We start from the raw sequence: 144,179 nt of genomic DNA on the forward strand, positions 1-144,179 counted from the left end.
TCCAGCCCAGGGCCCCTGGGGGCACGTGGCTGCCGGACTCCCGCGTCTCCCCCCGGCAGGTCCCTCCTCTTGCGCCGCCGTTGAGCCGAGAGGCTTCCCCCGTCACAGGCCCCGCCCCCCAAGCATTTAACCCCGCCCCCGAGCTGCACGCGGGACGCGCAGCTCCGCCCTGCCCACCGCCCCCAGCACGTGCCGGCCCCCAACAACAACAAGCCCACGTGGGACGCGGCAGGGGGGCGGAGCCGAAGGAGACGGGGTTGGCTCCTGATTGGTCCGCTCCGCGACGCACGCGCAGGGCTGTGCTCAGCTGTCGTACTGGGAGGGGAGCCGTAAAGTGCGGGAGGTCGTGCGCGGGCAAAGCTTGGGGCAGGTGAGGCGACGACCCCCTCCCGCTCCCCGGGCCAGAGGTCACCCTGGCCCCGCCCGCGGCGCGGTCCGTGTCCCGGGGCCTGGCTCCGGGCCGCGGCGCTGGGAGCGGGCCGGCGCGTGGGCGTGTGAAACGGGCGGCGGAGAGCGGACCCAGGCGCGGTCAGGAGCCGCCGCGGCCTTGCCCCGCCGGGGAGCGGATCTGAAATCAGTCCGCTGGCACTTGGTGCTGAGCAGGGCGGCGCGCCGCCCCGAGAGGGAAAACCCTCGTCCCCGTGCCGCTGAGGCGGCTCCGAGCTGCTCGTGCGCACACACCGCACCGGAGCCGCCCCTAACGCTGTGGCGATAGAAGAAGCAAATGTCGCCTAGGGGTGTGTCCTGTGAGAGGTGGGGCCTGGGGGCGCTTCTCGGCCCTGGTGAGGTCTCAGGCCTGGCAGGGTCGGAAAAGGGCGAAAGAGTTGGACGTGTTTAGTGTAGCGATGCAAAGGCAGGCAGCGTGGGGAGCCCGATAACGGTGTTTACATACATTAAGGGCTGTTATAAAGAGGATGGTGGCAGGGGGTTGGACTAGAGACCTCCTGAGGTCCCTTCCAACCCTAATAATCTATGATTCTATGAATTGATCGCCATGTGAGGGACAAGAAGTAATTAGTGTAGTTTGCACCAAGAGAGAGTTAGGTAAGTATTAGGAAAAAGGGTTTTTTTAACTATAAGGATAGGTAAGCATTGGAACAAGTTACCTAGGGAACTGGTGGAATCGCTCTCATTGGAGGTTTTGAAGAACAGGTTAGACAAACGCGTGGCAGGGGTGATCTACCTGAATTAAATTCTGCCTCGGCACAGGGAGATGGACTTGATGACCTCTTCAGGTTCCTTTTAGCCCTATGTTTTTGTGATTTCTGGCATGATGCTCATGACTGTGAGATAATAATGGCTGGGTCTTTAAAGAAATCTAAGGTAGGTGCCCGACTCCCATTAAAATTCAAACTCCACTGGATTCCACCCTTGTTGGACACGTCTAAATTGAGATTGTAAGGTCAGGGGCAGTTACGTTCACTTTTTGTTCATACAGTGAATGTGTAGCCGTCATGGTGATATTAAAAAGCTAACTTTGTAAACATAGTTTCGTGTGTGGAAGTTACTGCTGTTAAGTGCTGGTCCCTGTTTCCTTTTCTCCTACTAGAGACCTGTAACCAAGAAATAGTATGTCATTGCCTGTTTTTCTGCATCAGTTGCTCTGCTGTGTTGACACTGAGTTGCAGGGGTGATATTTGTACATAAACTACAATTGCAGTATAATAAGAACCAGAGATTATTACTAAATACAGGCTGGAGTTTAAGTTCCTTTTAAGCTGCGTGGCCACACAGCTGCCTATTAAATGTCATGCAGGTGCTCAGTCTGCAGTGGGGAGAGATGCTTCTCCCCAAGCCCCAAACCTGCTGCGGCACCCTCCCCCCTGACCTGCCATGGACGGGGGACAGGTGCCCTGGCCCCAAGCCAGCCCAGCCCCGAACCTGCCGTGGCTGTGGGACAGGCGCCAGCTCAGGTCTGACCTGCCGTGGCCAGGGGATAGGCACTCCACCCCCCAGCATAGGTGCTGCTGTGTGGGGGAGAGCTGGGGGAAGTCCTCTCTCCCCACTTTAGCCCCGGGGAGCCCCACTGCACCCCCAAATCCCTCATCCCCATCCTCCCCTGAGCCTGCACCCCCAACCAGAGCCCTCACCCTCACGAACCCCAATCCTCTGTCCCAGCCCTGAGCCCCCTCCTGCACTCCAAACCCCTTGGCCCCACCCCACCACATGAATTTTGTAATGTGCACCAATATGGAAGTGATGTGTCATGCATTGCTTCCATATTGGTGTACATAACAAAATTCATTCTGCATATGGGTGGCAAAAAATAGAGGGAACACTGGTTGGGGGTAAACTGAAGAGAGAAATGTTGTGTTATAACTGGTAAGCTCCACCAGGTGTGGATCATAGCAGTGGGACTAGACAATGTATCAGGCTGAGCAATGCTAACTGTACAGCAAGGAGCCTCCAGCAGCATCCATGATAAAACTAGCATCATTATGAAGCAACTGTACAGCCTTTAAGTCAAAGCTGTCTGGATTCTAGTACGTGCAGGATGTGCCTCTCCATTCAAATAAAGGACAAACATGTCACTTCATTCTCAAACTTCACGTATTGCCATTTAATTTCAGAAGCCAGTTCAAAAATTTCTCTACAGTCTTTCATGCACGCTGACTTTCTCTGTTTCCTTCCCTACACTCTCCACTCACGTTGGCATCTTTTCTGTCTCTTCACATGATCTTTCCACTGTTGGTACAAGAGCCTTTTCTCTGCAGCTCCTGTCACCTGGAACAGACATCCTGTGTATATGTCAAAACTTTATCTTGTTCTCTTCCTTATTACTGAGCTAAGTCAAATTCAGAAGAGAGAAACTCTGGGTCTCATTATAAGTCTCCTGATCTGTCTAGTTCCTTTCAGTAGCAAGGCTGTTCTTTGAGAACTCTCAAAGTCTGCACAGGCTGTTTTGCTGCTTATTCATCCATCGACATTTAAAGATTCCAAGTTGTCAGCATAGAGGCTTTCAGATACCCTTCTCGCACATCATGTATTACATTGTCCCAGTCACCACCCTCCTCCTTACTTCCGAGTTCCCAAGAACAGCTTTGCACACATGTTCTATGACAGAGGTTCTCAAACGGGGTCAGAACCCCTCAGAGGGTCACGAGGTTATTACATGGGGAATCGCAAGCTGTCAGCTTCCACCCCAAACCCTGCTTTGCCTCCAGCATTTTTAATGATGTTAAATATATTTTAAAGTGTTTTTAATTTATGGGCGGGGGGGGGGGGTTGCACTCAAGAGACCAATACAAAAGTTTGAGAACCACTGTTCTATGATAAGTGGTAATAATAATCTCTGTTGCTTTTTCCTTCGCTAGAATATGTGGCAGTGAGCTAGCATCTTAACCTGTGTAGGTGGTATCTCAAGAAAGCTGACTGACGCCCCTTGGGATGTTTCTTCGGTTGCTGTCAGATGTCCAGTGGCGGACAGCCAGCCGAAGCTGGAGAAGCACGTCCAGCTCCCGGCACGTGACCACATCTGCGGCAGAGCCTCCCCCCGTTTCCCTGCCAGCTCAGGCACAGGTGGTAATCTGTGGTGGTGGAATTGTGGGCACATCCGTTGCATACCACCTCTCCAAGCTAGGATGGAGGGATATAGTCTTACTGGAACAGGGCAGGTAAGAGTTTGATTTTCTCTTTATTAAAGCATACTGAAACCAAAACCTCAGAACTGTATGGGACTTGCGCACTCACAGTATCTTTCTTTGTGTGATCTTTCCATCATCTTACTTTCTCCCAGCATCAGAGCTGCTAACGCTGCACATCAGTGATGAGACTTAAGTCAAACCATTGGTTTTGCCCTTTCTTCACAGGCCCCCAGGGAATTCTATATTTTAAGCTCTACTCTACCCAGTGAAACTTTATAGGCCATTCTTAAAAGCCTAAATGCCTCATGTAGGGCAGGAAAAGTAACAACTTTAGTTTTCAAACTATACTTGAGTCTTCTCTTTCTCTTCCACACTAAACTTTCTCACTGCCATCCTGATGATCTTGCTGGCCTCCCAGTTTATTTACGATCTCTCACTCCAACTTCTGAACAAACTCCAACATAAACAAAGGAGCTGCTGCTTTGTTTGTCTACACAGTGGCTTGTTTGGGTCAGCTGGTTCGGGCTGTGAGGCTGAAAAATTGCTGTGTAGGTTTTCAAGCTTTGGAACCCTGTGAAAATGGAGGGTCCCAGAGCTTGGGTTCCAGCCCAAGCCTGAATGTCTATACAGCAATTTTTAGCCCTGCAGCCTGATTCCTGTGAGCTCAAGTCAGCTGACCTGGGCTAACTGCAGGCATACCGTGGGGCCTTTATCCCTCTGTAGACATATCCTGAGTTTATGATATTTCATTCACTGTATTAAATTCCCAGAGTCTTCTTGCCAAACCTTCAGCAATCTATACTTAAGGCAGAGTCTAGGGTGAGGTCTAGATGATGAGTTATTGAGTTGGGAGAGGGCAATGTTACATTTATTTGTGTGTGTATGTAAAGGAGGCTACGATACAGACTCAGGCCTGCCTGCACAAATTTGCACTGTTTTAGCTAAACCTGTGCAAACCTCTATGTGGATGCTATGAGCCATTTCTAACTGCATCTAGGATTGTCCACAAAGGTACTTAACTAAACAAGTAGATTTGTGCAAGTGTATGTGTAGACAAACCCCTAATATCCTCAATCCTGTAGTAGGAGATGGGCAAACTTTTTGGCCCGAGGGGCCCCATTCGGGTTGTAAAACTGCATGGAGGGTCAGGTAGGGAAGGCTGTGCCTCCCCAAACAGCCTGGCCCTTGCCCCCTATCTGACCCCGCCCCCTGACTGCCCCCCTCAGAACCCCTGACCCATCCAATCCCCACCCTGCTCCGTGTTCCCTAACCACCCCCTCCCGGGACCCCCCACGCCTAATCCCCTGCTCCCTGTCCCGTGACTGCTCTGACACCATCCACACCCTTATCCCTTGACAGGCACCGGGACCCCATGCCTATCCAACCCACCCCCTGTTCCCCTGACCCCTATCCACCCCCTGACAGGCCCCCCCTGGGAGCCCTATGCTTATCCAACCCCCTCCCTCTGTCTCCCAACCGCCCCCAGAACCTCCGCCAAATCCAACTGCTCCCTGTTCCCTGACTGCTCCGGGAACCCCCGCCCCTTATTCAACCCCCTGGCCCCCTTACGAAGCTGCTCAGAACAGCATGTCTGGAAGCCACACCACCTGGCTGGAGCCAAACATGCTGCCGCGCTGCTTGGCTAGAGTGCGCAACCCTGCTGCCCAGAGCACAACCTGCGTGGCTGCAGGGGAGGGGCTAGGGGCTAGCCTCCCTGTCCAGGAGCTCGGGGGCCGGGAAAGATGGTCCCTCGGGCCATAGTTTGCCCACTGCTTCTGTAGTAGTTTTGGCCCATAGCTTTATGTATGTGAATAGTTCCACTGAGGTCAGCCTGCTGTCATGAGTAAAGTTACATAAACATCATCACAGAATCTTAGGACTGGAAGGGACCTTGAGAGGTCATGTAGTCCAGTCCCCTGCACTCATGGCAGGACTAAGTATTATCTACATAAACATTAAATGTTTGTAGAATAAAGCCCTGAGTTCATTCTGTCTGTGTTCCCTGATAAGCAGAGGAACCTAGACTTGCTAGGGTTACTGATGGGCAGAGTTAAGCCTTTGTGAAATTTTAAAATAAAATAAGCAATTTTGCAGTTTCATTTCAGTTGACTTTGTGCCTGCAAGGCCCAGCTTTTCTATGACTTTCATTAATGTGATAGTTTTGCATCAAAACACATGGAATCCTCCCTTCCCCCCAAGTTTGTGCTTGTGTTTAATGCAAGATTTAATTGTCATAAAAATTAAATGTTGAGGATCTTTCTCATAATAAGGCCATCTGAATGAAAATAAGTCTATGTGACACTCAAATGATCCTGCAAAATAAAGGAAAGAAACCCAGAAAATTTTGCATGTTCTTCACGAAATTGGACCATGTTCACAAAATCCTCACAATGTAATTTGAAAACCTCAGTTTGGATACTTTCCACAGTCCTAGTGATCACTTTTAATGTGTCACTGTAGCTGAGGCCCTGTCTATGCTACAGCTGTAACAGAATCGGGGGCTGTTGCATCACAGGTAAAAGGTGTAGTATAGACACGACTTAGCCATAGTCCTATAACCTCGTTAGCATGATGGACTGTCTAGGATTTTGGTCTGGTTACAAGGGATTTAGGTCCCATCTACACAACACCTTTTTAATGCATTATAATCTGGTTTTCTGTCTTGCAGTCAAGACCCCATTTACTCCACGGTAAACTGACCCTAGATTCTGTGGCAAAATCCACTGATTCTGCTTCAGCTTCAATCTCCCCCACATTTCCATGGTGTCTAGATTTCTGCATTGACAGCTCGGACAGTAAGCCAGTGGCAGGGCTGGTATTAGAATCCAGATCTTCTGATTCACATAATTTTGCCCTATTCACTCCACCATGGTGCCTCATCATGGTGTTAGTTCACTGTTCCCTAGTAGGCTCTGTATTGATATCTTGTTGGGATGAATGAAGTGAGGGGGCACAAACTATGCTTGGCAGCTGCTGCAGATTGCTGATTTGGACTCTCTGTTTTGGAAGATGAGTAAACACAGTGGCCGTGCAGCACTTTGTATGGGATGCTTTTTCTTTTCAACAGAAGAAAAATATGGACTCCACCCATTTTTTTTAAACAATAACTTGGATTCTGAGGAATACAGCAAACATTGCTAAAAACACCCTGGAATGATGGAATCCATGCAGTTTTCCCCACAGTTAAAATTTTCCACCTGTCCTGCTGATGAGTTTTCCTGTAGTATTTTTCCTGGAAACAGAGGGCAGTGTTTTTAGCACTCTAAACTTTTTTGTATTCTCTCTTAATTTGGTTCATGCAAAATTTCATTGTTCCCCCATTGACAGGATTAGTTGTTGCAGCCTGTGGGCTATTAAATGCTCCAAAGCATCTGTTGTGTAGCTCAGGTTTTAAGTTTAACGTGTGACAGAAATATGAATTAGCTGTGAAACATATCTTGGTTGTACCTAGAGGAGGTTTAAAGTTTTATTGCCACAATAAACAATAGATGTCTGAATCTCTGTGCATAACCAGTTGTTGCTCAACAGTGATTCTCTGTAGGGCGCTGAGGTTATAGAACCATAGAATATTAGGTTTGGAAGAGACCTCAGGAGGTATCTAATCCAACCCCCTGCTCAAGGCAGGACCAACGCTAACTAAATCATCCCAACCAGGGCTTTGTCAGGCCGGGCCTTAAAAACCTCTGAGGATGGAGATTCCACCACCTCCCTAGGTAACCCATTCCAGTGATTCACCACCCTCCTAGTGAAATAGTATTTCCTAATATCCAACTTAGATCTCCCCCACTGCAACTTGAGATCATTGCTCCTTGTTTTGTCTTCTGCTACCACTGAGAACACCCAAGTCCCATCCTCTTTGGAACCCCCCTTCAGGTAGTTGAAGGCTGCTGTCAAATCCCCCCTCATTCTTCTCTTCTGAAGACTAAACAAGCCCAGTTCCATTAGCCTCTCCTCGTAAATCATGTGTCCCAGCCCCCTGATCATTTGTGTTGACCTCTGCTGGACTCTCTCCAATTTTTCCACATCCTTTCTGTAGTGGTGGGTCCAAAACTGGATGCAATACTCCAGCTGTTGCCTCACCAGTGCCAAATAGAGGAGAATAATCACTTTCCTCAATCTGCTGGCAGTGCTCCTACTAATGCAACCCAATATGCCGTAAGCCTTCTTGGCAACAGGGGTACACTGCTGACTCATATCCAGCTTCTCATCCACTATAATCCACAGGTCCTTTTCTGCAGAACTGCTGCCTAGCCACTCAGTCCCTAGTCTGTAGCAGTGCATGGGATTCTTCCATCTTAAGTGCAGGACTCTGCACTTGTCCTTGTTGAACCTCATCAGATTTCTTTGGCCCAGTCCTTCAATTTGTCTAGGTCACTCTGGACCCTACCCCTACCCTCCAGGTTATTCATGTCTTTCTGATTATGAATTCCTATCTCAGAACTAAATGTGTGGGATTATAGGGCTTGAAATGCCTGCAAGAGATGCCCATACCAGATAACTTGGTGTTTTTTAAAGTCATCCTCACTAGCAAGACATTAGTACTGCAGAGGGCTATTGGAAGGCTGTTGGATTAAAGGTAGATATCCTGAGTAGGGTAGATGTGCCCACTGCTCTGCTCGTTAAACTACTGGATTTTAGCAGAAGTTTCCAAAAAGTATTCAAAGTAGAATGAAAATGTTTTGCTTACTCAGCTGTGCATTTTATTTGAAATGAGACCATGCTGGTATCGCTGTGTGAAAGGAGACAGAATACACCTGTATCAGAGAGGTAGCCGTGTTAGTCTGGATCTGTAAAAGCAGTGAAGAATCCTGTGGCACCTTATAGATTAACAGACGTTTTGAAGCATGAGCTTTCGTGGGTGAATACCCACTTCGTCAGATGCATGTAGTGGAAATTTCCAGGGGCAGGTATATATATGCAAGCAAGCTAGAGATAACGAGGTCAGTTCAATCAGGGAGGATGAGGCCCTGTTCTAGCAGTTGAGGTGTGAAAACCAAGGGAGGAGAAACTAGTTTTGTAGTTGGCAAGCCATTCACAGTCTTTGTTTAATCCTGAGCTGCTGATGTCAAATTTGCAGATGAACTGAAGCTCAGCAGTTTCTCTTTAAAGTCTGGTCCTGAAGTTTTTTTGCTGCAGGATGGCCACCTTAAGGTCTGCTATAGTGTGGCCAGGGAGGTTGAAGTGTTCTCCTACAGGTTTTTGTATATTGCCATTTCTAATGTCTGATTTGTCTCCTTCCCATGGGTCCAGATGATGAAGATGTCAGCAATGTAGCATACAATGCATTGGTGACCTTCCAGAAAACACCATCCTAGCCGCCATGGATGTAGAGGCTCTCTACACAAACATCCCCCACACAGATGGAATACAAGCTGTCAGGAACAGTATCCCTGATGATGCCACAGCACAACTGGCTGCTGAGCTCTGTGTCTTTATCCTCACACACAACTATTTCAAATTTGATGACAATATATATCTCCAGATCAGTGGCACTGCTATGGGCACCTGCATGTCTCCTGCCCCTGGAAATTTCCACTACATGCATCTGACGAAGTGGATATTCACCCACGAAAGCTCATGCTCCAAAACGTCTGTTAGTCTATAAGGTGCCACAGGTTCTTCCCTGCTTTTACAGAATACACCTGATGGACATGTAGTTTTACAAGACATGTACGTGATACTGGAGCAGACAATAATTTCCTTGAATATGGCCCCTCTCCTGCTTGGTGTGTCTCACCAATTGCCTCTGTTGGAATCCTGAGTCATTTTGAATTAGTTTCTAGGATTGTAATGTCACCTTCTTCGAGTGCGGTCCCTGTGGGTGCTCCACTCCAGTTGATGGTGTGTCGTGGTGCCGTTGAACGGAGATCTTCTGTAGCAGTGCCTGGTCGGGATGCACACGCTCAGCTGCAGTCTCGCAATGTCATTAGGGTCTGCTTGAGTGCGTGCGTCCCACACCCCCTTTGGTTCCTTCTCAACCGTCCTCGGCTGAAGACGGGACTCGGGGCAGCTCTCGTCTCTTCCCTGGTTACTCTAGGAAATAAGTAGAGAAAAATAGAAATAGTTAGCTAGCCATTTCCCAGTTCTCCTTTTCCTTTAGCACAGTTCGTTAGTTTTAAAAAAAATAATCCCCCCCCAAATTAGTCTCTTGTTGAGACTTCCTTGATCGCTTATACTTTCATTATGGTGGGGTTGCCAGGCTTTCAGAAATGTGGGTCCTGCAAGGAGTTCTGCTGCGGTCCATTAGGCACTCACTCTGTGTTAAATGCCTCGACGAGAAACACGTCCATGCGAAGTGTCTCCACTGTACCAACTTAAGAACTAGAGCTCGCCATGACAGAGACTTGCAGCTAAAAATACTCCTCATGGAGAAAGCTCTGCAGCCGCCTATGGAGAAGGGCAGTAAACCCTCTCCCTCACGCTCCCCTGCCAAGTCAGAACCAACCGGAAGCGCGGCTTCACCCTCTCATGTGAAGGGCAGGAAGCCCTAACGTCTCCTCTCAGAGACACTCAAAAGGGTAAAGGATCTCCCACAAGATCTTTACCCTTGGTGCCGACAGCACCCAGAGCAGGCAACTCTGATCACCCCAGCACCTCAGCAGCAGCTCACGTGGGGTGCAGAAGCAGTGACCTGACTTCCCGCAGTGGGAAGCTCTCCTCAGCACTGGTCCAACCGGCACTGACAATGGACCCGGTGCCAGCAGCGCATTCCACCCTGGTGCCGACAAGAACATTGGCACCGAGCCTGTCTGCCACCCCCAGAGCAGATTCAGATAGCTAAGGGTTAATGTCTCTTTCACCTGAAGCACCTGACCAGAGGACCAATCAGGAAACCGGATTTTTTCAACTTTGGGTGGAGGGAATTTTGTGTCTGAGGTCTGTTTTCTGTCTGCCTGCTTTCTCTGAGCTTTGGAGAAGTAGTTTCTGCTTTCTAATCTTCTGTTTCTAAGTGTAAGGACAAAGAGATCAGATAGTAAGTTATATGGTTTCTTTTCTTTGGTATTTGCATAAATATAAGTGCTGAAGTGCTTTGATTTGTATTCTTTTTGAATAAGGCTGTTTATTCATATTTCTTTTAAGCAATTAACCCTGTATTTTGTCACCTTAATACAGAGAGACCATTTGTATGTATTTTTCTTTCTTTTTTATATAAAGCTTTCTTTTTAAAACCTGTTAGTTTTCTTTACTGGGAAATTTCAGGGAAATTGAGTCTGTACTCACCAGGGAATTGGTGGAAGGAAGAAATCAGGGGGAGATCTGTGTGTGTTGGATTTGCTAGCCTGATTTTGCATTCCCTCTGGGTGAAGAGGAAAGTGCTTTTGTTTCCAGGACTGGGAACGGAGAGGGGGAGTCACTCTGTTTGGATTCACAGAGCTTGTGTCTGTGTATCTCTCCAGGAGCACCTGGAGGGGGGAAGGGGAAAAGGATTATTTCCCTTTGTTGTGAGACTCAAGGGATTTGGGTCTTGGGGTCCCCAGGGAAGGTTTTTCAGGGGGACCAGAGTGCCCCAAAACACTCTAATTTTTTGGGTGGTGGCAGCAAGTACCAGGTCCAAGCTGGTAGCTAAGCTTGGAGGTTTTCATGCTAACCCCCATATTTTGGACGCTAAGGTCCAAATCTGGGACTAAAGTTATGACATGGTGGTAGCGGTGGGACAGAATCCAGAAGCCAGTGGGAATATTATATTTTTCTTTTCTCTGCTAGGGACTTTTTAGCAGAGAGGGTTTGGTTTTCAAAGAAACCAGAGAGAATTTTTTTTTCTGCTCTCTCTGGCAGTTTGTGGCTTGCATCTTAAGCAGGAAACCATTAAGGTGCTATTAAGAGTCTTTTGTCACACAATAGCACTCCCATTGAGAGTCATTACCAGCACTATATACATGCAAATAAAGTGGTTTTTCAGGTTTACTTAAAATTGAAGATTAGCTAAAGGCACTGTTGCTAGGCAGACTTCAGGAGGCAACAGAGAACCTGCAGTTCAGAATATAACCACCGGAGGGCACCCCAACACAAGAAAACCGGAACCATGACTTCTAAGGCAAAAATTGAGGCCGAAGTACAAGTGAGAGAAGCTGAACACAGGCGACAACTGGAAATAAAACAAACAGAGATGGAAATAAGAGAGAGAGAAAGAGAGGCAGCCTACCAAAGAGAACAGGCAGCCAAAGAGGCGGACCACCGCCGAGACATGGAAAAACAACAAAAAGAAATGGAAAAACAACAAAAAGAAAATGAAGAGAAGGAAAAACAGAGAAAACATGAACTGGACTTGGCAAAAGCTGGGCTGCATGCGCCAGCCAACCCTAACAACCCGGCGCCAATTATTGCTCAACAGCACAGGAAATTTCCCACCTACAAGGCAGGGGATGACATTGAGGCCTTCTTGGAAAATTTTGAAAGAGCCTGTCTTGGGTACAGCATCCCCGAAGACCAGTACATGGTAGAATTAAGGTCACAGCTCAGTGGACCTTTAGCAGAGGTGGCAGCTGAAATGCCTAAGCAGCAAATGAATGACTATAAACTTTTTCAAACCAAGGCCAGATACAAAATGGGGATAACCCCAGATCATGCCCGTCGGCGCTTCAGAACCCAAAAGTGGAAACCAGATGTCATTTCCCAAACACGCCTACTACGTTGCAAAAAACTATGAGGCCTGGATAACAGGACACAACGTTCAAACCTTGGAAGAACTGCACCTCCTCATACAAATGGAGCAGTTCTTGGATGGTGTTCCTGAAGACATCACACGGTACATACAAGATGGAAAACCCAAAGATCTCGCTGAGGCGGGGGAGATTGGAGCCAGATGGATGGAAGTGGCAGAAAGCAAGAAAGCTACTGTCAAGGGGAACGAATACCCCAGGGGGCACACCGACCATAAACCCTACAACCGAGGACAGCCAAAGACCCCACATACAACCCAAGTAAAGCCACAGACGCCCTATTCTTCCACCTCACCAGTCTCCAGTAACTCACCTCGGCCCAGTGACCCATCAGATGGAAGATGCTTTAAGTGTAATGAACTGGGACATATCAAGGCCAACTGTCCAAAGAACACCATGCGAGTGCAATTCATTACACCACCATCACACCAAAGATCCCCAGGCCCAGATGCCTCTCAAATACCCTTGGAGCGAAGGGAAAATTTGAGAGTGGGCGGAAAGAAGGTTACTGCGTGGAGAGACATGGGGGCACAAGTGTCAGCTATCCACCAATCCTTTGTAGACCCCAAATTCATCAACCCAAAGGCCAAAGTTACAATTTACCCCTTCATGTCACAAGCTGTAGACTTGCCTGCAGTTGAACTGCCTGTCCAGTACAAAGGCTGGTCAGGAATGTGGACTTTTGCAGTCTATGACAATTATCCTATCCCCATGCTACTGGGGGAAGACTTGGCCAACCAGGTGAAGTGGGCCAAGAGAGTGGGAATGGTTACACGTAGCCAAACCAGGCAAGCTTCCAGACCCATTCCTGTTCCTGAGCCGTCCACAGAGGCCCCGTCTGTGTTACCAGAGACCCAGACAGAGGTAGTGGACCTGGATTCCATGCCTACCACTGAAACAGCCACAGCACCTCCAGTCCCAGGCCCGGAACTGGAACAGCAACCAGCACCAGCAAGTGCAACCACATCTTCAAACTCAACGCCAGAGGGCGCCAGCGAGCCAGAACTGGCAGAAGCAACAGACAGCCATACCGAAAAGGCTCAGCCAGAGCCTGAAATAACCTCAGGTGCACCAGCGAAGAGCGGTTCACCAGCAACGGAAACAACCCCATCACCTACATCGCTTCCAGAGGGACCAAGCCCAAGTCCACAGTCTAAGGAAGAACTGGTGACCCCAGCCTCAAGGGAACAGTTCCAGACTGAGCAGGAAGCAGATGACAGCCTTCAGAAAGCGTGGACGGCGGCACGGAGCACCCCACCGCCTCTCAGCTCTTCTAATCGATCCCGGTTTGTTATAGACGAAGGACTTTTATACAAGGAAATTCTTTCTGGTGGACACCGGGAAGAATGGCAGCCGCAAAAACAGTTGGTGGTTCCAACTAAGTACCGGGGGAAGCTCTTAAGCTTAGCCCATGATCATCCCAGTGGCCATGCTGGGGTGAACAGAACCAAGGACCGGTTGGGGAAGTCCTTCCACTGGGAGGGGATGGGCAAGGACGTTGCCAAGTATGTCCGGTCTTGTGAGGTATGCCAAAGAGTGGGAAAGCCTCAAGACCAGGTCAAGGCCCCTCTCCAGCCACTCCCCATAATTAAGGTCCCATTTCAGCAAGTAGCTGTGGATATTCTGGGCCCTTTCCCAAAAAAGACGCCCAGAGAAAAGCAGTACGTATTGACTTTAGTGGACTTTGCTACCTGATGGCCGGAAGCAGTAGCTCTAGGCAACACCAGGGCTAACACTGTGTGTCTGGCCCTAACAGACATCTTTGCCAGGGTAGGTTGGCCCTACGACATCCTTACAGATTCAGGGTCTAATTTCCTGGCAGGGACCATGGAAAAACTGTGGGAAACTCTTGGGGTGAATCACTTGGTTGCCACCCCGTACCACCATCAAACCAATGGCCTGGTGGAAAGGTTCAATGGAACTTTGGGGGCCATGATACGAAAATTCATCAACAAATTCTCCAATAATTGGGACCTAGTGTTGCAGCAGTTGCTGTTTGCCTACAGGGCTGTACCACATCCCAGTTTAGGGTTTTCACCATTTGAACTTGTGTATGGTCACGAGGTTAAGGGGCCATTACAGTTGGTAAAGCAGCAATGGGAGGGGTTTACGCCTTCTCCAGGAACTAACATTCTGAACTTTGTAAGCAACCTACAAAGCACCCTCCAACACTCTTTAGCCCTTGCTAAAGAGAACCTAAAGGATGCTCAGGAAGAGCAAAAGGCCTGGTATGACAGACATGCCAGAGAACATTCCTTCAAGGTAGGAGACCAGGTTATGGTCTTGAAGGCGCAACAGGCCCATAAAATGGAAGCATCATGGGAAGGGCCATTCACGGTCCAAGAGCGCCTGGGAACTGTAAACTACCTCATAGCATTTCCCAATTCCTCACTAAAGCCTAAAGTGTACCATGTTAATTCTCTCAAGCCTTTCTATTCCAGAGACTTACAGGTTGGTCAGTTTACAGTCCAGGGAAATGAGGCTGAGTGGCCTGACGGTGTCTACTACGACGGGAAAAAAGACGGTGGCGTGGAAGAGGTGAACCTCTCAACCACCCTGGAACGTCTGCAGCGGCGACAAATCAAGGAGCTGTGCACTAGCTTCGCCCCATTGTTCTCAGCCACCCCAGGATGGACTGAACGGGCATACCACTCCATTAATACAGGTAATGCTCACCCAATCAGAACCCCACCCTACCGGGTGTCTCCTCATGCCCAAGCTGCTATAGAACGGGAGATCCAAAACATACTACAGATGGGTATAATCCACTCATCTACCAGTGCATGGGCATCTCCAGTGGTTCTGGTACCCAAACCAGATGGGGAAATACGCTTTTGCGTGGACTACCGTAAGCTAAATGCGATAACTCGTCCGGACAACTATCCAATGCCACGTACCGATGAGCTATTGGAGAAGTTGGGACGTGCCCAGTTCATCTCTACAATAGACTTAACCAAGGGGTACTGGCAAGTACCGCTAGATGAACCTGCCAAGGAGAGGTCAGCATTCGTCACCCATGCGGGGGTGTATGAATTCAATGTCCTTCCTTTCGGCCTTCGAAATGCACCTGCCACCTTCCAGAGGCTGGTAGATGGTCTACTAGCTGGACTGGGAGAATTTGCAGTTGCCTACCTCGATAATGTGGCCATTTTTTCAGACTCCTGGCCCGAACACCTACTACACCTGGAAAAGGTCTTTGAGCGCGTCAGGCAGGCCGGACTAACTGTTAAGGCCAAAAAGTGTCAAATAGGCCAAAACAGAGTAACCTACGTGGGGCACCAGGTGGGTCGAGAAACCATAAAACCCCTACAGGCCAAGGTGGATGCTATCCAAAAGTGGCCTGTCCCAAGGTCAAAGAAACAGGTCCAATCCTTCTTAGGCTTGGCCGGATACTACAGGCGATTTGTACCACACTACAGCCAAATCGCTGCCCCACTGACCGACCTGACCAAAAAGACCCAGCCAAATGCAGTTAAGTGAACTGATGAGTGTCAAAAGGCCTTTACCCAACTTAAGGCAATGCTCATGTCTGACCCTGTGCTCAGGGCCCTGGATTTTGACAAGCCATTCCTAGTAACCATGGATGCATCTGAGCGTGGTATAGGAGCAGTGCTCATGCAGGAAGCAACAGATCACAACTTCCATCCTGTCGTGTTTCTCAGCAAGAAACTCTCTGAGAGGGAAAGTCACTGGTCAGTCAGTGAAAAGGAATGCTTTGCCATTGTGTACGTCCTGGAAAAGCTACGCCCATATGTTTGGGGACGGCGGTTCCAACTACTAACTGACCATGCTGCACTAAAGTGGCTTCATACTGCCAAGGGGAACAACAAGAAACTTCTTCGTTGGAGTTTAGCTCTCCAAGATTTTGATTTTGAAATTCAGCACATCACAGGAGCTTCTAACAAAGTAGCTGATGCACTCTCCTGTGAGAGTTTCCCAGACTCTAGTAGTTAAAAAGTGTTCTTAAAATGTTAGTCTGTTAGTTATATACTTAGTGTATATGTAAAGGTGCATGTGTTGTATTAATCTGTTTATTTTAAAGTTCTAGAAGGAAATCGCTGCCAGTGAGCTTCCCCACTGTCTGCAATTTGGGGGGCGTGTCATAAACAGATAGCTAAGGGTTAATGTCTCTTTCACCTGAAGCACCTGACCAGAGGACCAATCAGGAAACCGGATTTTTTCAACTTTGGGTGGAGGGAATTGTGTGTCTGAGGTCTTTGTTTTCTGTCTGCCTGCTTTCTCTGAGCTTTGGAGAAGTAGTTTCTGCTTTCTAATCTTCTGTTTCTAAGTGTAAGGACAAAGAGATCAGATAGTAAGTTATATGGTTTCTTTTCTTTGGTATTTGCATAAATATAAGTGCTGAAGTGCTTTGATTTGTATTCTTTTTGAATAAGGCTGTTTATTCATATTTCTTTTAAGCAATTAACCCTGTATTTTGTCACCTTAATACAGAGAGACCATTTGTATGTATTTTTCTTTCTTTTTTATATAAAGCTTTCTTTTTAAAACCTGTTAGTTTTCTTTACTGGGAAATTTCAGGGAAATTGAGTCTGTACTCACCAGGGAATTGGTGGAAGGAAGAAATCAGGGGGAGATCTGTGTGTGTTGGATTTGCTAGCCTGATTTTGCATTCCTTCTGGGTGAAGAGGAAAGTGCTTTTGTTTCCAGGACTGGGAATGGAGAGGGGGAGTCACTCTGTTTGGATTCACAGAGCTTGTGTCTGTGTATCTCTCCAGGAGCACCTGGAGGGGGGAAGGAGAAAAGGATTATTTCCCTTTGTTGTGAGACTCAAGGGATTTGGGTCTTGGGGTCCCCAGGGAAGGTTTTTCAGGGGGACCAGAGTGCCCCAAAACACTCTAATTTTTTGGGTGGTGGCAGCAAGTACCAGGTCCAAGCTGGTAGCTAAGCTTGGAGGTTTTCATGCTAACCCCCATATTTTGGACACTAAGGTCCAAATCTGGGACTAAAGTTATGACAGCATTCTACCCTGGTGCCAACAAGAACATTGGCACCGAGCTTGTCTGCCACCCCCGGAGCAGATTCAGACCCCCGGTGGGGCTCTCACAGAGGTCTTGCAGCTCCTACAAAAGTGAAACAAAAATCACTCCAGGCTGCTGCTCACACTTCATGCTCTGCAGCACACTAGCCTAGGGATCAGCAACAATTCCTGCATCAGCAGGATGTCTCTGTGGCTCCTGAGCCTGACTCTCCACTCCTCAACATGGAGCCCTCACTGTTTGAACAGCAGCTCTCGCCACCTGACCTGGCTACTTTCACAGATAGTGAGAATGACATACTGCACCCGGCAGAGTTCTCCCCGCTTGAGTCTCCCCCTCCACCGGAGCCATACACACCCCAAGACATGGCGCATCATAAGAATCAGTCTCAGTTTCCCTACTTTATCCCCCAGTGGCCAGGAACCAACTTTTCCTGCCCAGTGTCCTGGCCTCAGTGGTACCCGTGGTCAGCTCCTGCCACCGCTCCTCCATGCGCCCCTTCTACCAGATCGCAAGCTCGTCCTACGCCTATATCCCCAGCTCCATCAACATCTAGAGCTCCTGAACCTCTTCCTGAAGAGGCTGGCTGTGAACCCTTCCCGGATTTACCAGCTCTTGCCTCACCATCAGCCACAGAGGACGCCCTCCACCGCCACAAAACGTGGATGACTTTAAGCAATTTCAGGAACTTTTCAAGAGAGTGGCACTCAGCCAGGACATCTCTTTGGAGGAAGTCCAGGAGATGCAACATAGACTCCTCAGAATCCTCCAACCCTCTGCACCCTCAAAGATCTACCCATAAACAAAGCTCTTTTAGAACCAGCTGATACTCTCTGGCAGACCCCTGCCTCCATCCCACCAACATGCAAGAAAGCTGAATGTAAATACTACATGCCCATGAAGGATGTTGATTTCTTATTTTCCCACCCACAACCCAATTCTCTGCAGCAACGCAGAGAACAAAGCAGCCACACTACTGGCCTACTCCTTAGGACAAGGACCACAAAGGCCTTGACCTCCTGGGCTGCAAGGTTTATACCTCTTCTACTCTACAATTTAAAATTGCAAACTATTGCGCCCTCCTCGCAGGCTATGACTATGACAACTGCAACAAGTTCTTTGATTTTACTCCAATATGCCGAAGGACAGGAGAGCGGACTTCAAGTCAGTCCTTGTCGAAGGTCAATTGTTGTCTAGGATGGTACTACAAGTGTCCCTGGACATGGCAGATATGGCAGCCCGCACCACTGCTACTGCAGTGATGATGCACCAGTCTTCCTGGCTGGCTGCATCTGGTATCCTCAAGGATTTGCAGACCAAAGTGGAAGACCTTCCCAGGGTTCTACGCAAGATCACAGAGGGCAAGGCCCGGATCACGCTTATTGCCCCAGCTTGGTCCAGACAAACATAATATCCTTACCTGCTACGCATGTCCATCCGTCCTCCAAGAACTGTCCCCGACAGGTCAGATCTGCTCTCCCAGAACTGCAGTCAGCTTCTCCAGCTGCAGCTCCGGAAACTCCATCTGACTGTGTGTTTCCTTCATAGTTTCAGTCCCACGAATTAGCCCCAATACATCCTCCTGCACAGTAGAAGAGACTCCACTTGTAAGACTTACCTGCAAAAGTGGAACTACTTCTCCTTGTGGTGCTTCCACAGATGCCTGACACCCTGAACTGCAACTCTCCCTGACATCTTAGATTATCTTTTCAAACTAAAACAGGACAGACTTTCGCTCAGTTCTATCAGAATACACCTTGTGGCCCTTCCACCTTCCATGACACTTTAAATGGCTATTCACTTTTCAGCCACCCCACCATTAAACGCTTCCTCATGGGTCTGCAAAATCTCTACCCTGAGATTCATACACCAGTAACCTCCTGGAGTCTAAACCTAGTCCTCCGTGCTCTTATGAAACCTCCTTTCGAGCTGCTGGCTGCCTCATTCCTGCTCCACATGTCCATGAAAGTGTCTTTCTAGGTTGCCATAATGTTAGTGAGAAGGGTTGGTGAAATAAGTGCCCTGATGACCTACCCTTCCTATACCATTTTCTTTAAAAAGAAGGTTACTATCTGATCCCACCCCAAATTCCTCCCCAAGGTGGTGTCTCCCTTCTACCTTAACCATAAAAAAAAATATATATATATATAGAGAGAGAGAGAGAGATACCTGTCTCATAGAACTGGAGGGGACCCCAAAGGTCATCAAGCCCAGCCCCCACTATCAGGACCAAGTACTGATTTTGCCCCAGATCCCTAAGTGGCCCCCTCAAGGATTGAACTCTCAACCCTGGGTTTAGCAGGTCAATGCTCAAACCACTGAGCGAGCCCTCCCCGCAGCCAATACACTTACCTGTATTCCATCCCAAGCCTCACGTGACTCCACAGGAAGTGGCGTTACATTCCCTTGACGTCCGACGGGCTCTTGCATTCTATCTTGACAGAACTAAACCATTTCGTAAATCCCTGTGGCTATTTGTTTCTGCTACTGAGAGATCAAAGAGTGAGGCTATCTCTAAGCAAAGACTCTCCAAGTGGATCTCGGACTGCATCAAATCCTTCTGTCAGATCCAGAATGTTCAACCACCAGAGAATATTAGAACTCATTCTACTACAGCAGTGTCAACATCCATTGCCTTCCTCCACAGTGTACCTATTACAGACATATGCAAGGTGGACATGTGACCACACATTTGCCAAACATTATGCCATCACATGGGATACCACAGCAGACACCATAGTCGGCCATATGGTACTGTCTACCATTATCCCTCATGCATATTCAAAATCCCACCAAACATAGTGGGTTCTGCTTCACATTCACCTGGAATGGCGCACCCACAGGGACAGCACTCAAAGAAGAAAAGAAAGTTACTCACCTTCCAGTAACTGAGGTTCTTTGAGTGTGTCCTTGTGGGTGCTCCACTACCCACCCTCCTCCCCTCTACTTTGGAGTACTAATCAGACAATAGTAGAGAAGGGACTGAGTGGAGTGCGGGATATGCGTGCTCGGGCAGACCTTAGCGACACCGCAAGACAGCAGCTGAGTGCATGTGACCCCACCAGCCACTGCTACCGAAGATCTCCGATCAATGATGCCGTGATGCACCGACACCTGGAGTGGAGCACCGCCAGGGACAGAAATCTCGAAGAACTTCAGTTACTGCAAGGTGAGTAACTTTCTCATATGCATAGCTCAGATGAGCAGTTTGAGCTCTGTATAGCATAGTAAACTATACACTGTGCTATGGGCTGCTCTGTCTTTGTGAGGACACCCCTCAAATTCAGTCAGCTCTGTGGTGCTTTCCTTTGTGTCTTTGACTTGGGAATGTGCTTTCGCTGATTGAAGACTATTTGATTATGCTGTAGGGAGTGGTGTCAGTTCTGTTTTGTAGGTTCTTTGCATGTGTAGGTCATGGTTAAGGCTACGATTTAGTCATGGGTATTTTTAGTAAAAGTGGTGGACAGGTCATGGGCAATAAACAAAAATTAACGGCCCGTGACCTGTCCATGACTTGTATTAAAAATACCTGCATTTAAATGGGGGGTGCTGGGGCGGGGTAGGAGAGGGGGATGCTACTGGGGGGGGCGGCAGGCATGCCTCGGGCCAGCAGCTCCAGCTGCCTCGGGCCAGATTGCAGCTGCTCCGGCCGGGGACCACTGCCCAGGGCTGCTCCAGTAGCTGGCCCACTGCCTGGGAGGTCATGGAGTCAACCACACTGGCCCTTGCAGAAGTCACGGAGGTCGTGGAAAGTCATGGAATCCATAACTTCTGTGACCTCCATGACAGACACGGAGCCCTAATCATTGTTAAAGCACCCTTCAGTGTCCAGTGTAGTCTCGCTGTACTATGCCTCATTGGACAGCAGTCTTCCTGCCACCTGTGCTTCTTGCTGGGGTGCAAGTACAGGGTGCATCTTATCAGCAGGCAGCTAAAAATACACTCTGGAGCTGGACTGCCCAGTGGGGTTTTGTTTGGAGCAGTGGTTGGAGGCATCTGGACGTTGGATCTGCCCAGTCAATGGAGTACTCCAAATGGAGAGGGCTTTTAACTAACGGGGTTTATTACTCTATTATCAGCTCAAGTACCAGAAGTTCATGCCTACCTCAGTTCTGGGCTGTTCTTTCTCCCCCTTTCCTCCCTCCCATATCTTACTGTGATTTCACTTTCTTGTAGCTACACACGCAAGCAGCAAACTCTGGCTGCCAATAAGAGGGGCTGCAATGCCTCGTGCATCTGAGAGATTCTTGTCCTGAGGTTGTCCCTGAACCAGAGGCTCTGGTATGAAAGCATTTTGTATGAGGCCCCTGCTGTATTTTCTCCTGCAGGCTGGCTGCTGGCTCCACTCGATTCTGTGCTGGCATTGTGAGCACAGTCAGGCACTTGTCCATAGAGCTGAAGATGGCTGACTATTCAAACAAGCTGTATCAGCAGTTAGAACAAGAGACCGGAATCAAAACAGGTAAGAAAAGGAACCTCTGGTTCAGTTCTCTGCAAAGTGGATTCCATGAACTCCACTGCTTTCTGGGGCTTGGAATGAGACTAACACTAGCGTGTATAATTGCTGGTTTCTAAGCACTGAATGGGGCTTTAGCCCTCTCAGCTTGGAAACACTCCCATGGCATCCTGACGTTTGGATTTCCTGCTGCAGTCATTTAGAACACAACACTTGTGACAGGTAAGGGCGGAATTGTTGAAAGAAAACTGCCCCCTTATGCTCAAATCAGTAACATAAAAGTTAATCAAGTAAGAGTTAACTAGAATTAACCATGAAGCTTATACAGATGTATTCATTTTTGTATCTCCAGCTTGGGCAGCAATCTTAGCATAAAGTACTTGTTTATATTGCATGCACACCTGCTTATTAAAGAGGGAGCAGAGGATGAGAGCCCAGTAGTAGCAACTCCACACCTGTTTCCAACCAGCTTTAATAATAGTATGTGAGAAACATACTGTCACAGATCGACAGGGTGAGTTTGCCTCAAGCCTTTAAACAGTCTGTCAGGGAGCATACCCCTCTTAGTGCTAGTCCCTAGGCCTCCACTTTTTGCAAGGGATACCCTGGAGCTCCATTACTTTGGGCCCTGGCTTCAGCGCTGCTGTTTCTCACCATGGCTCCTTCAGTAAGCCCAAAAGAACCTGAACTCCTGTTGGAGGGAGACTTTTACCCCTTTGGGAGCTACGCAGCCAACAGATGTTTGCAGCAACACAGGGCAGCCTTTTCAGTACAGGACAGCTATTATTAGTCAACTAGCATACAATATTTTAGGATCCTTAAATTACAGTGGAAGAGCAAAGCTAACACACATGTCCATGCTGGCTGGACAACCTGCGTCTTTCGCCCAGAATGTCCAAGATTCAATCTCTCTCACTGCACAGGGCAGCAGTATCATTATAACAGTTTTCTGACACCTCAGTTCTTTGTTTCCAGCCGTAGTCACCCTGTTTGCGCATGATCTGCCTCCCTTGGCTCCGAGTCATTAAAAGTTAATGTCCAGTCCAGGGTCTTCCATTGTATCTCCAAGGGAAGCCAATGTTATGTTGGCAATTCTTTATAATTCATTCATACCAATCCTGACATGCTTATGTGACCTACATACATCTCTTAGCTCCCTGTCCTAGAGAAGATGACAACCCCTTGAGTCATAGCAGATCACAATATAAAAGTGAATGGGGAAACAATCATACATTTTTCATAAAAATACAGAAATTTTCCACATTCTCTACAACTACATAAATAGAACATACTTCACTTTTCAAAGTCATGCACTCAACTGTTAGGATGTGCCAGAATTAAGTTTCCTTCACAACTTTAATTTAGTCCTCTTGTATGTATGTGTTATGAAACAGTATGCCTCATACAATGCACAGAACGGATGGTGTTCTCTTAACAACAATTGTTCATTGTATGGCACCATGCCTTATTTACTGCATGTTGTTTTGAAGACAGAACTGTTAATTTCCTTACTGGCTTTCCATGATGCTCATCACTACTGTACCTGAGTGCTTCACAAACAATACTCCTGTGAGATTAGGGCGGTGTTAATCCCCTTTTAAAGATAGGGTCTAATATATACACTAATTTTGGGTGCCCGATTTGAGACATCTAGGATTAACAGATCGAACATCAGGATTTCAAGTCAGGCATGCAGAAAATAAACACGCAATTAGTGAGCACTATGAAAAGTTTAAGTGACTTGCCTAGTATTGCATAGGAACTCAGTTACAGAAGTGGGGTTAGAATCCAGTTCTTCAGGCAAGCATTCAGCTGCTTGAATCATGAAATCATCATTTCTCTTTCCACAATCCTCTGCCTCATTCACCATTCCGCTATTGTGATTCACCCTCAAGCAAGTAGCGCTTGTGCACTGAATGAGGCAGGGGTCCTGTGGGAAATATATTATGTGATCATGTAATGAAAGATTATCTTGATGCACACATATACACAGGGGACCAAATTAAGGTTTCAAGGGATCCTTAATTCTAGTGTTTCCTGAGTTCTGAGTGCTTGACTTTTAACATAGTTTGTATGCATTTTCCTAGGTTTTTAAATATGCAAACTGGAAAAACAGAAATTCCATCATGTGGCATCATATTGAAACCCACATGTGTCATTAGCAAGGTCAAAACCTTTAGATCCACCATACGAGTTAAACCACAACAACTAATGAAGTAACTGATAGCAGTAATAGGTTGTTACCCTCTGTGGACCAGCACTAGAGGGGATAGGACACTGCCAGTGGGTTTCACAAATAGTAGAGGAATTCTGAGGCTTGAGGAGCTGAGATGCCATTCTGGGATCTGGAGGGGAATGTGATCTAATGGGTACAGAGCTTTCTGCCTGCTGTCCCTAAACCTGACCCCTTCTGCCAAGCCCCCTCCAACCTTTCCCTGTCCCAGACTCTCTCCCTTCCTCCAATTCCCAGGTCCTTGCCCAACCAGTCCCAGTCTCCCCGCCACCCTGCTCCTCATCTGTTCCTTCTGTCCACCCCCAGCCTCTGGTGAGACACACCCATGTTCCCCATTACCATTGGGTCTCAGTCCCAGTGTCCTTCCTTGGGCTTCTTGTCCAATCTCTTTGTCTCCGCCCCCATATTCTTGTCTCAGTTTCCTTACTCATCTAGTCTTAGTTCTTCCCCCTAACTCCATTTCCTCATCAGATCTGGCTCTCTTCCTCCCTCTCCCCCATACCTCTGATTCAAATCCCAATCTTCTTGCCCAGTCAGTCCCAATATCCCCACTCCCTTCTCCCAAGCTCATCTGATCTCAGTCACCCACTTCCTGGCTCCCAGTCTCTGCCCAGCCAGTCCTAGTTTCCTCCCTAACACCAATTCCCAGTCCCAGTTTCTTTCTCCCTCTCCTCCAGCTACTTGTCCTATTCTACTCTTCCTGGCATTCCCTTCCCAGATCTTGTTCCCTCTGCATTTTAATCGGGCAGCATCCTCCTCCACGCTACCTGTACCGAACAGAGGGAGCACTGAGAGCACAACAGAGTCAGGTTCCTTGCTCTCAGTTCCAGTGACCAGCCCTGATCCAGTCTGCAGTAGTACAGAATTGCAGCTTCAGGAAAAGACCTGCTTAGCCCCAGGTCAGAGTAGACAAAGTGTTTGTGGATTTAGATGTGAAACTCTAGCAAATCTCTATTGTGCATGTGTGAACTGTGATTTTTCAAAGGCATAGCTTGGTTAAATTTGGTTGATTTTTGCAGGGACGGTAAAAGGTACATCCATGACACAAAGGCCACGCTCTTGCCAAATTTCAGGTCCCTGCTCCAAAGTTGGGGGAACTTTAGCATTTTAAAAGAAAAGTTTTCCAAAATTTTTTACATGGGCAATGCAACACATTTTCCCCAGCCTCATTCTCAGAATGGCTAAATCATTTAGGCTGAAGTTTCAAAATTAACAAATATATATAATTTCAGCCCACACAGTTAACGTCTGGCAGAATTATAAGCAACAGAAAACAGTCTTACAGTGGAATGTGTCAGGCAACCTTAATAGTCAGCCCTACCAGCCCTGCCTATAAATAAGGTTAATATTTAAAGGGTCATATTCGTCCATGAAAGCCAATGGAGTTACGTTGGTGCCAAAAGGTTTACATTCATTTATTACATGTTAAGGTTTTTTCTTCAGCTTACTAAGCAGTTATTAGAGCACCTGGGTCAGTGGTCTGAGTCCCTAGTTCTAACCTCTTGCCCTGCCAGTTTCTCCTTTACTGGGCAGGAGTGTGTGGAATATAATCGGTGAGAGTATTTATGAACCTGAGTAACTTTTAGTATAAAGCAGGATTAAAATAACTTTAGTAGTCTAAATTAAACTGTGCCTTCTAAAACAATTGTAGGTTACTAGCTAATCAGCGTATGAATGTGGGAAGCTGGGCTTTCTTGGCTGCTGTGTATTGGAAGCAATGATTCTACTAGAAATACGAGGGCTTGGAGAACCTGCCCAACTCAGACCTGACTTTGGTTGGTCATTGTCCTAGGTTACGTGAAGACAGGCTCTATCTCACTGGCTCAGACTCAGGATCGACTGATCTCCCTGAAACGCATTGCCTCAAGGCTCAGGTATATATAAGAGAGAAACTGTACCTGATCTTAAACTTTACCTGTGCTTGCCTTTCCTGAGAGGCTAATGAAAAGCATCCTCTGTGTTTTCTGTGGCAGTGTAATGGGGATACCTTGTGAAATCATGGCTCCAAAACAAGTGGCACAACTACACCCACTAATCAACATTCATGACCTGGTGGGTGCCATGTATGTGCCAGAGGACGCAGTCGTATCATCTGTCGATGTGAGTCTTGCTCTGGCAAATGCTGCCTCTCGAAATGGTATGAATATTTTTAATCTATAACATGCCAGCTTCCTTGTGTGATGTCTGCCTTGTTGTTATAAAGGAAAACGACCCTTTGATGGGAATGGTATCAGATTTGGAATTCATCTTATTCTGTTTTGATGACCAAAGTCTGCTACTTTCTTTAAAGGAAATGTACTTTAAATCTATTTTTCTCCATCCTAAAGTCAGGTCAGATCTTGTTTGGGTATTTCATCTTTTGAGATATTTAATATAAGGAATCACACACCACAGGCTGCTATAGTGATTATTTATATATAACCCTACAAGTCTACACAATGCTTTCTACCTATAGTAAACCCAGATGGGAGCTTAGTCTAAAGGCACAAGTGGATTCATACCAGTCTGGACAGTTTCATTATATATGAGCCCAGAGGAGTGTGCGATACTGGAATACTGAAGCTGGAACACTTAACTGGGCAGGTGGATGTTTGGGGATTTGGAGGTGGGCCTGGCATATGCCCGTTGGAAGCTTGTTCAGTGAGATTGGGGTGGTCTGAAAGAAGAAACAAAGTCATGATTTAGCAAAGGAGATGGGAGTGGAACTTGGTCAGAGTGGAGGAAGCTTATGAGGTGAACAAGGGTGAAGCTCTGAAGCCAAGGTGGAGGCTGAACGGCAGCAGCATGTCCTTTGTGCGCAGCAAGGTGTGAGGCCAACAGCCAATTGCCTCCAGTGCTCTGGAAGTGCTATTCTTATCATGTAGCATCTCCTAGTATTGTACTTATGACTTTGTATCACTGCCCTTGATTGAAAAAAATATGTTGTTAGTCTCACTAAGCGCCACCCGGTGGGTTGTCTCAGAACTTCATTGGCTGGAACTTCTGTTTGCCAGTTGAATTTCTGAGTCCTGCTTATTTTCAGTGTCATTCACTAACTGGGGCAAAAGTGACCCTGTTCCCTTGAAATAGCCATTAGCTTTTGTATCTGTGCCACCATCCAAACTTAAGACTCCAGCATTTATAAATTTGTAGGGTCTTTACTCTGGCTTACAGAGTTCCTTGTGCACACTTCCTTCCTCCTTAAATGTCATCTGTGCTCCCTATTCGTTTGCTCCTATCACCCAGTATAAGTCCCACACTAAAAAGGCTGTAACTCCAGCTCACTGCATTGCAGGATCTGTTCTGCTTCATTGTACACAAGCCATCAAGGTTTTCTACATAAAACGTTGTATGCAAGTCCTTCTCCTGTTTTCCCTGTGAGAAGATTTAATCTAGAAATAGGAAATGCCTGTGTCTGAAATGGAGGAGAAGCTGTTAATTTGGCTTTGGGTTTAGCAGCCTGATTTTTTCATCCTAGCAGTAAGGCCTGTGGTATCCTGACTCCTTTCTCTGACCTCTCTATGCAGGTGTCCAGATCCATGAGCAGACAAGCATCAGCCATGTCATGGTCCAGAAAGGTTGCGTGACTGGAGTGGAGACTGACAGAGGACAGATTGAATGCCAGTATTTTGTCAACTGTGCTGGGCAGGTTAGATCTGATGGGAATTCCCCCCTCTGTGTCCTCTTGTAAGGACTCCAGTGTATTCGGTAGCTGTAATAGCAGAGGGGGAGATAATTCAGTAGCAGCTAAAAGCGCATGTCACATTTCTTCAGAATGAACGAACACGTGTCAGCCCGAAAAATAGGAAAATATTGGTTACATCCCCAAATAGCTGTGTTTACGCCCTTTCTGTCCATGCTATCTCTGTCCTAATTAGAGCAGTCCTAATTAGCAGTGCTAAGTTTCTGCCACCCATTTATTTGCTTTTAATATAAAGACGTGTATATGTTCTGTATTTTCTCTGTAGTTTCATACATTATTATTATGATTATAATGTTAAGGTTCACTTTGGCCTGGTCTGCTGCAGTACATCAAAGGCATGCTATTCAGTGCCCCAGAATGGTAGTTATATCTAAGAGGAGACTAGTGCATGCTGTTTGCTTGGCACTATAATCTAAGTGGCAACCTGCTGAGAAGCATCCTGCAATGTGGCAATATGCACCTGCCAAGTCTCAGTCAATGGGAGGGGCACATCTTTCTGAGGTGAAGGACTTTGCTGTGGCTCTTAATGAGACTATTGACTCTCCATAATTTTTCTGGAAATCTTCCTCATTCTAACATCACAGCTTGTCAGCCCTGAAGATATATTTGCCAGTTGATGTTTCTCAGCCTGCAACTGTCCATCTTGGTAACATGGGACCCTGGCAGACCAGGAGGCCATTAGAAGAATCATTGTCTATTATGTTTTCTTTGGATGCCAAACCAGTAGTGACTTCACAGTATAAATTGTTTGTTTTGTTTTATATCATGATAGCACATAGAAGCTTCCGTCATTGACTAGGCCCCCATTGTGCTAGTTGCTGTTCAGACACAACAAAAAGATGTTCCCTTCCCCAAAGAGCTTATAATCTAAGTAGAGAGGGGGAAAAAAGTAAATAATTCCGTCTAAGTCAATATTACAGCAGCATAGACATTGATCTGCTCTCTGGTGCTGTAGCAAAAACACTCAGATGAAGACAAAATATGCATGGGACTCAGCTTTCTCCCAGTCACTTCTACCCTAACTAACCCTTTCTGGTTTCAGTGGGCCTACGAGCTGGGTCTCTCCAATGAGGAGCCAGTCAGTATCCCACTGCATGGCTGTGAGCACTTCTACCTCTTGACACGTGCCTTGAAGAAGCCACTAGAGAGCAACACACCAAGTGAGGACTCTCCTACTCTGATTTATTTTGCTGGTGAACTATCACTGTCCTTCCAAAGGCAAGGCTGGCTGGAGAGGCAGAGCTGATGAGTGCAGACATTTTCCATAGTCCTGAACTCTGCTGGGAATGTGCCTTGCATTCAGGCTCACTTGTTCTGAGTGTTCTCTTTCAGAGTTGAGGTGGGGAATAGCTGTCTATTTACTCAAACATAAACTCTTGCCACAAAAGATGAGTTCTTTTGGGTTTGCCAGCTCAGATAGCAGAAATTGTGGCTCGGGAATGATTTTTACTCTCGCTTTGCAAGTAATTGATGCATCCATCAGAGATGCAACCATGCATCACATGCTCTGGAGGGATGATGCTAATCTTGCTATTATGTCCTCCTTGGAGACTGCTGTGCCCATATGGGCCATGCATTTCTCTCTTTCAGTTGAAGCTAAGGCTTTACACTGGCTTTGGCATGTCATTGAGCAGTATGGGGCAACCGGAGCACTTGCGATATCAACCCTTCCCTCCCCAGACACTTGGCTTTTGGCTCCCATAAAGGGGAGCACACACATGGATACCAGGGCTGGGAAGTAGAAAACATTTCTCTCACACTCACACTCGTACTCACAGAGTCTCTCTAGCAAGCATTTCTGCAACTTGTAAGTAGTGTTTATGCTCCCCTGGGAACCCAGTTCTCTGACCAGAAGGCCTGATTTACTCTCTAATGAATTCTCTTCACTGACTGATTTGCGAGTCATTTTTGTATTCCCAGCCTCTCTGTGTGGGGAGCACGGTCTATTTTGATATAAATAAAGTTGTAATTTGTCCTGCACTTCCCAGTCCTTCCATACAGTCTCATGTTTCCTCTATAGCTATCGTGGACCCAGATGGCAGGATCTATATCCGCAGTTGGCAAGGTGGCATCCTCTCAGGGGGCTTTGAGAAGAACCCCAAGCCCATTTTTACTGAGGGCCGAAACCAGCTGGAGATTCAGAATCTGCATGAGGACTGGGATCACTTTGGTACGCTAATCAGACAGGGTTTGCAGCAGGGTAGATTTGATTTAAATCAAATTGATTTAAATTATTGGTTATTTCATTTGCCAAAAGTAATTGAAGCAGATATTTATGAAGTCATTGGGAGGTGAACTATCTCCAGTTCAACAGGTTAATCATTAATATTTGGAGGATTTTCTTGCCATGCTGTATTAGGACGAGAATGTCGTCAGAGTGTCATTTAAATTGTTTTATTTAACTAAAACAACAATGTTATGTATTCTGGATTTTTTTTCTTCAACAGCAAACATATAATATTTTAACAAAACAAGCACATGAATTTTTTAAATTAAGTTAAACATTCAAGTTTTTTAAAATCAGGTTTGTTTTTGTTAAAATTGTTTAACTAAAATAGTTAAATATTAAAAAAAAAAAAATTAAATTGACTATGTCAGCCAGGTCAACATGAGAAACTTAAAATATTGATTTCTGCAGCAACTCAGTGGTCTTCTCTTTCATTTTCCTCTTTGTTCATTATCTGGAAAAGAAAAACAAGCTTTCCTGCTTTTTCAGGTCCCAAACAATTTCTCAATTTGGAATGAATTAGTCCAAAGGAAGAAAATATTCTGTCTACAGCGGCAGAAGAAGCTACTGCTGTTAGAAGTGAGATTATCGTTTCAACAGTCTCTGAATCCAAGTGCTTAAGTGACTTCCACCAGTTCACTGTTGTGACTTTCTTTCAAACATCACCAGCAAACACACATTTCTTGAATGGTTCACCCTTCGCTCTGGTTCCCCCTTATTCTAGTTGGCATTGTGGAGGGAGGATTGCTGGATGTCCATGTCATAGCCTCCTACTCTTCTTCAGCAGTTAAGGTTTGACCCCGGTACTGAGTGTTGAGAATATTTGCAAGAAAATGAGCTGGAGATAGCGCTTGTCCCATTCGTTTTTTTAATGCTTGTAATTTAACTCTGTCATTGTATATTTCTCTCTTTTAAGATCTCACTCAGTTCCTTCCAAATTTCAGTGTTAGCAATAAAACAGCAAATAAAACAATAACACTATTTCCCTGCATTTTGTTCAAGGCTACAGAAATAGGCTTCAGGGTACTCAGCATGTGTTCAACATTTCTCTTAAGCCCAATGTTGAGAACTTGGGCGGTGACAGTGCCATCAGGTTTTTCACGATTTTTGTTCACAAACTGTCAGAGATTAGGCCAGTCCTTGATGTAGTGTTCAAGACAGTCCACCACTGAGTTCATCACATGTCTTGTGGGAGAGTTAGCTTGGTTCCTCCCACTTTTTTCAGAGCAGCAGCTGCAAAGTGTATTTTGTTATGGAAGTATTTTGCAGTTTCAACAACATTAACCTATATTTCTAGAACACTGAAGTCTTTGGCTAGGAGGTGCATCAAATGAGCACTGCAACCATATGTTATTAGCTTGGGACTCTCTTCTGAATAATTTCTTCTCATCTTGGATACATTTGCAGCATTGTCTGTGACTAAGCTGTGTACTAGACATTTGAATTTTTATTTCACAGTTTGTTATAGCTTTTACCTCTACATCTTGTAAGTATTCTGATGTCTGTACATTTCCTGATGAATCAGTTGTTTCTGCAAGGAAGACATTCCCTTCTTCTGTTGTCACACAAGCACATACAACAGGATCATTGTGGACATTGCTCCACCCATCAAGACTCAGGTTAACAATTTCACCCTCTAGACCTTTTGCACACTGCTCAATTCCTTTTTCATACACTTTATTCAGCAATTTCCCTGTGACATCTGCTCTGTTGGATGGACTGTATCCTGGTCTTAATGTCTGAACCATGTTAATGAAGTGTGGGGTCTCAATCATACGGAAAGGGGAGTTTGTTGCATAAACAAACTGGGCAATTTTTTCATTGATTACCTCCTTTTGTAATCTGATTCTTATCAGAAACTTATCTATGGTTGTTTCTGAATGATGGAGATTGTTTCTTTTTACTGTGGCTATGACATGTACATGATGTGACTGAAACACTATCATTGGCAGATAACTCTGAAACGATAGAAAATGATGGTGATCTTGAAGGTGGATAGTCTTCAGAATCCTGTCTGTTGAGGATGGATTCTACTAAACAAAATAAGTCAGTGCAGTTATTTAATTATTGCTGTCATACTGCTCATTTAGTATTACTCATTGCATGCACTGACACTCACCACTACTTTAAAGGTGAAATTGTAAAAGGAAGTTCTGCTTATTTCAGCTATTTATTTTTTATCACAACCGCATCTAAAATGTTAGTACCATAGAGTAACAACTATATTTTTTGCTCAACCGTGAGAATTCAAGAATAGTCCATAGACTCATAGACTCTAGGACTGGAAGGGACCTTGAGAGGTCAACGAGTCCAGTCCCCTGCCCTCATGGCAGGACCAAATACTGTCTAGACCATCCCTAATAGACATTTATCTAACCTACTCTTAAATATCTCCAGAGATGGAGATTCCACAATCTCCCTAGGCAATCTATTCCAGTGTTTAACTACCCTGACAGTTAGAAACTTTTTCCTAATGTCCAACCTAAATCTCCCTTGCTGCAGTTTAAGCCCATTGCTTCGTGTTCTATCATTGGAGGCTAAGGTGAACAAGTTTTCTCCCTCCTCCTGATGACACCCTTTTAGATACCTGAAAACTGCTATCATGTCCCCTCTCAGTCTTCTCTTTTCCCAACTAAACAAACCCAATTCTTTCAGCCTTCCTTCATAGGTCATGTTATCACGACCTTTAATCATTCTTGTTGCTCTTCTCTGGACCCTCTCCAATTTCTCCACATCTTTCTTGAAATGCAGAGCCCAGAACTGGACACAATACTCCAGTTGAGGCCTAACCAGCGCAGAGTAAAGTGGAAGAATGACTTCTCGTGTCTTGTTTACAACACACCTGTTAATGCATCCCAGAATCACGTTTGCTTTTTTTGCAACAGTATCACACTGTTGACTCATATTAAGCTTGTGGTCTACTATGACCCCTAGATCTCTTTCTGCCATACTCCTTCCTAGACAGTCTCCTCCCATTCTGTATGTGTGAAACTGATTGTTCCTTCCTAGGTGGAGCACTTTGCATTTATCTTTATTGAACTTCATCCTGTTTACCTCAGACCATTTCTCCAATTTGTCCAGATCATTTTGAATTTTGACCCTGTCCTCCAAAGCAGTTGCAATCCCTCCCAGTTTGGTATTGTCCGCAAACTTAATAAGCGTACTTTCTATGCCAACATCTAAATCGTTGATGAAGATATTGAACAGAACTGGTCCCAAAACAGACCCCTGCGGAACCCCACTTGTTATACCTTTCCAGCAGGATTGGGAGCCATTAACAACTACTCTCTGAGTACGGTTATCCAGCCAGTTATGCACCCACCTTATAGTAGCCCCATCTAAATTGTACTTTCCTAGTTTATCTATAAGAATATCATGCGATACTGTATCAAATGCCTTACTAAAGTCTAGGTATATCACATCCACCGCTTCTCCCTTATCCACAAGGCTCGTTATCCTATCAAAGAACGCTATCAGATTAGTTTGACACGATTTGTTCTTTACAAATCCATGCTGGCTATTCCCTATCACCTTACCACCTTCCAAGTGTTTGCAGATGATTTCTTTGATTACGTGCTTCATTATCTTCCCTGGCACAGAAGTTAAACTAACTGGTCTGTAGTTTCCTGGGTTGTTTTTATTTCCCTTTTTATAGATGGGCACTATATTTGCCCCCTTCCAGTCTTCTGGAATCTCCCCCGTCTCCCATGATTTCCCAAAGATAATAGCTAGAGGCTCAGATACCTCTTCTATTAACTCCTTGAGTATTCTAGGATGCATTTCATCAGGCCCTGGTGACTTGCAGGCATCCAACTTTTCTAAGTGATTTTTTACTTGCTTTTTTCTTATTTTCTCTTCTAAACCTACCCTCTTCCCGTAAGCATTCACTATACTAGACATTCCTTCAGACTTCTCAGTGAAGACTGAAACAAAGAAGTCATTAAGCATCTCTGCCATTTCCAAGTCTCCCGTTACTGTTTCCCCCTCCTCATTGAGCAGTGGGCCTACCCTGTCCTTAGTCTTCCTCTTGCTTCTAATGTATTGATAAAAAGTCGTCTTGTTTCCCTTTATTCCCATAGCTAGTTTGAGTTCATTTTGTGCCTTTGCTTTTCTAATCTTGCCTCTGCATTCCTGTGTTATTTGCCTATATTCATCCTTCGTGATCTGACCTAGTTTCCATTTTTTATATGACGCCTTTTTATTTTGTAGGTCACGCAAGATCTCAAGGGTAAGCCAAGGTGGTCTTTTGCCACATTTTCTATCTTTCCTAACCATCGGAATAAATTGCTTTTGGGCCCTTAATAGCGTGCCTTTGAAAAACTGCCAACTTTCCTCAGTTGTTTTTTCCCTCAGTCTTGATTCCCATGGGACCTTACCTATCAGCTCTCTGAGCTTACCAAAATCCGCCTTCCTGAAATCCATTGTCTCTATTCTGCTGTACTCCCTTCTACCCTTCCTTAGAATTGCAAATTCTATGATTTCATGATCACTTTCACCCAAGCTTCCTTCTACTTTCAAATTCTCAACAAGTTCCTCCCTATTTGTTAAAATCAAGTCTAGAACAGCTTCCCCCCTAGTAGCTTTTTCAACTTTCTGAAATAAAAAGTTGTCTGCAATGCAGTCCAGGAACTTATTGGATAGTCTGTGCCCCGCGGTGTTATTTTCCCAACATATATCTGGATAGTTGAAGTCCCCCATCACCACCAAATCTTGGGCTTTGGATGATTTTGTTAGTTGTTTGAAAAAAGCCTCATCCACCTCTTCCACCTGATTAGGTGGCCTGTAGTAGACTCCCAGCACGACATCACCTGTGTTTTTTACCCCTTTTAGCCTAACCCAGAGACTCTCCACACTTCCGTCTCCTATGTCCATCTCCACCTCAGTCCAAGTGTGTACATTGTTAATATATAAGGCAACACCTCCTCCCTTTTTCCCCTGTCTATCCTTCCTGAGCCCATCCACCCATCCACACCAACATTCCAGTCGTGTGTATTATCCCACCAAGTTTCAGTAATGCCAATAATGTCATAGTTGTATTTATTTATTAGCACTTCCAGTTCTTCCTGCTTATTACCCATACTTCTTGCATTTGTATATAGGCATCTAAGATACTGGTTTGATCTTGCCTCCCAGCTTTGCCCTGACCCTCCTTCCTCTCTGCCATTATAGCCTGTGCTCCCTCCTGTTTCCAACCCATCTCCCAGGTCTTGTTCCCCACTTACCTGTGGGCTTTGCTCACCTGTCCCCGTCGAACCTAGTTTAAAGCCCTCCTTACTAGGTTAGCCAGTCTGTGCGCAAATAAGGCCTTTCCCCTCTTCGAAAGGTGAACGCCATCTGTTCCTAGCAGTCCTTCCTCGAATAGCATCCCGTGGTCGAGGAAGCCAAAGCCCTCCTGGTGACACCATCTTCGCAGCCAGGCATTCACCTCCACAATGCATCTATCTCTGCCCGGGCCCCTACCTTTGACAGGAAGAATCGAAGAGAATACCACCTGTGCTCCAAACTCCTTAACCCGTACTCCCAGAGCCCTGTAGTCACTCTTGATCTGCTCAGTGTCACACCTCGCAGTATCATTTGTGCCCACATGGATGAGTAGCATGGGGTAGTAGTCCAGAAGGAAGACAGGCAGTCCTTAAGAAAGAGGTATGAAATAAAGTTTACCAAACTGAAGAATCCTGCATATTCAGACTTGTTCCTTTCATCATCTTCAACACAGCTTCCTCCTGAGAAGAAATACTTCTCATGATGTTGTTTCATTTGGGCAACGAGGCCTTGCATTTCTTTGTTGCACTGCTTGCATTTTGCGCACATTCCTGTCTTACTCACAGGTAGAGGAACGTCATTAAAATATTCCCAAACTGGGTCTCTTTTAGGGCCTGCTGCCATTATAGGTTTTCCCTTCTAATGAGAGAATGGATGGTAGATCTCAAATCACTGAAGGTTGCACTCAGAAAGACCTCAAGACTTCTGGAATATGCTGCTCAAACAGTTTTACTTTTGTTTCTACTGACTGTCCCTCCCTTTTCACATTTATCTCCAGTCTTCTTTTCCTTGTCCAGATTTATTCTGCCCCCAACAATCTTGTGCTCATTGAACTTTTTGAAACTTTACACTTTTAGGGAGAGGTGAAGGACTGACTGTGTACACAGATTTGCAGAGGGACAGTAGGGTTGAGGTCTCTTATTTCTCACCTCTATTTATTTATTTTAAAATATTTTTGCTGTTAAGCATGTTATCTCTGGAGACACAAATCCACAGTTTGAGAACTGCAAAATTAAGCATCTCTGATGGTATCTTCTAGACTGAACACTGAGCCCCATTAGGTAGATAGAAAGATTAATTTAAATAATCTGTACAGAAGCCCCTGGAACTCCATAAAATTGGGTCCCTAATCCATGAACTATTGGAACTCATTTACAAAACTTTTCTTAAACATTACATGAATATATTGTCTCATACTATAGGATTAGAATTTATAATCTCTATTCCATGATGAGATAGTTTTAATTAAGATACGTTATAGTTCAAAGATACCGTTAAGTTTTTTCCTCAAAAAGCATTTTATCAAAAATATCCGATTATATATATATTTATTGATTTTATCCACCTTGGTTTACAGATCTTACATGGGCAGAGCTCCCATGGCAGCACAACAGAGGGCTTAATGGGAAGGCAGTGCCGCCTACAGGGGAGACTGTGCTATGGGTTTGCTAGAACTTTATCTGTGCTTTCTTAAGGGGCAGGGGAAGCTGGGCACTTTAATAAGTGGGTTCAGCTGTCAATTTGTGGGGCAATTAGTGTGAGAATCCCACTCCCATCAATTGCAGTTGCCTCCTATGTGCATTGCTGGAAGTCCCTATTAACCTTCAGCATGTCAGTTTGTACCAAGTATAGTGCAGAAGAGCACAGTGCAAACCTCCCCAATGCATTTGATCTTAAGATGCAGCACCGCCTGCTATTCCACATATAGGCTCCCTGTACAGCACCAGTAAACTGCCATACACTCCTGATACTCCAATCCTGCATCCCTTTTGCATAGGGACTGCCAGGTGCACCTAATTTGATGTTACGTTTTATGTGGACAAAGTATAACATGACTGCTCCCGGATTCCTCCTGCCCGGTGGGATGGGGTGTTGGGTTTTTTCCCCAGATGTACTGGCTTGCATTTTCTCAAGTTGAATCTCATTTTTGTTTTCTGTCCATATTTTAACTAGAGGATTGTAACTCTATCTTCTCCCTTCTCCGCTGAACTGTTAAATCGTCCCCTGGTTTTACTGACCCAACCTCAGGGCCTCCTCCACATGAGCCTAACCTGCTCCTGTAGAGTTCTTCCTGTGTTGCGTCTTGTCTTACATACTTTCCTTTACTGCTTCCCTTCCCCAGGGACTCTGGCAGCTTCTCCTAAGCATCTCTTTGTACTTTGTAGGCCTTAGCCTAGGGCTTTTCCCACAGGAGCCTATGCCACTCCCCATGGGTTCTCCTACCTGTCACAGAGTCCTGCCATCTCTGCAGTCACAGTCTCTATCTCTTTCCCCCAAAGAATTCTTCACTGTGTTGTCTTTTCCTAACTCTTTCACGGCTGGGATCACTAATTATTATTCAGTTGCCATATCACCGTCACTTGAGCGGAGTGGGGCTTGCTTGCTGCTGGGTCACAAGCAAGGCTGAGCCTGGCTTGCCTTAAAGGGTCCCACCAGCCTTTGACACCGCTGTTCTAGATATCTTAGAATCATAGACTATCAGGGTTGGAAGGGACCTCAGGAGGTCATCTAGTCCAAGCCGCTGCTCAAAGCAAGGCTAATTCCCAACTAAATCATTCCAGCCAGGGCTTTGTCTAGCCTGACCTTAAAAACTTCTAAGGAAGGAGATTCCACCACCTCCCTAGTTAACCCATTCCAGTGCTTCACCACTCTCTGAGTGAAAAAGTTTTTCCTAATATCCAACCTAAACCTCCCCCACTGCAACTTGAGACCATTACTCCTTGTTCTGTCATCAGGTACCACTGAGAACAGTCTAGTTCCATCCTCTTTGGAACCCCTTTTCAGGTAGTTGAAGGCAGCTTTCAAATCTCCCCTCATTCTTATAAGACCAGACCTGACACCGGCTGCTCTGAGACCCCTCTCTAGTGAGATTCATAACCCCATACTCACGCTGGAATTCTCAGGTGCCTGGGGAGTGAGCATAAAAGCTTTATTTCTGTTCAGACATTTTTAAGGGAACATGAAACTTGATCATTTTAGTGCCTGCATCTGCTGAATTTTGAGCAAACGAAGGTGATTGCTTTTATGCAAAATACCTTGCGGAGGGAAACCTTGAACCAAAAAAAAATTGAAATGAGATAATTTGCTTAATGAGGATAGCCAGTTCTTCATACCCCCAAAAGGGTTCTCTATTAGGGTTGATCCATTTTAATTAGCCTGAGAAGGCAGGGTCTGCTAGGTTTTCTGCCCTTCTGCTGATCTACACTTGTGGTACTTTACAGCAAATATCTAGTTTGTCCCATAGATGCACTGAGACATGGAAGATACTGCGGTCTGTTAAGATCATATAAATCTTGGAGTACATGGACTGGTTTGTGTGTCTGGCTTGGGGATGGAGGAGGAGTGGTTGAAGTGCCTGTAGACTAAAGGCTGTGGTTTATCAGGATTAAGTTGTCTTGTCTTGTTTTGTTTTGGTGACTAGAGCCACTGCTGAGTTCTCTTCTGCGGAGGATGCCAGGGTTGGAGGCTCTGGAGATCATGCAGTTAGTGAACTGCCCAGAATCCTTCACTCCAGATATGCGGTGCATCCTGGGAGAGTCACCCACGGTACAGGGCTACTTTGTCCTAGCTGGAATGAACTCCGCTGGCACCTCTTTTGGTGGAGGAGCAGGCAGGTAAGTGGCTCACCAGCAGTGTTTCCTCTAATTTTGTATAGCTATGCGTGAAATGAACTATGTTATGTGCACCAATATGGAAGTGACGTGCGGCGGGGGTGGGGCTGAGGGTTCAGAGTGTGTGGGGGCTCAGGGCTGTGGCAGAGGCTTAGGGTGCGGGGGTGAGGGCTCCAGCTGGTGGGGGGGTGCGGGCTATAGGCTGGGGCTGGAGATGAGGAGAATGAGGTGCAGGCTGCCCCTGGGCTGCGGCTGGACTCCTCCTCTCAGCCCTCTCCCCGCCGGCAGCAGCTCTGGGGTTGAGGCCAGAGTCGTCCTCCCAGCCCTCTCCCTGCCAGTGGTAGCCCCCGGGGAGAGGTGCTTCTGCTCACTGGTAGCCCTGCATGCCCCCAACTTCTTCCCCTCCTTGCCTACTACTCTCCTCTCCCCAGCCCTCTATGGCTGTGGGCCTACACAGCCCTTTGTAGCCTGCTGCGCTTAGAGGAAAGTTAAGCTCACCAGCATTGTGCAAGAGACACAGTGGGGTTTTGTGTACCACAAGACAATATGCAGAATTTGACCATGTAAAATTGTCAGTCACTTCATGGGAGCCTGAGCTTAGTCATAAGAACATAAGAATGGCCGTACTGGGTCAGACCAAAGGTCCATCTAGCCTAGTATCTGTTTACCGACAGTGGCAATGCCAGGTGCCCCAGAAGGAGTGAACCTACCAGGCAATGATCAAGTGATCTCTCTCCTGCCATCCATCTCCATCCTCTGACAAACAGAGGCTAGGGACACCATTCCTTACCCATCCTGGCTAATAGCCATTTATGGACTTAACCACCATGTATTTATCCAGTTCCCTTTTAAATGCTGTTATAGTCCAGCCTTCACAACCTCCTCAGGTAAGGAGTTCCACAAGTTGACTGTGCGCTGCGTGAAGAAGAACTTCCTTTTATTCGTTTTAAACCTGCTGCCTATTAATTTCATTTGATGACCCCTAGTTCTTGTATTATGGGAATAAGTAAATAACTTTTCCTTATCCACTTTTTCCACATCACTCATGATTTTATATACCTCCATCATATTCCCCCTTAGTCTCCTCTTTTCCAAGCTGAAGAGTCCTAGCCTCTTTAATCTTTCCTCATATGGGACCCTCTTCAAACTCCTAATCATTTTAGTTGCTCTTTTCTGAACCTTTTCTAGTGCCAGTATATCTTTTTTGAGGTGAGGAGACCACATCTGTACACAGTATTCGAGACGTGGGCATATCATGGATTTATATAAGGGCAATAATATATTCTCAGTCTTATTCTCTATCCCCTTTTTAATGATTCCTAACATCCTGTTTGCTTTTTTGACCGCCTCTGCACACTGCATGGACATCTTCAGAGAACTGTCCACAATGACTCCAAGATCTTTTTCCTAACTCATTGTAGCTAAATTAGCCCCCATCATATTGTATGTATAGTTGGGGTTATTTTTTCCAATATGCATTGCTTTATATTTATCCACATTAAATTTCATTTGCCATTTTGTTGCCCAGTCACTTAGTTTTGTGAGATCTTTTTGAAGTTCTTCACAGTCTGCTTTGGTCTTAACTATCTTGAGCAGTTTAGTATCTTCTGCAAACTTTGCCACCTCACTGTTTATCCCTTTCTCCAGATCTTTTATGAATAAATTGAAAAGGATTGGTCCTAGGACTGACCCTTGGGGAACACCACTAGTTTCCCCTCTCCATTCTGAGAATTTACCATTAATTCCTACCCTTTCTTCCCTGTCTTTTAACCCTGTCTTTAAATGCCACAGTGTTGGGCTGTTGAGATGTTCTTCTCACCACAGGGATGTTGAATGCTATTGTACTATGGTCACTCTTTCCAAGCGGTCCTGCTATAGTTACCTCTTGGACCAGCTCCTGCGCTCCACTCAGGATTAAATCCAGAGTTGCTTCTCCCCTTCTGGGTTCCCGTACCAGCTGCTCCATGAAGCAGTCATTTAAAGTATCGAGAAATTTTATCTCTGCATTTCGTTCTGAAGTGAAATGTTCCTAGTCAACATGGGGATAATTGGAATCCCCCATTATTATTGGGTTCTTAATTTTGATAGCCTCTCTAATTTCTCTTAGCATTTCATCATCTCTATTACTGTCCTGGTCAGGTGGTCGATACTAGATCCCTAATGTTATATTTTTATTAAAGCATGAAATTTCTATCCATAGAGATTCTATGGAACATGTGGATTTGCTTAAGATTTTTACTTCATTTGAATCTACATTTTCTTTCACATATAGTGCCACTCCCCCCCTGCACAACGTGTTCTCTCCTTTCGATATATTTTGTACCCCGGAATGATTGTGTCCCATTGGTTGCTCTCAGTCCACCAGGTTTCTGTGATGCCTATTATATCAATAGCCTCCTTTATCACAAGGCACTCTAGTTCATCCATCTTGTTATTTAGACTTCTAGCATTTGTGTACAAGCACTTGTCCCTGTTTATTTGTCTGCCCTTTTCTCATATGTCAGATTCTTTTTTATGTGACTGTTTATCATTTGATCCAGCCCTTACATTATCCTCTTCCATCCTCTGCTCCTGACTATAACCTGGAGATTCTCTATCATTAGACTTTCCCCTAAGAGAAGTCTGTGTCCAATCCACATGCTCCTCTGCTGCAGTTGACTTTCCCCCATCTCCTAGTTTAAAAACTGCTCTGCAACCTTTTTAATGTTTAGTGCCAGCAGTCTGGTTCCACTTTTTGGTTTAGGTGGAGCCCATCTCTCCTGTATAGGCTCTCCCCATCCCAAAAGTTTCCCCAGTTCCTAATGAATGTAAACCTGTCCTCTCTACACCATCGTCTCATCCACGCATTGAGACTCTGAAGGTCTGCCTGCCTGGGTTATGAAAGAGCACTGCATTAGAGAGGGTGAAGAGCATATTGCATTTTTTCTGATTTCCTTCTCTGGGGGGGTGTCATGGTACAATTCCCCACTCTGAACCTTAGCGTCCAAAAGATGGGGTACTAGCATGAATTCCTCTAAGCTCAATTACCAGCTTAGGACCTGTAGCGCTGCCACCAACCAGGAATTCCAGTGCCTGGTACACTCTGGTCCCCCCAAAACCTTACCTGGGGAACCCCAAGACCCAGACCCTCTGGATCTTAACACAAGGAAAGAAAACCCTTTCCCCTACCGTTGCCTCTCCCAGACTTCCCCTCCCTGGGTTACCCTGGAAGATCACTGTGATTCAAACTCCTTGAATCACAAAACAGAGAGGACAATTCACCTTCCTCCCTCCTTCTCTTTCCCCCTCCCAGACTCTCCCTGAGAGAGACAGTAATCCTAACACAGAGAGAAATCAGCCTCTCTCTCCCTCTTCCCTCCTTTCTGCCCACCAATTCCCTGGTGGATCCAGACCCAGTCCCCTGGGGTCTCACCAGAATAAAAAAACAATTAGGTTCTTAAACAAGAAAGCTTTTAATTAAAGAAAGAAAAAACAGTAAAAATTATCTTTGTAAATTTAAAAAAATGGAATAGGTACAGGGTCTTTCAGCTATAGACACTGGGAATACTCTCCCAGCCTAAGTATACAAGTACAAATTAAAATCTTTCAGCCAAATACACAATTAAACTCCTTTCAGCCAAATGCACATTTGCAAATAAAGAAAACATAAGCTTAACTCGCTTTATCTATCTAGTACTCACTATTTTGAACTTATAAGAGCCTGTATTGGAGAGAAACCTGGTTGCACATCTGATCCCTCTGAGCCCCCAGAGTGAACAAGATTTGAAAGTATCCTGTCCTCTGATTGGTCCTCTGGTCAGGTGACAGCCGGGCTTACTGAACTTGTTAACCCTTTACAGTCAGAGATATAAAGTACTTCTGTGCTATTAACTTTTCTTATCTGTTTATGACAGGGGGTTTCTGACTCATCAGGTTATTGGCTTTCCCTGCGCATCTTCTTTGGGCTCCACATGTCAAGGACCAACAGCTTGCTGAAGACTGATGAGGCTCCTTGCAGGGCCCACCAGTCTTGTTCCTTTTCCCAGCTGGCAGAAGTAAATGCTGAGCACAGCACAACTCATCTTGTCCCCTGTACACAGGCTAGATGCATTGACTCTGGGTGTTGTCACATGAGTGGGGGAATTCCTAAATCCTAGACTTGTAAGCCAGCCTCTCTCAGGCCAGATTATTCAGGTGACTCTCAGAGTTAATTTTCACTAAAAAAGCAGGCGATAAAGTACTTTTGTACTATAAACACTAACGTGAGTTAAATGGCAGTGAAAGGTGCTGGGTTCACAGCCCCAGAGACTCATTTATACGTTCCCCAAACAAACTTCCCCCAAACTTCCTTCTGCTAGCATCCTAGGGTTGTGATGACTCCCTCGTAGATTAGACTTTCATACAAATACAGGAACTTTGACAGATTTGTACATATCACATCTAGGAAAAAAGGCTGCATTTAAAATGGCTGCTGCCCCTTGCCCTGATTCGCCCTCACCCACTTTCTCCTATAGTGGCTCCATCCTGGCACTCTGATCTGGCCCAGAATCCTCTGCCCCCCTCCCCCCCATTGCCTTCCATTAGCCAGGATTCTTCCTCAGGGCTGCCTAGAAGATTCAGGGGGTCTGGGGAAAAGCCCTTTTGGGGGCCCCTTCCATAAAAAAAGTTGCAATACTATAGAATACTATATTCTCATGGGAGCCCAGGGCAAATTGCCCCAATGCCCCTCCATCTGGGCAGCCCTGTCCTTCCTGTCATCCTAGCCCCAGAATGACCTGTTTTTCCCACTTCTTCTGTGATGGCTATTGGGATTATGACAAAGTTCCTCCTCTGCCTTGGTGGGTCCTGCACTTATTGGTGGATTTTGCTAGCCTCAGAGATCTACCTGTGTTGGATCAGGAGTTGGGAGATTTTGGGGGGAACTTGGGCTCGCCCTCTACTCCGGGTTCCAGCCCAGGGCCCTGCAGACTGCAGCTGTCTATAGCGCCTCCTGTAACAGCTGGATGACAGCTACAACTCCCTGGGCTACTTCCCCATGGCCTCCTCCAAACAACCTTCTTTATCCTCACCACAGGACCTTCCTCCTGGTGTCTGAGAATGCTTGTACTCCTCAGTCCTCCAGCAGCACAGCCTCTCACTCTCAGCTTCTTGCTCCCAGCTCCTTACACACGCACCACAAACTGAACTGAGCTCCCTTTTATACCCAGGTGCCCTGATTAGCCTGCCTTAAGTGATTCTAGCAGCTTCTTGATTGGCTGCAGGTGTTCTAATCAGCCTGTCTGCCTTAATTGTTTCCAGAAAGTTCCTGATTGTTCTGGAACCTTCCCTGTTACCTAATCCAGGGAAAGGGGATCTACTTAACCTGGGGCTAATATATCTGCCTTCTATCACTTTCCTGTAGCCACCTGGCCTGACCCTGTCACAGTATCCAGATTTAGTATCCGTTTGGTTCTGGTAGTTGTCAGACGATTCGCAAAAAACAAGTGAATCCTCCATTTTTCTCAGTCATAATAAGGTCCATAGCACCATTATAGGAAGATCTGCAGCCTATTTACAGCTTTTGCATCAGAACCAGACCTGTCCATTTGTTGTTTCAAGCTGTCTGTCTTGACATTGCATTAATATAGCTTTCTCCATAGATTTTCTGATGACCCCTTTGCTATTGTCTCTGCCAGCCAAATGTGTTGAGCTGTTCTGCTTTAGTTTGGGCCGCTTTCTTCCTTTTAGTTTTCTGTCATTCTGACAGGGGTCTGGGGTACACCCTCCAGGCCTAGCTTGGTCACTGCCGGACGTGTAGCCAAATGTAACCTCCAACTTGACGGGCACCTTCTGAGGAGTGAGCCTGTACCAGGTACTGGAAGTATGCTTAATCTGGGGTTAAGAAGCCAACTGCTTTGTCATTTCAACACTCTCTGCTTTGTGTATCCTAAGGATTTAGCATAGTGCCAGCCAGGGCCGGCTCCAGGCCACAGCGCACCAAGTGTGTGCTTGGGGCAGCATGCCACGGGGGGCACTCTGCTGGTTGCCGGGAGGGCGGCAGGTGGCTCTGGTGGACCTCCCACAGGCGTGCCTGCGGAGGGTCCGCTGGTCCCGCGGCTCCGGTGGGATGCCTGCGGGAGGTCCACCAGAGCCGTGGGACCGGTGAGCAGCAGAGCACCCCCCGCGGCATGCTGCCGTGCTTGGGGCGGCGAAATTGCTAGAGCCAGCCTTGGTGCCAGCCATGCTAGCAGTCTGATGCTCTGTAGTTTCACTTGCAGTGTCCTCAGCTTCCTTTGCTCTGTGAGATACATTTCATTGCAGTGGGAAGTTAATAACTGCATTATCTGGAGGCTGTTTTTGTTTTAGATTGAAATCTCCCAGCTCCCAATGGTGTCTGTATTATTGTAATCTTATTCAAAGCCTCTACCGATTGCAAGAAATCCTGGTGCCCAAATTGCCATTACTCCTTGACTTAAGAGCTAGACTCGTGCTCATAGTGCTTCAATGGACATCCAAATCCTCCTTGGTTTCTGCCTCCAACCAGGTACTTGGCTGAGTGGATGGTAAATGGTTGCCCATCAGAAAATGTTTGGCCACTGGACCTGAAGCGCTTTGGTGCCCTTCAGAGCAGTCGCACCTTCCTCCGTCACCGTGTCATGGAAGTAATGCGTAAGTAATCTCACAGTGTACTCACTATTCTAGTCTGGACAGGTTCTTGTACTGCGCTTATCACCATAGTACCCTGCCAGTGGCGCATTGAGCAACATGACTAACATCTGTCAAGTGTTGTTCTCTTATCCTCTCCCCAGGGGGAGAAATGTTTTTCAGTAGAGTGCCTCTTTTTGATAGGGTTTTAGGTTTGTAAAAATATATGTATTCATGTTGCACTGTATTTATGTTAGAGAAGGCAAGGTCGAAGAAATGCACATTATCTTTGAAGTGGAAGGTGGTGAGGTTTGTGATGACTGTCTAGCATTCACAGAGGTGCGTAGGACTCTGTTGTTTCTGCTGCACCTTTTCTCCTCCCAGCATTGGAACTGCACTCATTCTGAGGGCCACTTTCTCCCTTCCAGCCGTCCGGATGGCTATGCAGCCTTTGCCCAAGAGGAGAGAGCACCTGGCTTCCTCCTAGGTTGTTAGTAGCACTCTGCTAATCTGTTCCAGAGAGATGCTCCTATATTGGTGCTACAGACACCTTTGTACTTGTCTGCTCACCCAACACCCTTTGGACCATGTGTTTTTTATCCTGATTAACGTATCTTCTGCATGGGAGTCCCGTGCATCACTGGCTAGGACTCAAATAGAATAAAGACAGTGCAGAATGGTGGATTATCTGTAACTTGAAGTCTTTAAATCAAGATTTAGAATTTATGAGTCTACTACAGGAGTGGGTGGGAGAAGTTCTGTAGCGTGCGATGTGCAGGAGGTTAGAGTAGATGATCCTGATGGTCCCCTTTGGCCATCAAGTCTGAGTCTGTGAAAGTTTCCACCTAAAAGCTTTGTGTTGTCCCAAGCATCCTGATATTTTGTGTGTCAGTATAATGTGAAAATGCAAATGTCCCAGTTTAGAAATATCGAGTCTAATGATCTTTTATCAGTTGTGAAGTTTTTATAAACACGCTCCACTGTCAAGGGCAAAATGGCTCAGCATACTGCTGCTATCTGTATTTCCCCTCATGCCACAGTTTCTAATCAATTGAGGCCCATAATCTTGTATATTAGGTGCCTTGTAGGGTGAGGCCCATAATTAAGTGTTTCTTCCTATCACTGGATAATCCTCAGTGAAACAAAACTGAGCTTCAATGAAGAGTTGCTTTAGATGGGAAGAGTCCTGCCTCACTGTTTTTAAAGGTGGAGGTAAGGACGGAACAGAGATGACAATCAAAAGAGTAACTAAAGGAATCAGAAGGCCTAAGCTAAAAATATGTATGTTAAGGTCAGAGCAAAAGAATTGCAGGGTAAAACTCTTGGCTCACTTATGTCCAAAATACTTTCCCCCATGTTTAGAATACCCTTCTTTCCCTTGTAGAATCACAGCAGATTCCAAATTTGGCACTCACTCGCATCAGTGTACATCCTGAGAAACACCACTGAGTTACTGTAGCTATTCTGGGTAAATTAACACCATATTCAGCCCCTGGTCTTGTCATATTTTGTATTCTAATAGAAATATCACTCTCTTCTCTTCCCACCCGCTTCCCTCAGGACAGTGGTCTGATACCATATAAGGATGGTAAAAATGCCAGTCATGATGCAGAGAGGACAAATGTATTCAATTAAATATTGAATTAAATTAAATATTTCTGCTCTGTGTTTGGAAAGAAGCAGGATGTTGTATTCATATCTTACCATGATAAGGAAATACTTTCTGTTCCATCAGTAACTAGGGAAGATGTCAGACAGCAGCTACTAAAGTTTAACATATTTAAATCAGCAAGACTGGCCAACTTGCACCCAGGAGTAGTAAAGAATTGGCTGAGCAGCTCTCTGAACTATTAATATTAATTTTTAACAAACCTTGGGACACTGGGTATGTCCAAGAGAAGTGGAATAAAGCTAATGTTGTACCAGAATTTTAAAATAAAAGTAAATGAGATGACTTGGGTAACTATAGGCTAGAAATTCTGACATCATTCCCAGGCAGAATCATGGAAAAGCTGATATGGGATGCAACCAGTAAAAGATTAAAAGGTGGTAGCATAATTAATGCCACTCAGCATGGTTCTATGGAAAATCGGTCTTGTCAAACTAACTGGATATCCTCTTTTGATGAGATTACAAGTTGGATTACTAAAGTTAACTGTGTGATGACATAAAATACAGAGACTTCTGTAAGGTATTTAATTTAGTCCCACATGAGGTTGATTTTGTGTAGTAGTATTTTTTTTTTAAATGTAGTTCATATTACATTGATTAAAAACAACTGATAGATTTCAAGAAGTAATTGTAAATGGGGAATCATAGTCCTTTAGGGGTATTTCTAATGGTTCCAGTGAGGATCTGTTCTCAGCCCAGGGCTGTTCAATATTTTTTTCAGCAATCTGGAGGACAATATAAAATCATCACTGGTAAAAGTTGTAATGACACAAAAATTGGTGGAGTGGTAAATAATGACGGGTCATTTATACAGACTGATGAGGATTGCTTGGTATATTCGGCTCATCTGAACATGGTGCATTTTAATGCAGCCAAATACAAGGTCCTATTTCTAAGAATAAACACATTTACAAGATGAGTGACAATGTCCTGTAATGTCCTGACTCTGAAAAAGATGTAGAAGTAATGGCAGATAACCAATTAAACATGAGCTCCCAGTGATGCTGTAGCGAAGAGGGTGAATGTAATCTTGTATTTATAAGCAGAGAATATCAAATAGGAGTAGGGAAGTTGTATTACCTCTGTTTACAGCATTAGTGAGGCCATTCCTGGAATATGTAGTCCAGTTCTGATGCCCACACTTCAAGAAGGATGTTAAAAAATTGGAAAGGATTCAGAATAGAGCAACAAGAATATTTGAGGTCTGGAAAGAGATTTATGAGGTTATGGCAAGAGACTTAAGAAGATCAACCTATTTAGTTTATCCAGAAGTTGGTTAAGAGGTGACTTGATCACAGTCTGTAAGGGCCTAAATGGGAAAGACACCTCTGACAGTAGAGTGCTTTATAATTAAGCAAGACAAGGCGTTGGTTGGAAGCTGACGCTGGACAAATTCAGACTAGAAACAAGATGCAAACTTTTGGCAGTGAGGATAATTAGTCATTGGGACAACTTACACGGAGATGTAGTGGATTCTCCATCACTTGCAATCTTTAACTCTAGACTGGATGTCTTTCTAAAAGATATGCTGTAGCTCACTTAGAAGTTATGGGCTTGATGCAGAAATTACTGGGAGAGGTTCTCTGGCCTGTGTTATGCAAGAGATCAGACTAGATGATCATAGTGGTTCCTTCTGCTGTTTAAAATCTATGACACATGCACCCAGTTGCTATGGCATAGGATTTGGGGGCAGGCTGGTGAGAGAAGGCTAGATATGGCTCCAGATATGTTATCCAGCCACCCATTGGTAATAATGGAGTAAGGCTGTTCCATAATCTAGAAATATAGTGTTCCTTATAACCAGCAAACAACCTAGAAATAAAGTTAGTCTTGCACTCAGCAATTTTATGAATCCTTTTCCTGCTGCTCCTTATATCAGCTTCTGTACTGCATCAAACTCACCAGCATCCTTTGAAGAGCTGACATCTGAATGACAGCACTTCAGAAGTGGCATACTTGCTATAACGGGACAGCATTGAAAAGTTAAGTTTGGCACCATAAGCAGCAGCAAAATAGCTGAATACCAGAATTCTTTCTTCAGCTATGATTTTGCTAGCTTATATACTCTCTAGAAGTACTGCAGAATGGATACACTGTAACTGTTAGAAAGGAATACTTGTGGGGAAGGGCAGTCTTTATAAGGAAGCTGGGCTGAAGTGTCGGCAACTTAGCTTATATTTGGCCACCCTTGACCATTACAGCCCTGATCTATGATCTGAAGGTTCCCCGTTGGGATTTCCAGACTGGCAGGCAGTTGCGTACATCCCCTCTCTATGATCGCCTGGATGCTCAGGGAGCCAGATGGATGGAGAAGCATGGATTCGAGAGACCCAAGTACTTTGTCCCACCAGGGAAAGGTGAGATCGTATTCTCCTCTGGATACAGCATTCCTGTTGATTTAACGTGCATCACTGCAGTCAGCTTATGAATTGTTCTCTTGATTCTTGCCTTACATAGATCTGTTGTCATTGGATCAGAGCAAGACCTTCTACAAACCAGATTGGTTTGACATTGTGGGGTCAGAGGTGAAGTGCTGTAAGGAGGCTGTGTGTGTAATTGATATGTCATCTTTTACCAAGTTTGAAATAAGTGTAAGTACCTAAGGAGTGACAAAGGGACAGACTGGCAAATGCTGTTTCTTGTGGGCTGTTTGCTGCTTTCTTAAAGTGGTGTATGCCCCATTGAGGATAGATATAGGAGGAAGAACTGTATGATCAATTTCTGCTTTTTCCACAGGCCTGTAACGTTATGATTGTATGATTAGTATTTAATTGTACTACTCTTCGTGGCTTAATTTAGAGTCTTTGTGGCATGATTAATTAGAATTAATGGACTTAGCTTTCTGAAAATTCTTGTATACTCTTGTGTTACGTGAAAAGCCTTGGCCATCAGTGTAATTACCCTTATGAATTGAGAGGCTTTTGGTGGGATGAATCGTGGGTGCTATATAAAACAGCCTCCATGAGTTTGCATTGCCCTGCAGCTCATTGCTCAGCCAGCTGGCCTGATCTTCTCTTTCCATCTCAATCCCTGCAGTCCACAGGGGATCAGGCACTGGAGGTTCTGCAGTATCTCTTCTCGAATGACCTGGATGTGCCAGTCGGGCACATTGTGCACACAGGCATGCTCAATGAAGTAGGAGGGTATGAGAATGACTGCAGCATTGCACGATTAAACAAGCGCAGGTAAGTCTGCACAGCAGCATCCTTATTTAAGTCAGTCCCTCTGTGTTCTTGGCATTAATCTCAGTTTCCGTAGTAGCTCTTATTGCAGATAAATCAGTGTCTTCATTTTCTTTCCCTTTTCATAGTCCTTTGATGCAGTGAAGTCTGATTTCTCCACCCCCACAGAGTCCTAATTTCCTAACCCAGGAAAATGACTGTTTGTAACAAGGCAACATGGGGGAAAACGGTCTTTTCTCTGTTGGTACAGTAATAAGCTTATGTTTTTAAAAGGACGTGACCAGTCTGTTTTGAGTCTGAAATATTAAGCTTCTCAAAGGGAAGGTAAATTCTATTCAGCAATCGTTTGAAGCTGTTGTTAATGTTTTCCTAATTACAAAATACAAGACAGAATGCACACACGCTGGATTCTAGGCAGCCATGCCAGAATAAGTGCGCTGAACCCTCACCTTCTCTCTCCTTGATTATTTAACTCCATATATGTTGTAGTACGACTTCCCCGATCATCAGCTCTCCAGCCTGTGCAAACTTCTGTTGCCTGCCCTCATCCCATAGATGTTCAGTGTAGCATGAGCACATGGCCCAGTGCTTGGAGAGTTCCACTGATTTCTCATTCATTTCAGGATCTAGTCAAAAGCTTCCCTCAATTTTAAAACTGTCCATTGATATGTTCCAGTCTATCTTACATAGCTTATATCTTCTCCATTCCCTTCTCACAGCGTCAAGCTTTCTTTATGTCCTGCTGCATAATCTCCCTATTGTTTCTTTGAGAACCTTCTCTTTCGCAGCTCTTGCTCTCTGGAACAGTTTTTTATCTCATCATTGCATCAGTTCTCCATGTGTTTTCATATACCAGGTGAAAGCATTTGTGTGACCCTCATAGTTTTCCTCCCATTATTCATTTCTTCAGCTGTTTTTTCTAACTCAGTAAAGCACTTTGGGATTCACTTTGTATGAAAGACATTAACCCAAATAAAGGTATATTAGATCTTCAGAGATATGAATATAAATAACATTCATTTTACTGTATCAAATTGAGTTCTGTTTCCTTGGAAACTGATACCAATAACCCCCCAAGGTGTACTGACGGGTGGCTTTTCACTCATTTCTCTTGAAATAGGAAATTACACAGGGAGTAGAACCACTTATTGGTTATTGGAGTAGCTAGAATCTTGGTGGCTGCAAAGAGGTGTTAATAGTTAATTCTTTGCACTGTGGTCATGACATTTGAGATGCCCCATGTTCTTTAGCAATTGGCACTGTGTCTAGTCCTGTTCCTGTGCCTCTATTCCCTAAATAAATCACCAGCACTCTTAACACTCCAAGGCTGGGATTTCCCATTGTGAGAGTGGCTTTATACATGGTCTTAGCAAAGCAATTTGCTTCTGTTCTTGTTTGCTCAGGGAATTACTGCCTGGCTGCGGAGTTCAGAGAAGTGAGTTTTGGTGCTGCACCCCAGAGACAGAACAAAATAGGTTCACCTTGTGGCCGTCCAGTCATTGTCCTGCTTTTAATTTTCTATTCTAGTTTCTTCATGATTTCTCCTACTGACCAGCAAGTCCATTGCTGGGCCTGGCTCAAAAAGCATATGCCTAATGATAGTAACTTGCTCTTGGAGGATGTGACCTGGAAGTATACCGGTAAGACATGCCTGGAGGCAGAGGTGAAATTGCCCTGAAATTCTGCATGCTTTTTTTTCCCCCTATCACTGCACACTAATCAATTGTGTAATCTGTCCACCATGATGCTCAGGTCTTTTTCCTGAATGGTTACATAGAACCCAGTAATATGTCTGAGTAGTTCAAACTGTTCCTTCCAATATGCATAAGCTTGGATGTCGCTTCCACTTCCTCACAGGCTCCCGAGAGAGCAGCTAGTTGACCCCTTGAAGATCTTTTTCCATTTCTAGTTTCTGTGAATCTCTATAAAATCTTGTGATTGTTGCCCATAGCAACAATTGATATAGAAATCAGAGACTGGAAAAAAGTAAGGTAAGCGTGCGGCCAGATGGAAACTTCCCCTTCATCCATCTGATTACTCAGTAGTAGAAAACCTTTTCCTTTCTCCATCTAGCTCTCAATCTAATTGGCCCTCGTGCAGTGGACGTGCTGTCAGAATTATCCTATGTCCCGATGACTCCAGAACACTTTCCCTCTCTCTTTTGCAAGGTAGGAGACTTGCATTTACAGATAAGAGTACAAATACTTAGAATTACTGAGATAACTGAACTAGGTACTTAGCACTACTCATTGTGGATATTTTTATCATCTCCCTTTAAAATCAACTTACTGAATATACAGCAGAACTTCTTTGAAATGGACTTTATTCTGTGTAGCTGTAGTTCTAACTGATATCTCAGTTTTCAGAGTGGTAGCCGTGTTAGTCTGTATCAGCAAAAAGAACAGGAGTACTTGTGGCACCTTAGAGACTAACAAATTTATTTGAGCATAAGCTTTCGTGGGCTAAAACCTACTTCATCAGATGTGTACAGTGGAAAATACAGTAGGAAGATATATATATACACACAGAGAACATGAAAAAATGAGTATTGCCATACCAACTATAACGAGGCTAATCAGTTAAGGTGGGCTATTATCAGCAGGAGAAAAAAAAACTTTTGTAGTGATTATCAGGATGGCCCTTTCCAACAGTTGACAAGAAAGTGTGAGCAACAGTAGGGGAAAAATTAGCATGAGGAAATAGTTTTTACTTTGTGTAATGACCCATCCACTCCCAGTCTTTTTTCAAGCCTAATTTAATGGTGTCCAGTTTGCAAATTAATTCCAGTTCCGCAGTTTCTCGTTGGAGTCTTTTTTCGAAGTCTTTTGTTGGAGAATTGCGACTGAGGTCTGTAATTGAGTGACCGCGGAGGCTGAAGTGTTCTGCGACTGGTTTTTGAATGTTATAATTCTTGACGTCTGATTTGTGTTCATTTATTCTTTTGCATAGAGACTGTCCGGTTTGGCCAATGTACATGACAGAAGGGCATTGCTGGCACATGATGGCATATATCACATTGGTAGATGTGCAAGTGAACGAGCTTCTGATGGTGTGGCTGATGTGATTATGTCCTATGATGGTGTCCCTTGAATAGATATGTGGACAGAGTTAGCAACAGGCTTTGCCACAAGGATAGGTTCCTGGGTTAGTGTTTTTGCTGTGTGGTTGCTGGTGAGTATTTGCTTCAGGTTGGGGGGCTGTCTGTAAGCAAGGACCAGCCTATCTTCCAAGATCTGTGTGAGTGAGGGATCATCCTTCAGGATAGGTTTTAGATCCTTGATGATGCGCTGAAGAGGTTTTAGTTGGGGGCTGAAGGTGACAGCTCGTGGCTTTCTGTTACTTTCTTTGTTGGGCTTGTCCTGGAGTAGGTGACTTCTGGGTATTCTTCTAGCTCTGTCAATCTGTTTCTTCACTTCAGCAGGTGGGTATTGTAGTTTTAAGAGTGCTTGATACAGATCTTGTAGGTGTTTGTGTCTGTCTGAGGGATTGGAGCAAATGCGATTGTATCTTAGAGCTTGGCTATAGACAATGGATTGTGTGATGTGGTCTGGATGAAAGCTGGAGGCATAACAGTCAGTAGGTTTCTGGTATAGGGTGAAAGCAGCTAAGAGTCCTGTGGCACCTTCTAGACTAACAGACATATTGATGCATGAGATTTCGTGGATGAATACCCACTTCGGATGCATGTAGTGGACATTTCCAGAGGCAGGTATAAATATGCAAGCAAGAATCAGGCTAGAGATAACAAGGTTAGTTCAATCAGGGAGGATGAGGCCCTCTTCTAGCAGTTGAGGTGTGAACATGAAGGGAGGAGAAACTGCTTTTGTTGTTGGCTAGCCATTCACAGTCTGTTTAATCCTGAGCTGATGGTGTCAAATTTGCAGATGAACTGAAGCTTAGCAGTTTCTCTTTGAAATCTGGTCCTGAAGTTTTTTTGCTGCAGGATGGCTACCTTTACATCTGCTATTGTGTGTCCAGGGAGATTGAAGTGTTCTCCTACAGGTTTTTGTATATTGCCATTCCTAGTATCTGATTTGTGTCCATTTATCCTTTTATGTAGGGACTGTCCAGTTTGGCCGATGTACATAGCAGATGGGCATTGCTGGCATATGATGGCGTATATTACATTGATGGACGTGCAGGTGAATGAACCGTTGATGGTGTGGCTATGGAAAGCCTGAACGCCCCATCATCTCAGGCACTGGCACCCTGACCCTGTCTGGCTGTGTAGACTGTCCTCAGGCCCTACGCTTTCCTGGCGATCCTGGACAATGATCCCTCATTTTCACAGGCCTTGGGTGGCAGGCCAGTCCTCGCCCACAGAGAATCCACCAATCTGAAGCATATTCTCACCAGTAACTACACACCACACCATAGTAACTCTAACTCAGGAACCAGTCCATGCAATAAACCTTGATGCCAACTCTTCCCACATATCTACACCAGTGACACCATCACAGGACCTAACCAGATCAGCCACACCATCACCAGTCCATCTTTGTGTGAAATGTTGGTTTAGAGGGTTTCTACATCCATAGTTGCCAGGATGGTGTTTTCAGAAGATCACCAATGGATTGTAGTTTCCTCAGGAAGTCAGTGGCATCTCGAAGATAGCTAGGAGTGCTGGTAGTGTAGGGCCTGAGGAGAGAGTCTACATAGCCAGACAGTCCTGCTGTCAGGATGCCAATGCCTGAGATGATGGGGCATCCAGGATTTCCAGGTTTATTGATTTTGGGTAGCAGATAGAATACCCCTGGTCGGGGTTTTAGGGGTGTGTGTCTGTGCAGATTTGTTCCTGTGCTTTTTCAGGGAGTTTCTTGAGCAAATGGTGGTTTCTTTTGTTAACCCTCAGTGGGATCAGAGGGTAATGGCCTGTAACACACCACATTCTAACAGAAACAGTCCATTGTTTGTTCTCTGATACATCTGATTGATTGGAGACTACTCATGGACAAAGCAGTTTTTCCACTGAACCTGGTCCCAAATAACCTCAAAATGAATTACGCCTCTTCCTTCCCACCACAGGATCCACTGTCTTGTCCTCTGAGGAAACTCTTCTTAAAACAAGAGGTGGATGTCCACAGCTCTGCCAGTATTTATAATCGGTATGAATGTGGGCATCTTTCTCATACGGCTTGTGAGTGAAGGATTAGAAATGCAACTGTTCCCATGTGTTTTTGCAACATCTTTGGCACTAGTGTTTATGGCTCTCCTAATGAGATATGTTAGTGCAAGTAGCAAATGCCCTGGAAACCATCAGCCTCAGGAAATAAGAACTGATCAAATCTCCTTGTTTGAATTAAACTTCACTTTTGAAGTGAGCTAAGATGAGGAAGGGGAAAAGGTTTAGCCCATGGGATTTGCAGTGTGTGCGCGTGGGGGGGTGGGGGCCCTCATTCTGGATCTTAGATGCCATGGTCCAGTCTGAACTTTGCTTTTCTCTCTTTAATTCTCCCTTTCTGCAGGAAATGAGCGTGGGGTATGCTAATGGGATCCGTGTGATGAGCATGACACACACAGGAGAACCTGGATTCATGCTATACATCCCTATAGAGGTAGATTGGTTTATAAGCCTTAACCAGTCAGTACAGTCCTTAACACTTCCATCTTAAACATACAAAGATGAATAGGCTTTTTTCCTGCTTGGGTGGGTATAGTTAACTATGACTCTTTTGGCATGGAGAATGGCATTTTGTAATCTGAAGTATACAAGTGCCTTTGCTAGAACCTCTGAATTCTGGAAGTGAAATTAATACTGCCTTACATTCAGTTGAACATGTTTGCTTGCAGGACTCAATACTTAGCCATATGTATAAAAGGTAGGTTTACCAGGCCGGACTATTTTCTGCCCTTGGAGTCCAAATCATACTGCTGTAGTTCTTGTAGTGCATGTAAAAGATCAAATACTGTTATGTAGTCATGGGCATTCAGTGCAAGGTCTGGGTCTGATGAAACCGTAGGACAGAAGGAGGTGGGGATAGGGAAACTACAGCAGATGAACCCAAGATTATGGGAGTTGAATATTATTCAAAGCCAGTTATGGGAATAATGACCCATTCAATGGAAATAATAGCTGGCAAATGTAAGAATAAATAAAATACTCCTCCCTACAGTTTGTAGTGAGGCTGTGGAAGTCACTAAAGTATAGCATTCATGTCCCATACTGTGGCTGGTTTTTAAAGGATGGGTACATAATTATATGCCCCTTATTTGTAGTAATGCTAACTCAGACAGGATAGTCAAATCTGTCTTTACTGTGAGAGCTGATCTCTGAAAGGGACAGAAAGGAGTTTCCCTGCTTTGTGCAGCATTACACAATTGTGCAAGTACCTTGTGCAGTCTTTTCTGTGAAGCTCCGGAGACAGGGTACTGGAGTCTGCCTCTTGGTGTGGCAGATTGTCCCTTTATCTTCTCTGATGCTGCGTGTGCTGCTAATCCTGATGTGTTAATTCTTCCCTGCAGTATGCTCTACATGTGTACAATGAGTTGATGAGCGTGGGACAGAAGTACGGGATCCGGAATGCTGGCTATTACGCGCTTCGCAGCTTACGCATTGAAAAGTTCTTTGCATTCTGGGGCCAGGATCTGGATACTTTCACCACCCCTTTGGAATGTGGACGTGAGTTCCGGGTGAAACTGGACAAGGTACTGTGTCTGAGACTGAACCAGCTCCCTCAGCAGTGTTTGCAGAAGAACAGGCAGGATATATGGGATTGAAACAAAGAAGGCAAAGCAGTATTGCCCTGAAAAGAGAGTACGCTCTAAAGGGATAGATTCCAATACAAATATTTTCATGGGGAAGTGAGGAACTTATGTGTGAAAATATTTTGTCTGTATTAATGACTAATTCTGTTGCATCTTGAAAAGATGCTAGAAACCACACACATGCTGTACCCTCCAGCCTCTAGGGCAGTAATCTTAACTGCTTGTGAGTGAAGAATTAGAAATGCAACTCTTCTCGTATCTGCTGTGTTTGCAGATCCTATCTCCCAGCAGCCCCTTTGGCACTAGGGTTTATGGCTTTGTGCCTAGTGTGAACCTTTTACCTGGTTAGGGCCAGTGGGTGTGGAAAGCACTCAGCTGCTTGCAGGATACAGCCTTTTGTTTAGCTTTCTCCTACCAGTCCCCCTGCCCACTGCCCATGGAACAAGATTTGAGGTCAGTTCAGCAGCATAGGGAAGCCCAAGAGCACTAAATCCTGTTTTTTGCAGGGATCATCCATAAAAAATTGCTCTTATGGCAAGGGCTAGGTTGAGATTGGAGTGATATTTTGGGTGCTGGTGATGATCCTTACCTGTTATAACCACTCTCTGGCTGCTAAAACTTGGGGTCTCAGTTGCATGACAGGTAGCAGAATGCCTGATTTTTGTCCTGTTTTCAGGGGTAAAAACCCTCTTGGTAAAGTAGTGACTCCAGGAACTTGATCTAATTGATCTGGAGTCTTAAGGTTTGACTTGTCTTTTTGTTCTGGGCTCCCTTTTGTCACTATATCAGTAATACGTACCCCACTCAAACCATGTGACCAGGAGGGCACCTCGCGTCCCCAGAGAGTGGCGTAATGCTCCACAACCAGAGCGGAGAGAGAGAGTGCACCTTCTCCTTCGAGAGATGTCCCTGTGGGTGCTCCACTCCAGGTGTTGGTGCGCCCCTGCGCCTTCGCTCAGAGATTTTGACAGCTGTATTCATACCAGTAGTGCATGTGCAGAGCCTGCCCCACGTGCCGAGCGTGCCTCAATAGTAAGCATGCGCGACCAGTCTCCCCAGTTCCTTCTCTGCCGTCCCCGGCCTGAGATGGTGCTCAGCAGACTTGTCAGAGAACTTTCTCTCGCCTTGTTTAAAATAATTTCCTTCTTAGTTTAGCTTTCCAGTTAGTTAGATACAACTTCCCCTATCTCCTTTCTCTACCTAAACCCTCCCCCGCTTTTCTTTTTTCCTGTCAGCAGCAGCCGCTTCCGATGTGCCTACCTCCACAGGCTTTAAGCGCTGCTCCACCTGCCGCGATGCCATTCCTATCTCTGATGGTCACTCCCAGTGTATACAATGCTTGGGGGAATCCCACATCATTTCCCTGACTCAGCACTTTCGATGTGCCGGGCGCCTCCTAAAACCTGCCTGCTGCTGCAGCGGTAGCACAAACCCCAGTGCTGAGGCTTCAGGCTTCCAGCCGACTGCCTCTCATACTGCACCGTTTGGCACCGCAAAAGATGTGTTGCCAACATGTATTAGGCTGCCTGACCCTCCTCAGACTGCTCTCATTATACTGGTACTGTCACTTTCTGAACTTGCTGGTAGTGATACAAGGCTCAGGACACCAGTGCAGATGAACCCTCCTGCACAGCAAATACCTCTCACAGAGCCCTCACCACACACAGTGCTGCAGCACCACAATTTACTCACTCACAGGACCTGCAGGGGTCACCCATTCTTCAGTTACCCCTACTTGACACCTGCTTCTCTCCGGACACTCACACAAGTCCAGACAGGTTTCTCCTGCTAATTTCCACTTCTCCAGTGATGATGAATCTGTGCTGCAGAGAGACTTTTCACCCTATCAGATCTTCCATTCACAGACCCCAATCAACATGGGTTATAAAAAAACTACTTTGTCCTACCCCCAGGATCCTGCCCCCTAGTATGCAGACCCATGGATGGCACCACCCGTGTTCTTTCCAGCTCAATGGCGATATTGGGCTCCATGGGCACCTTATACTTGGGATCACACTTGATATGCCACCAGAAGCAGGGGCAAGACCTGCTCGGTATCACCAGTAGATGCATCTGCCACTGAGCCACGACATCAGGCAGTCCCTTCACACCTGCAGGAACAATCACAGTCTACCTCCTCCACCCCAATAGACCCAGTAGTTACACTAGACGACGCAATATTTCCTCCGATGTCCTTGGATGATTTTTCAAAATTCAGGACCTCTTTAAAAGAGTTGCCAATGAGCTAAGGATTAACCTGGAGGAAGTTTCTGAACAACAACATGAGCTAACTGACATCCTGCAACCATCTACTTCTTCCAGGATTCCATTATCTATAAATGCAGCCATCATGGAACCTGCCAAAGCCATCTGGCAAACATGGCTGCAAGCCTACCCACCTTCAAGCAAGCAGATCTGAAGTATTTTATCCCTTCCAAGGGTTCTGAATTCCTTTTCATTTATCCAGCACCAAATTCGCTGGTAGTAGAAGCAGTTAACCAAAAGAACAAGCACCAGTTTTCCCGCCCCAGCCCATCTGATAAGGACAGTAAGCAATTAGATCTGCTTGGGTGTAAGTGTATGCGTCTTCCACATTACAATTCCGCATAGCTAATTATACAGCTGTTGTGGCAAAATATGACCACAAAAACTACAGTAAACTCATGGAATTTGTTGCAGACATTTCAGAGGAAAAAAAGCAACAATTTATATCCATCGTTTCTGAGGAACAGATCATCTCCCGTACTGCTCTTCAGGCTGCCCTTGATAAAGCCAATACTGCAGCAAGATCCACTGCCACAGCAGTTGTAATGCGCCAAGGTTCATGGCTGTCATCCTCTTCCTTTCCTCGGGAGGTACAAAATACAATTGAGGATCTCTCCTTCGATGGCGACAAACTCTTTGCCTCCACAACGAACGAGGTACTTCATTCCATGAAGGACTCAAGGGCAGCGCTCCGGTCACTAGAAATCCAGACCCCCTACAACTAGAAGGTGACAATATTGATACCAAGCTTACCAACATCCATGCTACCTCACGTACACCCAACAACATCATAGAGCACATGAGCAGCAACAACAACAACAGCAATGCCAGAGACCCAGGTATCAATGCTGCCGTCCCAACTCGTCAGCAGCATCTCAACCCCCTCCAACTAAAGCAAATTTGAAGCCTTGGTCGAGAGTTTAGAAAACGGCTTCAGGGCTTACACCGCCTGCCCCTATTTTTGGACACTGCCTCAGCCCATTCTCCCATCAATGGCAGAATGTTACCGCTGAAAAATGGTCCATAGAGGTTGTCAGAATTGGCTATTCCATCCTGTAATGGGGCGAAACTCACCCCTGCTCTGCCTCCTGTCGGTCGTCCTGGGAATTAGCTCTTTTGACCTGGAGCACCCTCTGCAGGCTGGTACCTCACTGCCACTGGCCCTGCGTCCCTCCTGGACCTGGTGCCCCTTGTCTTTGGGCACTGCCCCCTGGCAGTACACCCGCTCTCTGAGTCTTTCCACCCAGGGGAACCCCCAGCCACTATCCTCACCTCAGTCTTGGGCTACTGTCAGTCACCGTCTAACCCCCACTCACTGGGGCAGACTGCAGTGTAAAAGCCACTCATCATAGGCAAGGGGGGTTTGGACCATCTGCCTCTGCCTACCCTGGACTACACCCTTGCACCCTAGTACCTTTCTGGCCTCTGACAAGGCCCCAGCCTGGGGCTTTTCCAGGCGGGAGCTCCCCAGCTCCCTTGCCCTGTTCCCCAGCCCTGCTCCCCACAGGTACTCTGTTCAGCTTCCCAGCAGTCAGGCCCTTCTCCCTCTGGAGACAGAGTCCCTGCTCCTGGCCCACTACCCTCTTTTAAGGGCCAGCTGGGCCCTGATAGGGGCATGGCCATTGCTTCCCCAATCAGCCTGGGAAATGATTGCTCCCAGCCACAGCTCTCTCCTGGGCTGTTTTAAGCCCTTTAAGGCCAAAGCGGGTGACCACCCCCTACACATCCCTTTCCTATCCTTGCCTCCCTCCCATCCCCCCTCCCCATCCCTCTTCAGGGACCCTTCTCACGAGCAACTGCTCCTCCAAGAAGTACAACATCTGCTTCAGTTAGGAGCAGTGGAAATCGTGCCCAAACACCACACAGGAAAAGGTTTCTACTCCCATTACTTTTTGACAGAAGAGAAAACAAGGGGATGGCTACTGCTTCTCGACCTCAGGCAGTTCAACAAATTCATCAAAAAGCAAAAGTTCAAAATGGTTACCCTCACCACCATAATCCACAGCCTACCACCAACTCCTCCCATTCATTCAGAACCAACATGTTCAAATAATGAGACATCACCTGCATGTTTTATGTAAACAGACAGGAAGGGGCTTGTAATCACTCGCTCTGCACAGAAGCTATGAAGCTCTGGAATTGGTATCTCATGTACAACATCCTACCTACCAGCATCAGCCTCCTACCTACCTGGGGCCCTAAATACTACTGTGGATGAACTAAGCAGACTATTTCCTTGTAATCACAAATGAGAGGTAAACGAGACAGTCATATGCAACGTATTCCACATTTGGGGCTACCCAACACTGGACTCTTCAAGACTGTAAAGAAAAAGAAATGTCCCAAATTTTGCTGCAGAGCAAGACTGAGCAAACATTCCTTAGGGGATGCGTTCATGATGTCATAGGGCCAAGACTTACTGTACACATTTCCTCCGATACCACTTCTCCACAGGGTTCTGACAAAGATATGGACAGATCGTGCCTCAGTAATTCTGATTGCCCTGTCGTGGCCCAGACAACCATCATATCTGTTCCTCAGCAGAATGTCAGTTCACTCACTGATTCCACTGCTCCTCATTCCAATCCTCTTGTCACAGCAACACGGCCGATTTCTCCATCCCAACCTATCCATGCTGCACCTCAAAGCTTGATTCCTACATGGTTCTCACAAAATGAACTAGCATGTTTATAGATTCTAAGACTGGAAGGGACCTCAAGAGGTCATCGAGTCCAGTCCCCTGCCCTCATGGCAGGACCAAATACTGTCTAGACCATCCCTGATAGACATTTATCTAACCTACTCTTAAATATCTCCAGAGATGGAGATTCCACAACCTCCCTAGGCAATTTATTCCAGTGTTTAACCACCCTGACAGTTAGGAACTTTTTCCTAATGTCCAACCTAAACCTCCCTTGCTGCAGTTTAAGCCCATTGCTTCTTGTTCTATCCTTGGAGGCTAAGGTGAACAAGTTTTCTCCCTCCTCCTGATGACACCTTTTTAGATACCTGAAAAGTGCTATCATGTCCACTCTGTCTTCTCTTTTCCAAACTAAACAAACCCAATTCTTTCAGCCTTCCTTCATAGGTCATGTTCTCAAGACCTTTAATCATTCTTGTTGCTCTTCTCTGGACCCTCTCCAATTTCTCCACATCTTTCTTGAAATGCTGTGCCCAGAACTGGACACAATACTCCAGTTGAGGCCTAACCAGCGCAGAGTAGAGCGGAAGAATGACTTCTTGTGTCTTGCTCACAACACGCCTGTTAATGCACCCCAGAATCATGTTTGCTTTTTTTGCAACAGCATCACACTGTTGACTCATATTTAGCTTGTAGTCTTACATAGCAGAACACCATCTGCTCGCACCACCTATCTCCGAAAGTGGAAGCAATTCACACAGTGGTGCTTGACCAAACAAGCTCTTCCCACTTCCACACCCCTTCCACTAATACTTGACTACCTCTTAGACCTTAAGCGATCTGGCCTTTCTGTCATCTCCATCAAGGTCCACTTAGCTACTATTACAACCTTTCACCACAAGATCAATGATATCTCTATTTTTGCCCATCCAATCACCAAGTGTTTTCTCAAAGGGCTCCAATCACTATACCCGGACATTAACCCCCCTACCCCACCATGGGACCTCCATTTAGTATTAACATGCTTGACTCAACAACCTTTCAAGCCACTAGCCACATGCTCTCTTTTATACCTCTCCACGAAAACAGCATTTTTAGTATCAATCACCTCCGCCAGATGCTCAGGAGACATAGCAGCTCTCATGGTGGACCCACCATATGCAATATTTTTTAAGGACAAAGTTACCCTCTGACTACATCCCAAATTTCTTCCAAAAGTGCATTCATCCTTTCACATCAGTGACCCTATACACTACCAACCTTCTTCCCTAAACCGCATGCAAATTCCTTCAAATCCGCCATGAATATGTTAGATGTATGCAGGGCTCTGTCCCTTTATTTGGATAGAACCAAACCTTTTAGGAACTCTTCCAGACTTTTTGTCTCCATTGTGGAGCACTCCAAAGGGACAACTATTTCTACCCAAAAACTTTCCAGTTGGATCTCGAATTTTATCTGAGTGTGCTATCAAATAAAGGATGCAACTCCTCCAGCCTCCATCAGAACTCACTCCACTAGATCCGTAGCTACCTCCGTGGCTTTTCTACACAAAGTTCTTCTGGCTGACATTTGTAAAGCAGCCACTTGGACTTCTGAACATACCTTTGTCAAGTATTATGCCCTTACTCAAGGCCCTCTCTCTGACACACGATTGGGCAGAGTTGTATTATCTACCATATTCCTACCAGATCCGAAGTTCCTGCCTCCTTGAGATACACTGCTTTTCAGTCACCTGGAGTGGAGCACCCACAGGGACATCTCTTGAAGAAGAAGAAGAGGAGGTTACTCACCTGTGCAATACTGACATTCTTTGAGATGAGTGTCCCTGTGGACCCTCCTCCCCTCTACTTCAGAGTTGGGGTAACCTCCATTGTAGAGAAGGTGCAGGGGGCAAACCAACACTTGGAGTGGAGCACCCACAGGGACACTCCTCTCAAAGAACATCAGTTACTGCACAGGTGAGTAACTTCCTCTTCCCCGTATCTACTTTCAGCCTTGCTTGCTTTGGGGTGCACATCTGGCCACCTGCTTCCTGCAGTGCGATATAGTGACTAGAGTAGGGATCTGAGAGTCCGGAGACCTGGTTTCTGTTCCTGATTCTGCCACTTGCTACATGTGACTTCAGGCAAGTCACCGAACCGCTATGCCCTGTTTACTTATCTGTAAAAAAGGAATAATAACAATATCTGCCCAGCTTTGTGAAACAGCCTGCAGTCACCTGATTGTAAATTAAAGGCTTGAGTGATTCTAGAATAGCTGTTCCTAATTAACTCCATTTGGAAGAGGATTAAGCTATTTTGAATAAGGCACTCTTATTCTGGAATAAGAACGTCCAAACAGCGAGTTAATCAGGAATGTTTATTCTGCTTTAAGTTCACACTCTACCTTAATCTGAATTAATTTCACAGTATAGCCAAACCGTAAATTGCTACTGTCGAACTCTAAGAGGATTATCCATGCTAATCCAGGAAGTGGAGAATGAGTGCTTTGTTCATAGTTTCCAACAAAGTGCTTGTGGGACTAGACTATAGGAGAGAAACAAAATATAACAAAATCCCACCCTTTTGAAAACACACCCAAAAAAATGAAAAGCTATGGCTGAACTAAGGGAAAACAAAGGATTGAAAGAGAAAGTAATAGAGGGCCAGCAGTAGCCATTCTAAAACACCTCTAGGTGGAGAGAACTGGAAGGCAGCAGTCCTCCATTTTTTCCCATAACATTAGCATTGGACCACATGTTAATAGAGATTGCATGTCGTCTTATTGCTGACTGTGTGCACACTGTCCCTGCCTATCTGTGACCAGCTCACATCTTTGCGGCAACTGCAGTAATTGTTTACATTGCATGTAATGCTAAGAAAATACAGTGGGTGTTCATTCAGCTTTTAGAGGTATTACCAGTTCCAACAATTTATACATGATAAAATGGGGGAGCCTGCTGGAATCAGTAATACTGGTAAACCTGGAATGAATTTATCTGCACCTGCTATGTTTTTGTATTTTCTTTTATGCCTGTTTAATGTAGTTCAGCAGCTGAAAACGAGGGAAGGCAAAACACGTGAGTGACTCACCAGCTCCTGTTTCTTTGCAGCTGGGAAGGGACCAGTTTCAGTGGGTAGTGTTTCCATGCTGCATGGCCCTAGGCTGACGTTGTATCACTAAACAGCTGTCGCTTAAAATCCAGCAGCTGAGTCTGGCACAGATCATGTGCCCTTCATCAGCTGGCCTTTCCTTCTCTCTCCAGGGGACTGATTTCATAGGCCGGGATGCACTGATGCAGCAGAAGCAGGACGGTGTGTGCAAGCGCTTCACCATGTTCATCCTGGAGGATCATGACACAGACCTTGATCTCTGGCCCTGGTGGGGGGAGCCAATTTACCGCAATGGCCACTACGTGGGCGAGACCACCAGCAGTGCTTACAGCTACACCCTGGAGCGCCATGTCTGCCTGGGCTTTGTGCAGAACTTGGACGAGGAAACCAGGGAGGCGGTGGTGGTGACACCTGACTTCATTAACCGGGGCGAGTATGAGATTGACATTGCTGGGCAGCGCTTCCAGGCTAAGGCCAAGCTCTACCCATTCAGCTCCCTCTTCACACAGCGTCGCCGCAAGGACGAGATGGAATTGAGTGGCTACCATGGGAAGTAGAACCACCTGGCCCCACCCCTTCTCCGTAACTGGAATCTCTGTCGCCATCCTCCTCTCCTTCCCCCCTATCTCCCTCATTCTTCAACCCATACGGTTCCACTTCCTCTTCCCCCTGCTCTTTTCATTTTTAAACTTATTGGGTGTGGGACATTTTGTACATTGTAGAACTAATTTTTCAAACCCTTTCACCCCCTCATACAATCTCTTTCTCTCGCCCCCTTATGCCTTCCCATGCCATGTTCCCACACCTCACTTCTCCCGTGGCAGCAGCATGGTGTTGAGTGTACATCTGAAAGCCCATATGGGAGCAAGCACCTCCAGAAACCCTAGGCTGTACCCCAATGGCTGTTGAGAGGGGTGCAAGTGAAGTCTTGAGGACTGTACTCCTCCCATTCCCCTGCTGCTTACAGCCTAGAACAGTAGGTGTTTGCTGGCCTGTAGTTCTGTTTTCCTGTCGCCTGGCTAAACCCTTTGGTGTAACCTCACCTGCTGGTTGCAATGGAGAGGCCAGACCTACCATAGGGTGCACACAGTGCCAAATTAAGAGGTTCCTTCTTGCAAGTCAGTTCCTCTGAGATCCTCCAGTCCACAATTCAGAGGGGTCAGTGCATTGATGCACAGAGCAATAGAACAATCAGCTACCTCAATGGCACCACACAAGACGCAACAACAAAGTTGTGTGACCAGCGGCGAACGGGCAAGTTTTGGTGGGTTCCAGGCCATCACTGCCCTCCTCTTTTTCCCTTCCAGGGTGTGAGGCTTGATCGTGAGGCTGTGCAACTGACAAAATAGTGCTGATAAGTTTCCTCTTCTGTGTTGGGCACTGAAAGGGAGTGGCTTTCTCTGAGTAAGTGAAGATCAACATATGCGCTTCATTCCTACAAGGGAGCAGAACTTTGTATTTTTATTCTCAGTGTAAATGTCTATCTCCAACAAGAACCGAGACACTAGACTCTTGGCTACTTACGGCACTATTGCAATGTTGCTTTTGTTTCAGCTGCAGAGTGGATTCTCTGTGGATTCTCCTTCTTTCTCCTTTGTTTTGCTTCATGTGTTTGAGCAAGCACACTTATCTGGCTTACACACCAAGCATTAGAGTTGGCTGTGAGGATTGTGTTTGGGAAACTAGAGCAGAGGAAGGGATGGAGTCTTGCATTTTCAGCCAGCAGCCTTGAAGCAACATGTTGCTGACCACTTGGAGATTAGATTTGAGGTCCCAGTTTGGTTCCTTGAACCGATGGTGCTCTGAGTGCTGCAGAGGCAAAACACTATGCTCCTGGTAAGGGTGGCAATGTCTCTCAGCTATGCCCATTGGCCCATAGTGTGTTTCCTGCTCTTCTCATCAGATCTGTTTCATTTCTGTCTTCCCCATCACAATACTACCTGGTTGAAGGTAGTTGATTCACTATGCAGGGCCCTGTGGTTAGAAGAGAAAGTGAGTAAGGATCTTTGAATTGTCTTGCCTCAGCAAAATCTCTTTGCACAGTTATCATGCAGAAACTCACACAGACACTCCAGACTACAGAGCGGGGATCCACCCACTCTGAAGCTGACAGCTCTGCACTGATGACACAGTTATAATGGAATGGGAAAGGAAGTAGATGAAGAATGCTAAATTGTATCCTATGGATTTGTCTCTTAAATTCTTCCTCCTCCCATTGTCAGCTGGATCATAGTAATGCATTTTCTCTTCCCTTATTTTAAAATTATCCATTAAAACATCTCCAGTAAACCCCCCCACCACACACACACACGCTCTCTTTTCTGGTTCCCTCACTCTGTGGTTCTCAGCAGATCTTCCACCAAAACCAGCATCTTTCTGTCTAGGAAGTAGCACCATTTGAGATTTATGTCTGTGATCACTGAGCTAGCTGAATTGTTTGTCTTTGAGTCAGAATTTTAGTTTGCTTTGGCACTTGCTTTTCCTGTCGTTGGGTGAGCATCAGAAACGTTGCATTTGAGTACAGCACTACTCAAGACTTGGCTTGGATTCCTGTCCTTTGAAGTTTTTCTCCTTTCCTGGCTTCCATCAAGTCTTTGTCCTGCTAGTGTAGAAGTAGTAATGTCCCAGACCTTGCCTCCCATACACTGGAAGCTGGCTTTTTACTGCTGCTGCTGGGGGTAGGAAGAGCAGGGAAGGTGGGAGACTGACACATTTTAATTGTAAAGAACTGGTTGCCAGGGGAGGCTTCCCAAATGGTAAAGAGCTGTGCAGTTTTCACAGCTTTTGGGAGAGGAGCACTGGGAAGGGCATGGACTAGAGAAGGAATTGGGGACTCAGATGACAGCACTTCTTGGCAGGGTCTCTGTTGGCGGGCAGGAGGCAACACGGAGTGGGGTCTGCATTGTGGTAGGACATGGATACACTTGCTGTGGATGGCTGTTTTCTTCCTGCAGTGGCCCTCTGTGCTGAATATGGCTTCCTTTGTAAATGGCAGTTAATACAGTTCTAAAAGAGTAATAATAATGTCGTCTCCTTCAGGATCCCAAAGTGACTTTCAAGCTTATTCCCATGAATAACTTCCCTCATGACTTGAAATGCAACCACAGTTGGGGTGGAACATCACAGCCATTTGACAGGACACAGAAGCAGTGCTGGGCATAATAGTTTGCTTGTGGAGGGAATATTATACCTGGTTAATACTGTTTAGCTAAAATTACTCTAGCAGTGTTATCACCTGAATTGGAATTTGGCCAGCGTACCAGGGCTAGCACCCCAGTTTTAACTAAATGTGCCATAAGGTCTGTCATGACAAAGTGAGGAGGGTCTTTGTTTTACAGCCACTCCATAATGTTTACATCTCCCAAGCTGGGGCATTTGTTCAGTACTGATTCAGAAGAATGCCACCTAGTAAATCCACTAATACAACTTCCTGCAGCATGTGTGGTTCTCTTGGAGGTCTCCTACAAAGTACTGATCATCCTGACCTGTCTTGCATTATCTGGCTCTTTGCTGTGTCTTTGTTATATAGAGTACTGGCTGATGACCCACAGAAGGAGGTTATTACTTAGTACCTGGCAAGGTTAAAGAAAACTTCTCAGCCTCCCCTTACTATATAGCACCAGGGCACTTCTGCAGTGGAACACATCAGTCACTTTACACAGTCAGTGCTACATAACAGTTTAGGAGGGAAAGTGAAAAATATTTTATACCACAGTGGAGAATTGTGGGTAGACTGAGTATAACTATCTGAGTTTGAATTGGATCAGGACACTCTTCACTTTCTTAGGAGGAGTGTTATAGTGTGGAACTTTTAATGACCACAGTTGGTCAGGAGCACAGAAAAATCCACCATCTATTAGTCTCTCAGCAATAAGGAATCCCTGAAGAAGAGCATTTTTTAAAATAGCTTCCTCATCCCAAAGTGGTCCATACCTAGGAAGATAAACTTGTCTGTTTAGCATGGGTGACCTTTGCCCTTTTGCAGAGTTAATAGCTCCCTTTCTGTCCAGGTCTATTTAACCCTGAAGTACCCACATATGGTAATGGTGCCACACAGGTATGGTGTCATTCCATCCATGTCTGTCTCTTCCTGCTGGGATGGTTACGTGTTAGCCTGTGTGCCTGTGCTCTTTGAAGTCTAGCCTTTTCCTTGGTAGATTTTTTTTTTTTCCCTTTGTGCTGCTGATGAATACTTTGACTTTGGCAACTTAAGTGCTTGCCTGCGGACAGTCACGTGATGGATTGTGAAATACCGTTCTAGGCACCAGAGTCATGCAAGGAGCTTCTACCTTTTCCATAATGCTTTCATACCCTGAAAGGGGAACTACAGTGTAAAGATTCTACCTATTGTATCTAATTACAAAGAATAAAGTGCATATGGGAGAAAAAAATAACAAGTTTGGAAACTGCCATCTTGGCTTTGATGAAAAGTAAGACTGAAAACAACTCCTCCATTAAAAAGCAATGAGAATCTGAGCTTCGGAGATGTTGTAACACACAGTTCCAGTGCTGTCTGATGAAGTTGGCATTTTCAGTCCTCCTTGACACCACAAGACTGGAAAAAATTTAAGGATCCCTTCTTCATATTCATTCTCCCCCTCTTTCCCTTCCCATAACATATACAGCTGTGGATCACATTTCCGGAGATACTTCCATCCCTAGATTCCTGGGGCTGTCCCTTGGTGCTCTGCAAAGCTGGCTGCTCTTTCAGGATTCCCTTTGGGAACCCTCTTCATCCCAAGACCCTGATCCTCTCTCTCTTCTCTATCACTCTCCTCTTTGGCTGAGCTCATTGGCTATTCCATGGTCTCTTGCATCACTTCTGTGCTGATGACTCTCAATCTACCTCTGCCCAGTACCTCCTCCAGGATGTCTAGCCATCTCCTCAAACTTAACATGACCAAGTCTGCTCTTTACTTCTCCTTTTCCATCTCCCTTCCCCTCTTTTCACATCACACTCTCCTCCCACCCATCCCAGCTCACAGCCTCTATCTTTGACTGCTGTTTTCCTGCTGTTCTCTCATCCAGGTTCTCACCACGTCCAGTTGCTTTTCCCTTTGTAACGCATCTTCATTCCTCCCTGCACTGCCAAAATCCTGCTTCATGCCTTGTTCTCTGTGACTACTGTAAGCGCCTACTCCTTTTCAATCTATCCACAGTGCTTCCTTTCCTAAACTCCAACCAAGTCCACCCCACATCCCTTTATTGGTCTTTCTGCGTCAAGTTCAAACTCCTCAGCTTCAAGATGCTACGCAACTCTGCCCCTACGTGCACCCCACGCCGCCTTCTGCCCTTTTTTCAATCCTCCCTTTGTCTCCTCCCAATCCTTCCTTCATGCTGTTTCTCATGCTGCCCATACCCTGCATGTCTGCAGTGACTTTCCTTTGTCAGAGGGACACAGCATCCCTCTGCATTCAGATCCCTGCTTTCACTCCAGCTGTCTCAGCTGGTTTTCCATCCACCATGTGTTTTTTATTTTCCCTACTCTGTTCTCAGATGTACATTCTGATTTTCCAAGGTTCACTCTCGACATTTCACCCTTGTTCATTCCTCCTTCCCCAACCTGTTGTGATTTCCAGAGTTCATCTTAATAGTTGATGAGGTCTCTCAGTCAAGGGAGCATGTCTGTTTTCTGTGAGGCTCCATGCAGATTTACGGTGCTAGATGCCCACTGAATAATAATGACGAGTGCAGACATTCACTTTCCACCATCAACTTCTCTCCATTGCCTCTCCTTTTACTGGAAGGAAGTCAAGCCAAATCAGAGGTTGTGATGGAACTGCTTGCTTATGCAGAGCTCGCAGTACCGGTCTCATGAAAAGGCAAATTCATGCAAGCGGTGTCTAATTCTAAAGAGGGTAACATCAACATCTGTAAGCCCAGTATTGGACCTACTCTTTGGAAAATTTATGAATGACAAAACTCGCATTTGTTTTGTTCTTTAAAAAAGTTCAGAAGCCCTACAAAAACAAACCAATATCTAGGGGTGAAAAAGGAAAGTTCCTTCCAAATGCAAAAGTTTTGCTTATTTTTAAAACAAAGGCTTATATCCTGGTGGGTACAGAAAAATATTCATAATTTTTCAGAGTTTGGTCATCCCAGGTTATTTTTCTAATTTTTATCATAGTGCCTATGGAGGCAAACATTTTGGCCAAGTTTGGGAAGGGATTTCAGTTCTACTCACCTCTCTTCAGTCATCACACACGTGCATGTCTGTCTGTCTGTCTGTCTCTCTCTCTCTGTTTGTAAGGGGAGAAAACCTAATGCCATTTAAGTCAAATTAATTCAGCTGTTTGGGTTAAGGAAATCAATTAAATCTGATTTTTTACACTTAAAGAATAAACTTGCTCAAACAATTGAACATTAAAAACTTGGTATGCTCATAGTTCTCAATGAGCACAATCCATGTTGAGTTTGAGGAAGGAATACTTAGCAAGTCTGTAAATGTAATGCTTTACATTAGACGTTTGTGCACAAGCAGTGCATATTGTTTGCTTTGTTACTGCATGTACTATACTTGCAGAGCAGGCACAAATGCTAGCAGGGGCTGTTGAGTAAACGCTGAAGGCATTGAAAGTTCCCAGAGTGCATTCCTTTGCTGCAGAGGTGGAATTTGCACAAAAGTGCTGTGGGAATTAAATCAGTAGGGAAACACCTAGTCAGAGGCACAGTTTCCATTTCTGAGCAAATGTCAGTAGGTAACACTTTTTTTTTTTTTTTTTTGCCAAAGAGTGGAATTGTGCAATTAAAGGGGACAGAAAAACACCAGTTTAACTGTCATTAAGGTTCTTTGCTTAAAGAAAAGAGCCTCCGCTGGCGTAAAATGTGCTTCACAGCAAGGCTCCATTGCTTTCCAGCTTTTAGAAAAAAAAATGAAATTCTCCATCTGAATATTGCATTACTGTAGGCTTTAGTGTTTACACACCAAGCCAGAGCATTCAGGAGTTAAGGCTTTCAGAGCAACATGAACTTCACCATGTTGCTCTTTTGTCCAGTCTCTTTGTTTATGCAGGTAACTTCTGGATTTCTTGACTCTTGTATATTTAAATACTTCACTTTGTTACATTACTAATGTGAAGGCTTGCATTGGAGTTGCAATATAAAGTTGCATTTATATATTGCTGGTATAACAGTTACTGTCTAAGATGATTCGCCTAAGAAGGTATGTGCATCAAGGGAGATCATGAAGGTTGCAGAGAGAAAGGTATGCATAGTTGTAGATGAACAGCTTCCTCACCAAATGACAACAAACAACTGATCTTGCCAAGTATATGTTTGATATCCACCTCTGTTACAAATACAGTGGTTATCCAGGAGCTACTCCCACATGCTTATGGCGCAGTTCTGTTATGTAGCCTAGAAGGGACAGTCACGGGCTCTTGCATCTCTTAGACATGGTCAAGATTCCTTCTATGCTACAAAATCTTTTAAGTGTGGTGGGAGCCAACTGGATCCCCTTGACTGGACCTAGCTCTAATTCTGTTCCACTGGTATGGTTGCATTTACACCTCTTACTGAGAGTGATTCTACTATGTTAGGGTCATGTGTCGATGCGGATTCATCTCTCTGGGGTCTAAAACTGGCTGTCTTGGCTGCTGTTGTGGCTACAGAGAAAGTTGAATAGAGGTCTGGTCACATGCACTCTCTCAGAAGAGCAGTGATGCAAGCTCTGCCTGAGGGAGGCAAACTTACTCCTGACACTGAGGATCGATCTCTACAGACTAGCTCCCAGGCATGCAGTTTTCTCACGGTTTCATAGCATGCGTTAGTGATGTTTCGCTGGCACCTCTCCCTCCAGAACATGGTGTCTGCTGTCAGATCTGCGAATGGATTGGCCCAAATAACAGTCTGAGTGAAATGTTTTAAAACTCCCTTGACAGGGCTCTCTTGGGTTTAGTTAGGGCCTGGATCATCATTTATTTAAGCAGCCTTCTTCTTTGCCTGATCTTTACCTCAGGCTCTGGATAACATTTGGTTACAGCTGCTTGAACTTGGCAGCCCACACTGTTACTGATGCACTGTTTTTCCAGGGAACTGAGCTGTACTGTGCAAGGACTTCTGCTTTCCCTGCTTAACTCCAGAGTTGCACCTTGTACAGCACAAAACATGATAGTTCTTTCCTGAGCAGAGACTGCAACCCTCAGAACTGCACACAGAATTAGGCATACTTTCTTTGGGTGACTCTTATTTTCATTCTCAGTGGCACCTTCAATTTGTTTGTCCATCGGAATGTCATCCCTTCATAACCATCTGCGCTCTTCCCCCCCCCCCCCGAACCAAGTTTATAGGGCTAGGTGAGCTTTTCAATTAAAGTTTTTTAAAAAACGTGCCGTCATTTCTCCTGCAGAACAAGAACTGGAGATTTGAAGCTGTGACAACATTTATAGTCTCACTATTTTCTAGTGCCTTATACTTACGAATGTTGTGTAATGGATGCATCTGTGTCTCTGTCCTGCATCAATCAACTATGTTAACATGATTCCTCAGCCATTACAAACCACCACCTCTCCCCTTCCAAAGAGAATGTGTTTCAGCAGATGGATATAAATGGATCATTTCTAGGAGTACAAATTATGCTTTTAATTGCTTTGAACTCTTGGGATGTAGAAAATATCAGTGTTGTTACTGTGCTATATTGTCTGCCTTTGTGGAGAGCAGCAGCCTCACCTCTCTTAGGCATTTAGAATGAGAATATATTTACGGAGACACAGAAACCCCTTTAGTAATTGGAGCCAGTTCCGGGAGACCTAAATGGCTGTTCCCAAGTGCACAAGAAAAGGTGGGCTTGCTGTTCTCCACCAATGCCATGTTATTACCTACTTTGTATGCTGTATTTATATCATGCTGTGTTTCAATTAATTTCCATCCTTGTTGGTCTGCAGATTATTAGGTTTGTATATTAATAAAGAGACATTTTAACTACTCTTGCCACAGAATTCCAGGGGCCATTCTTTGCATATAAGAGCCTAGTTATGTTCTTTACTCTGGTTCCTGACCACTCTCCCCATTAATATTTACGCAGGTGTGTGTAGTCAGAATGAGAGAGCATTTGGCATCATTCGCTCTGGGGAACAGGGGAAACCATAGCAGCTACTGGGTATGTCTCAACTAGAAACATAAGTCAACTTATATTAGGTCAGCTTACAGCCACCACAGTAATTACTCCGGAGGTGCACGTTCACACTATCATCCTTGGATTGGTGATGCATGTCCTTACCAGGAGCGCTTCCAGCCACTTAAGAGGGGCAGTGTGTGGTGCTGAGAGCCCAGTCTCAGCTCTGCTGGCAGCTCCCTGCTGTGAGCCCAACTGTCTTCCCTCCGCCCAGATTTCGTACCTGAGGCAGGGCCGTAGCAACAAAGAACGTGGCCCCCTCCGAACATATGTCCGGGGCCCCTTACAATGCAGAAACAGTGTACATGTATTCCGTATTTACGCAAAGCGCTTCTTTCGAGCCTTGTTCTCCGCAAATTGGTTAATCAATGCGTCATAGTCCAGAGATCTGGCAATCTTGTTTTCGATTGAGATAACTGCAAGCGCAGAAAGCCTGTCATCTGTCATGGTTGAGCGCAAGATATTCTTGATCAGTTTCATTCTGCTGAAGCTCCTTTCAGCACCAGCGACAGTAACTGGTGTGGTCAGAAGAATTCTGATGCAAATGCAAAGATTCGGATATATCTCCTGAAGGCTGTTCTTGTATATGTACATTAAAAAATTGTTTGCCGTGACAAGTCCTCTCTCTTTCTCGATGACATATATAAAATGATTCAATTCCATTATGAGTTCATTGGCATCAATGTCTCCCATTTTTCTTTCAAAATTTTTGCTGTGATTCTCCAGTTCATTTTCTCTGTGACACTGCTTCAGGCTGTTAGCGTTGTACAGAAATCCAAACAGCTTATACCGCTCCACGAGTTGGTCAGATCGTGACGAAACAGAAGATATGGCCTGATCAGTGAGAACAAGAAAGAACTGCGATTTGAATTTTTCTTCGGCAGAAAGACGACTCGAATCATCAGCACATTCGTAATCAAACATTCTCTTCCTACGTCGCACTCTGGTTTCTGGAAACACCTGCTCAATACTCATATGCTCTGCTATTTCACGTGCATTTGTGACCACAGAGTTATATCCTGTATTTCGATAGTCTTCCAAAAACTTCATTGTAGCACCGACTTCTGCCTGCAGTACTTCAATTGACACATCTGGTGACTGAATTAATTTGCTGGTTTTATTGACGTGAAATAGTATATCGTACCACGTGTACACAGTCAGAACAAAAGGTCACGTAGTAACATGGTCTAAAAGTGCACCAGCTTCTGTTGCTGTATTGCCATCTTTCTTTTCGAGCGCATATTCTCGCAAAGATGACAAAGCATTGCACAATTCTTCAAGGTGATAACGCAATGGCTTCACAGCATCAATTCTTGACTCCCAACGAGTGTCCGATAACCCTTTAACAGATATTGGCATGTGTTCTTGAAGTATATCCCAACATGAAGGTGAAGAAGAAAAGATAACGTATATTCTGTTAATCAGACCGAAAAAGTCAACGGCATATTTCAATGACTTTGCCGCGTCTGAGATCACAAGATTCCAAGTGTGAGCTCCAAACGGTACATACAAGGCATGGTCATTTATTTCTAGCATGCGGGCTTGAACTCCTTTATTCTTTCCTCTCTTATTTGCTCCGTTATTATAAGCTTGGCCTCTCATGTCAGCAATGTCTATTCCTAAGTTGTTTGCCTTTTCAAGAAACGCTTCCAATAAGCCCTCACCAGTTGTATCATGAACATTAAGAAAACCAACAAACGCTTCACGAATATTGACATCATCTTCACCGTTGCATTCAACAAAGCGTAACACCACAGACATCTGTTCTTCATGTGACACGTCAGGAGTACAGTCCAAAATAACTGAATAATATTTTGCTTTTTTAAGCTGCGCTATGTCGGCCTCTTGAATGTTACTGGCAACAAGTTGAATCAGCTCGTTTTGGATCTGTGGACTGAGGTACTGAACATGTGTCTCTGCCTTCTTAATCCTTTGTAAAAGTTCGCTGAGGACAGTATCATACTTTGCAAGCAATTCAAACAGTCCCAAAAAGTTGCCATTCGAAGGATCGCCGAGCTTTTCATTACTTCCTCGAAATGCCAAGTTTCTTTCGGACAAGAAAATAACGACATCAACCATGCATTTGACAGCATTTCTCCAGAAATCTCCTCTTTCTTTCAGAAAAGCCTGCAATTCGAGTTGGTCAATAGATGTACAGTTTACTGTGCCTGACCGAAGGTCAAACCATTTCACCATACAGTCTTGATGACCTTTGCCTGTTTCATGCTTTTGAAGTCTTTTTGACAGTGCTTTCCAAGCAGATGTTCCACGACGTAGCGGTATGTCACCAGTGCCAAATAATTTACAACAAAAACAAAAAATGGCATCTTTCTGAACTGAGTACGTTAACCATGAACGTCTTATTTTCTCGCCATTTGCCATGGTTCAATAGAAATGAGTACTTGTGAACCTCCGTCTTTCCTCGTTAAATGGAAGTTCGTAACTTTCATTCTACTGCGGTGGGCCACGTGCAACAATGTGTCACACACTTGCCTGTCCGATATTATAGACGGATACTTCTTTCCCGGCAGCAGCTGGAATATCTGTCACAGTTTGTTTGGTAGAACAATTGGCTTCACCTTCGACCTCACATGAAGCACTTCTGGATACTTCTGGATACGATTCGTCGCTACTAGCACTGTCCGTTTCATGTGCCTGTACCTTTACGTTGGATTGCAGCGCAAAATACGTTGACAACTTTGGAATTTTCTCAAGTTCCTTCTTGGCATCTTTTGCTCCCTTTCGTTTACTAGCTCTGCTCTTATACATTCTCTTAGACATCACAAAGCACGCTTCTGCATTGGAAACAATAAAAAACTAAACAACTAAATTAATAACATTTATCCGCCAACCGCCATTATGAATGCAAATACACATTCTTTGAATGGGTCCAACTAAAACTCTCCAGCCTGGGCTGTCTCTCTTACAATGCTTTGCTAGTGACAAGCAGCAAAGCCCTCCAGGCACTGTGATCACTCAGCACAACAGAATATGGAGCTCCTGACACAGATTGATTGCATGAATCCTCCCAGAGCCACGCATGAATCACACAGAGAAAAGCACCAGCCAAACCCCCCCAACACTGTACCTCAAGAATATGCTGTCTTGCATTGTTCAAGATGAGCAATGCAAATTTACTAATTGGTTCTCCACTTCATCAATGGAAAGTGGATATACATCAGCCTTTGCAAACCTGAGCAGATTTACCACGTGCTTCAGGCAAACTCACTGGTAAAGATAAACAGCAAAACAAATTTATTGACTAGAAAAGATAGATTTTAAGTGATAGGCAAAAAGACTGAGTTAGTTACCAGAAGGAAAAATGTAAGCACACAGTGTAAATTCTCAACCCTATTACACTGGGCAACATCTAGATTAAGCAGTTTTTCTCATCTCACTGGATATTGCAAGTCCTTAATATACAGGTTTGTCCCTTAAACCTAGGCCAGTCTCCTCTGTTAGAATCATAGAAGATTAGGGTTGGAAGAGACCTCAGGAGGTATCTAGTCCAACCACCTGCTGAAAGCAGGACCAACACCAACTAAATCATCCCAGCCAGGGCTTTGTCAAGCCGGGCCTTAAAAATCTCTAAGGATGGAGATTCTACCACCTGTCTAGCTAACCCATTCCAGTGCTTCACCACCCTCCTAGTGAAATAGTGTTTCCTAATATCCAAGCTAGACCTTCCCCGCTGCAACTTGAGACCATTGCTCCTTGTTCTGTCATCTGCTACCACTCAGAACAGCCAAGTTCCATCCTCTTTGAAAGCCCCCTTCAGGTAGTTGAAGGCTGCCAGCTAACCATGCTGCCAGCCAGTCCTCTAGTATCTGAAACTAAAGGTTTATTAGAAAAGAACAAGAGAGTTGTTAAATAGTCAAAGCAATCAGATGCATACATAAGAGTTCAGAGTCCATGTATCAGGTTCTTAGCTGTATTAATGAGTTTGCTGGTTTGTAGAGTCCCTCTGGAACACATCCAAAGCTTGGATGGGTCTGTCAGTTCCTTGTTCAAAGTTTGTTTGTCGAGAAGTTGCTCCAGAGATAAAAAGCAAGATTGAAGAAAAATGGATAACATGCTGCTGCCTTTTATATCCTTTGCCATGTGGTCTGTACATCCTTGTACACCTCCCTGTACACCCAAACACAAGCTTACAACACATGGGCATGGAAAAGCAGTTGGAGTCCCCTATCCACAGGTATGTCCTTACATGTTCTGCTGACTCATGGGTGTACCCCCTGCCTTTTCTCAATGGGTTCATTGTATAGCTGATTGCCCTTGAAGGGCCAGTAAGCAGGCTGGATAGAGCTGATGGCAATCTTTCTAGGGGGTGTAACCCAGAAACACAGCACAAGTTTGATATAAATACGTGTGGTATATTTGAATAACTTAATACAAAAATGATACATATAACCATGATCATCATACTTAGACAATTCATAACTTTTCCACTGACACCTTATAATGGCATAACTTGCATGATTCGTTCATGGAAGTCTAGATGGTTGAGAACCAGGTTAAAGTCCCAAGATAGAGGTGAAGTGTCTAATGTGGAGGGAGAGGGGGAGAGAGCCCACACCATTAATAAACCTGAATGATACTGGGTGAACAAAAATGGAGAATCTCTCAACAGGAGGATGAAAGGCTGGTATGACAGCCAGCTGTACCTTGACTGAACTGATGGATAACTTGGATGTCTTCAGATCCAGCAGGCAATTTGGGATGATGAAAAGGGGAACTAATTCCAGCCTGAGGTAATGATTGCACCTATGGACAAATCTCTTCCATTTCTGCAGGTAAGTAATGTGGGCTGATGTTTTTCTAATGTTTAACAACACCTAGTGCACACCTGTAGAGTAGGAAGGCTTTATTCCTGAGAACCATCCAGGATCCATATGCTGAGGTGTAGAACTGCCATGGTGGGGTGAAGCACGTGATCGGCATTCTGAGGCTTGGTCTACACTATGGGGTTAGGTCGATTTAAAAATGAATGTGTCCACACAACCAACCCCATTCTGTTGAGCTAAGGGACTCTTAAAATTGATTTCTGTAGTCCTCGCCGGTGAGGGGAGTACCGCTAAAATCAACTTTGCTGGGTCAAGTTTGGGATAGTGCAGATGCAAATCCACAGTATTAGCCTCCGGGAGCTATCCCAGAGTGCTCCATTGTGACCACTCTGGAGAGCACTTTGAACTCTGATGCACTAGCCAGGTACACAGGAAAAACCCCAGGAACTTTTGAATTTCATTTCCTGTTTGGTCAGTGTGGTGAACTCAGCAGCACAGGTGACCATGCAGTCCCCCCAGAATCACAGAGCATAGAATGTTTCTACGCTCCCCCATCATCTCCATCCCTGAGGTTATCACAGATTAGAAGGCGAAAAAAACCCACGATGACAGATTTCTGAGCTCACGCAGTCCTCCTGCACAGCTTAATGCAGGGAGGCATTCAGTGGCAGAGGCCAGGAAAGAATTAAGTGAGTGTGAAGAGTGGAGGCAGGACACGATGCTCAGGCTAATGGGGGAGCAAATGGAGATGATGAAGCATCTGTTGGAGCTGCAAGAAAGCCAACAGGAGCACAGACCCCCACTGCATCCACTATATAACTGCCTACCCTCCTCCTCATGTTCCACAGCCTCCTCACCCAGACACCCAAGAATGCAGGGGCTGTGGGGGAAAAGGCTCCGGGCACCCATCCACTCCACTCCAGACGATGGCCCAAGCAACAGAAGGCTGTCACTCAGTTTGATTTTTAGTGTGACTACAATAAGTAATGTGGCCTTCTTCCCTCCTCCTCCTCCTCACCCCACCCCACCTGGGCTACCTTGTCCATTTTCTCATTTTCTTCAATTAATAAAGAAAGAATGCATCATTTCAAAACAAATAGTTACTTTATTTCAAAGTGGGGAAGGGTGGTTGGCTTACAGGGAATTAAAATCAAAGGGGGTGGGTTTGCATCAAGGAGAAACATACAACTGTCACACCGAAGCCTGGCCAGGCATGAAACAGGTTTTCAAAGCCTCTCTGATGTGCAGCGTGCCTAGCTGTGCTCTTCTAATCGCCCTGGTGTGTGGTTGCTCAAAATCGGAGGTCGGGAGATTTGCCTCACCCTCCCACCCCGCCATAAACATCTCCCCTGTACTCTCCCAGATGTGGAGCACACAGCAAGCAGCAATAACAGTGGGAAAGTTGGTTGCACTGAGGTATGACCAGCAGCACCAGCCAGCTTTTAAACGTCCAAAGGCACATTCTGCCACCATGCTGCACTTGCTCAGCCTATAGTTGAACTGCTCCTTGCTACTATTCAGGCTTCATGAACAGATCCCCGAAGCTCATCGCAGGAGAGCAGAGTTGCAGGGGAAGTGATGGAGCTGTACACCATGCCCTGGAGATTGCTAGAAGCCAGGCTGGGAAGATGTTCCCAGAAGACCCTGCCAAGCTACTTGCCCAACGAGGATAGTTATCAGTCCTACTGCACCATCTGCTGCCAGCAGCGCCGAGGACCAGAACGATCCCCCAAGCTCATCGCTGGGGAGCAGAAGAGCAGAGTTGCAGTGGAAGCGGTGGATGACGATAGTTAGCAGTCCTGCTGCATTGTCTGCTGCGAAGGCAAGGACCTGCTGCTGCATAGCAGTGCCAGCTGCTGCAGGAGCTTCTGTGTTGAATTCTTGGAGGTCTAGATAGGGCAAGGTACCTCGGCCAAGGCAAAAGAGCAAGATCCCTGGAGCATTTTCACGTGTCAACCACAGAAGTCCTATGGGGTGTTACAGCGCCGACCATACTGGAATGTACAGCTACAAGACTTCTTCACCAGCGATAAAGGACAGGAATATGATGCACCTAAAATCTAAAAAGGCTTGCACATTTCCCAGAGTCACTACCCTTGATAATAGAACGTCAATGATTACATTGGCTACTTGGATCACAGCAGCCCCCACAGTAGACCTGCCCACATCAGCAGCAGTGATGGTGAGCTGAGCGGGCTCCATGCTTGCAGTGGTATGGCATCTGCACGGGCAACCCAGGAAAAAAGGAGCGAAACAATTGTCTGCTGTTGCTTTCATGGAGGGAGAGGCAACTGATGACATACCCAAAACCACATGCTACAATGTTTTTGCCCCATCAGGCATTGGGGGCTTAACCCAGAATTCCAATGGATGGCGGAAACTGCGTGAACTGTGGAATAGCTACCCACAGTGCACCGCTCCGTAAGTCATTGCTAGCCATGGTTGTGAGGACACACTCCACCAACTTAATGCGCTTAGTGTGGGCATGCGCAATCGACTGTATAAAATAAATTTCTAAAAATCGACTTCTATAAAATTGACCTAATTTCATAGTGTAGACATACCCTGAGACAGGAAATGAGGAATGATCGAGAGCTTGATCGATGGCTGGACATTGAGTTGAAGCAGGTCTTGACCAGGAAGGTACTGTGAAGATGACTGGCCTTGTCCAACACCCTTAGAATTATGGGGTTGGAGGAAAGTCATAGAACAGACTCTTCCATGGTAGAAAGGAGGCGCCTCCCAGGGAGTGGTGACCCAAGCACCCTGTTTGTGAACAGGGGCTGCTAACAGGGAGTTTTGTAAGGGAATTCTCCAGGTGAAGGAGGAACAAATACAGCACCCTTGGGGTAAATGACACTCTAGTGTGTGTTTAGGAGTCACTCGCTGTGGGCTGAGCTTGTGTTTGTCCATCTGTTTGTGTGGTTGTTTGAAGGACCGTGTGTTGTGGCTGGCAGTTGGAAGCTGTGAGCTTCAAAGGAAAGTCTGAAAGCTAGAAGCTTCTGGTAATTAGCTGAGCCTTAGTCAGTAGGCGAGGCTATCAAGCAGGCCAGGGCTTTATAAAGCAGTGTGCAAGTGGCCAGGGGCTGCTAGCAGGGAGTTTTGCAAGGGAGCAAGGGTCCCTTGCTGTTTTTCTTAAAACTATAACCTAAACTACATTCAGAACTTCTTGCTTTAAACAACCCTTTCATTAACTAGGAGACCATGCAGGCAGAAGCCCAGCAGCAGAGTGGAGGCTATCCAGTTTATTGCTCTGAGTGCAGCTTGTACGATTACTTGCCCTATGGGCGGGTGGCGTATGTGTGCAGTTGGTGCAAGGAGCTCCTGGCCCTCAGAGACCACGTACGGGCTTTGGAGACCAGGGTGGTGGAACTGGAGGAGCTAAGGGAGGCAGAGAGGTACGTTGGTGAGGCTTTCCGGGACACTGTAGAATTGTCCCATCTCCGGTCAGACAGCCCCTGCACTGTTGTGGAGGATGAAAGGCCCAGGGAAGCAGAGCAGTCAATGGGAGCAGAGGGAAACCTTCCCATAGTTGAGACCCTCCTTCCAGATGGTGTTAGGGTATCTTCTTGCACTGAGGTTACCTCTCCGGGGGAGAGAACTCTAGTCACTAGGAAAAGGCAGGTGTTAGTAATGGGAGATTGGATCATTACAAACAGATAGCTGGAGCTGTGATGACCGGGAGTACTGGATGGTGGCTTGCCTGCCTGGTGCGAAGGTTGCGGATCTCTCGAGGCATCTGGATAGACTTATGTGTAGTGCTGGGACGGAGGCGATGGTCGTGGTACATGTAGGTACCAATGACGTAGAGAAGGATAGAAGAGAGGTCCTGGAGGCCAATTTTAGGCTGCTAATTAAAAGATTGAAGTCCAGGACTTCCATTGTAGCATTCTCTGAGATGCTCCCAGTTCCACACACAGAGCCAGTTAGACAGGCAGAACTGCAGAGTCTCAATGCATGGATGAGACGATGGTATAGAGAGGACAGGTTTACATTCATTAGGAACTGGGGAAACTTTTGGGATGGGGAGAGCCTATACAGGAGAGATGGGCTCCACCTAAACCAAAGTGGAGCCAGACTACTGGCACTAAACATTAAAAATGTTGCAGAGCAGTTTTTAAACTAGGAGATGGGGGAAAAGCTGACTGCTGCAGAGGAGCATGTGGATCGGACAGAGACTTTCCTGTTGATCTATTGATCGAGATTCTCTGAGTTATAGTCAGGAGCAGAGGGTGGAAGAGGATAATGTAAGGGCCAGATCAGATGAGAACATTCACATAAAGAATTGGACACATCAGAAGAGGGCAGACAAATAAATAAACAGGGACAAGTTTTTAAAGTGCTTGTACACAAATGCTAGAAGTCTAAATAATAAGATGGGTGAACTAGAGTGCCTTGTGATAAAGGAGGATATTGATATAACAGGCATCATAGAAACCTGGTGGACTGAGGACAATCAGTGGGACACAATCATTCCGGGGTACAAAATATATCGGAAGGACAGAACAGGTCATGCGGGGGGAGAGAGGGGTGGCACTATATGTGAAAGAAGATTTTTACTTCATTTGATTCTACATTTTAAGTGAATCCACATGTTCTATAGAATCTCTATGGATAGAAATTTCATGCTCTAATAAGAATATAACATTAGGACTCTATTATCGACCACCTGACCAGGACAGTGATAGTGACGCCGAAATGCTGAGGGAGATTAAAGAGGCTATCAAAATTAAGAACTCAATAATAATGGGGGATTTCAATTATCCCCGTGTAGCAGAGTAGACCTCTCCTCCTGCCCTGAAGGGGTTAAAAACAGCCCTGGGAAGGGGCTCTGGGGCTGGAGAAAGCAGCCTTTAGGCTGGGCTGATTGGGGAAGTGGCTGCAGCTGGGGCCACGCCCCACACTGAGCCACAGGGCCTAATAAGAAGGCCAGGGAAGCCAAGGGCAAGCAGTCTCTCTCTGACTGGGGAGGGAGACAGGCCTGGCTGTTTGGGAACTCACCCGGGGGGATCTAGAGGAAGGCAGGGCTGGGGAAAGGCCTTAGGAGCTGGGAAGCCCTAGGCCAGCAACTCCCCAGGCTGCAGAGCTGGTTCTAGGCCTCCGAGGTACTGGGCTTGCAGAGGGGCAGCTGTAGGGTGGGTAAAGGCAGCCAGTCCAAACCCCTTGTTGCCTGTGATGATTGGCTGATACAGTGCAGTCTGCCCCAAGGCATGGGGCTAAGCAGAGACTGGCAGTAGCCACGACTGAGGCAAAGAGAGGATAGTGGGGTGAGGGTTCCCCTGGGAGGGGGGAGACCCAGTTAAAGTGTCACCGGGGTCCAGGGAGGGACACGGGGGCCAGTAGCAGACAGGTGGATCACTGACCTACAGAGGGCACTCTGGGCTGGAATTTGAGCTAATTCCCTGAAGTCACCAGAAGGAGGCGCCGCACGGGTGAGTCTGGCCTGTCTACACCCCATATTACCTGGGAACATGTCACCTCGGGATGAAATGCAGAGAAAAAATTTCACAATACTTTAAATGACTGCTTCTTGGAGCAGCTGGTACGGGAACCCATAAGGGGAGAGGCAACTCTAGATTTAGTCCTGAGTGGAGCGCAGGAGCTGGTCCAGGAGGGAACTATAACAGGACCACTTGGAAATAGTGACCATAATACAATAGCATTCAATATCCCTGTGGTGGGAAGAACATCTCAACAGCCCATCACTGTGGTCTTTAATATCAAAAAAGGGGATCTATGCAAAAATGAAGGGATTAGTTAAACAGCAATTAAAAGGTACAGTGACTAAAGTGAAATCCCGGCGAGCTGCATGGGCGCTTTTTAAAGACACCATAATAGAGGCCCAACTTCAATGTATACCCCAAATTAAGAAACACGGTAAAAGAACTAAAAAAGAGCCACCATGGCTTAATAACCATGTAAAAGAAGCAGAGAGAGATAAAGACGTTTTTTAAAAAGTGGAAGTCAAATCCTAGTGAGGTAAATAGAAAGGAGCATAAACACTGCCAAATTAAGTGAAAGAATGTAATAAGAAAAACCAAAGAGGAGTTTGAAGAACAGCTAGCCAAAAACTCCAAAGGTAATAACTAAATGTTTTTTAAGTACATCAGAAGCAGGAAGCCTGCTAAACAACCAGTGAGGCCCCTCGATGATCAAGAGACAAAAGCAGCAGTTACAGATGATAAAGTCATTGCAGAGTAACTAAATGGATTCTTTGCTTCAGTCTTCATGGCTGAGGATGTTAGGGAGATTCCCAAACCTGAGCCAGCTTTTGTAGGTGACAAATCTGAGGAAATGTAACAGATTGAAGTGTCACTAGAGGAGGTTTTGGAATTAATTGATAAACTCAACATTAACAAGTCACCAGGACTGGATGGCATTCACTCGAGTTCTGAAAGAACTCAAATGTGAAGTTGCAGAACTTTTAACTAAGGTTTGTAACCTGTCCGTTAAATCAGCTTCTGTATCCAACAACTGGAAGATAGTGAATGTAACACCAATATTTAAAAAGGGCTCTAGAGGTGATCCCGGCAATTACAGACCGGTAAGTCTAATGTCGGTACTGGGCAAATTAGCTGAAACAATAGTTAAGAATAAAATTGTCAGACACACAGGAAAACAAACTGTTGAGCAACCGTCAACATGGTTTCTGCAAAGGGAAATCGTGTCTTACTAATCTATTAGAGTTCTTTGAAGGGGTCAAACAAACATGTGGACAGGGGGGATCCAGTGGACATAGTGTACTTAGATTTCCAGAAAGCCTTTGACAAGGTCCCTCCCCAAAGGCTCTTAAGTAAATTATAAGTTGTCATGGGATAAAAGGGAAGGTCCTTTCATGGACTGAGAACTGGTTACAAGACAGGGAACAAAGGGTAGGAATAAAAGGTAAATTCTCAGAATGGAGAGGGGTAACTAGTGGTGTTCCCCAAGGGTCAGTCCTAGGATCAATCCTATTCAATTTATTCATAAATGATCTGGAGAAAGGGGTAAACAGTAAGGTGGCAAAGTTTGCAGATGGTACTAAACTGCTCAAGATAGTTAAGACCAAAGCAGACTGAAGAACTTCAAAAAGATCTCACAAAACTAAGTGATTGGGCAACAAAATGGCAAATGAAATGTGGATAAATGTAATGTAATGCACATTGGAAAAAATAACCCCAACTATACATACAATATGATGGGGGCTAATTTAGCTACAACTAATCAGGAAAAAGATCTTGGAGTCATCGTGGATAGTTCTCTAAAGATGTCCACGCAGTGTGCAGAGGCAGTCAAAAAAGCAAACACGATGTTAGGAATCATTAAAAAGGGGATAGAGAATAAGAAGGAGAATATCTTATTGCCCTTATATAAATCCATGGTACGCCCACATCTTGAATACTGCATACAGATTTGGTCTCATATCAAAAAAAGATATACTGGCACTAGAAAAGGTTCAGAGAAGGACAACTAAAATGATTAGGGGTTTGGAACGGGTCTTATATGAGGAGAGATTAAAGAGGCTAGGACTCTTCCGCTTGGAAAAGAGGAGACTAAGGGGGGATAAGATAGAGGTATATAAAATGATGAGTGATGTGGAGAAAGTGGATAAGGAAAAGTTATTTACTTATTCCCATAATACAAGAACTAGGTGTCACCAAATGAAATTAATGGGCAGCAGGTTTAAAACAAATACAAGGAAGTTCTTCACGCAGCGCACACTCAACCCATGGAACTCCTTACCTGAGGAGGTTGTGAAGGCTGGACTATAACAGCGTTTAAAAGGGAACTGGATAAATTCATGGTGGTTAAGTCCATTAACGGCTGTTAGCCAGGATGGGTAAGGAATGGTGTCCCTAGACTATGTCAGAGGATGGAGATGGATGGCAGGAGAGAGATCACTTGATCATTACATGTTAGGTCTACTCCCTCTGGGCACCTGGCATTGGTCGCTGTCAGCAGACAGGATGCTGGGCTGGATGGACCTTTGGTCTGACCTGATACAGCCGTTCTTATGACTCATATCCAGCTTCTCGTCCACTGTAACCCCTAGGTCCTTGCTGCAGAACTGCTTCCTAGCCATTCGGTCCCCAGCCTGTAGCAGTGCATGGGATTCTTCCGTCCTAAGTGCAGGACTCTGCACTTGTCCTTGTTGAACCTCATCAGATTTCTTTTGGGCCAATCCTCTAATTTGTCTAAGTACCACTCTATGCTGTCCCTACCCTCTAGCATATCTACCACTCCTCCCAGTATAGTGTCAACTCCTCCCAGTTTAGGATGGCTGAAATGGGAATCCTCTCACCACATGCCCCAACGGCCATAGAAGAAACTTGACCATGAGCCTGCACACATTTCCTACTCGAGCCAGCAAACAAAAGTGATTGGCTAGAACTCCTAGATCCTGGCTAGAAGAGCAACCCATGCAGCTCTCCATGGTTTGCAGTGAGTCATCCCAGTACTGATGCAGTGGGACTGGGATCTTTGGTTTCTCAGCAAAATACAGACTCGACAAACATTCTCTCTGTCTAATTGTTTGTAACATGTCCGCGGTTCATTGTGCAGAGCGGGGCCATCACACAGACACACTCACATGGTATGGCACTCATGTGTCATCCACAATGATGGGCCTGCAATTCATGTTTTCCACCCCTGGGCCCATGGTTAAGAGTGGCCCTAGCTGTTTTGCCAGCCAGGCCAGAAAACATCTCCAATATTTTTGGCCCCACCTACTCCCGAGAAACCAAGCGAGCACGTAAGCATGTACACGGACACACACACAGCCAGTCAGCTGGAGGGGAGTCAAAAAAAAACAACCAGTTTTGTGCCCCCTGGAAGTTAGTACTGCGGGCAACTGCCCTTTTGCCCACCTCTAAAACTAGCTGTACCCGCCTGAGGTACCTGAATGTTCAGTCTCTAGATGGGTCAGTAACAGCACAGCAGTGTTGAATGGATCTCCCACCTGTATCAGGGAGCAGCAGAGGAGAAAGGCTCAAGAAATGGGTTGTAATTCAGCTCAGGTTGTTTATTGAGGTGTCAGGTACAGGTAACACTGCAGACACCGGTACGATCTAATCACACCTGGAAAGCTCATGTCTCACCAGGGATAGATTTGTCTGTCCCAGCCCACAAAGGAACCATTCTCCTTCTCAGAGAGCGTGGAAAGCATCTTCAGGATTGCTTGAGTGGTTTCCTCCACGGTCTGTGGGGCCTGTAGGTTTAAAGTGATGCTGTTAGGTAGGGCAAAACTGCATCTTTCAGGCCATTGTTACTGTGACACCCTGGCACCCCAATATTCACCACTGTCATGTAATCAGGATATGTTTTGTACTAAGTATGCTTTGTGATTCTTATTATTCTAAGTCTTGATCTGCTAGATGTTAATATCTCGTTGGAGTGTACGTGCTATTGTCGTATGTGAAGTTACAAAGTTTGGCTGTGTACGTGTTGCTGAAACATGTTGTGAGGTTGAAAATACCCACAAGCAGCATTTCAGCTGCAATAGTAGAAAGGCCAGACAATCTTAATGGCTTACTGAGGAAATGGACACAAGCACAAGGATTACCCCAGGAACTGTGAACAAAAGAAACCTCTGAGACAGCATGACACAATAGGAACTGTTTGACCCAGATCACAGCAAAAGAGCTTTCCAGCAAGTGGGAAGCAGATATAAAAGGGGGAAAGTGAGATCATGATGGGACCTCACTCTCCTGACAACACACCTGGGAACACCTGAGGAACAAAGACTGAACAGGGAGGAAATGATGGTTCCCAGGCTTGAGGGATTTCTAGCCTGTGTATGAAAACTTGGGAAACCCAAGCTGCAAAGCCAAGGCAGCTTGTGCCTTAGGAATCTGCCAACCTGTTTATCATGCAGGGTGAGAATTTGCTAATTCATATCCTACCTTTCTAGTACTGTATATTAAGCTCAGTTTGCAGTTTTGTTTATTTACTAGGTAATCTGCTTTGAGTTGTTTGCTATCACTTATAATCACTTAAAGTCTATCGTTTTGTAGTTAATAAACTTGTTTTATGTTTAATCCAAACCACTGTGCATTTGACTAAGGTGTCTGGGGAAAATCTCAGCTTGGTTTCCACCAGCGTGCATGGTCCTCTTCACATTGAGAGAGAGGCGGACTGGGTGTTTAACCCATATAGTGGCCAGATTTGACCAGGGCAGGATGTACTGCCCTGGGGCCTAGGCTGGGAAGCTGCTGGTTAGAGACCCTGCCTGTGACTGCAGCTGGGTGTGTCCCTACCTGTGTGAATGCTGGTGAAAGTGCAGGCTGGAGGGCTTTTCAACTTGTCACAGCAGCACAGTGTGAGAGGGAGCCCAGGCTGGTGGGTCAGAGTCTCAGTGGTACCCCAGTTCCAGGTTGCACCCCGCGGGGAACTCATTACAGTTACTATGTTCCTAGCAGTGGGTGTATTCAGGATCAAGTCTCCTCCCTCAACATATCATCCTCTTAGCTTCAGTAGGGTCTTCAGGCTAAGTTGTCTTTGCAGATAGTTGTACAATGCTTACCACAATGGGGCTGTGGGCTCTGTGCTACCAAAATACACAAATAAATAATAATGTACTAAAATGAGAGTTGATGTTCCTCACACTTGTGCATTTATAGAGTCTTATCAAAACCCTATAGCTGTCAGTGGGGTTTGGATCCGTCCCATAGAATCATCCCAAACCATTAAAGGCCTTTGCAGTAAAGCAGTATGACTAATTTTGTATACACTATTTATGGATCACTTCTGGCGTGGCACGTGACAATGCTTAACTGCGTCAGTAAGAACACTCGGTCACACCTGGGCCAAGACGGGGTGCAATGTTAGTGTTCTGATGTGGTAGTTATTAATGCCCACTTTGCACTGGTACAAATGTGCAAGGTGCAGGGCAGTGGCAAATCAGGCCCACTCTGTCCAGATTAAACTGCAGGGGGAGTTTAGCTCAGCTGAATGTACTTCGCCCCCACATTGGACTTTGGCCAGGAAATTGCAGCTATAGAAATCAGTGGGAGTTAGGTGCCCAAATACCTCTGAGGATCTGGGCCCTTGTGGTCAACCCCCTGGCTCTTGCACACTGTGCTGTGGGTTGTTTAGAGGAGAGGGGGAAACTGGGCTTTGCTGGGAAACGCAGGGGTCAGGAGCTGCGGCAAACAGGCCAGTATACTTTGTCTGCTTTGTGCTGCTCCCAAGTGGGGTAAAGCAGGCAGAGTGTACTGGTGAATCTGGCCATCAGAGGTAAAATGACGAGAAGAAGTCAGGTGGATACATATCTTCAAATCATAGAAATCTCATCACAGGGTTTATGTTTATATATGAAAATTCTAGTAATTTAACAAACCAAACCAAATTCCCAAACAAAAGCCACATTAAACTGGAGATACAGTTATGGTTATAGTAACTTTAAGTTTAACCATAATTTTTATTTCCTGGGTTTGTAATGTTTGTTTTGGGGATAATTACAACATCCCTGGAATAGTTTACCCTTGTAGTATTGATACGTATTCCAGTCTTCCCTCCAGTTTAACGTAGTTGTGATCTGGGTGTACAGATGAGTCTGTGGCAGAACCAAGACCGTAAGGCCTCCCTGATGTGCTGTGGATGGAAGTGGCCCGTCACTCTCACCAAGGGATTATAAACGTGTTATGACCCCTACCTTTTCTGTTCCCAATCTGGTTTTCACCCAGCCAGGGTGGATAGAGGTGCAGAGAATCCCACAGTTTTTGTACTCCAAGGACTGGCACTTGGTGACCATGTTCAGAGCAGCCTGTGGGTGGGATACTCCATGAGCAGAGATAAGAGCACAGGACAGAGGGGCATCTTCCCTACAGGACATGACCCCTGATCCCACAGTACTGATATGCAAGGGTGGAGGGGGAGTCATCTGGGCTGACAGGAGAGGAGATAAATAGCACTGGGCGGAATGTAAGGAGCTTCATACATAAGCAGTACTGCTGAACTAAAGGGCAGCTCCCACTTCACTCAATGGACAAACCCAGCTCAGCTGCTCAGGGCGACAGATAAGGTTGCCAACTCTGAGTGAAGCTATTCTGAGAGTTCCCCCCCCCCCAACTCCCCCTGCCCCAACATAACATGGTGTCATTTTCTTAAAATATCCCATTAAAATCTCCAGGATTGCTTTCAATAGTCACTGGAAGATCGATGCTGACTCTGGGAGACTTCAGGCCCATCCTGGAGGGCTTGCAACTCTAGCAACAGATCAAAAGAAAACTGCCCACCTCACAATAAATCTTCAGTCTTTGCTGCCCCTGAGTAAAGGGTACAAGGCTGTGAGATACCAGAGATTTCTGGGATTTGGTTTTATCTTTTTATAACCTGGAATGCTTAGCCAAGCGGAAACCAGGAGACCCAATCCTGATGAAATTTAAGGAGGAAAATCCTTGGCTAAGCCTAGCTGTTGGCATTGGCTGTATCTGCACCTTGAGATCCTACACGGCTGAGACTCATCGAGGGGTTCGGTACACAAGGAACGGATGGCACCAGCAGCTGGTTCCAAACCCAGCTGAATTTCTGTTACCCTTGTAGCAATAACATTCTGGGCACTCTGAGAGAGGGGAGAGGATCCCACTGAACACAACCTTCCTCACTGCCCAATGGCGACCAAAGCTGGATGAGCTTGGAAGCTGATAATACATCCCGATCTCTGGTTGTTGTTAAAGAGTAATTCTGGCTAAAGGTTGACTATAAAGAGGGAGATCTAGGGACACATGCACTGTATCTTTAAATCTGTAGCAAGAAGCTGGGTAGGAGCGGGCTAAGGGGACAAGAGCTCTGCAGGGAAGCCCGAGGTGTTTAGAAGGAACAGCAGAGGAGGTGTTATAACCTTAGTCCCAGATTTGGACCTTAGCGTCCAAAATATGGGGGTTAGCATGAAAACCTCCAAGCTTAGTTACCAGCTTGGACCTGGTACTTGCTGCCACCACCCAAAAAATTAGAGTGTTTTGGGGCACTCTGGTCCCCCTGAAAAACCTTCCCTGGGGACCCCAAGACCCAAATCCCTTGAGTCTCACAACAAAGGGAAATAATCCTTTTTCCCTTCCCCCCTCCAGATGCTCCTGGAGAGATACACAGACACAAGCTCTGTGAATCCAAACCGAGTGAATCCCCCTCTCCGTTCCCGGTCCTGGAAACAAAAAGGACTTTCCTATTCCCCCAGAGGGAATGCAAAATCAGGCTAGCCAATTCAACCCACACACAGCTCTCCCCCCTGATTTCTTCCTCCCACCAATTCCCTGGTGAGTACAGACTCAATTTCCCTGAAGTAAAGAAAAACTCCAACAGGTCTTAAAAGAAAGCTTTATATAAAAAAAGAAAGAAAAATACATACAAATGTTCTCTCTGTATTAAGATGATACAACACAGGGTCAATTGCTTAAAAGAATATTGAATAAACAGCCTTATTCAAAAAGAATACAAATCAAAGCACTCCAGCACTTATATTCATGCAAATACCAAAGAAAAGAAACCATATAACTTACTATCTGATCTCTTTGTCCTTACACTTAGAAACAGAAGATTAGAAAATAGAACTACTTCTCCAAAGCTCAGAGACAGCCGGCAGACAGAAACAAAAGACTCAGACACACAATTCCCTCCACCCAAAGTTGAAAAAATCCGGTTTCCTGATTGGTTCTCTGGTCAGGTGTTTCAGGTGAAAGAGACATTAACCCTTAGCTATCTGTTTATGACACGCCCCCCAAATTGCAGACAGTGGGGAAGCTCACTGGCGGCAATTTTCTTCTAGAACTTGAAAATAACCAGGGTAATACAACACATGCACCTTTACATATACCACTAAGTATATAACTAACAGACTTTTACATTTTAAGAACACTTTTTAACTACTGGATTCTGGGAAACTCTCACGGGAGAGTGCATCAGCAACTTTGTTAGAAGCTCCTGTGATGTGTTGAATTTCAAAATCAAAATCAAAATCTTGGAGAGCTAAACTCCAACGAAGAAGTTTCTTGTTGTTCCCCTTGGCAGTATGAAGCCACTTTAGTGCAGCATGGTCAGTTTGTAGTTGGAACCGCCGTCCCCAAACATATGGGCGTAGCTTTTCCAGGGCGTACACAATGGCATAGCATTCCTTTTCACTGACTGACCAGTGACTTTCCCTCTCAGACAGTTTTTTGCTGAGGAACACGACAGGATGGAAGTTGTGATCTGTTGCTTCCTGCATGAGTACTGCTCCTATACCACGCTCAGATGCATCCGTGGTTACTAGGAATGGCTTGTCAAAGTCCGGGGCCCTGAGCACAGGGTCCGACATGAGCGTTGCCTTAAGCTGGGTAAAGGCTTTTTGACACTCATCAGTCCACTTAACGGCATTTGGCTGGGTGTTTTTGGTTAGGTCGGTCAATGGGGCAGCGATTTGGCTGTAGTGTGGTACAAATCGCCTGTAGTATCCGGCCAAGCCTAAGAAGGATTGGACCTGTTTCTTTGACCTTGGGACAGGCCACTTTTGGATAGCATCCACCTTGGCCTGTAGGGGGTTTATGGTTCCTCGACCCACCTGGTGCCCCAGGTAAGTCACTCTGTTTTGGCCTATTTGACACTTTTTGGCCTTAACAGTTAGTCCTGCCTGCCTGATGCGCTCAAAGACCTTTTCCAGGTGGAGTAGGTGTTCGGGCCAGGAGTCGGAAAAAATGGCCACATCATCGAGGTAGGCAACTGCAAATTCTCCCAGTCCAGCTAGTAGACCATCTACCAGCCTCTGGAAGGTGGCGGGTGCATTTCGAAGGCCGAAAGGAAGGACATTGAATTCATACACCCCCGCATGGGTGACGAATGCTGACCTCTCCTTGGCAGGTTCATCTAGCGGTACTTGCCAGTACCCCTTGGTTAAGTCTATTGTAGAGATGAACTGGGCACGTCCCAACTTCTCCAATAGCTCATCGGTGCGTGGCATTGGATAGTTGTCCGGACGAGTTACCGCATTTAGCTTACGGTAGTCCACGCAGAAGCGTATTTCCCCATCTGGTTTGGGTACCAGAACCACTGGAGATGCCCATGCACTGGTAGATGAGCGGATTATACCCATCTGTAGCATGTTCTGGATCTCCCGTTCTATAGCAGCTTGGGCATGAGGAGACACCCGGTAGGGTGGGGTTCTGATTGGGTGAGCATTACCTGTGTCAATGGAGTGGTATGCCAGTTCAGTCCGTCCAGGGGTGGCTGAGAACAATGGGGCGAAGTTAGTGCACAGCTCCTTGATTTGTTGCCGCTGCAGACGTTCCAGGGTGGTTGAGAGGTTCACCTCTTCCACGCCACCGTCTTTTTTCCCGTCATAGTAGACACCGTCAGGCCACTCAGCATCATCTCCCTGGACTGTAAACTGACAAACCTGTAAGTCTCTGGAATAGAAAGGCTTGAGAGAATTAACATGGTACACTTCAGGCTTTAGTGGGGAATTGGGAAATGCTATGAGGTAGTTTACATTTCCCAGGCGCTCTTGGACCGTGAATGGCCCTTCCCATGATGCTTCCATCTTATGGGCCTGTTGCGCCTTCAAGACCATAACCTGGTCTCCTACCTTGAAGGAACGTTCTCTGGCATGTCTGTCATACCAGGCCTTTTGCTCTTCTTGAGCATCCTTTAGGTTCTCTCTAGCAAGGGCTAAAGAGTGTTGGAGGGTGCTTTGTAGGTTGCTTACAAAGTCCAGAATGTTAGTTTCTGGAGAAGGCGTAAACCCCTCCCATTGCTGCTTCACCAACTGTAATGGCCCCTTAACCTCGTGACCATACACAAGTTCAAATGGTGAAAACCCTAAACTGGGATGTGGTACAGCCCTGTAGGCAAACAGCAACTGCTGCAACACTAGGTCCCAATTATTGGAGAATTCGTTGATGAATTTTCGTATCATGGCCCCCAAAGTTCCATTGAACCTTTCCACCAGGCCATTGGTTTGATGGTGGTACGGGGTGGCAACCAAGTGATTCACCCCATGAGTTTCCCACAGTTTTTCCATGGTCCCTGCCAGGAAATTAGACCCTGAATCTGTAAGGATGTCAGAGGGCCAACCTACCCTGGCAAAGATGTCTGTTAGGGCCAGGCACACAGTGTTAGCCCTGGTGTTGCCTAGAGCTACTGCTTCTGGCCATCGGGTAGCAAAGTCCACTAAAGTCAGTACGTACTGCTTTCCTCTGGGCGTCTTTTTTGGGAAAGGGCCCAGAATATCCACAGCTACTCGCTGAAATGGGACCTCAATTATGGGGAGTGGCTGGAGAGGGGCCTTGACCTGGTCTTGAGGCTTACCCACTCTTTGGCATACCTCACAAGACCGGACATACTTGGCAACATCCTTGCCCATCCCCTCCCAGTGGAAGGACTTCCCCAACCGGTCCTTGGTTCTGTTCACCCCAGCATGGCCACTGGGATGATCATGGGCTAAGCTTAAGAGCTTCCCCCGGTACTTAGTTGGAACCACCAGAAAGAATTTCCTTGTATAAAAGTCCTTGGTCTATAACAAACCGGGATTGATTAGAAGAGCTGAGAGGCGGTGGGGTGCTCTGTGCCGCCGCCCACGCTTTCTGAAGGCTGTCATCTGCTTCCTGCTCAGCCTGGAACTGTTCCCTTGAGGCTGGGGTCACCAGTTCTTCCTCAGACTGTGGACTTGGGCTTGGTCCCTCTGGAAGCGATGTAGGTGATGGGGTTGTTTCCGTTGCTGGTGAACCGCTCTCCGCTGGTGCACCTGAGGGTATTTCAGGCTCTGGCTGAGCCTTTTGGGTATGGCTGTCTGTTGCTTCTGCCAGTTCTGGCTCGCTGGCGCCCTCGGGCGTTGAGTTTGAAGATGTGGTTGCACTTGCTGGTTGCTGTTCCAGTTCCGGGCCTGGGACTGGAGATGCTGTGGCTGTTTCAGTGGTAGGCATGGAATCCGGGTCCACTACCTCTGTCTGGGTCTCTGGTAACACAGACGGGGCGTCTGTGGACGGCTCAGGAACAGGAATGGGTCTGGAAGCTTGCCTGGTTTGGCTACGGGTAACCATTCCCACTCTCTTGGCCCGCCTCACCTGGTTGGCCAAGTCTTCCCCCAGTAGCATGGGGATAGGATAATTGTCATAGACTGCAAAAGTCCACATTCCTGGCCAGCCTTTGTACTGGACAGGCAGTTGAGCTGTAGGCAAGTCTACAGCTTGTGACATGAAGGGGTAAATTGTAACTTTGGCCTTTGGGTTGATGAATTTGGGGTCAACGAAGGATTGGTGGATAGCTGACACTTGTGCCCCCGTGTCTCTCCACGCAGTAACCTTCTTTCCGCCCACTCTCAAATTTTCCCTTCGCTCCAAGGGTATTTGAGAGGCATCCGGGCCTGGGGATCTTTGGTGTGATGGTGGTGTAATGAATTGCACTCGCATGGTGTTCTTGGGACAGTTGGCCTTGATATGTCCCAGTTCATTACACTTAAAGCATCTTCCATCTGATGGGTCACTGGGCCGAGGTGAGTTACTGGAGACTGGTGAGGTTGAAGGGTAGGGTATCTGTGGCTTTACTTGGGCGGTATGTGGGGTCTTTGGCTGTCCTCGGTTGTAGGGTTTATGGTCTGTGTGCCCCCTGTGGTAATCGTTCCCCTTGACAGTAGCTTTCTTGCTTTCTGCCAGTTCCATCCATTTGGCTCCAATCTCCACCGCCTCAGCGATATCTTTGGGATTTCTATCTTGTATGTACCATGTGATGTCTTCAGGAACACCATCCAAGAACTGCTCCATTTGTATGAGGAGGTTCAGTTCTTCCAAGGTTTGAATGTTGTTTCCTGTTAGCCAGGCCTCATAGTTTTTTGCAACGTAGTAGGCGTGTTTGGGAAATGACATCTGGTTTCCACTTTTGGGTTCTGAAGCGCCGACGGGCATGATCTGGGGTTATCCCCATTCTGTATCTGGCCTTGGTTTGAAAAAGTTTATAGTCATTCATTTGCCGCTTAGGCATTTCAGCTGCCACCTCTGCTAAAGGTCCACTGAGGTGTGGCCTTAATTCTACCATGTACTGGTCTTCGGGGATGCTGTACCCAAGACAGGCTCTTTCAAAATTTTCCAAGAAGGCCTCGGTGTCATCACCTGCCTTGTAGGTGGGAAATTTTCTGTGCTGTGGAGCAATAATTGGCACCGGGTTGTTAGGGGTGGCTGGCACATGCAGCCCAGCTTTTGCCAACTCCAGTTCATGTTTTCTCTGTTTTTCCTTCTCTTCATTTTCTTTTTCCATTTGTTTTTGTTGTTTTTCCATGTCTCGGCGGTGGGCCGCCTCATCTTCTGCTTGTTTCCTTCGGTAGGCCACCTCTTCTTCTTCTAGTTTTCTTTTGTGTGCTGCCTCTTGGGCTGCCTGTTCTCTTTGGAAGGCTGCCAGTTTCATGTTTTCTTCCTTTTCTTTTATCTCCATCTGTCGCCTGTGTTCAGCTTCTTTGAATTGGTCTTCGGCCTCCATTTTTGTCCTGGTAGACATGGTTCCTGTTTTCTTGTGTTGGGGTGCCCTCCGGTGTTTCTCTTTTGAACTGCAGGCTCTGTTGCTTCCTGAAGTCTGCCTAGCAACAGTGCCTTTAGCTAATCTTCAATGTTAAGTAAACCTGAAAAACCACTTTATTTGCATGCATATAAGTGCTGGTACTTGCCTCCTAATGGGAGGGCTATTGCATGACAAAAGACTGGTGATAGCCCTTAACGACTTCTTGCTTAACATGCAAGGCACACACTGCTAGAGAGAGCAGAAAAAAATATTCTCTCTGGTTCCCTTTTAAAACCAAACTGTTTCTCTCTGCTAAAAAGCCCTTAGCAGAGAAAAGAAAAATATAATATTCCTACTGGCTTCTGGATTCTGTCTATATCCCACCGCTGCCACCATGTTATAACCTTAGTCCCAGATTTGGACCTTAGGTTATAACATGGTGGCAGCGGGAATTGTGTGTCTGAGTCTTTTGTTTCTGTCTGCCGGCTGACTATAAAGAGGGAGATCTAGGGACACATGCACTGTATCTTTAAATCTGTAGCAAGAAGCTGGGTAGGAGCGGGCTAAGGGGACAAGAGCTCTGCAGGGAAGCCCGAGGTGTTTAGAAGGAACAGCAGAGGAGGTGTTATAACCTTAGTCCCAGATTTGGACCTTAGCACTCCAGCACTTATATTCATGCAAATACCAAAGAAAAGAAACCATATAACTTACTATCTGATCTCTTTGTCCTTACACTTAGAAACAGAAGATTAGAAAATAGAACTACTTCTCCAAAGCTCAGAGACAGCCGGCAGACAGAAACAAAAGACTCAGACACACAATTCCCTCCACCCAAAGTTGAAAAAATCCGGTTTCCTGATTGGTTTTCTGGTCAGGTGTTTCAGGTGAAAGAGACATTAACCCTTAGCTATCTGTTTATGACAGGAGGCACCTGCATTGATACAAGGTCGGGGCTTGTTAGGCTGGAAGGAAGTGAGAGGGGTCCTGTATGGTACCTTGCTGCAGCGGTAGCTGGGCATTTTCCAGAATTCCCACACTGGAACTACTTCAATGGAAGCAGCTATGCTGGACATGTTGAGAATGGCGGCCTTGCTGCAGCTCAGCCCTGTCTGGGTGCTCTGCTGGGCCGCCTTCTTCAGCAATGGCAGGAACTCCTGAGGGAGATATCGATGACTGTGTTATGACAGGGGTGACACTGCTGTACCAGGGAAGGAGCCCATCAGTGATGTTAAGGGTCAGGGAGAGGGAGGCTCTGAAGGTGGAGTCTGATTCAGGCAGGTTGGTGCATCCATAGTTCTTGGGAATATGATGACTGGGAAAAGCTTCTATGGGTCAGAGAGTGCTCTCCCTGAAGGGAGCCTGCTCTGCTCCTTCCGAGAGGTGAGCCCTGCACAATCCGTGTGCTCCTAGAGCACCTGGTCTGGGCCTGTGCCCAGCCTCTGGATAGGAGCATTTTTAAGATGGAGATATGCCTGTTTCATAGAGCTGGAAGGGACCTTGAAAGGTCATCGTGTCCAGTCATCTGCCTTCATAGCAGGACCAAGTACCATCCCTGACAGATTTTTGCCCTAGATCCCTGAATGGCCTCCTCAAGGATTGAGCTCACAACTCTGGGTTTAGGAGGCCAATGCTCAAGCCACTGAGCTATCCCTCCCCCACCATCACAAGGAAGGGGCTCCTTGGCAGGGCACAATCTGGCCCTCACTCTTATGGCTGCATGGCTTTCTGGTACAGCCTTTGAACCAGAAGAGAACATGTGATTATACTGACTGAAGCACCAGAGGATAACAACCTACTCCTGTGACCAGCTAGTGGAGTTATTTCATTAGCCCAAGGGGTAGAAAACTGCGCTTTGTTGCTCAAGGTTCAAATCCTGCTGGTGGCCAGTGTTAGGGGATGTTACAGAGTCTCCTTTGAGTCTGAAAACGCAGATCACCTTGTTTTTGAAAAATGAGTCAAAAATTTGCCCTGGCCAAGCATCTCAGCTCATTCCAGGGCAGTCTTGGCTCAGTGTCAAAGGAGTTTCCTGGCTGTCAGGTGTGTTCTTACCTGGCTCACCAGCAGGGGCCCAACTGTGTTCGTTAGGTATACAATTCCCATGGTATCAGCGTTCTCATTCTCCATGGTGGTCACCCGTGCGATGCCAGCGTTGTTTATCAGGAGATTCAGTCCATGTCCTTGCACATGCTGCTCCACTCTCTGCGCAGCTGCCTTTATGCTGTTTGGATCTGTGACATCTACAGACAGCACAGGGGATTCAGAAGCATCCTTCCTATAGCAGCTGTACCCTGTCTATCAGCTCTACCAGCCCATTCAGCTGTTGACCCTGTCTTCAGTTGGCCAATGAAAGCAGCCTCGCTCACTTGCTTGTATCTCCCTCAAGCTCCTCTGGGAACTCTCCCACGCTGCCTCTGATTCCAGGGGCAGGAGGAAATCCCATTACATTTTTTTTTAAAATTGCTTAATTTCTTTGAACTGAATCCAGAAGAGCACCTTCCCTCTTATCCCATGGAAGCTTACTTTATGTAAGAATCTTTGGTGAGGGACCTTGTCAAAGGCTTTCTGAAAATCTAAGTACACTATATCCACTGGATCCCCTTGATCCACATACTTGTTGACCCCCTCAAAGTATTCTAGTAGATTGGTGAGGCATGATTTCCCTTGACTAAAACCATGTTGATTCTTCCTCAATAAATTATGTTCATTTAAACGTCTGACAATATTGTTCTTTATTATAGTTTCAACCAGTTTTCCTGGTACTGAAGTCAAGCTTACAGGCCTGTAATTGCCAGGATGACCTCTGGAGCCCTTTTTAAAAATTGGCATCACATTAGCTATCCTACAGTCATCTGGTACAGAAGCTGATTTAAATGATAAGTTACAGACTACAGTTAGTAGTTCTGCAATTTCACATTTGAGTTCCTTCAGAACTCTTGGGTCAATACCATCTGGTCCTGGTGACTTATGGCTGTTTAATTTATCAATTTGTTCCAAAACCTCCTCTAATGATACCTCAATCTGGGACAGTTCCTCAGATCTGTCACCTAAAAAGAATGGCTCAGGATTGGGAATCTCCCTCACATCCTCAGCTGTGAAGACCAATGCAAATAATTAATTTAGTGTCTCAACAATGTTCTTATGGTCCTTGAGTGCTCCTTTAGCACCTCGATCGTCCAGTGCCCCCCCCCCCCCCGGCCCGGTTGTTTACGAGGCTTCCTGCTTCTGATGTACTTACAAAAAATTTTTGCTATTACTTTTTGAGTCTTTGGATATCTGTTCCTCAAATTCTTTTTTGGCCTTCCTATTTGTATTTTTACACTTCATTTGGCAGTGATTATGCTTCTTTCTATTTTCCTCCTAGGATTTAACTTTCACTTTTTAAAGGATGCCTTTTTGCCTCTCGCTGCTTCTTTTACTTTGTTGTTTAGCCACGGTGGCTCTTTTTTGGTTCTCTTACTATATTTTTAAATTGGGGTATACATTTAAGTTGAGCCTCTATTATGGTATCTTTAAAAAGCTTCCATGCAGCTTGCAGAGATTTCACTTTTGGAGCTGTACCCTTTAATTTGTTCAACTAACCTCCCCATTTTTGTGTAATTCCTCTTTCTAAAATTAAATGCTACAGTGTTGGGCCACTGTGGTGTTTTTCCTGTCACGAGGATATTAAATTTAATTATATTATGATCACTATTACCAAGCAGGTCAGCTATATTCACCTCTTGGACCAGATCCTGTGCTCCACTTGGGACTAAATCAAGAATTGCCTCTCCTCTAGTGGATTCCAGGACCAGCTACTCCAAGAAGTAGTCATTTAACGTGTCAAGAAACTTTATCTCTGCATCCTGTCCTGAGGTGACATATACCCAGTCAATATGGGGATAACTGAAATCCCCCATTATTATTATTGAGTTTTTTTATTTTAATAGCCTCTCTAATCTCTGAGCATTTCACAGTCACTATCACCATCCTGGTCAGGTGGCTGGTAATATATCCCCACCGCTATATTCTTCTTATTAGAGTATGGAATTTCTATCCGTAGAGATTCTATGGCACAGTTTGAGTCATTTATGATTTTTACTTCATTTCATTCTACACTTTCTTTCACATATAATGCCACTCAGTCACCAGCATGACCTGTTCTGTCCTTTCGATATATTTTGTACCCTGGTATTACTGTATCCCATTGATTATCCTCATTCCACCATTCTGTGATGCCTTGTAGTGAGGCTGAGTAGCCTCCATCCTAGCAGGAGAGTGAGGGACCCCTACATGCCCCTTGGAGGGTGGAGCCTAGATTACCCCGCCCCCTTCACCGGAAGGACCGGGTTTTGGCCGGAAGTATAAAAGGCCGGCCCTGCAGCACAGTTGGGGGAGAGCCTGCGATGGAGAAGGACACTCGACCTGTTCTCCAGAGGCCCTGAGAGGAACCTGTGCCTGGCTGTTCCTGATCCCCAAGAGTGGACGAGGACTGGCCCGGAGTACCCGCTGCAGTTTACTCGGAAGAGCTGGAAGAGGCCTGGAGGCTGCAGGTACTAAACCCCGGGGAAGCAGGAAGAAGCCCAGGGGCAGCCACGGAGCAGCCGGCTGCAGAGCCTGGCGTGGCTCATTTGGCGTGTTCCGGCTGGATCCCCACCAACAAAGGGGCAGCCAATCCTGCCACTGCCAGGGCCCTGGGCTGGGATGTGGTGGAGTAAGGTGGGCCCGCATCGCCCTGCCACCCCACCCCAGGTGGCTGACCCCCTACATGGTGCAAAGAGGCTCTAGCCCAGGACGGGAGCTCCCTTATCATTCACCTGGGGAGGCTGTTGGCTGGCTGGCTGCTTGAGCCCCGCCCAGGCTGACGCCAGCCCTCTAAAAGTGTTTGCTCGCTGGCTGCCTGAGTTCCACCCAGGCCAGGGCCTGGCTTTAAAGACTGGTTGTTTGTGGACTACCCCGGCCCAGGCCGAAGCCTGGTAGTGACAGTTGCTCAGCCAGCCCTGTTGTGGGCTCCCGGATACCCAGTAGACTCTGGTCCAGACCAGACTGGGGCCAGCTGGAGTGGCCTCCCTCCGAGTGTGAGAGCGAGGGACCCCTACTTGCCTATTATATCAATATCCTCATTTAATACAAGGTACTCTAGTTCACCCATTTTATTATTTAGACTTTTAGCATTGGTGTTTGGGTACTTTAAAAACTTGTACCCTTTTAGCTGTCTGCCATTACACAATGTAATTGAATGGGACTCTTTTTATTTGACTGTTTCTGATCAGACCCTGCCTGTATTTTAGCATTTTCCATCCTCCCGTCTCCACCTGGACATAGATATACTTTATTAATAGATCCTCCCCTAAGGGATGTCTGAACCACATGCTCCTCCACACCTGCCGGCTTTTCCCCAGCCCTTAGATTAAAAACTGCTCTACAACCTTTTTAATGTTAAGTGCCAGCAGTCTGGTTCCATTTTGGTTTAGGTGGAGCCTATCCTTCTTGTATAGGCTCCTCCTTTCGCAAAAGTTTCCCCAGTTCCTAATAAAGCTAACCCCCTCCTCCCTATGCCATCGTCTCATCCACGCATTGAGACTCTGCAGTTCTGCCAGTCTAGCTGGCTCTGTGTGTGGAACTGGGAGCATCTCAGAAAATGCTACTATGGAAGTCCTGGACTTCAATCTCTTAACTAGCAGCCTAAATTTGGCCTCCAGGACCTCTCTTCTATCCTTCCTTATGTCATTGGTACCTACATGTACCATGACCACCAGCTCTTCCCCTGCACTACACAAACATCTATCTAGATGTCTTGAAAGGTCCGCAACCTTCGCACAAGGCATGCAAGTCACCATGCAGTTCTCCCGGTCATCGCAAACCCAGCTATCTGTTTCTAATGATCAAATCGTCCATTACTAATACCTGTGTCTTTCTAATAGCTGGAGTTCTGTCCCCTGGAGAGGTGCCACAACATCATCTGGAAGGAGGGTCCAAACAATGGGATCATTTCTCTCTGCTCCAGTTGGATGTCCTCCTTCCCTGGGACTTTCATCCTCCTCAACAGCACAGAGGCTGTCAGACCAGGGGGTGGGACTGTTCTACTGTGTCCTTGAAAGTTTTATCTGTGTACCTCTGTCTCTCTCAGCTCCTCCAGTTCAGCCACTCTGGTCTCCAAAGCCTGTACACATTCTCTGAGGGCCAGGAGCTCCTTGCACCAAATGCACACACACGCCACTTGCCCACAGGGCAGGTAATCGTACGTGCTGCATTGGGTGCAATAAACCGGGTAGCCCCCACTCTGTTGCTGGACTTCTGCCTTTCTGCCTGCATTGTCTTCTTACTTCTGCAGCTGGTTCCTTCGTTGTTGTTTTGTTTATATCAAGTGGGTGGTTTGGGCTTTTAAGTTTAAAGAATATTGAATTCTAGCCCCTTCTCATGCTCCCCCTGGAGAACTCCCTCGCAAAACTCCCCTAGTAACTGCTCCTGTTCACTAGCTCCTCTGGTTGCTTAGGCCACGTCCAGACTAGGGTATTAAAATCGATTTTAGATACGCAACTTCAACTACGTGAATAACGTAGCTGAAGTCGAATTTCTAAAATCGAGGTACTCACCCGTCCAGACGGCGCAGCATCGATGTCCGCAGCTCTCGGTGTCGATTCCGGAACTCCGTTCGGGTTGATGGAGTTCCGGAATCGATGTAAGCGCGCTCGGGGATCGATACATCGTGTCCAGACTAGACGCGATATACCGATCCCTGAGCAATCGATTTTAACCCGCCGATGCTGCGGGTTAGTCTGGACATGGGCTTAGAAGCAGGCTTTCTAAAGCACTGGTCTCCCTGAGTAGCCCCACCCTGCAGTTAAGGCTTGATGGGGGCTGTAACAGGGAGCTGGCTTAAGGGGCACTGAACCAGCCCCTGTTAGCTCAGAACCTGCTGGAAGAGCTCTCATCAAGGGGAACTGGCTGGAGCTGGCAGGGTGTGGCTCTTAAAGGATCCCAAGAGCAATCACCTGTGAGCCTGCTGAGAGGAAGGCCTCTAAAGCTAGCAGGAAGGAAGTAGGAGGGGGAACAGGAAAGTGAGGAGTGAGGGCCTGTTGCTCCCAGCTTCTGTAAGAGCAAGCTGTTTCCCAAGGGGCTATCTGACTGGTATTGAATTGGATATAGCTGTATATACGTGGGTGTGGGAAAAGACTGGGAAATAAAAGGGCACTGGTGTGTGACTGAGTGGTCTCCAGCGAATTTGTACCGCGAGCAATGAAGCGCTCGTCTACAGGTGCTAAAACCTGTAGGGAGGCTCAGGGATCACAGCCTTGTTAAGAAGCTCTCAGCCTTGCCTAGCAGGCCACTAGGCTCAGCACACACATGGTCAGCACACGGTCCCCCAAGCAGAGCACACGGTATACTTCAGTCAAGCAGCAAGCGCACCACAAACACAAGCATCATCATTATACTTTTTCTGGATCCAAATAGAAACCCACAGCTTTCAATCTAATGTGGCTTTTATTTTAGATCCTGGAAACCCATAAGAAAGAATCAAAGTTCCCATGAGAGAGCACAGTGTGTCTCGCTCCTTGGTAACAAGCTGCTGAACCTTTGAGAACAAAATGGCTGCTGGCTCTGCATGCAGGGAGAGGTTATTGGAATTTTTGGGCTAGGAAACTGCAAACAATGTTGCACAGGGACACATGCCATGGGGGCATTGCAAGATTTGGCAGGAGAGGAAATATCAGTCCCTTGGGCACACTTAATGGAGACTTAGTGGAGAAGGCATAGGACCCTCACTGGGTTTGTACCTTCAGCACTAAAATCATTGATCTCTTCCTCTTGAGTTAAGAGTAACTCTATTAGCGGTGAGCCATTACAGGGGGGCAGAGTGGGTGTGAAGTGCTCCCCTCTGAACTGCTAGTGCTTCACAACCAAACACAAGTGTGGCACCACATTGTGCTGTCCATGGAGAATTGGGCTCCTTGTCTTCCTCCCAAGCCCACCCCTGTCTGAACAAGTAGATGCAGAGATGGCTACATACCCAGCTCCAGGACCACCAGGTTTGGATGCTTCAATGCCAGCTCTACGACCTCCTGGGAAGAGAAACATTTTCATTTGGTTAGAAAAATCCTGGAAGGTAATCAGGGTCTAGGACAGCTCTGACCTCAGCTGCAGGTCTGGGATCTGCAATAGAGAATGCTGTGCAGTGCTTGGGGTTGGGTGAACCCCTCAAGGAAGGTGCTGGTGACTGAGCTGGGAAAAGCCAATTCCCAGAACTCCCCTGTCCCACAACAAGTGGCATGTGGATGAGTGAACCAGATGCCTCAGAGAGGCTTCTCTGCAGCCTTCTGCAGTGAGGGTGGGATGTCACAAAAGCCCTGGTGCTTACAATTCCATCACATAAGAATGGCCCTACTGGGTCAGACCAAAGGTCCATCCAGCCCAGTGTCCTGTCTGCCGACAGTGCCATGTGCCCCAGAGGGAGTGAACAGAGCAGGGAATCATCAAGTGATCCATCCCCTGGTGCTCGTTCACAGCTTCTGGCAAACAAATGTAGAAATGTAGGCGGCCAGGGTGATTTCTCTGTCCTGTCTCTGACACAATCAGCCCGCTCTGGGTACATCTAGGGCAGGGGGTTTATCACAGGCCACAGTGGAACATTTTATAACAAGCCCCTTGTTAAAATATTGGTAGCATCTTGCCTCTCTATTGCTGAGCTGAGACACACTAGCATTCGAGTTTTACTGTGAGTTCTGAGTTTTCTATTTGAGCCTCTCAAATGCTTTTAAAGGGACCCGCTCCTTATCTGATCCTGTCTTTGCAGCGTGCACTGCAGGGAAACCCAATTCGCAGGCTGTTTCTGGGCCATTGCTGCTCAACGTTCCTGTAAAGACCAGATTTCATCCTCACCTTGCTTTGGGATCCAGCCAGCTCCCTGGTGGTGGCAAAGATCCATTCTGGTGGATTTGGTAGCTCTAGAAATCGCTTCACAAGTCCCAGGCCAATTCCTCGATTGGATCCAGTCACCAGAACACTCCCGACAGTGAACTCTGTCATCGTCACTGAGCTGCAGCTCATCCTAAATAATGATGCTTGGGCTCCTCCTAACACCAATGTTGGATCTAGAGACAAGCCTCTTGATTTAGTTATGTAGTGTTGGCAGTTCAGAGATTTGAATAACTCCACCCTTACTCAGACACCTTGATTACAAAAGCGAAACCAATTGAAGGATACTAGGTATGACGGGTTCGGTCACAGATATCCCTTTGGGACTGTCACCTGATGTGCTGAAATTACCTCTGAGCCTGTTTTCCCTGCCAGCTTGGGACTCCAGAATTTTGTCTTGTTGAGCCAGACATAGAATCCTGCCTTGTTGTGCTGCAACACAGGCCCAGGGTCTGGGCCATGCCCCCAAAACTGTTGATTTTAACTAAAAACATCTCAGCAGGTTACCTGTCTCCAGCACCCAGACACCCAGCTCCTAATGGGATCTAAACCCCAAATAAACCCATTTAACTCTGTATAAAGCTTATACAGGGTAAATTCATAAATTGTTCACCTTCTATAGCAGTGATAGAGATGCACAGCTGTTTGCTCCCCAGGGTATTAATCATTTACTGAGTCATGGTAATTGCAGGCACAAACAGTAATGGAGTTTAGCCCGCAAGCAATCACAATAATTGCGGGCACAAATAATGATGCAATGGAGACCAGGAGCTGTGGGTTTCATTCTTTGGAAAATCAGGCCAGCCATGTTTGCACGGAGAAACCACATGATCATAAGAAAGAGAACAGTATCAATGTCAGCACTCCCCTTATTATGTGCTTCCCTCTGCTATGCCAAGGCTGGTGCGGGGTATCTAGACCATTCATTTCATTCCTCTTTTCTCTGCTTGTTCTTCCTTGTGTGAACTTCTTATAAACATACAGCTAAGGGTAGCGTAATCCCTCCTTACCCGGTAAATGGTTAATCCCTCCTTTCCCTGTAAGGGGTTAAGAAGCTCAGATAACCTGGTGGGCACCTGACCAAAAGGACCGATAAGGGGAGAAGATACTTTCAAATTTGTGGGGGAAGGTTTTTTCTTTCTGTGTTTCTTTGTTTTTTCCAGGTTAGCGAGGAGCCAGGGCAGGGAAAATACATCTCCCTAAGCCATATCCCAACTAAGCATTTAATATTACAGAAATAGTGAGTAATAGCAAGAAAATACGTAAGATTATCTTTTGTTTTAGCTTGTGAACTTACCTGCGCTAAGAGGGAGGTTTATCCCTGTTTTTGTAACTTTAAAGTTTTGCCTAGAGCGCAAATCCTCTGTGTTTGGAATTGTTTTGTTACCCCGTAAAGTTATTTTCCATTCTGATTTTACAGAGGTGATTTTTTTTTACATTTTTTAAAATAAACTTCTTTTAAGACCCTGATTGTTTTTCAGTGTCCTAAAGACCCAGGAGGGTTGATCTGTGCTCACTTTGTAACCAGTTGACTACAGTATTATTCTTAAGCCTCCCCAGGAAAGGGAATGTAGGGACTTGGGGAGATATTTTGGGGGAGGTAGGGCTCCAAGTGGCTCTCCCTAAATGTTTGTTTAAATCACTTGGTGGTGGCAGCGATACCAAGGGTAAGGAAGGAATTTGTGCCTTGGGAAAATTTTAACTTAAGCTGGTAAAAATAAGCTTAGGGGGTCGTTCACGTGGGTCCCCACATCTGTACCCTAGAGTTTAGAGTGGGGAGGCAACCCTGACAGGGTGTTAGCAGTGGGATCATTTTGAACCAGAAGCACAAACCTCAGGGTATTAAAAGAACTCTTTTTTTTCTCTTTTGGCTGCTTGGAAAGTAGAGAAGGGTTTTATGTTTGTTTGTTTGTTTTTATTCTTTTCTAAAGGACACTTTTTTTTTTAGCTGAGAGCAGCTGGACTTTTTTTTCCCCTCTGCCTCAGGGCAGAGGAGTTAAGTTACAGCAATGGAGTTTTTTGGGTTTTTTTTGTTTTTTCTTTCTAGCTCGCGGGTTGGGCTAGGTTAAGTGCTGAAAGGCTAGGATAACAGAAAGTGACATCCAGAAAAAACTGAAATTAGCCAGATCTGAAGCTAAGGAAAGAAAAAAGAAACATGAAAGACAGCTGGAACTCAGACAGATGGAGAATGATGCATAAGCGGCCAGAGAGGAAGCTGCCCACGAGAGCTATGGAGGCCCAGAAGCATAAACTTGCTGTTATGAAGTTGAAAAGACAGAACCCTTCAGCAGCTGGCTCTACTTCCCCAAAAATCCACAAATGGGAGAGATTATGTTTGCAGTGTGATGAATCCAGTGATATTGCTGAATATTTCATCACCTTTGAAAGACTGTGCACCCTCCATGCAATTCCTGACAATCACAAGATGACCACATTGGTAGAAAAATTAACTGGAAAAGCTCTGGACATATTCAATAAGATGCCTGTTGATGATGCTTCTGACTATGGTGAATTTAAGGATTTCAAATTACCCCTGAAATTTACAAAGTAAAATTTAAATGTGGCTTATGTCAATCAGATGAAGGATCTGTTAGATACATGGGTCAAAGGAAGGGATGTAATTAGATTTGAAGGAATGTGTGATTTAGTTGTACAGGAGCAGTTCCTGACTATGACCAATGATGATGTAAAACAGTGGCTATGGGATAAGAAAATGGACTCAGCAGAAAGTCTTGCTTCTTATGCTGATCAATATGAGGAGTCCCAGACCGCCAAAGAGACAGGGAAACTTGGAACAAATGGGTGGAGGTAGCAGAGAGGAACAACCCTGGTTGCAGTTTTGGTGGATACCAGAAGGAACACCCCGAGGCCACACCACACCACTGGGGCCAGCCCAAGACCCCAACTACACCCCAAGGAAAACCCCAGACACCTTATCATCCCACCACACCATTCTCCAGCAACCCTCCTCGCCCCAGGGACATAAAAACATAAGAACAGCCGTACCGGGTCAGACCAAAGGTCCATCTAGCACAGTATCTGTCTACCGACAGTGGCCAATGCCAGGTGCCCCAGAGGGCGTGAACCTAACAGGTGGTGATCAAGTGATCTCTCTCCTGCCATCCATCTCCATCCTCTGACAAACAGAGGCTAGGGACACCATTCCTTACCCATCCTGGCTAATAGCCGTTAATGGACTTAACCACCATGAATTTATCCAGTTCTTTTTTAAACATTGATATAGTCCCAGCCTTCACAACCTCCTCAGGTAAGGAGTTCCACAAGTTGAATGTGCGCTGTGTGAAGAAGAACTTATTTTTATTTGTTTTAAACCTGCTACCTATTAATTTCATTTGGTGACCCCTAGTTCTTGTATTATGGGAATAAGTAAATAACTTTTCCTTATCCACTTTCTCCACATCACTCATGATTTTATAGACCTCTATCATATCCCCCCTTAGTCTCCTCTTTTCCAAGCTGAAGAGGCCTAGCCTCTTTAATCTTTCCTCATATGGGACCCTCTCCAAACCCCTAATCATTTGAGTTGCCCTTTTCTGAAAATTTTCTAGTGCTAGAATATCTTTTTTGAGGTGAGGAGACCGCATCTGTACACAGTATTCGAGATGTGGGCGTACCATGGATTTATATAAGGGCAATAATATATTCTCAGTCTTATTCTCTATCCCCTTTTTAATGATTCCTAACATCTTGTTTGCTTTTTTGACCGCCTCTGCACATTGCGTGGACATCTTCAGAGAACTATCCACTATGACACCAAGATCTTTTCCCTGACTCGTTGTAGCTAAATTAGCCCCCATCATATTGTATGTATAGTTGGGGTTATTTTTTCCAATGTGTATCACTTTACATTTACCAACATTAAATTTCATTTGCCATTTTGTTGCCCAATCACTTAGTTTTGTGAGATCTTTTTGAAGTTCTTCACAATCTGCACTGGTCTTAACTATCTTGAGTAGTTTAGTATCATCTGCATACTTTGCCACCTCACTGTTTACCCCTTTCTCCAGATCATTTATGAATAAATTGAATAGGATTGGTCCTAGGACTGACCCTTGGGGAACACCACTAGTTACCCCTCTCCATTCTGATAATTTACCATTCATTCCTACCCTTTGTTCCCTGTCTTTTAGCCAGTTCTCAATCCATGAAAGGACCTTCCCTTTTATCCCATGACAGTTTAATTTACGTAAGAGCCTTTGATGAGGGACCATGTCAAAGGCTTTCTGGAAATCTAAGTACACTATGTCCATTGGATCCCCCTTGTCCACATGTTTGTTGACCCCTTCAAAGAACTCTAATAGATTAGTAAGACACAATTTCTCTTTACAGAAACCATGTTAACTATTGCTCAACAGTTTGTTTTTCTATGTGTCTGACAATTTTATTCTTAACTATTGTTTCGACTAATTTGCCCGGTACCGATGTTAGACTTACCGGTCTGTAATTGCTGGGATCACCTCTAGAGCCCTTTTTAAATATTGGCATTACATTAGCTAACTTCCAGTCATTGGGTACCGAAGCCAATTTAAAGGACAGGTTACAAACGTTAGTTAATAGTTCCGCAACTTCACATTTGAGTTCTTTCAGAACTCTTGGGTGAATGCCATCTGGTCCCGGTGACTTGTTAATGTTCAGTTTATCAATTAATTCCAGAACCTCCTGTCATAAACAGATAGTTAAGGGTTAATAGAACAGGAGTACTTTCATGTCTCTTTTGCATGTAAAGAGTTAACAAGTTCAATGAGCCTGGCTGTCACCTGATCAGAAGACCAATCAGGGGACAGGATACTTTCAAACCTTGAGGGAGGGGAGTTTCGTGTGTTCTGTAGTTTTTGGTTGTTGTTCACTCTGGGGGCTTAGAGGGACCAGATGTGCAACCAGGTTTCTCTCCAATCTCCCTGATACAGGTTCTTATAGATTCAAAATAGTAAATACTAGGTGATAAGGCGAGTTTAGGCTTATGTTTGTTTTCTTTGTTTGCAAATGTGTATTTGGCTGGGAGGAGTTCAAATGTGTATTTGGCTGGAAGGAGTTCAAATGTGTATTTTGCTGAAAGGATTTTAATTTGTACTTGTATACTTAGGCTGGGAGGGTATTCGCAGTGTCTATAGCTGAAAGACCCTGTACCTATTCCATTTTAAATTTACAAAGATAATTTTTACTGTTTTTCTCTCTTTAATTAAAAGCTTTTCTTGTTTAGGAACCTGATTGTTTTTTTATTCTGGTGAGACCCCAGGGGACTGGGTCTGGATCCACCAGGGAATTGGTGGAGAGAAAAGAGGGAAGGGGGAGAGAGAGGTTATTTTCTCTCTGTGTTAGGATTACTTTCTCTCTCAGGGAGAGTCTGAGAGGGGGAGAGAGAAGGAGGGGGGAAGGTGAATTTTCCTCTCTGTTTTAAGATTCAAGGAGTTTGAATCACAGTGATCTTCCAGGGTAACCCAGGGAGGGGAAGCCTGGGAGAGGCAACGGTGAGGGAAAGGGTTTACTTTCCTTGTGTTAAGATCCAGAGGCACTGGGTCTTGGGGGTCCCCGGCAAGGTTTTGGAGGGACCAGAGTGTATCAGGCACTGGAATTCCTGGTTGGTGGCAGCGCTACAAGTACTAAGCTGGTAATTGAGCTTAGAGGAATTCATGCTGGTACCCCATCTTTTGGACGCTAAGGTTCAGAGTGGGGAATTATACCATGACACCTCCTCTAGTGACACTTCAATCTGTGACAGTTCCTCAGACTTGTCACCTACAAAAGCCAGTTCAGGTTTGGGAATCTCCCTAACATCCTCAGCCGTGAAGACGGAAGCAAAGAATCCATTTATTTACTCTGCAATGACTTTATCATCTTTAAGCACTCCTTTTGCATTTCAATCATCAAGGGGCCCCACTGGTTGTTTAGCAGGCTTCCTGCTTCTGATGTACTTAAAAAACATTTAGTTATTACCTTTGGAGTTTTTGACTAGCCGTTCTTCAAACTCCTCTTTGGCTTTTCTTATTACACTTTGCACTTAAGCTGGCAATGTTTGTGCTCCTTTCTATTTGCCTCACTATGATCTGACTTCAACTTTTTAAAGGAAGTCTTTTTATCTCTCACTGCTTCTTTTACATGGTTGTTAAGCCACGGTGGCTCTTTTTTAGTTCTTTTACCGTGTTTCTTAATTTGGAGTATACATTGAAGTTGGGCCTCTATTATGCTATCTTTAAAAAGCGCCCATGCAACTTGCAGGGATTTCACTTTAGTCACTGTACCTTTTAACTTTTGTTTAACTAACCCCCTCATTTTTGTATAGTTCCTCCTTTTGAAATTAAATGCCACAGTGTTGGGCTGTTGAGATGTTCTTCCCACCACAGGGATGTTGAATGCTATTGTATTATGGTCACTATTTCCAAGCGGTCCTGTTATAGTTACCACTTGGACCAGCTCCTGCGCTCCACTCAGGATTAAATCTAGAGTTGCCTCTCCCCTTGTGGGTTCCCGTACCAGCTGCTCCATGAAGCAGTCATTTAAAGTATCGAGAAATTTCATTTCTGCATTTTGTCCTAAGTGAAATGTTCCCAATCAATATGGGGATAATTGAAATCCCTCACTATTATTGGGTTCTTAATTTTGATAGCCTCTCTAATTTCCCTTAGCATTTCATCATCTCTATTACTGGCCTGGTCAGGTGGTTGATAATAGATCCCTAATGTTATATTTTTATTAGAGCATGAAATTTCTATCCATAGCGATTCTGTGGAACATGTGGATTCACTTAAGATTTTTACTTCATTTGAATCTACATTTTCCTTCACCTATAATGCCACTCCCCCCCAGCACGACCTGTTCTGTCCTTCCAGTCAGCTGGTCATGTTTTCAATGTAACGAGCTGGGGCATGTAAAGGCCAACTGTCCCAAGAACCCCAACAGATTACAGGTCATTGCACTGGGGTCACATCAAAGGTCCTCAGTTCCAGATGCCTCTCAGAAACCCTCAGAGTGAAGGGAAACTGTAAGTGTGGGTGGGAAGAAGGTTACAGATTGGAGGGATACTGGAGCACAGGTGTCAGCTATCCACCAATCCTTAGTGGACCCCAAATTCATCAACCCAAAGAGCCAAGTAATGATTCAACCTTTCAAGTCTACCTTTTTTGACTTGCTGTGACAAAGTGGGGGGTTTCTTGAGGTTTTCTGTGTTTTCCCATGGTTTGCATGCACAAGGGTGGGACTCAATGTCCATGGGTGTTACTGGTTTAACGAGGTGATGGGAGAAGGAGTTTGTTGTTACAGAGGACCGGAGAGGGACTTGGGACCCCAGCCAATGGCCTGGAGGACAGAGACCCCGGTGACTCGTGACCTGGTGACCCGGAGACCCAGCTCAGGAGACACAGCCGGTTCTGGCCAGTGGGAGAACAATGGGCTGCAGAGAGAGGACCCCGGTGACCTGACCAGCTGGTTCCAGCCAGGGGAGAGCTGAGAGGAGAGAAGACCCAGGCCTTCCTGTTCACCACCTTGTTTACCTGGAGAGAAGACAATGGACAGAGGCGGGGTTTGGGGTTGGGGATATCAGAGGCCTAGCTGTGAAGCAGGGGGGCACAGGACTGGCGAGGGGAAGCAGGCAGAGCCCACCTGGCTGCAGGGGAGACTGGAATGTGCTGTGATTGAGAGAGACCAGGTCTGAGGCCCCGAAAGTTTCCTGTGCTGTGTTCAACTCTCAATAAACCCTCCTGTTTTATGCTGGCTGAGAGTCACTCCGGTCTAGAGAATAGGGTTGCATCAACCCCTTCGGGGGTGAGGAGGCCCAGGGGGTCCAGATCGTGTGGACTCCCTGAGAGAGCCCATGGTGAGAAACAGGTGCGTTAAGGCTCAGAGAGGTGCGGCTCTAGTAGGTGGAAGGGCCTGACCCTGAGAGAGAGTGGACCCCTGAGAAGGGCTGTCGCACTGAAAAGGGCACCCCCCACGGACCGCACAGGGCCACAAGCGGGCACGGTCTGTGAGTCCATGACACTTGCCTACAGCCAAGTTCCCTGACCAGTACAAGGGCTGTTCAAGAATGTGGACTTTTGCAGTCTATAATGATTATCCCATTCCTGTGCTGCTGGGGGAAGACTTGGCCAGCTTTGTGAAGCTAGCCAAGAGGTCACCCTCAGCCAGGCTAAGCAAGCCTTCACACCTATCGCTGTCCCTGAGCCTTTTACAAGGGCCCAGTCTGTGTTACCAGAGCCCCAAACTGAGCTAATAGAGCCCTAACAGCACTCATCCCAATAGTGGGGGAAGGAAGGGATTTTTGCTGGGGTGTTCTTATACTGTGTGGAGGCTGAAGCAGAGCTGATGCTTGCCATTTGTCCTGAAAGTGCTCTGAATTGCAGCCATCCTTAGATTCTGTGGCAGGGAGTTCTCTAGTCACTGGATGGCTGCTGGAAAGGCTCCATGTCCCACTCACACTAGTTTCATCTTGCCCACTGGGAGTTTCACCATCCCTCAGGAAGTTGTGACTGTGGTGAGATGAGCAGTTTCTGAGATGGTGGTCCCTGCCCAGGGAGAGCTTTGAAGCTGAAGACCTGGATGTGGTAATCATCTGCCATTTGACAGGCAGCCAGTGCTGCTGTTGCAGCTCTGATGCAATGTGATCCTATCATCTTGTGTAATCCTCAGGAGAATTGCTGAATTTGCACCAGCTCGTGAGACAATGGATTGCTATGACTAAGTTGGTATGTGCAAGGATGCAATGTAGTCTGCTCAGCCAGAATAGAATGCTGCTCCTTTGAGTAGTAGCCCTATGGATTCTCCACTTCAGGCGCACATGCACCTCTCAAGCCCTTGATTGGAGATTTTTAGCTAGCAGTATCTGGTCAGCCCATGTGTATGTCCTACGCTTCCTCGTGGCAGACACTGAGCCTATTCCGGGGTATGCAGTTGAACTAAACTAACTGCCTGACTAACCTAATTGCCTTCTATGATGAGATAACTGGCTCTGTGGATGAGAGGAAAGCAGTGGATGTGTTATTCTTTGACTTTAGCAAAGCTTTTCATACGGTCTCGCACAGTATTCTTGCCAGCAAGTTAAAGAAGTATGGGCTGGACGAATGGACTATAAGGTGGATAGAAAGCTGGCTAGATCATCAGGCTCAGTGGGTAGTGATCAATGGCTCGATGTCTAGTTGGCAGCCAGTTTCAAGCGCAGTGCCCCAAGGGTTGGTCCTGGGGCCAGTTTTGTTCAATATCTTCATTAATGATCTGGAGGATGGCATAGGTTGCACCGTCAGCAAGTTTGCTGATGACACTAAACTGGGAGGAGTGGTAGATATTGTGGAGGGTAGAGATAGGATACAGAGTGAGCTAGACATATTAGAGGATTGGGCCAAAAGAAATCTGATGAGGTTCAACAAAGACAAGTGCAGAGTCCTGCACTTAGGAAGGAAGAATCCCATGCACTGCTACACAGTAGGGACCAAGTGGCTAGGCAGCAGTTCTGCAGAAAAGGACCCCTAGGGGTTACAGTGGACGAGAAGGTGGATATGAGTCAACAATGTGCCCTTGTTGCCAAGAAGTCTAATGACATAAATTGGAGCATTGCCAGTAGGTCGAGGGACGTGATCATTCCCCTCTTTTTGACATTGGTGAGGCCTCATCTGGAATATTGTGTCCAGTTTTGAGCCCCACACTACAAGAAAGATGTGGAAAAATTGGGAAAAGTCTGGCGGAGGGCAACAAAAATGATTAGGGGGCTGGAGCCCATGACTTATGAGAAGAGGCTGAGGGAACTGGGATTGTTTAGTCTGCAGAAGAGAAGAGTGAGGGGGGATTTGATAGCTGCTTTCAACTACCTGAAAGGAGGTTCCAAAGAGGATGGATCTAGACAGTTCTCAGTGGTAGCAGGTGACAGAACAAGGAGTAATGGTCTCAAGTTGCAGTGGGGGAGGTTTAGGTTGGATATTAGGAAAAACTTTTGCACTAGGAGGGTGGTGAAGCACTGGAATGAGTTACTTAGGGAGGTGGTAGAATCTCTTTCCTTAGAGGTTTTTAAGGTCAGGCTTGACAAAGCCCTGGCTGGGATGATTTAGTTGGGGATCGGTCCTGCTTTGAGCAGGAGCTTGGACTAGATGACCTCCTGAGGTCCCTTCCAACCCTGATATTCTATGATTCTATGATTGTTTCCTCAGTTCCTTCTCTAGTGCCTTGTCCAGAGATGGAACAAGAATACGTCCAACTAGAGTAATGGTTCTCAAAGTGGTTCCTTATTGACTGCGCAGGGGGTTCACAAAATATGAAAAAAATAAAAAAGTTCACTGCACATCTGTATTGGCTAATGATTAAAACTGACAAATTTAGTGTTTCTGTTTATATTCCATGGTGCATGAACGATGCAGCAATACTCACACTGGATAAGCATCAATGGAAAAAATCTCAGTGCTTTGCAACAGAAAATCAGAAGGGATGTCTGTCAGATGTCTTTGATGGGTGGTGTCAGACGCCACCGGTGTGGTGCTCTGCTCTGTTCAATGTTGATAACAGTTGGCTGCGTGCGTGTGTTCCCTCTGTGTGCTGCCCTGGCTCTGCACAGATAGCTGACACAGAAGATCCCGAGAGAACCCCCAATGACCACAGACTCCGATAAGGTACGAAAGCACCTGGCCAGGTTTATTGTCAAACAACACACAGTAATAGTTTCCAGCAGACACTACAAGACATACTACGAATATGTGCCCCCTGACAATGGACACAGCTCAGTCAGTGGTGGGGCTTTCCACTGCCCTCTAGGCTTGACAAAGACACCGCCTCAGGGATGTATTCTTATACACAGTTACAAACAAGTTATACATCCGTCCTGACTCATAGACTCATAGGTCAGAAGGGACCAATATGATCATCTAGTCTGACCTCCTGCACAAGGCAGGCCACAGAACCCTACCCATCCACTTTTATAACAACCCCTAACCCAGGACTGAGTTATTGAAATCCTCAAAATTGGTTTGAAGACCTCAAGCTGCAGAGAATCCACCAGCAAGCGACCCATGCCCCATGCTGCAGGGGAAGGCGAAAAACCTCCAGGGCCCCTGCCAATCCACCCTGGAGGAAAATTCCTTCCCGACCCCAAATATGGCGATCAGCTAAACCCTGAGCATGTGGGCAAGGCTCACCAGCCAGCACCCAAGAAGGAATTCTCTGCAGTAACTCAGTTCCCATCCCATCCAACATCTCCCCGCAGACCACCGAGCAGACCCATCTGGTGATAATTCAAGATCAGTTGTCCAAATTAAACTATCCTATCATAACATCCCCTCCATATATTTATCAAGCTTAGTCTTAAAGCCAGAAAAGTCTTTTGCCCCCACTACTTCCCTCGGAAGGCTGTTCCGGAACTTCACTCCCCTAATGGTTAGAAACCTTCGTCTAATTTCAAGTCTGAACTTCCTTATATCCAGTTTGTACCCATTCGTCCTCGTGCCTACATTAGTACTAAACTTAAATAATTCCTCTCCCTCCCGAACGTTGACCCCCCTGATATATTTATATAGAGCAAGCATATCCCCCCGCAGCCTTCTTTTGGCCAGGCTAAATAAGCCAAGCTCTTTGAGTCTCCTTTCATAAGGCAGGTTTTCCATTCCTCGGATCATCCTAGTAGCCCCTCTCTGGACCTGTTCCAGTTTGAATTCATCCTTCTTGAACATGGGACACCAGAACTGCACACAATATTCCAGATGGGGTCTCACCAGCGCCTTATATAACGGTACTAACACGTCCTTATCCTTGCTGGAAATACCTCGCCTGATGCATCCTAAAATCGCATTTGCTTTTTTAACAGCCGTATCACATTGGCGGCTCATAGTCATCCTGTTATCAACCAATACCCCAAGGTCCTTCTCCTCCTCTGTCGCTTCCATCTGATGCGCCCCCAACGTATATCTAAAATTCTTATTATTAATCCCTAAGTGCATGACCTTGCACTTCTCACTATTGTATTTCATCCTATTACTATTACTCCAGTTTACAAGGTGGTCCAGATCTTCCTGAATAGTATCCCTGTCCTTCTCCGTGTTAGCAATACCCCCCAGCTTTGTGTCATCCGCAAGCTTTATTAGCACATTTCTGCTCTTTGTGCCAAGGTCAGTAATGAAAAGGTTAAATAAGATCGGTCCCAAAACCGATCCTTGAGGAACTCCACTAGTGACCTCCTTCCAGCCTGACAGTTCACCCTTCAATACGACCCTCTGGAGTCTCCCCTTTAACCAGTTCCTTATCCACCTTACAACTTTCATATTCATCCCCATCTTTTCCAATTTAACTAACAGTTCCCCATGTGGAACCGTGTCAAACGTCTTACTAAAATCTAGGTAAATTATATCTATTGCATTTCCTTTATCTAAGTAATCCGTCACCTTCTCAAAGAAGGAGATCAGATTGGTTTGGCACGATCTACCTTTAGTAAATCCATGTTGCAATTCGTCCCAATTACCATTGACCTCTATGTCCTTAACTACTTTCTCCCTTAAAATTTTTTCCAAGACCTTACATACTACAGACGTCAAGCTAACAGGCCTATAATTACCCGGATCACTTTTATTCCCTTTCTTAAAAATAGAAACTACGTTAGCAATCCTCCAGTCGGACGGCACAACCCCCGAGTTTATCGATTGCTTGAAAATTCTCGCTAACGGGCTCGCAATTTCACGCGCCAGTTCCTTTAATATCCTCGGATGGAGATTGTCCGGGCCCTCCGAGTTTGTCCCATTAACCTGTTCAAGTTTGGCCTCTACCTCAGTTGCGGTAATATCCACTTCCATATCCACATTCCCACTTATCATCCCTCCATCATCACTAAACTCCTCACTAGTCTTATTAAAAACTGAGGCACAGTACTTATTTAGATATTGGGCCATGCCTAGGTTATCCTTAACCTCCATTCCATCCTCAGTGTATAGCGGCCCCACTTCTTCTTTCTTTGTTTTCTTCTTATTTATGTGGCTGTAGAACCTTTTACTATTGGTTTTGATTCCCTTTGCAAGGTCCAGTTCAATGCGGCTTTTAGCCTTCCTCACTTTATCCCTACATGTTCTGACCTCACCAAGGTAGCTTCCCTTGCTAATCCTGCCTTTCTTCCACTCCCTGTAAGCTTTCTGCCTTTTTCTATTCCCCTCTCTGAGTTGCTTGCTCATCCAGCTTGGCCTACAACTCCTGCCCATGTTTTTTTTTGCCCTTTCTTGGGATGCAGGCTTCCGACAATTTCCGCAGCTGCAACTTAAAGTAATTCCAGGCCTCCTCCGCATTTAAACCTTCTAGTTCCTCCGTCCAATCCACTTCTCTAACTAATTTCCTTAAGTCTTTAAAATTAGCCCTCGAGAAGTCGAAAATCCTAATCCCAGATCTACATTTGTTTATCCTTCCATCTAGTTTGAACTGAATCAGCTCATGATCACTCGAACCAAGGTTATCCCCTACCACCATTTCTTCTACAAGGTCCTCACTGCTCACCAAAACCAAATCTAAAATGGCATCCCCTCTCGTAGGTACTTCAACTACTTGATGAAGAAATCCATCCGCTATCACATCCAGAAAAATCTGACCCCTATTATTCTTGCAAGCACTCGTCCTCCAGTCTATATCCGGGAAGTTGAAGTCTCCCATAATCACACATTTCCCCTTCGTGTTTACTTCATTAAAGAGGTCTCTATCCATATCCCAATCAGATCCCGGCGGTCTATAGCACACCCAAGCACTATCTCAGGGGAAGCTCTAGTTGCTTTTTTACCCAGTGTGATTTTTGCCCAGACAGACTCTGTCTTATCCATTCCATCGCTTCTTATTTCATTACAGTTAATCTCATCATTGCTGTACAAGGCTACTCCACCACCTTTGCCTTTCTTCCTGTCTTTTCTAAACAGCACATAGCCTTCAATACCTGTACTCCAGTCATGAGTACTATTCCACCAGATTTCAGTTATCCCTATAATATCCGGTTTCATTTCCTGCACCAGTAGCTCCAGTTCCTCCATCTTGTTACCTAGGCTCCTCGCATTAGTGTACAGACATTTTAATTTTTGGCGTTTGGCGTCAGTGACATTCTTTCCCCCGTCGTGCACAGACCTTCTACCACCAGCAGCACCTGTTATTCTGGTTTCTACTCCACTATTCCTCCTTGGATCAATCGTTTGGTCCGCAAGGGTATCCCCTCTCACTTTGTTTACTTCCCTCTCCAGATTATAATCCGGCGTGGAGATCTCCTGAACATCTCCCAACCATCTCCCCCAACTTCCTAGTTGAAAGCTCTCTTGATGAGGTCGGCGAGCCTCCATCCTAGAATTCTATTTCCCTCCTTACTTAGATGAAGTCCATCCTGAGCGAACAGTCGTCTATCCATAAACGCTTCCCAATGACCGTACATCCCAAAGCCCTCCTTATAACACCAATGCCTGAGCCATCTGTTGATCGCCATAATCTTGTCACTCCTTCGTCGCCCTGCTCTAGGAACCGGCAGAATCCCACTGAAGATCACCTGAGCCTCGATTTCTTTGAGCGTCTCCCCCAGTCTGGCATAGTCCTCCTTGATACAGTCCAGCGAATAACTAGCCGTATCATTGGTTCCCACATGAAGGACAATCAACGGATTCTTTCCCGCTCCCGCTAGGATCCTATTCAGCCTCTGGTCCACATCCTGTATCTTAGCCCCTGGCAGACAGCACACCCTTCTGTTCTCCCGATCAGGTCTAGTTACAGGCCTGTCTACTCTTCTCAGTAAAGAGTCTCCAATCACGTAGACTTGCCTTTTCCTGGCGACAGTGTGATTCTCCGGTCTATCCCCCACACCAGCTGGCCGCAATTCCTCTCGAATTGTATTCGCCCTTACAATCCTCCTAGGGCTCATACTTGGTGTCGCCTCCATTGACTCCTCCCCTCCTTCTGCAGGACTAGCTGCTCGTCTCTTTTTCCTTGCCCTCTCTCCTTCAGCAGCCTGCTGTGCTCCATCTTCATTTTCCAACTCAGCAAACCTGTTCCTGAGTTCTATTTCTCCATCGCTGGCCCGTATTTTCCTCTGCCTGGTTCTCCTAGTCACATGCTTCCACCGTCCACTTTCCTCACCCAGCAGCCCCTCCTCAGAGTTCTTTGGTCCTGCTTCTATCCGCTCGTCTGAGCTTGTCCCCTGTGCCTCATCATGTCTGTGTTCCATCATCTGCTCAAACCCCCTTCTAAACTCAGCCAGAGTTTCCACCTGCATCTCCAGTCCTCTTATCTTTTCCTCCAGCAGCTCTATCAGGCGGCACTTCATGCAGACAAAACTCCTTTCAGGTGCCCCCTCCAGGACCATGTACATGCCGCAGCTGCCGCATCCGGTCATCCTCAGTGCGTCTGCACCTGCTGCCTCTGCCTCCATCATACCCTTCCAACTCTGTGCCTGGCAATCCATGCCTCACACCGCACCACAGGCCACCTACAAGCGCTGGGCTGCTGGCAGACCCCTGCCCCTTCCCTTGTCTGACTTCCTGGTTTCTCTGCCTTGGTCTCCCCTGTAACCTCCCCCTGGAAACTCCCTCTGAAACTCCCCTGTTAGCAGCTCTGTTCGCTGGCTCCTGTGCCGCTGCCTGAGTGCCTGGCTCCTTCTATAGGACCCCTAATCAGGTAAGCCCCGCCCCCAACTCAGGGCGTATTGAGGTACAACCCCCCCTACGAAGTAAGGTGCCGCCTCTCACCTTGCACATATTGGTTCGAACAAAACAACTCTATCCATTATATTACCCTTTTGCCCATCTTTAGGAGGGGTCAGCCTGTTCCTTGTTATCCCTGTGGAATGTGCAAGTATCTGAGTGTTCTGGTCCTTTTAGGTCTGTATCTTCTTGCAGCATCAGCCCTTTCCTTGCCAGGTTCTGTGAGCAGAGCCTGCCTCTGGCTCACAGCTTCACTTTGCTTTATGTTAGCAAAGTCTTGACCATTACTTTAGTTCAGGCCTTGGCCTATGATACAAGGGTTTATGTCCGTCAGATGACTGAGATGTCTTTGATGGATGGAAGTGGGATATATTTTTACAGTGTGAGAGCAAATTACATTGAAGATGGATACTTTCTTCTTTGAATGTTTGCTCGTGTCCATTCCAGGCTAGGTGTGGTGCAGGCCACAGGCAGAGTTGTCAGAGAGATTTCCCTCAGTGGAATCTGTAGGACCAGCTCTAGAGCCAGATATAAGTGGGGGCTGCTGGCCACTCATCCTGTCAGTTCCTTCTTATCACCCAGGCTGATTGCCTGGAATGATCCTTCTTCGAGTGATTGCTCATATCAATTCCAATTAGGTGTGCGTGCGCTGCGTGCACAGCAGTCAGAAGGTTTTTCCCCTAGCAGTAACCATCAGGTTTGTCTGGGTTCCCCCTTGGGTCGTGCCTTAATGGCGCTGAATACAGGGCCCTACTGACCCACCACCACTTCAGTTCCTTCTTACTGCCTGTGACGGTTAGCCAGAACGCTCATGTCTCTTGCTTCTTCTTCGAGTGCTTGCACATGTCCATTCCACATTAGGTGTGTGTGCTTGCCACATGCACTGGTGCCGGATGTTTTTCCTTCAGCAGTACCCGTATGGGACCAGCTCTGGTGCCCTCTGGAGTGGCAGGTACATGCCGCAGTATAAGCCCCTCCACCCTCAGTTCCTTCTTGCCACCAATGACAGTGCTGGAACGTCTGCTGCTTCGGCTGGCATTGTTGTGTTCTCCATTCTTGCAAACTTTACAAAACCTGCAATATAGTTGTATATAGTCGAGGATAAAGTTCATTGGAGCGGTGCTCGACTTGACCTGTGCCAGAGTGTTCCTGCTACTAGAAAGGTTCCAGACCTTGGCTGACCTCATTGCGGGAGTCTCTGCGTTCCACCTAAGGATGAGATAGTGTGATGGTTCCCTTTTGAGTGGTAGCAGGGGGCAGGCAGCCCTGGGCACACCGGCCGAAATCCACAATCATTATCAGTTCAAAGATCTTCTCTTCAGCCTGTCAGTGCCTCCTCGAATGTTTACTAAGTGCATGGTAGCTGTGGCCGTGTTCCTACGCAAGAGTCAGGTGTAGGTGTTTCCGTACCTCAGTGACTGACTAATCAAGGGCCATTCCAAGGGCCGGTCCACAAGAGCTACTTCGGATGACTTGGGACTTCTACCTCAATGTACAGAAATCACGGCTGTCTTCAGCACCCGAACCTCAAGTTCATAGATTCATAGACTCTAGGACTGGAAGGGACCTCAAGACGTCATCGAGTCCAGTCCCCTGCCCTCATGGCAGGACCTAAATCTCCCTTGCTGCAGTTTAAGCCCACTGCTGCTAGTTCTATCGTTAGAGGCTAAGGTGAACAAGTTTTCTCCCTCCTCCTGATGACACCCTTTTAGATACCTGATGGGACGAACTGGGAATGTTCTTGATTTTTCCTCTGAATACTATGTTGATGCCTCAGTGTCCCCTATGCAGTTCTTAAGTATCTAGGTGGTGGGATAATGGCATGTGATTGCTGAAGAGCAAAGGGACAGTGCACCTAAATGCCTGGCCCTCTGTCTCCTAGCAACTGATGGCCTGGGCCCCTCCTCTGCAAAGGTGCCAGCTGAAGGTGTTGGAGACAAAGGAATCAGGTGACCTCCTGGCCCGGGAAAGGAGCTGAGCAGAAAAGAGGGGCTGGAAGGGGTGGTTAGTCTGGAGCTGGCTGGGGTCGAGGAGTGAGGGCAGATGTGAGGGGTCTGGCTCACTGCCCCGCAAAATGGACCCGGCTGAGGGGTTCGGTTCGCTGTATCTACAAGCTCTGTTTTAGACCCTGTTCCTATCATCGAATAAACCTTACTGGCTGGCTGAGTCACGTCTGACTGCAAAATGAGGGTGCAGGACCCTGTGGCTTCCCTAGGACCCCGCTGGGGCAGGCTCACTGTGGGAAGCGCACGGAGGGGCAGAGGATGCTGAATGCTCCAAGGAGAGACCCAGGAGGTGAAGATGTGTGAGCTTCTTGCCCTGAATAAGTCTGCTCCAAGGGAGAGGAGGCTCCCCAAAGTCCTGACTGGCTTGGTGGGGAGCAGTTCCAGAGCATCGCCCGGTGACTCCGTGACAACTGGTGGCAGAGGTGGGATGTACTGCACCCGTGAATGGCTTGCAGTAAGTGACTGGGGAGCAGTAAAACAAAGGAGGGATAATGAGGACCAGGTGTGCTGAAGGCTCAGAGAGGGACGGTTTCAGGGGGTGGTTAACCTCTGGGAGTGTGTGACCAGCGAGAAGGACTGTTGGAATAACGGGGTCCCCCTGAGGACTGCAGCGAACAGTCTCGGGGTGGAGGAGCTTACCGCTCGACCCTGGGAGAGAGAAGGACTTTTGCAGTAGCAGGGTTCCCCTGGGGATTGCAGGAGCAGTCCCAGGGGCGGAGGAGTCTGCAGCTCGACCCTGGCAAAGAGGTGGTGACCACGAGAAGGGTTGGCACACCAGGGGTTCTTCCTGGAAACCATGGGGGAGCCAAGAGCACACAGGCCTGTGAGTCCAGAGCCACTGGGGAATGGTGAAGTGATGGCCTATCACCATCTCCTTGAGAAGGACATTGTGATCCTGTGCAGAAAGAGAGGGTTACGCGTGGGGAAATTCACCAAGGCACAGTTAATCGTGCAGTTGAAGGAGAAGCACCGCTCTGAGGAGCAGATTCCTGGCCCAGATGGGGCTACGAGAGGATCTGAGAGCAGCTGGAGCATCAGCCAGGCATCCCCGGGAGTCTGGTCCCCAATCAGACGAGGGTCTTCACGATTGGGTTCCCCATCAGGAGATTGGAGACGGATGGGATGGGAGCAAAGCCCAAAAGAGCGAGAGAACTGTAAAAAAAAGCAAGAGCCCGAGGAAAAGCTGCAGGAGAAGCAGCAGCAGCGTGGACTGGTGATGGTGGAGCAGAGAGACATAGGGGGCTGCCCAGGGGTCAGTGGTAAAACACGCCTGCGGGGGCGAGACCCTGGGACAGAGAGAACTGTGGTGATGCAGCCCCAGATGCTGAGGGACTGTGGGACCTGAGTGAAGTTCCCTGGGGTGAAGCCCCACGCCCTGCCTATGGCCCAGATCCCTGTGCAGACCCAGAAGGGGTCGGGCTGGCTGGTAGTTGGGGTTCTCCAGGATATCGGCTCGGAGGCCCCGTTGGGGGGTGACTGTCTCCCCATGGGACAGGATCTAGGCCCCACTCCTGTAACGGACGAGGGTTTGAATTCAAATCCAGGGAACCAATTGGCTAGGATGGAAATGGTCAGTGAAAATGCAAATAACCTGGCTGGCAGAGGGGAGGGGCTGCTGGGCTCAGGATACCTGCCTACCTGTAACCAGCCCCCTGGGGCTGAGTGGGAGGGAGAGATGCTCCCCGCCCCCCTGCACACCGGAGAAGGGGCTCACACTGGCTCTGATACTGTGACCAAAGCAGAGAGCTCGCTGCCTGCCCCACTGGGACAGCAAGGGCAGCGCTGAGCATGGGGGGAGCTGAGACCCCAGCTGAGTGAGGGGACACCCGGGCAGGGCAGGGCAGCTGCCAAACAGGTTTGCCTGGTCCAGACGTGCTGCTGGGAAGTGATTACACAGCAGGAGGGAGCTACCAGGGACAGGGCTCAAGGGGGCTGTGACCCCAGGCCCAGCCAGCGAGAGGGAACAGGTCCCACTCCCTGCCCCAGCTGCTGAATCCCAGACCGAGCTGCAGAAGGATCCCTCTTTGGAGAAGCTGAGGGAACTTGCTGGCCACAGCGCTGCAAACCCCCTTGGAGAAGGCTGCAGGGACAGATTCCTGCAGGAGGAGGGATTCCTGTACCGGGAATGGGCTCCCCAAGGGGAAGTATAACTGGGGGGAATCGGGAGGCAGCTGGTGGTGCCCCAGGAATCCACAGGGTTCTTCCCATTCAAGCTGCTGGATGGGAGGAGAGTGAGGGGACCCCTGGACCCGGAAAGGAAGGATTGGGAGGAGAAGGGGGAAGACCCCCTGGGGGATCTCTTCCCTGAGGTGGGAGCCAATCTCCCCATCAGGTGTTCCCCATTTAGAGTCACTGGGAAAGCAGCCCAGAACCTGGAGAGAGAGGTCAAGGACCTGCTGGCTTTAGATGGGATCCAGCCGTTTTAGAGCTCCTGGGCCTCACCTGTGGGGCTGATCCCCAAGGGAGACAGGATGATCTGGCTTTATGGGGGCTATCAGAAGCTTAAAGCCATCACAGTGTCCAGTGCCGACCCCGTGCCTAGGCCTGGGGAGATTCTAGACAAGGTGAGGGGAATGGAGAACTTGGCCCTGGCAGACACTGATAACATGTGCATCTTTAGCCAGTCCTGGGAGGAACAGGTGTCCCAGGTGAAGAGGGTGCTGGGCTGCCTCAAGGAGGTGGGACTGACGTTAAAAGCTGGAAAGTGCAAGGGGGGACGGCAGAGGTGTTGTGTCTGGGCCACAAAGTGGGAAGCGGCTGCCCAAGCCCAGAGCTGGGCAAGGCCAAGATGGGGGCTCTTAACCAAGAGAGCCTGAATTGCAGCCCAGAGGGCTGGGAAAAGACCCAATCCCAGCTTGAACCCCAGGGGTACTGGGGTGGCAAAGGTTGTGGCTGCATAAACCTTCCCACATGCGGCCTGCAGGTGCCATCAAGCACACCCGACCTAAGGGAGGGCGTGAGACTGGACTGTCCTGGTGTAACTCACACCAAGGAACGGGAGAGATGCTGGTGCATCCATAGGAACCTTGGTGGGTTCCAACTTCCCCAGGTCACTGGCTGAAGTGACCTCGCTCAGTTCGGTCTCGAAAGGGGGAGAGATGTGACGAACTGGGAATGTTCTTGATGTTTCCTCTGAATACTGTGTTGGTGCCTCAGTGTCCCCTATGCAGTTCTTAAGTATCTAGGTGGTGGGATAAGGGCATGTGATTGCTGAAGAGCAAAGGGACAGTGCACCTAAATGCCTGGCCCTCTGTCTCCTAGCAACTGATGGCCTGGGCCCCTCCTCTGCAAAGGTGCCAGCTGAAGGTGTTGGAGACAAAGGAATCAGGTGACCTCCTGGCCCAGGAAAGGAGCTGAGCAGAAAAGAGGGGCTGAAAGGGGTGGTTAGTCTGGAGCTGGCTGGGGTCGAGGAGTGAAGGCAGATGTGAGGGGTCTGGCTCACTGCCCCGCAAAATGGACCCGGCTGAGGGGTCCGGTTCGCTGTATCTACAAGCTCTGTTTTAGACCTTGTTCCTGTCATCGAATAAACCTCTGTTTTACTGGCTGGCTGAGTCACGTCTGACTGCAAAGTGAGGGTGCAGGACCCTGTGGCTTCCCCAGGACCCCGCTGGGGCAGGCTCGCTGTGGGAAGCGCACGGAGGGGCAGAGGATGCTGAATGCTCCAAGGAGAGACCCAGGAGGTGAAGCCGTGTGAGCTTCTTGCCCTGAATAAGTCTGCTCCAAGGGAGAGGAGGCTCCCCAAAGTCCTGACTGGCTTGGTGGGGAGCAGTTCCAGAGCATCGCCCGGTGACTCCGTGACACCTGAAAAGTGCTATCATGTCCACTCTCAGTCTTCTCTTTTCCAAACTAAATAAACCCAATTCTTTCAGCCTTCCTTCATAGGTCATGTTCTCAAGACCTTTAATCATTCTTGTTGCTCTTCTCTGGACCCTCTCCAATTTCTCCACATCTTTCTTGAAATGTGGTGCCCAGAACTGGACACAATACTCCAGTTGAGGCCTAACCAGCGCAGAGTAGAGTGGAAGAATAACTTCTCGTGTCTTGTTTACAACACACCTGTTAATGCATCTCAGAATCATGTTTGCTTTTTTTGCAACAGTATCACACTGTTGACTCATATTTAGCTTGTGGTCCACTATGACCCCTAGATCTCTTTCTGCCATACTCCTTCCTAGACAGTCTGTTCCCATTCTGTATGTGTGAATCTGATTGTTCCTTCCTAAGTGGAGCACTTTGCATTTGTCTTTATTGAACTTCATCCGGTTTACCTCAGACTATTTCTCCAATTTGTCCAGATCATTTTGAATTTTGACCCTGTCCTCCAAAGCAGTTGCAATCCCTCCCAGTTTGGTATCACCTGCAAACCTAATAAGTGTATTTTCTATGCCAACATCTAAGTCGTTGATGAAGATATTGAACAGAGCTGGTCCCAAAACAGACCCCTGCGGAACCCCACTTGTTATACCTTTCCAGCAGGATTGGGAGCCATTAAGAACTACTCTCAGAGTACGGTTATCCAGCCAGTTATGCACTCACCTTATAGTAGCCCCATCTAAATTGTATTTGCCTAGTTTATCACTTCACCTCACGGTGTGGAAGCTCCATGGTTGAACCTGACAGAGCTTGCCTGCTCGGCTCCAGTCAGACAAGTCCTCCTTGGCAGTAGGAAACCCTTCACTAGGGTTATCTACCTAGCCAAATGGAAAAGATTCACAATTTGTCCTTCCCAATATCTCCGGTCTCCAACATGTTTGTTGATACCACTTCAAACAGCAAGGGCTTTCCAGGTCATAGATTCATAGATTCTAGGACTGGAAGGGACCTTGAGAGGTCATCGAGTCCAGTCTCCTGCCCTCATGGCAGGACCAAATACTGTCTAGACCATCCCTGCTAGACATTTTTCTAACCTACTCTTAAATACCTCCAGAGATGGAGTTTCTACAACCTCCTTAGGCAATTTATTCCAGTGTTTAATCACCCTGACAGTTAGGAACTTTTTCCTAATGTCCAACCTAAATCTCCCTTGCTGCACTTTAAGCCCATTGCTGCTTGTTCTATGGTTAGAGGCTAAGGTGAACAAGTTTTCTCCCTCCTCCTGATGACACCCTTTTAGATACCTGAAAAGTGCTATCATGTCCCCTCTCAGTCTTCTCTTTTCCAAACTGAACAAATCCAATTCTTTGAGCCTTCCTTCATAGGTCATGTCCCCATGGGACTCCTCCCCGCCTTGCTCCCAGCCCAAGGGCCCACCTTCTGCCAAGTGAAGGGAAATCTGTTCTCACTGGGAAAGATGGTGTTTGGAGTCACATGAGCAAGTTACATGTCCACCACCCCAACCCCTATTCTAGTTAGAACCTTCATAGGAAAAGTCCATTAAGTGTAGACAGGTGTTTTCCAGGGTCCATTGTGAGCTAAGTGTTCCTTAATGGGCCATTCACCTTGACTAGTTTCTTTATGTGCTGGCTAAATACCTTGTGGGCGTTACCACAGGAACAAACATGTAATAACCAGAGCTAATATTCCTAACTTCAGATACCAAGATGATACATTCATAGAAATAGCATAATCATAAGTACCAGCTATTTCACCTACATGACTATTTCCAAAAGAGATTCTGAAAACTCACACCCTGTACCCTGAGACCTTATGTACCAGCACCATGCCCCCCTGGGGTTTTGTTATCTGTTATGTAACAACAGAGATGGAGCCAGTGACATGACTCTGTTTAACCTAAAAGGGAGAGGTTAATTTTTAGCTATTTGCACATGACTGAGCATTTAGTCAGTGAGGGCATGCTGGCTGGCACAAATTCAGGTTAACGGGCTTCAGTGTTCCTTTGCAGTTACCAGGTTTATGAACATTAAAAGTTATAGCAGCAAAGAATCCGGTGGCACCTTATAGACTAACAGATGTTTTGGAGCATGAGCTTTCGTGGGGATGCATGTATTCACCCATGAAAGCTCATGCTCCAAAATGTCTGTTAGTCTATAAGGTGCCACAAGATTCTTCGCTGCTTTTACAGATCCAGACTAACACGGCTACCCCTCTGATAATTAAAAGTTATGTGCTGAGGTGGTTTAAAGCATAACACAGCTTTTTAGGTTTGCCAATCTGTGAACCTCTGCCTCTTTGAGATTTTAATAATAATAATTATTATTATTATCATTTTGCTGGTCATAATGTGGGAGAGTATCCACTCTTCCCTCTGCTCATGAGGGTACCTATGTGTTTTGTGGCACTCTTCTGAACACCAGTTGGAAAGAATTTTTTTTCAGTAAGTGTAGACTGATTCTTTTCTCTTAGAAGGCACATCATTTTGTCAGATACACAGTGATTAACACAGAAAATAATTGGGGCTGTTAAACTGTCTTCAAATTCCACAGAAAATTAAATTCAACTGTTTTCCAATGCAGTGATGAAATCGGTGTTTGTATATACAAACATCAATGTGCTTAACTACTCGCTTTCCCCGAAATATGTAATATTCAGTCTCTTTAGATGGAATATGGGAGTTGGATGAGGAGCTGTTTCAGAATATGTCTGACTTATTAAAAGACAAATTTTAAGTAGAACTGTATCCTAAACTGTACTATGGTATTGTACCCAAACACTGCATTTCAATAGGAGATTCAACTTCCTTTCTAGGAACAGAACAGACTCCTGGAACTCTTACCACAAAAGCAGTCCCTAGACATGCAAATAGTCCTATTGTCTTCAATGGGATTGATCAAATGATTAAGGATTTACAGGATTAGGTTCCAAGTTTGTAAATTATTCTGGATAAAATTGACAACACCTGAGTTGTCAGATCAGAAGGAGCTTCATTTGAATAAAGGTGAGCAGATGTGTGTTCAGTCTCAGCTCCATTGCTAAGATGAGGAACATATTTTCTGCAAAGTTCTTGGCAGATTCCTGAGGCTGCTGGTTTAAAGCTGTCAGTGTCCATCCTTATAATCTTCACTTCTAGTTCTCTCACCCACAACGCTGGAAAATGAGGCATTTGTTTTCTTTGTTTTGCTGCTCCAGTTCTGGTTAGCAAAATGGATGTTAGACTAGTTTGGCTGCAAAGAAGAATACTACAAACACTGGGGACAATATTTGATTCCTGTGTGGCTGCAGAGCTGGGCTGACATCAGAATCCAAACACCCTCTGGGCAGTGCAAGCAGAGGCATTCCTCGAACGATTAGAACTTGATGTGATGCAGTATGAATGTCATGGATAATTCAGGCCAATGGGGAGAAACAAAATAAAAAACACTGTTTTATTTAAACACCTTCCGACCCCTCTTCCTTCCACTCTTGAGGACTCCTGACCAACTTAGTAGCACAATACATATGCTAAGAAATTTAAGCAAAGCCTTTGTTTAAGTATGTTAGCTTATGTATTGTACTGTTAAAGCCATATAAAGAATGAACGCCCTCCCTAGCAGCATTCTGCTCCTTTACGGAGCAGAGTGCAGGGCCCTCCGCACCATCTCTTGCAACTACTGTGTACTGACAGGTGGGAGAAATAGGTTAGACATTGTGAGGCGCTCAGATACTATGGTAATGGGCCCACGTAAGTACCACAGGTAGAGTGGGTACTTCTTTGCAGCACTGCTCTCCCTTCCCTTGGTTTTGGCTCCTTTTCACCTATCCCCCCGACATCTCCCTCTTTTTTGATTGTGACCTTGGCTGTATTTCTTCTATTCTGATAATATTGCTTGTTCCCTGTGGTCTCTTTTCACCATCCCCATGCAGTGGGATTCCTGTTTTACAGATCTGGGAACTGGATTGCCTGGCAATGCTTTCAAGCTCATCAAAGGACTTGAGATCCTTTATTTAATTTAATTACCAGCCCTTTCTTGTCTTAATCACCCTGCCTCTGTTTATAAAGACTTCTTGGTCCTGGGACACAGGCTGGGAGCAGCACCTCTCCTCTGCAGAATTCATTCCATTCCACACTCCAGGCTGCCCTGCAATTAAGAGCTGTGCCTGGGGCTTGGGCATGCACTGCGAGCAGATCTGCTGTGTGAAACTCAGAGCAGGGGCAGAAGCCCTTTAAAACCCCCTAAATGGCACCCCTAAATGTTCAGGCCAACTTTTGGTAGCTAACAGGGCTGTGTTTACTCAACACAAAATGTAAGCTACAACCTGCTTTGTGACTTTCCTTGTGACTCAGAGAGAGAGATTACCATATTTGTTTTAGGATTAAACATATTTTGAGACCTCTTTGGGATTATGTTTTATTTCCAGTTTGGCTGATATATGAGCTTAGTATCGTAGCTTCAGGAGTATAAGCAAAGAGGAAGGTGGAATGGGGTGAATTACCTTTCTTAGAAGTGGAATGTGTTAAGGTATCAATAGGGAGGCCATTTGCTTTCTTTTCCTTCACCTCTATTTCTCTTTAACTGTAACTACAATAAACAGAGTTTGTAAGAACCCAGAGCTCCTTGAGAGATGATTCTTGCCTTTAGCTTGGCTCAGTGCCTGAGCCCAAGTTGTCTGTTTCCTAATGGGATTACTTTGTAACTTCTAAGTAAAAGCATATCAAAATTGTATATTCAGATTACTCGAGGGCTTTCCTGTCACCATCTCCCTGGTTCTTGTCATGCAGACAGAAAGCAGAAGACCAGAAGTCCAAAATACAGGCAATGCAATGTTTATTGAGGTTAGTTTCCAGTGTCCCATAACCCTGATGCTGTAGACCCTTGTCTCCCAGTGTCCCGCCCCACCACTTATCAGGAGGCATAATTATGCCTGAAATGCACACCCACAGTCCCACCCCTTACAGCTTATGGTCATGTTCCATCTGGGGGGGTCATGGGTCTGGGGTCTTTGTCCCACCTCTTTTGTACCCCATGGGAGGGGTAAGGAATGAGGTTGCGCTACCGTCAGAGAGAGACATTTTTTTGGCCTTTTAGTGTTTTATACCTTCACCCCAGTCCCCCTTTGCCCATCCTAACTGGTTGCTTGATCTTTCCGTGAGATAGGAGTTGAGGCAACCTTAATGTGTGCGCTGCAGTACCACTTACTCTGCCCTTATCAGTTCCCATTATGCTAACAAACCCATCTGGCTAGGCAGAAGCAACATATACAGTGTCTTTGTCCTTCATTTACACATGAGTAAAGTTCATACATATTAGTAAGAATGTATGGGTATCAAAAAGTCAAACAAAACTCAAAATACTAGCTTAGCTGAAAATACAGGTCTCAAGCCTACATTGGCACGAGCACTCCTAACACAGATGTCCAATCTTTAGATACCTCAAAGTTCCGAGTGACTCTGACAGCAGTTTCCAACAGTGCAGGCATTTTTGTTTTCACGTTTATGTTGAACAAAATGTCAGCAGGTGACAGCCTATGCTTCATTGGGGCCATTCTGTAATTTAACAGTGCTAAATATGGATCAGAGTCTGACTCCACGTTCTTTTCCATAGGCATGTTATTATTTTAACACAGTTTCCTGCCAACCTGTTGAATTGGGAATAATGGGGAGTAGCGGTTGCATGTCTAAACCCGTTCGTCAATGAGAACTGCTTAAACTCATGTCCACTAAACTATGGCCCATGTTGGACATTACTCTATTAGTTATACTGTATATAATAAAAATAGATTTGATATGCACAATGACCTGTTTAGCTTTAGTATATCTAGTAAGGCAACCTCAAGAGAAGTGAGTCTAATAGTCAAGTACATAGTTTTTTCCTGCCTAAAGAAACAAATCTATTCCTACTTTGCTTCAGGGGCCAATTTTTCCAGTGCCACCAACATGGGCTGTTTCGCTTGCGCTGACCTGTATTTTGGCATGTGAGACAAGTCTGACAGCTTTCTCAAGTTTGCTGTTGTTTGAGGCTGGGATAAAATGTGTCTGGCCCTTCTCTTAGATTTTCCAATCCCTAAATGATCTGCATGTATCCTTGAAAGCATACTTTTCTGTAACATCTTAGGAAACCTTGTCCTGGTGCCTTTAAATAAAATCCCATCTACCCCTTAAATTGATGATATGGACTGAGAATATGATCTCCTGGCTACCCAATGCTAATAGCCTTAGGCTATGTCTACACTGCAGCAGTGACTGATGTCCACACTACTCTCCTTGGGTCGGTGGTGCACAGCCTCACCAGGAGCGCTTCCACCAAGCTAAGAGGGGCAGTGCAGAGTGGAGAGCCAAGAGCCCGGTCTCTCAGCTCTGCTGGCAGCTCCCTGCCGGAAGCCCAGATGCCCCTCAGGCTGCCCTTCCGCTGGCCTCCCCATTTCGCATCAGGATCAAGGTGAAGCCACTGGGGGCTTCCCACCTCGCCATCCCCCACCAGGAGTGGGGGGAAGCCACCAAGAGCTTCTTGCCTCCTGTGGAGGGGGGGGGGGGTCCAGCTGTCACAGCTTCTCACATCCTCCCTCTCCTGCCCATTGCCCCACTGGGAGGCCCTCATCCATGTCAGTTTCAGAGCTCCAGTGGTCTGAAATTGACAAGACAGCCCATGTTCCCAGCTGGGAGTGGGGTGGAGAAGCCACCCTGGATTCTCGCCCCAGCTCCCAGCTGGGAGTTGGGTCCAGCCTCCCAGTTCTCCAGAGGACCCAGGGGCAACTGGTCTGTGCCATGAAATTGACAAGAATGAGAGCCAAAAGCTGATGCAAACAATGTTGTGTCTCCCCAGTAACAGTGTCACCCTAACTACACCAACATAAACCCTATGCCTCTTGTTGAGTTGGCTTTATTATGTTGGCATAGTTATGTCGAGGATCTCTCTTATCCCAGACGGCTCAGGTTTTGTTGTCCGACTGCAAAGAGACAAGCAATGACCAGCAAGAATAGTACTATCAAGTTCTTTATTGTAGCATGCCATGCAACAGAGAACTGCCCATCTCACTCCATACAGAACCAGCCCCCCTTCACAAATTCAAACTGCTTTTTATTAGCTATTCCGTTGCGTCATCACTTACGTCGCGTCATCACTGTACCTTCCCAGCATTTGTTCCCAGCATACAAAACGAAGAACAACTGTTACTTCTTGATAACTTCATGCTTAGTACAAAAAAGAATACATGTTCCTTTAAAAAGTGTCTATAAGCATTTTTCTTTCCCAGCCTCTACAAGCATTCTCTTATCTAGCAAGGTCACACAGATGTCTGTGCTGGCCTGTCTATCCCAGCCAGTAAAGTAACCAGTAGGCCTTGCTGTGTTATTGCTAAGCTGAACTGGGGTGCTAAGCAGAACTAGGCCAGAACCACACTCATCAATTCCCCCCTTTGTTCCTAGAGGACCCACTAAGGGAACTCGAGGAACACAACTTAGATTACATGATAAAGTAGCATACCCAGCACGAAATGTTATTCAGTGCTGGCATATGGGCTTTCATTTCATGAGCAAAGCGAATAAAGGCCTTATATTCATCTCCCCTAGTTAATCCCACCACCACAAAAGAAAAACAACAAACAATACACAAATGAGTGCACCAACCCCCAGGTGACTATTCGCTGCCATTCCTTGGAGAATGGGCACCAGTATACTTCTTCTTGAGCTTTAGCATCAGGGCGCCCAAAGGGGTAACAGTCCATGTGTCCTCAGCAGGGAGGTCATCTGCTTCTGGCTCACCCGGTTCATGGTGGGGTGAACGTGCATGGCTCGCTCGAAGCCCGATGCCGTCTGCTTCTGGGGAACCCTTTACAAGGTTGGGCTCCCTAGCGAGGCTCCGTTTGACTCTGGTATGATGAATCCAAGTGGGAAGTTCATTGACCCGAACAGCAGTAGGGCTCACCAGGATCGTCTCGAACAGTCCTAGCCACTGGGGTTGAAGAGGAGTCTTTCGGTAAGCTTTGATCCACACTGGGTCACCTGGCAAAATAGAATGAACAGCTTCCCACAATGGTAAAGATTGAGACTGTGCTGAGTACTGTTGTAATGTTGTTAAATGCTGCTGCAATGCTTTTACATAAGCTTCTGTTTCACAAGTCAGATCAGTGTCACTAGGTATTGAAACCAGAGAAGTAAAAATAGGTGGTACATGTCCAAAAAGTATCTCGAAGGGCGCTAGTTTAGTCCTAGAATTCGAGGTAGTCCGGACAATATACAAAGCCAAAGGAAGAACTTTAGTCCGTTTCATCTTGAGTTCCTTACACAGCTTAGTTAGGGTGGTCTTTAGAGTTCCATTCATACATTCCACCTGGACTGAGCACTGAGGGTGCCAGGGAGGATGAAAATCCCATTTTGTCCCAATTGCCTCAGTGAGTTCCTTGCAAATTTTTGCTGTAAAATGCATTCCCTGGTCAGAATCAATCTTTTCAGGAGGGCCAAATCTTGGCATGATCTCATTAAGAAGCATCTTGCAAACTGCTTTGGCTGTGGCTTGGGCAGTGGGAAAGGCCTCTACCCATCCTGAAAGTTGATCCAGGATCACAAACAAATGTTTCTTTCCTTCTGAAGAAGGTAAATCAGTAAAATCAATTTGAACATGCTGCATGGGCCTATGAGCCCATCTGCGCCCACCAGGTGGCGCTTGTTGGCGTGTTCCCTTAGAATTACATTGCTGGCAAAGAATACAACTTTCCACTCCCCTTCCAGCCATTTCACTTAATCCAGGGGCTACAAACAGCCTAGGAACGATTTGAACCATTTTATTCGCTCCTAGATGGGTGTTACTGTGAACCTTTTGTAGTACCTCACCCTGATAGCTTCTAGGTAGGATAGGACAATCATCACATTCCCAGATTCCCACTGAATTAAGTTTTGCACCCCACTTTTCCCATGTTGCCTTTTCAGTATCTGAAGCTTGTAATTGCCATTGAGCTAAGGGAGAGATCAGGTCCAACTGGGCCCGTTGTAGGGCTGCTGCCTTGGCCGCCCTGTCTGCCAAGCGATTTCCTTTTGCGACTGGATCAGTCTGCCTGGTATGAGCTTTGCAGTGTATCACTGCAATCTTCCTAGGAGCCTGAATGGCTTGCAGCAGTTCAGCAATTTCCTTTCCATGGGCAATCTGAGCTCCAGATGAGGTCATGAAACCTCATTCCTTTCAAATTGCAGCTGTGGCGTGACACACCCCAAAAGCATATTTTGAATCTGTATAAATATTAACCCTCTTTCCTTTAGCATAGAGGCAGACTGCAGTTAGGGCTTTCAACTCTGCTGCTTGGGCACTCACCCTGGGTGAAACAGCTTTCCCTACTAATAGAGTCTTGCTATCAGTAACTGCATATCCAGAGTGTCTGATTCCCTCTCAGACAAAGGCAGATCCATCCACAAACAACTCCATTTCAGGGTCTTGGAGGGGAACATCAGTAAGGTCAGGGCGAGGGGTGGAAATTAAGTCCAAAACCTGCAAACAATCATGCACATATCCACTACTTCCCTCCTGGGGCAACAAAGAAGCTGGGTTTAATGTGGCACATCGTTTGAGGGTTACCCCATGAGTCACTGAGAGCAATTTCATATTTTGACAATCGTTGGTTAGTCAGATTCTTATGCTGCTGCGAATTTAACAGGCAGGCCACAGCATGAGGCCTATGCACCATGAGGGGGTGTCCTAGAACTATTTCTTGAGCTTTTTCCACAATGAGAGCAGCTGCTGCAACATTTCTTAGACAGCCTGGATGGCCTTGAGCTACAGGGTCTAATTGTCCTGACAAATAAGCAACAGGTCGAGGACAGCCTCCAAATGATTGTGTTAACACTCCAGATGCCCCTCCTTTAAATTCATGTACATACAAGTCCAAGGGTTCGTTATAATTAGGGAGCCCTAGTGCGGGGGCCTGAACAAGGGACTCCTTGAGTGCTCTAAAGGCTCTTAACTGCTCAGCACTTGGATGTAAAGGTTCCTCTGCCCCTTCTTTAGTTAACTCATGTAACGGCTTCCATAATTCACCTGCAGCCACTATCCATGAACAACAAAATCCAGTCATTCCAATAAAGCCTCTCATTTCTTGTTTTGTTGTGGGAAAAGGAATATCTAAAATTGCTTTTACCCTCTGGGGGTCTATGCAACGAATTCCAGGCCCTAAAGTACAACCCAAATATTTCACCTTTTGTTTTGTCCATTGCAGTTTTGTAGGGTTGACTTTGTGTCCCTTCATTGCCAACTGATTAAGTAGATAGATGGAATCAATTTCATTATCTTCCTGTGTTTTTGATGCCACTAAGATATCATCAACATAAGTTACCAAAGTAGAGCCATGGGGTAACTGGACATCTTTTAAATCTTCTGCTAAAATTCTAGCAAACACCCCTGGTGCCTCCACATACCCTTGGGGCATTCTAGTCCACATGAGTTGCCCTGGGGGTGGAATTTCCTGTTTTCCCCCCCCTTTGCCCAGCTGCACCTGGTATTTCCCAGGTGAATGCAAAAAGGTACTGTTTATCTAGGGCATCTGGTACAGAGAAAAAAACATTTGCCAGATCCAGACAAGTAAACCATTTTGCATCGGGCAGCACCATTGCCAGTATGGTGCTAGGGTTTGGCACTACAGGGTATTCTGGAATCACATATTGATTAATCAGTCTTAAGTCCTGAACCATTTGATACACTGGTTTTCCGTCTGGCCCAGGCTGAGGCTTCTTAGCCAGAATAGGGGTATTGCAAGGAGAGACGCATGGCACCAGAATTCCCTTCTCCTTTAAATCCTGTATGAGAGGTCCTAGCCCCTGAACAGCTTCAGGTTTCAAAGGGTATTGTCTCTGGGCCCACAGAGGCTTGTCACTCTTCACTGTCAGATTTAAAAAGGGAGCTGACTTTACTAATCCCTGTTAGGGGCTTATACCTTCACCCTCTCGCTTTCCTGGTCCTTCTCGCATGAACAGAGAGCAACAATACCCGAAGTCCAAAGGCGCAAACAATTCAATGTTTATTGGGGTGAACTTCCAGCAAGCGTGATTTTAGTTTCCTTCCTTAGTCCCCCTTCCCAGCTCTGACACCACAGAGCCTTGCCTGTGTCCCTGTTCCTGTTCCCATCCCCTGTTCCCATTTCCCCCTTTAGCAAAACATGATCCCAATTCCCCCAGTCCCTGTTTCTATTCCTCTCCCTCACTTCCTGATTGACTTCAGATTATATAGCAAAACCTGAGTTTTGTTTAGCTATTCCTTAACCAAACATTTTACTGAAATTTAACTAACCAATCCTAACATAGTGTAACATGGTTATTTAACCAATCATACCCCACCACCTTAATTGGTTTACACCCAACAAAATTAATTATACAGTAAACAGAAACAATTACAGAACCAGACAGAGACCATGGAAATAAACATGCAAAACAATACAGAAGTGAGGATTTTACAACTACATCTATACAGACATAAGGGTTTTCCAGCTGTGTCTATTGATAAGTGAGTTCTTGCCAGATAGGAGGCTATCAAACTAAGTTTCCTTTTACATTTTCTAGGCTTTTCCCTTTCTCTGGAGATGATAGGAATATCAGGACAGGACTGTATTCCTAATAGCCCTATAGCACCTTATTTCAATGTGACCAGTTTGAAATGTGAGGATGTGACCATACACTTTCCAGCTTATGGCTGCCTAACTGCATCTTAGCTGAAGGCCTTAGCCTGTCACAGTAAGAGAAGGCCATTACACAGACATGAATGAACCATCACTGGTTCATTTACCTGCACATCCACCAATGTAATATACGCCATCATATGCCAGCAATGCCCCTCTGCTATGTACATTGGCCAAACTGGACAGGCTCTACGGAAAAGGATATATGTACACAAATCAGACATTAGGAATGGCAATATACAAAAACCTGTAGGAGAGCACTTCAACCTCCCTGGCCACACTATTGCAGACCTTAAGGTGGCTATCCTGCAGCAAAAAAACTTCAGGACCAGACTTCAAAGAGAAACTGCTAAGCTTCAGTTCATCTGGAAATTTGACAGCATCAGCTCAGGATTGAACAAAGACTGTGAATGGCTTGCCAACTACAGAACCAGTTTCTCCTCTCTTGGTTTTCACACCTCAACTGCTAGAACAGGGCCTCATCCTCCCTGATTGAACTGACCTCGTTATCTCTAGCTTGTTTGCTAGCATATATATACCTGCCCCTGGAAATTTCCACCACATGCATCTGAAGAAGTGGGTATTCACCCACGAAAGCTCATGCTCCAAAACGTCTGTTAGTCTATAAGGTGCCACAGGATTCTTTGCTGCTTTTACAGATCCAGACTAACACGGCTACCCCTCTGATACATTACACAGACAGTGATCTTTCATTCTTTCTTTTATGCCTCTATAACTAGCTAAGTGATAAGAATACACCTAAATTCTTAAAGTATAGGCCTTTGCAGACAGGCCTGAATATCTATATCCTAACAGTCCCACTGCATGTTTTCCTCCCCACACTATAGGGTTAACTTCATTTTACAATCGCACAGGGAGATCTTTACTGAACTCTTGAACCTCCAGCCCTGCCAACAAATATGCCTTTTCTAATGGGAATGATGCCATCCGGATTACAAAAAATTGGAGCATGCCAATGCAACTTGCCCAAGCAAGTTTACTGGCCCATTCATAAGCAAAAAGGAATGCTGAATATTTAAAGGGCCCAAAGTAGCCATGCAATTGCTGGTCATAAAACATGGTTCTGTCTCTCCAGTAACTCCTATCACACATTTTTCAATGTTCTCTTTTGGGGCCACTCCCTCGGGAATAGCTGAATGAGTAGCACCGGTATCCACTAACAGTTCAAAAGTCTTGTTCCCTATTTTAAGGGGAATCACAGGTGTGAAAGTAGAATGAATTATATTGTGAAAATAAGAATGGTTTAAAGAAATGTTGTATGTACCTTTAAGCAGAAATAAAAAAATGTTGAAATACGGGTGCCAGGAAAAGAAACATTAGGCATAAACAAGGGTGCTAATTGCGAAACATTAACAGAAGATCGGTAATAGTTAGTAAGGAAATAAGATATGCATGCCTAGCCCAGGTAAACTTATCAGATTCTGCTTCCTTTGTTATCTTGTTAAGTGCTCGCCCTTTTATCTGTATAAATAAGATAGTTTGTGTCTTGCATGGTGCTCACGTTATCTGGGTGTTATTAGCAGAGCGCTGTGCTAATAAAATAGTGATCTGACAAACTGTGAGTCCTGAGTCTAACTTTGACAATTTGGAGGTCCCACTGAGATGGCAACTGTCTTCACTGGGGCTGCATGATTCCTGACCGTTTTCTAGGATGACTGTGGCAGCCGGCACCTGGGCATTTGGCCTGAGCGGTCCTCCACTAGAACGGAAAGACACATGACCACAGTGAAGTCTACGCCATCAAACCTGTTGGTTCCCACTCTATTCTGGTAGGGATCCCAGGATCTGACATCAGGAATCTGGTCAGGTAATTATTTCTGTGTTTTGTCCGGACTGAGGACTGTCCTGTTTCTGTGTCTATCCATCCTCCCTGTGGAGTGTTTGAGTCTGGGTGCCATCTCCATCTGGGGATCGGCCGACCAAGGGGTTCCTGTCCCCGCAGTCTGAGTGGAATCTGCACAATCGCAGCTGCACTGCACTTTGGGTAAAACCCTTGGTGTGAAAGCAAGGGCGATTGTGGCAGTAGCCTGTGGGCTCCTTTGGTGTGTTGCAGCGGCCATCGCTCTGACGAACCCGAATTTCCTTCTTGTGTGATTGGTGTGTGAAGTCCTCCTGTATTGGTAACCAGACGTCTAAGTCAGGACAGTTCCCTAAACAAACGCCGGCTTATTTTATGTATTTAGGATGGGTCCAGACTCCTGTAAAAAGGGTCCAGACTCCTGTAAATTTCTGGAAGAATGATCTAGGCTAACTCAGGGGGATCCCAAAACTCAGTGGCCACTGTTAAAATCTTGGAACAAAGACCGAGTGGATGTCTTAAAGGACAAACTTGGACAATCTAAAACTAAATTGGCTAAAGGAGAGGTTAATTGTTTCATGCAGTGGTGGGAAGAGGCAAATCGTAGGTGGACAAAATCAAAACTCGCCTCTCTCAAATATTCAAATAATAAGTTAAAAGCTTTATTAAAAGCCTCTTTCCCACCACCGAACCAAGCTCTCCCCTTTACCCCGTTCTCCAAACCCCGGATCAATCCAACCCGCTTCATACTCCCATCTCATTGTAAAAAGGACAAAAAGCCTCTTGTTCTGTTCCCTTTTGTTATCTGCCTCAAAAACTGATTCTTTAGTGTTCTACTACCAATTCAGCAAGGAGAGTGGGCTCCTCAACTAGCCCCCACCCTTCCTGGTCCCTTTCCTTAAACATTTCTTTCAAAATTGTGAAATTATCACAATATCACTCACAAATGGTTCATTGAAAAAAGCAGGATTGGGCCCAGACAAGCAGGCAAGCAACAGATAAAAAAACTGAAAAACAGGTTGGAAGCCCTAAGGGCATAGTGTCGGGAGTAAGAAAAGCAGTAAGTGCAGTCATGAATACCTGGAGCAATACTTAAAATAGTTAAATTTAAGTTCATAAAGGTGTCATTTTGGGAAATAAACAAGTAATGTAAAAAAAGAGAGTAAAAGTTAACTCTACAGAGGCTGGAAAGAATTAAGCAGTTAAACTTTGTAAAAATGTTAAAAAGGAAAAGAAAGAGAATTCTTGGTTTCTTTGCAGCCATTCTGAAGGAAAAATGGGCCCTTTTCCAAAAGAATGCATGTAAATAATCCAAATATATGTACAGCAATGTAAAAACAAAGCGGTGTAAAGAAATATATAGGAAAAAATGTGTATGTATCCATTTGTCTGTAAAAATATGTAAAGTTCTAAGACTCTAAACCAGCACACCTGGTTTGTAAAACTCCTGTTTTGTAGGTGTAAAATAAATTGGTTTTGTTTTCGTTTTTAATGCCACTAAAAATTCATTAGGGTTAGGGTTAATTCAAAGTTGCAAAACTAACAGACCTTTTTGCAAGACACAGGTAATCAGTGTTGTTTAGCTTTGGGATTTAGCATTTAACCCTTAAGGAGTAATTTAATTCTTTACAAAATTTAAAATGTTTTCAAATAAAGACCAAGTCATGGCTGCAATAGGGCAGTCAAAATCAGGAGAATAGGAAAAGATTCTGGAGTCTTTTTGTTTGTTTGTTTGTTTTTTTGTAACAATAGCAGATAAGAGCTGTAGTAAAAAAATAAAAAATTAACAATGACCCTCTAAAGCAACAGCAGAGGTGAACAAAACAAAAAAAAGCAATGTTAAAAACACTGAGCCTTAAAATGGCTCTGTGTAATCAAACCGTCACTTTAATAAGGGTACATGAAAACTGTAAGAACAAAAAAAAAGTTACACCTTATGTAAAAATGAATATGGTTAATGTTTAAAAAATGTGTAGTATAAAAAAATGTGCACTTTCCCTAGAAGATGTGCAGTATATATTGTAGAAAGGGGTTAAAAATGCAAATAAAACATGCTACTGAATTAAAATCCTATTAAGGTTCCAAAAAAGAGCCGCAATAGAGACTGTGTTTTCTTTTTCAGATCTCTGTGTGTTTTGTAAGCAGGAGTTAAAAGTGAAAAGAAATCAAAACTCTGGTGGAAGTTAATTGTGTCCTTTTTAAGACAGAGTCTCTGAGCTCTGCTAATGGCTTTAAATCCAAAAGGAAAGCCTGTGTTAATACAAATTACTTAACTGTTAAAGAGAGGTAAAAACTGCCAGCACAAAAAAAAATTGCCTAAATAAAAGACATGGTATAACAAAATCCCTTTAAAAAATTTGATGCTAAATGTTATTGTTAATATTAAACATTAAAATAAATTTAATGTTAGTAAGTACCCCTGTAACAACGTATAGTGTGTATGATTTTTTAAAAAATCCTTTAAGGTAATACGGTAATGATGCTGCTCAGCTATTACCTGTAAATAAACTTAAAGCTTAACATAGCAGGAAACACATTACAAACTTGGTCTGCTATATTAAAAAAAACCTGAGGTATGCCACCTCATGGATGTAATAACTAAACAGTGAAATAATTTCCCCATAACCCTTCAAAAGTAGAAGCCATTAAAACCTGGGCTGCCTATAAAAAAAAACAACAGGAAAATATGGGGGTAATTCCTCTGTTTTGCCTGCAATCAGCAGGGTATTTGTAAAAGAAATCTTTTAAGCAATAATGCCACCCCGAAAGGGGTAGAAAACTGTTATTTTTGTCTTTCAGAAAATCAAAAAAAGCGAATACCAGCTACAAAACAACCTATTACAAAAACAAATAAAAGTGAAAAATCATACTGCAATAGCTATGAAATGTACTAAAATGCAGATATTTAAAGCATAAGATGTTTTGGGTTATATAAAAAAATATTAAGGTTTTAATGCATCTGTTAAAGCAAAGAAAAAATCATTGTTTGATACCTATCAGTATAAATGAATGCAGTATGTCTCCAGTACGGTGAGACAAAATTTGTAAAATGAAAAAATTGTTGTTAAAATCGCACACCAACAGGCTCTGGAAGCAAAGATATGAAAGGTTAGCCCACTCCCCAGATTGCACCTAAGATCTTTCTGACTGCCCTGGACCTCAAGCC

General features: G+C 45.9%; 2 protein-coding genes across 11 annotated transcripts; one reads left to right on the forward strand and one right to left on the reverse strand.

The window, feature by feature from the left end:
* Positions 1-302: 302 nt before the first annotated feature.
* PDPR (pyruvate dehydrogenase phosphatase regulatory subunit) lies at positions 303-113,497 on the forward strand. 10 transcript variants are annotated; one of them, XR_004002757.1, is made up of 19 exons: positions 303-370; positions 3,315-3,614; positions 21,570-21,703; positions 25,723-25,804; positions 25,904-26,067; positions 27,437-27,558; positions 28,655-28,772; positions 29,633-29,782; positions 38,523-38,715; positions 45,215-45,339; positions 49,188-49,343; positions 49,444-49,577; positions 50,023-50,171; positions 51,696-51,808; positions 52,242-52,336; positions 55,634-55,723; positions 56,631-56,813; positions 65,024-66,275; positions 113,370-113,497. XR_004002757.1 is itself a non-coding variant. In XM_030581155.1 (18 exons), the coding sequence occupies exons 2-18, from the start codon at positions 3,388-3,390 to the stop codon at positions 65,426-65,428; spliced, it is 2,640 nt and encodes an 879-aa protein (XP_030437015.1). In that variant the 5' UTR covers positions 303-370; positions 3,315-3,387; the 3' UTR covers positions 65,429-73,798. The 10 variants fall into 10 exon arrangements, 8 of the variants coding, with proteins under 8 accessions (XP_030437015.1, XP_030437019.1, XP_030437017.1 ...); XR_004002758.1 differs by lacking the exon at positions 113,370-113,497 and adding an exon at positions 78,614-79,185; XM_030581155.1 differs by lacking the exon at positions 113,370-113,497 and having other exon boundaries at positions 65,024-73,798.
* LOC115660478 (C-factor-like) lies at positions 87,841-106,330 on the reverse strand. The gene is made up of 6 exons (XM_030581948.1): positions 106,056-106,330; positions 105,187-105,238; positions 99,249-99,436; positions 98,195-98,353; positions 90,400-90,510; positions 87,841-87,954 (listed from the first exon to the last, which is right to left on the reverse strand). Exons 1-6 carry the CDS (start codon positions 106,221-106,223, stop codon positions 87,841-87,843), a joined length of 792 nt encoding a protein of 263 aa, XP_030437808.1. The 5' UTR covers positions 106,224-106,330.
* Positions 113,498-144,179: the final 30,682 nt, after the last annotated feature.

The sequence above is a fragment of the Gopherus evgoodei genome, chromosome 12 (assembly GCF_007399415.2).
Source record: "Gopherus evgoodei ecotype Sinaloan lineage chromosome 12, rGopEvg1_v1.p, whole genome shotgun sequence".
NCBI lineage: Eukaryota > Metazoa > Chordata > Testudines > Testudinidae > Gopherus > Gopherus evgoodei.

What these genes read in the sequence shown, in the direction of transcription:
- PDPR (XM_030581155.1), top strand. Translation starts at nt 3,388, where the DNA reads ATGTTTCTTCGGTTGCTGTCAGATGTCCAGTGGCGGACAGCCAGCCGA. An exon ending in AAATGCTGCCTCTCGAAATG is followed by an intron (nt 26,068 to 27,436) that starts GTATGAATATTT and finishes CTCTCTATGCAG; the next exon opens with GTGTCCAGATCCATGAGCAG. An exon ending in TTGTCAACTGTGCTGGGCAG is followed by an intron (nt 27,559 to 28,654) that starts GTTAGATCTGAT and finishes TTCTGGTTTCAG; the next exon opens with TGGGCCTACGAGCTGGGTCT.
- LOC115660478 (XM_030581948.1), bottom strand. Translation starts at nt 106,223, where the DNA reads ATGAGCTGCAGCTCAGTGACGATGACAGAGTTCACTGTCGGGAGTGTT. An exon ending in GGCCCCTGCTGGTGAGCCAG is followed by an intron (nt 98,354 to 99,248) that starts GTAAGAACACAC and finishes TATCTCCCTCAG; the next exon opens with GAGTTCCTGCCATTGCTGAA. An exon ending in CCAGCTACCGCTGCAGCAAG is followed by an intron (nt 90,511 to 98,194) that starts GTACCATACAGG and finishes TCCCACCCACAG; the next exon opens with GCTGCTCTGAACATGGTCAC.